This window comes from Schistosoma mansoni (assembly GCF_000237925.1).
Source record: "Schistosoma mansoni, WGS project CABG00000000 data, chromosome 1 unplaced supercontig 0010, strain Puerto Rico, whole genome shotgun sequence".
NCBI lineage: Eukaryota > Metazoa > Platyhelminthes > Trematoda > Strigeidida > Schistosomatidae > Schistosoma > Schistosoma mansoni.
The window spans coordinates 2,897,170-3,041,348 of record NW_017385987.1 but is presented as its reverse complement, the minus strand read 5'-3'; the positions used below and the strand labels follow the sequence as shown (position 1 = coordinate 3,041,348).

The 144,179-nt window shown below is 36.3% G+C and overlaps 5 protein-coding genes across 5 annotated transcripts; all 5 read left to right on the top strand.

Moving 5' to 3' along the window:
* Window positions 1-21,561: 21,561 nt before the first annotated feature.
* Window positions 21,562-29,890, top strand: Smp_010260 (unnamed protein product; the record flags this gene model as incomplete). The annotated part of the gene is made up of 5 exons (XM_018792022.1): window positions 21,562-21,656; window positions 23,211-23,549; window positions 26,145-26,310; window positions 27,811-27,928; window positions 29,739-29,890. The coding sequence occupies 5 exons, from the start codon at window positions 21,562-21,564 to the stop codon at window positions 29,888-29,890; spliced, it is 870 nt and encodes a 289-aa protein (XP_018644924.1).
* Window positions 29,891-40,384: 10,494 nt separating this feature from the next.
* On the top strand, window positions 40,385-62,260 carry Smp_010250 (unnamed protein product; the record flags this gene model as incomplete). The annotated part of the gene is made up of 5 exons (XM_018792021.1): window positions 40,385-41,272; window positions 48,757-49,260; window positions 53,491-53,773; window positions 58,491-58,918; window positions 61,931-62,260. The coding sequence occupies 5 exons, from the start codon at window positions 40,385-40,387 to the stop codon at window positions 62,258-62,260; spliced, it is 2,433 nt and encodes an 810-aa protein (XP_018644923.1).
* Window positions 62,261-88,685: 26,425 nt separating this feature from the next.
* Smp_127600 (unnamed protein product) lies at window positions 88,686-94,920 on the top strand (the record flags this gene model as incomplete). The annotated part of the gene is made up of 4 exons (XM_018792019.1): window positions 88,686-88,817; window positions 90,911-91,048; window positions 92,023-92,189; window positions 94,017-94,920. 4 exons carry the CDS (start codon window positions 88,686-88,688, stop codon window positions 94,918-94,920), a joined length of 1,341 nt encoding a protein of 446 aa, XP_018644922.1.
* A 10,073-nt stretch (window positions 94,921-104,993) lies between these two features.
* On the top strand, window positions 104,994-119,422 carry Smp_010230 (unnamed protein product; the record flags this gene model as incomplete). Its single annotated transcript, XM_018792018.1, has 5 exons — window positions 104,994-105,050; window positions 110,160-110,369; window positions 110,827-111,056; window positions 115,241-115,370; window positions 119,102-119,422. The coding sequence occupies 5 exons, from the start codon at window positions 104,994-104,996 to the stop codon at window positions 119,420-119,422; spliced, it is 948 nt and encodes a 315-aa protein (XP_018644921.1).
* A 3,530-nt stretch (window positions 119,423-122,952) lies between these two features.
* Smp_201170 (unnamed protein product) lies at window positions 122,953-123,180 on the top strand (the record flags this gene model as incomplete). Its single annotated transcript, XM_018792017.1, has 1 exon — window positions 122,953-123,180. One exon carries the CDS (start codon window positions 122,953-122,955, stop codon window positions 123,178-123,180), a length of 228 nt encoding a protein of 75 aa, XP_018644920.1.
* Between the last annotated feature and the right edge of the window lie 20,999 nt (window positions 123,181-144,179).

Sequence of the window (144,179 nt, the reverse complement as noted above, 5' to 3'; positions counted from 1 at the left end):
ATCTGGTGTGTAACGTGGACGCGATGCCTCTTTGGAAAATACCTTGAAGAATACACAATATATCTGAAAGAATGAACCCCTATTATTTTTTATAGATTATATTTACTGAACAACGCTGCTTGGGATGCATACTGTGAACCAGTATTTGTTGTAACTTGTAGATCATGCCTGTAAAATGGCGTGTGCCTGCTCCTGAAGAAATGTATTATTATTATTCAACACGTCCGGCACATGACAGGACTGAATTCTCAATCAAGCAGGTCAACATATACACAACCTCAACGATAACTTGAAAATAGCGGTATTGCTTTTATCACTGGACCTACTGAGTAAGTAGACGGAAAAGACCGATAAGACTATTATTGCTAGTAAAAAACCAAACAACAAAGAGATGGTTTCCTTCATAGGAGAAAAAGTAAAAGTTGTTCAAACTTGAAAAAGGGGGTTATGAAGGTCAATTCGATGGAAAGGAGCAGCTTAAACTGGTTGTAGCCACCGAAATTCCAGTATTTTGTCTTGCTGCGGAGCTAAAATAACAAGTTTTCTTTTACTAGGCCAAACTGCGTTCTTCTGTGTGGTGTACCAAACGATTATGAGTGACTAGTATTAAATTATGTCGAAACACAAACTTTGTGAATAAACTAAAGGGATCTAATTTACGAAACACATTAAAGTAAACAAATACGTCAAACGGTACAGCCTATTCTATATAGTCAAAGTTGCCTGTGACACAAGAAAACGGGCCAATCAGCAAAAGGAATGGTTAGTCATTAGGTGTTTGGTACCTGAGAATTAGTAACGGTTTGCCCAACAAGGTGGGATCGAATATCCATCTGTACGGATTCGACTGACCGTTTCCAGCAGACAGTCAAAGGTCAATAACCATCGGCTGGACCACGCCGTAACCTCGAGTCAAACGCGGCCTTATTTTCAATGACCCGAAAACAAGTAACGGTAAAACTGAGTGATAAAATTTTTTTAACCAAAGTCAAGTGATAAAAGTGAAGACAAAGAAGATTAAAGGACATAAAATGTGGTGACTAGAGACTTGGGTGAAATTTAAAATACAAGACAGGTAAAAGGAATAAAGAAATACCAACACTGTCCAATGAAACACTTTGGAGGGATTTTCCGCGTATTCTTTCCGTTACATTAGTTATTCACGAGTTAAGTGACTCAACAAAATTCCTAAGCCGTGCGCCATGTGGTACTGGTTACAGGATAACAGATAGTGCCAAGTTATTGAAATTCAATGTTACGGAAATGTAACTGAAGGTATGGATACGCAGCTTCCTTCTAAATGTTTATGAAACGGTCACGTGGCATTAGCATTAAGCTGATGTTGAAATGTGAAGTTCAGGTCTGTAAGGTTGAAAACCATCCTATATACCATACCAATGGTGTCAGGAACCATACAGTTGATTTAACCCGAGATTGGAACTCATATGAAGCCCATTTGAGTCTTATACTGGTCATTATATCCTACAGGAAGTCTGAAAACGTATTCCCTTCTAGATAGCGGTCCATACACTCCCCCGGTAAGCAAAGAAATTACTTATCACCTGGGATTTGGAGGCAAAGAATGGTCGGTAAACATGACGACCGTGAAAACAATACAACCTATATATGTTTGAAAACGAACCGGAGATTAGTAAATTCTATACTATCACAGGGTTACAAAAAGGTGATCCAGAGCCTCAAAATGAACAATAATTGAGACAGTAAAACATCTTAAAAAATATGAATTTTCTGAGGTTGGAGTCCGATTGGCTATGAGGTTTGGTTGGTAGGGATGCCTCAAATGCACACTGGATTTTGAGTCAACGGCTGGGAGACAGTAGACAGCCGTTTGTTGTGTTTGCTCATCTCGATTGGACGATTATTGGTCCAGGAGAAACAAGTAGATCAGTGCACGAAGTTGAGTAGTGCGCTGCTCTACAACCCGCAATGTTTTACTGGACCTAGAAAGGAGAACTTGAAATTCTTTAGTGCCTAGGGAAATATTACACTCTAGTTTACTGGTATTACTCATCTCCCTGCTTGATATACCTCCTCCCTCGAGAGGTCGTTGAACCACTGCCAATAGACCCGGAAACCCTTAAAGTGAGAGCTTTTATCCCGTTCACAACTATTTGAACAATCTGAACTTGTTTCGTCCTTCTGTTTCTAGGAGAACTATAACAAGAATTATATCTATCGATAATCAATAGCACTCTCTTACTATCAAAAAGCAGAGTAAACAGTCCGTTAACTCATCCTAGAAATTTTGAAATCCTACCAACAACAGACGCTGGAATTTCAAACGGTTGAATGTCTTAGCTTTACATGACTATTTACGACAGGTGGATTGGGATGTTCACCCTCAACTTGAAGTGGATGCTCATTGGGATTTATTTTTGCACACGCTCTTATGTGCTACTAAGCATTCAGTTCCCCATATGGTCCCAAAAACCACACACAACCTGCAATAATCAAGAACCACACTGTTCGTTTGCTAAGCCGCAAAAGGCACTTTTGAGCTGAATACAAGCGATCTGATAACAACGGCACATACAGGCAGTACAAACATATAAGGGGCATATGCACAAAGACAATAACAGAAGACGGGCTGCAGTACCAGACAAAGCTTATCGACAAATTTGTCTCCAACCCGTAAAGCTTATTCCGTTAAGCAGCTTCTCTTTGACAAGGCAAAGCTTAAGTTTCCCAACTGCTAGGTCCTAATGGTCCGACCAATAACGACGGTGATGCCGCTAATCTTTTGGCTGGATAATATTCCCAGACATTTCAGCCGACCCGCGTCAACTATATTGATGAAAGCTTCACCTGCATCTGCACAGGACTTTCCGAAGTGGACCTGAGCGCTGACCTGGTGCTCCATAAATTGCAGCACATAAGAAAAGACACTTCTCCCGGCCCGGATATGGTTCATTCTGCTATACTGAGGGAAGCAGCTTCAACCCGGTCAACACCACTTAGCGTGATGTTTTCACACTCGCTAGGCCGAGGCAAACTGCTGGAAATTTGGAAGCTGGCTCATTTCACACCAATTTTCAAGGGAGGTCGACGCAGTGAACCCTCAAAATACCGACCAATGGCCCTTCTCTCCATACCTTCTAAAATTATGGAGTCTCTAATATACGACGGTATACATGAATACTTATTATCCTTATAGTTCTCACCCCAACAGCATGGTTTCAGGAAAGGTCATTCTTGTATGACCAACCTGCTGAATGCTGTGGATAGATGAATAACCATCCTTGATCGCAAGGGGAAGGTTGACATCATTTACCTTGATTTCTCAAAAGCTTTTGATAGGGTCAACCACACATAACTTATCAATAAGCTTAGACGATTGGGTATCAAACCCCCTCTGATTAACTGATTCGTTTCATATCTAGAAAACCGACATCTTAAGGTGAGGGTTAACTTCACTCTCTCTCAGGCTATGGAATGTCCTGGTGGGGTTCCCCAGGGCTCAATACCAGGACCTCTTCTCTTCCTAATTTACACTAATGATCTTACTCAACAAGTTTCATCAGACTTATTGCTTTTTGCTGATGATGTGAAACTTTGGAGAGAGATACGTAATCATAATGATATACTAGTTCTCCAGGAGGATCTGACCCGACTTCAAAGTTGGGCAGACAACAGGCGTCTTAGAGGCGATCTTCTTATGACTTACAGTATCTGTAATACTCCTGGTCATCCCCTTAGACATCTTCTTAAGCTTAGTCATAACACTAACCTAAGAGGTAACACCCAGAAATTGGAGACCCAACATAGCAGAACAGACTGCAGACACAACTTCTACTCCGTTAGAGTTGTCAAGTGCTGGAATTCGCTGCCGACTGAGCTAGTCCAAGCGACCTCCCAGGAGTCCTTTAATAGGAAACATGACTTATTCTTAAGGACTAAGGATAACATATTATTATGATTTACCAAATTCTTTTTTTCCTCTATTATCGTTCATATGCCTAGGTTTTTGCCTGGAGGTATTGGTGATCCACTGCTACCAAACACGGAAGCCCGTTAAGCGAAAGCTTCTTCTATTCCGTCCTCAACCATTTGAACCATTTGAAGGTTTAGAGTTCGAAACGACCTTCATTGGCTCGTTGCTTGAGATTTTACTCTACTCAGTTTGATACTGTTAGAGGGCATTCAGTGTTAGAATCATCAAAAGTTATATTTGGTAAGCTTTTCATTAAGGATAGAAGGTTTCTAGGTCAAAGTATACGATACTGACGCCCTTGAGTGAACCAATTAAAATGAAAATATCTCATTGTGGATTTTTACACGAAATTAAAGGCGCACTTCAGCAACCGAAAAACAGGAAATAAAGGCAAGAAAGGGGGAAATAGAAGGGAAACCCCGTAAGAAAATATGAGGAAATATGCTAAAAAGACCTGTCATGAGGAAATAGTGCGAAATTCTCCCTTTTTGTCGCATTGTGTTTGAAATATCGCCTAAACTTACGCTAAATCGTGTGATTGTCATCTAACCCCAAATGTCTCATATTTTTGCCTTAGTTTTCATTACAAAATAAACCCTTAGACTCAGTCAACTGTATTAAAATACGGCATACGGTTGAAGACATTGACAAGAATTAACATATTTTACAAGGAGATTAATTACAGACAGATGCAAGCCATATATTTTCGTCGTAAGTTCAAAGTTCCACTGTCATTTATGAAGATCTGCTAAAAAAGCTATAGGTAATGCGTTGTTCAGTAAGAATGTGTCCTAATTGTTAAGTGCATACGAAATCCGTTTACGTGTGAAATAAAACACGCTCTCACTACATATACTTGGTCTTGATGTAGAACATTTAATGAAGAAGTAAGTGCATTGTAAGGGTTATCATCCACTAGTCACGTCTCTATGGCAATTTTGAATGTTGAGTAATAATCCAATGGACCTAGTAGACTTGGAAAATTTTCCCTTGCCTTCTTGCAGAAGGCATGCTGTTCTTCAGATGACAAAGAGGACTGCAGACTTAATAGTCCAGTATCAAGTTTTCGTCGGTGATTACGCTCGTCAGACCTGGACACTAGCTGCATAATCATCACACTCAAGTCTGATATTCCTGATATGTTCTGCGGAGCACCATGTGATTTTTCGGATCTCAAGCATTAACTTTAATCTAATCACAAATGGGACTTGCTTAGCCGCTAACGCACTTCCAATATGCTTTGACGTGGATGTCGGAGGCAACGCTTCTAATTTTGTAGAACTTGTTTATTAACATTTATAAATGAATCACGCCTACTTTGCAATTGGTGATATTGTAGGGTCTAGTAACCTGAACTTCGGGTATTAAATGTGTCTTTCCAGCCTGCATTTCAGCCACATTTACAACAACGGAATTATAAATGCAAGCGCTCCCGGTGTGTTTCAATTAGCTAAGTGGAGACTGGTAATATTTGGTCCTTAAAGTGCTTGAAATTGATAAAATTATCTACCGTGCAACAAAGCAGCGAATATAATGCAGTGCTTGGGCTAGATTACAAGAGAGACCTGCTCCTGATTCAAGTTTTGTGTCAAAGTACGTGATGTGACTCAACGGATAGACAAGGATATTTTTGTTGCTAGGCCGTGTTTTCTCAATCTAATTCCCGACTCTAAATCTCAACTTCAGGTTTTCTGAGTTTGTACACAAAAATGTTGCAGAGCGACATTGAATTATAGCTGAACAAACAGAATATCCGTCTTACGCTTGTTTTCAAACCGAGTCATTCACTCGTGGGACTTGTCACCCGAAGAAGTGGTGTCCTCACTTGACGCATTCACAAGAAGACTAGACACTCACAGAAGCTTAGTGGAAAAGGACTAACACAGGCGATCGGCCTCCTGTTTTAAATGCACATCTTGAACCTAGTTCGTAATCCCAGTACACAACTCTAGTTTAACTCCTTTTAATTAACTCTAACCTTTTTGCATCATAGCTGATTTCACTTGGTGACGAAAACGCTGTATAGTTGCAACCGTAACTCAGCACCATTCCAATTGGCCTTGCCGAACTCACTCGATTATTTTCTACATCCCTTTCAGCCTATTGTCATTGTTTTTCGGAATACATTGGTGTTCAGTCTCATGAAAATTGTCTTTTAGGGTTATATTAGAAATGTAACTAAAAGTCGTTAGGTACTACTTTCAATATACACTTGTCTTCCATGTTGTTTTACGAGAGAATAATTCTTAGTTCTATTATCTATTTAGGATTCTTCAAGTTCTTATTTTCATACTTCAATATTCTATCTAACCTCCCAATGCTTCTGAGTTCACTCTTTGCGGAGTCGCATATATTTAAATGTAAAGGGTGTGATCCAGATCAACATGGAACTCATAAGGTACTCATAGAATCTTCTAAATGTTCATAAACGTCGTCAGGCAATATCTTCAAGTCAGTTGGGATACTATTCCAAACTTGTTGAATATGAATTAATTAGAGAGGTTATCCTTGATATGGCATATGAATATGAACTTAACCTGTTGACCTGCCATGAAAGTGATATTTATTGTACATTGGCTAGGATATGGACTGAATGTCATGTTTCCAAGGAAATGGAGGAAACATGTTTTTACAGTAAAGAAGACTGTGGAAATAAAATTATCAGTGATATCCTTTCGATATTGCATACACGGATGGAAAAGAAGCTAAATGAAAGACTGGTATTATTTGGTAACGACAATCAAGGTTACCTACCATTTTTTCGTAATATGTTTCTTTTAGATCAATCTCAAAGCAATCATTCAGTTGGAGTTGAAAAGCTTCAAAAGAGGAAAAATGAACTTTCTACGGAACTTAGAAGGTTACAGGCATCATTCACAGAAGTATGTAATTAAAATCATCAGTTTTCTTGTAATTTCGAGACTTTTATCAGATACTTTTTGCGCTGAGTGCAGCATACCCATTAAACCAACCAAAAATTGAGTAATGTGAAACCAAGAATCTTGCAAACTAATCCTCATATCAAGATTCAGTACCTTATCCAAAACTAAACTAAGTACCACTCTTTCTTCCTAATTTGCTCCCTTAATTTCCATTTTGTTGTCACACCACCATTCTCTAGAAAATAAGTCATTTCCGAATCCTTCATATTCTGTTATCTCAATACTACCATTATTATTGTTACGATTGCAATTGTAACCATTGTTATTATCATTAAACTATGATTCAGATCATATAGATGCCAAAATATGTGACACAAGAGGGAATGGATTGATATTACAATGATATTATAGCGATATGTCAGTCAGTCAGTCAGTCAGTTACAACGTAGAACTTCGTACATACGTACATCAGTTCGAGTTGCCATACCACATTAGCACATAGATGCAGTTGTCGATTCAAAACCCATAGTGGTAGAACTAGTAAGAGTATAAGCATTATGTGAAAGATTAGGGTTTGAAGATGTTATTTAAGAAGTATAATCCAGTGAAATAAATTTGGAAAGAGAGAAAAGATAAAGACATGAAGAATTCAGAAGATTAGAATTTGGGAGAACACAAAGAGTGGATGCACCTTCGCCATTGCAAACGATTTTGAGCCATGACATTCATGACCTCTAACCGTCAGTTGTTATCATCTCGCGCATCCCAACTAGGTAGTCTACATCCACCAACATGGCTCAGTCCAATTGTCGTGATTTCATCGATTTGTGCCACGTTTTGGTCTGGCCACCCCTAGCTTTCTTCCAACCTACTCCTACACCATAAAACATCGCACGTCGGGGCAGTCGGTGGTTGGGCATACGTAACACATGTCCCAGCCATCTCAACTGATGAAGTTTCAGTACTTCATCAATCGATTTGCCATCCTTACCTAGTACCCGTTTCCTAACATCTGCATTACTTACCCGGTGGTCCCAGGATATACGAGCAATCCTTCGAAGACATCTATGATCGAACACTAGTAGCCTACGAATATCCTCTACTCTTATTGGCCATGTTTCACTGTCATAAAGTAGGACGGAACGGACTGCTGCACAGTAAACCCGTCCTTTTGTTGCTAGACGGATATCTCGCCTACGCCATAAATGACGCAAGTTGGCGAAAGCTAGACGAGCCTTCTGTATCCGTGCTGAGATTTCGTCATACACCAGACCACAAGGGCTGATGAGACTCCCAAGATAAGTGAAGCTGTCAACACGCTCAACTACTTCACTCCCTATCATTAGTTCAGGTGTCGATGCAACCCAATCCTGAAGTAATATTTTGCACTTCGAGGGAGAGAATCGCATCCCGAACATGCCTGCATTGTTGCTTATGGTGGTCAGAAGACTCTGCATTTTGTCAGCGTCTTCACCAAATAAAACTATGTCGTCGGCGTATTTTAAGTCAACAAGTGAGTCTCCTGGTAAAAGTTCAACTCCTGGAAATTTAGATGATGAAAGTGTTATCTCTAAATGCATGTCAACGACAAAGTTAAACAAGAATGGGGAGAGTGGACAACCCTGATGAACACCACTTGAGGTAACCAATTCTGATGACCGTTCGCCATAGACTAACTCGACCAGTTGTGTTCGAGTAGAGAGCCTTTAAAAGTTAATGTACTTCCTTGGTACTCCTTTCAGTGACAAACACTGCCATAGAACCTCACGGTCAACAGAGTCAAATGCCGCCTTAAGGTCAAGAAATACTACTATTGTGGGACGTCTGAATGTATGTTTATGTTCTAGGACTTGACGTAGAGTGAATATCTGGTCTATACAACCACGTCCAGGTCGAAAACCAGCCTGGTTTTCTCCAGTCTGCTCTTCACGAGCTTTGGTTAGGCGCCTAAGTATTATTGAAGCTAATATTTTAGACACTATATTAGTCAAACTGATTCCTCTCTGATTGTCACGAGAGGACTTTTGTCCTTTCTTATAGACTGGCACAATCAGTGATTGGGACCAGTCAGATGGAATTACGTCCAGTTCCCAGATTCTACCTAAGACCTCAGTCAATCTCGTTGCTAGTACTGGACCACCATCCTTAAAAATCTCAGGGGTAAACCTATCAGGACCTGCGACTCTCCCTCGCTTCAGATTTCCTATGGCTTTTTCAACCTCGTATAGAGTTGGAGGACTTACCTCAATTTGCCATTCAGGACGATTGGGGATCGTGGGTAAAATAAGTGTGGCTGAAGGCCAGTTGAACTGATCTCTAAAGTGTTCTGCCCATCGATCCAATCTCCTGGATTGAGAATGAATGATATGCCCGTCTTTGTCTGAGATAGTTTCGCTAATAGTTGGGTTCCTAATGCCGGTTTCTTTAATAAGTCTGAACAGCTGTCTGCTGTTACCTATTGCCGCTGCCTTTTCCATCTCTCTTGCTTTCGCTACCCACCACTGTTCACGATCATTGCGTAGGCTTCTTATTAGCCTTCGCTTAAGCTGACTCCGCTCTTCGTTATGTTCAGAGCCAGGTGGGATGAGTTTTCGAGCATCTATCAATGCGGTAGATGCTGCCGAGATCCATTGTTTCTCCCTAACCTTATGGTTTACCTTACTAGCGGATATCACTGCTGTTTCCACAGCTTTTCGGATGTCATTCCACGCTGCCTCGTGGTGAGCACAACTTACATGTCTGTCTAACTGTTTTTCCAGTTGTTCCTGAAATATATTCTTAGCTTGCTTATCATTAAGTAGAACCCTTAGACGCTTCCCTGCAGTGTCTTTCCTACGTCCAGTAAGACGCAGACAGATACGTGCTCGCACTAGAGCATGATCTGAGTCTAAACATGTGCCCCAGAATGATCGACAGTCTTCTATCGAGCCCCTCCATCGGTGGCTGATAGCGATGTGATCTAATTGGGTCCAACGTTGGGACGAATTCGGGGGTCGCCATGTCAAAAGATATTTTTCCTTATGCTTAAAGTTAGTATTTGCAAGAAATAGGCGGTTATCTGAGCACAGCTGCAACAGACGGTCGCCACTATCTGTTCTTTTAGCCACGACACCATAAGATCCACCCAGGTGTCTTTCCCTTTCACTTAGTTTACCTACTTGAGCATTAAAGTCACCAGCCACTATTACTACATCAGAACGCCTAGCTTTGCGGAGAAGGTCAGAAAGTTTCCTGTAAAACTCATCTTTTATATCGTCTGAGCTGCAGTCAGTGGGAGAGTAGGCAGAGACGACGAAGAGGCAACGACGAGTTTCTCTATCTTTCCGAGTCCTTACTGATCCGTTTAATCGGACAGCGCATAGACGACTGTCTACTGGGATCCAGTCTAAAAGAGCTAGTTCTGCCCTAGGACTTAATGCTATACCTACTCCAGCGAGGCCACAGGAAGCAGCATCAGGGCTTCCAGATACACGAAGCATGTATTGAGATGGTTCTTTATTGTGATTAGGTGAGATCAAATGAATGACGCTACTCGGATTTTGTATGCGCGTTTCGGAGACGCAGCACACGTCGATGGTGTAAGATTCTAGAGTCCTAGCTAAGGAGGCCTGTTGTCCTATTTGGCACAATGTTCGGACATTAAAAGTTCCTATATGTAGTTTAGAGCGTGGTTTCAGGAGACCAGGAATAACGTTCCGTGTACTTGAATCGTTTGCCCTAGCGGTGCGAGGTGATAAAAGGACGTGGGAAGGATTAGTCCTGGAGATAAGAGAGTTATTAGATGTAGGAAGGATTTGAAAGTGACCAACTTGGTCTCGTGTGCTGTTACGGGTATGAGGGCTAATATCACTTCCCGGCTGCCCACACCGTGGAAGGGTATTTCTTGAGGGACCTGAAAAAGAAGTCGGATTAGTGTTGGTCTTAACGACCTGGGAGCGTGACCGCAGTGCCCAAGGGACAACTGCTTGAGGCCGGTCACGCACGGCCTTTTTGTGGGGGATTTTTGACGTGTTAGCTCCGTTCTTCAAAGGACCTTACCTCCGGAGACGGAAATCCGTGGGATAAGACGAGGTGTGCATTTTTAGGGTCGACCTTTTCTAACCCCACCTCTCCTTGTGGGAAGGCAGCATCGCTGTCATGCTGGTTGTCTGAAGGAAACACCTTACTGCCGTCACATCTCTGTACAGTCGGCAGTACGACTTCGCCTTCAGACCTTGGGATTGCTGCTTTTAGTCTTACCGCTCTTCAACCGACCTGTCTGGCATGGTAGGACCTCGAGGAACGATTGTTCCAGCCAGCATAGCTCGATTGCTTCATCACGATAGGCAAGCCCGACCACCACGTCAAGGTAGCAGCAACGGTCGGGATAGCGATATGTAAAGAATGTTAAAATGGAAAAAATGTGAAAACGGGTACACAAAAATCTTCTGACTTTTATAGGTTCAAATAAAACAGTAGTATCTTTAACACCATTCATACTGGGTTTGATTTCGAATCCTATGTTCTTCGTAACCTCGTGTCAAGAGTTGAAGTACGCCAGCAGGCTCATTTTCAACTCTCCAGTCATTTACTTTAGTATTAGGTCATAAATCTGCAACCTCTTCTAACTTTTTCTAATAGTACTGAATTACTATCGATACAGAATCCATTACAATAATCGCTTCCATTTGCTAGGCCGATAAAACCACCAACACTAATACTGTTTCCTTTTCGGTTTATTCTTGTTGACCCGGAAAGTGTCATTCACCTATACGTACCTCTCACGGTAATCACATTCTACTGACAGGAATAATTTCTGTCTCTGAGTTATCAATATGAATTATTTTGATATCTCTATATGTCACTTTACTGTCGATCTACTTTCACCTACATATTACATAACTGCAGTTGCTGTAGGTGTAATGTAATTATTTTGTAGACTACTGTGAAATTATTTGTGGGTTATCAATCGTTTCTGAATATCAGAAAACATGGCTTTTGTTTACATCCAACTAAGTGTTGTATTTTTAGCTGAGATAAATTTCTGTTTAAAATTGGATATTTTTAGATCGTATCGAGGATATACAGTACATCTTCCCGTTTATTTCGCGAATATCGACACTTGGTTTGGCCACGAATGAGTCGTCAGGCATTAGCAGTTTTAACTGAACAAGCCAAAGCCTTACTTTTGCGCGTCAAAAGTTTGCAGAAATCCATTGAATATTCTGCTTCACAACCTTCGGAAACCTTAAGTATCCTAAAGGAGATTCAGTATGTCTTCTTTTTTCCAAGCACTATCATCCTTATTAATTTTATTGGTATTGTAGTGAATGAGAACACTAGTAGGGACGACCAAATGTATTCAAGCACAAAATTACAGAATCTGAAAACCATAAAATAAACACTTCATTTGCAAAATGTCAATCAACTGTCTCAGACTTGATTGTCCCTTCGTTTCCACACCAATCATTCTCTGTTCTCGTTCTCTTTCCTTCGATCTTCTTAACCTTCTGCTGCCAGGCATTTCACTTTTGATTGGTGATAAATACTACTTACATCTGTCGACATCAGTGGCACACACCACAGTATTACTTATGTATCACGCCAGTATTTGTCACTCTGCAACCCTACCAGGTGTTAATATAAATCGATAAACAAATTAGTCTTCAGATTACTCAAACCTCTGTAAAAAGCCTCACGACAAATTGTATTATACAAACCAACAGAGACGAAAATCTAGTACTTGATGAATGGATAGATAGATAAATATTTACTGCAGTGTGATAACATCATTCTTATTTTAAAGAAATACTAATCAGTCCATATCTGATAAACCAGGCTTTCTAGGTGTAATAACTATTAAGAGATTGAAATCACGCATTCACTATGTATATATAATTTTGACTTCTGTTCAAGTTGTATTTTAAGGGGTTTATTCGTGCGGGCCTATATATTTACTGGTTTGACCTGAAAACAGGACTATTAGGTCTATATGTATTACCAATCTGTTTCATCTATTAGGGATTGTATGCAACATTAATATATGGAAAGTGTAATTTGCAAGAAGTACTGTCTGTATGTAATGGAGCCATGGTAACTAACAGGATTATTCGGGAGAAATATACATGAACTTGGCTGACCACGGCCTTCGAAGGACCAACGCACTCGGTCAACAGTGTTACTAGAAGTTCATTTTAGGACCTATATCTCATCTTTTGTATATCTGATCTCTTTCTTGCAAGGAGCTCATGTAGTTCAGTGCATCCCAATATAACATTAGCACAATTTCGAAATTACCATGATCATTATTAACGTTTATGTTAATAATTTACGAACCTACATAACGTTTCTTTTTTTTAATGTGTTCAAGAGATATACCATCTACTGATCAGATAATTCACCTTTACAATAACTGCTATTACTCTATGATAAACATGTGACTATCGTTTTGGTTACTTAGCTTTATATTGCTAGTCACTACCCAATGGCTTTCGCTTATAAACCACTACACTTTCATCAACTCGCGATCCCTTTCGTTTCAACTACAACTCTTATGTACAAAGTATTCAAAAATTTCTAACTATTAGGTCGAGTCGGGTAGTTGTTGGCTTAGTTATTTGCTTAAGCACATTTTTCGTTTCAACATTCTATTTGTTCTACTAAGAATGATTGTTTCTCGATCAATTCTTATTTGTTTCTTCACTTAACCTTTTTATCTTTCTTATATTGTTTCCTTTTATATTTTCACGTCACGCTATTCTTCCTCATCCCATGTCTAGCTTTTATTTTGTTTTCTATAAAGTTATTGTACCGTATATTAGTAAATTATTTTTCTTTTGTCGTTCTGCTGAGCAAATTATTCGTCTTACCCTAATTTTAACTTACTAGATGACTACGATTTTGAATAAGTCAATGTATAAAGTGGTAGTTTAAATTTGACTTCCAACCAATCGGTTTCAGCTTGTAACTTCGCTTCATTCACTTCAGTTTCGGGCAACAACTTAGTATCATTAACTGCTTCAGTTTGGGCACCCGGGAAGTATCACAGCCCACACACAAATGACATGAAATGACGCACTACACTAACTACACTGCTCCCGTTCCTAATAGAAGAAAGACAATTCACATTATCATTATTATTATTATTATTACCATTATTATTATTATTACTATTATTTACTACGTCGCTTTTTCACTCCCTTTATTCCCAAATTGTGTATCCTTCCTTTCCAACTTATGCAGTAGCTCGCCCATGGTGGAAACTCTGTCCTATCTAAACGATCTCCAGTCACTGTCTGGTTGAAAGTGAATGCTTCCACCGATTACGAATACTGAAGCAGTCTTTCTGAAACCACGTACGCCGTCCAATCTGGCTTCCTTCAACGTTCGCACACTAATGCAGATCAGACAATAGATAGGGCCGGCTATGTCTTTGGAAGGTCTTAATGTTGACGTTTGTTGTCTATCCGAGACCCGTATTCAAGACTCTAGTGAAGTACTACAAATCCGCTCTCCATCTGTCGCCTCGAAAAGCTTGTTTCACGTGCGCTTATCCGGGGACCCTGTGGCATCTTCGTCTGGTCTTGCTGGCGTTGATGTCGCACTAAGCGCTAGAGCTGAGGCAGCACTAATCGATTGGATCCCCATTAACAGTCGGTTATGTGCTGTTAGATTAGAAAGTTCCATCAAAGTGAGAAGAAATCAGTGTGAGAATCGGTGTCTTTTCGTCATCTCCGCCTATGCCCCGACAGATTGCAGCCCGGATGCAATCAAGGATGAGTTTTACCATCAGTTAACAGTTCTCCAGAAAGCGCGTTCGACAGATATTGTAGTACTAGCCGGAGACTTGAATGCACAGGTTGGGCGTCTAGGCACAGAAGAGAGTCGTTTAGGTGGCCGATGGGGACTTGTTGGTCGCAGGACAGATAACGGGGACCGTTTGCTGCAAATGTGCACAGACCACAATCTGTTTCTGGCCAGCACTAACTTCCGGCACAGTCATCGCCGGTGTGCCAGCTGGCATCCTCCCTCTGCATCCCAAGCCTGGACTCAGATTGATCACATCGCGATCAGCTACCGCTGGCGTGGTTGTGTACAGGACTGCCGCTCCTTTTGGAGTACCTATCTGGAGTCTGATCATGCCATGGTCTGCGCCAATCTCACCTTACTTTTCAGTGGCCGAAGGATTGACCACCACCAACGGATCGATGTTAGTAAACTGGCTGCAACTTCTGTTGCAAGTAAGTATCGAGCGGAGCTAGCCTCTAGGCTAGCTACCATCCCACCGAAAAGTATAAATGAGCATTGGTTGCATCTTCACGACGCCATGAAAATGGCGAGTAAAGCCGCTTGCGGCTTCGCGAAACGTCCCGTTTACAAGCACTGGGTTTCTTCTGGCTCCTTACAACTGATGGAAGCCCGTCGGTCTACTCCGGGTGACCGTGAGTATGACCACAAACGAAGGCTGTTACGTAGTGAAATCGGGCAAAGCTTGCGTAAGGACCGAGAAGCCTGGTGGTCGGAGCGTGCTAATGAGATGGAAGCAGCAGCTGCATCTGGTAACTGCCGGAAGCTCTTCCAACTCATCCGAGCCACTGGCAGCAAGAAGTCTGGTGTGAGTGAAACAATCTGTGAGGATGACGGGATGCCAATCACTAACATCTGTCGACGTCTTGGACGATGGGCGGAATTTTTCGAAGGGCAGTTCAACTGGCCTGCTGCTCCGGCAACATCAACCAGTTTGTCCTGCCCCCCATGGCCGGTGACGACTGATCCACCAAACGAGGCGTAAGTCCGCAAGGAACTCCAACTCTTGAAACGTTACAAATCACCGGGCCCAGATGACTTACCTCCGGCTCTTTTTAAAGATGGTGGTGACTTTCTGGCTAAGGAACTGACTGTGTTGTTTGCAAAGGTCTGGGAGGAAGAAAGTGTTCCAACATCATGGAATGAGTTAATAGTCGTCCCTATCTTTAAAAAGGGTTCACGTTGTTCCTGTAACAACTACCGGGGGATAAGTCTACTTCCGATTGCGTCCAAACTATTGGCTTCTGTCATTCTTCGTAGGTTGTTTAAAACCCGAGAACGATTGACTTGCGAGGAGCAGGCTGGTTTTCGTTCTGGTCGAGGATGCGTTGACCACATCTTCACCCTCCGCCAAATGTTAGAACACCGTCATACTTATCGCAGGCCAACAATCGTAGTGTTTCTTGATATCAGGACTGCCTTCGATTCGTTGGACAGGACTGTTCTCTGGGATTGTCTATTGAAGAAGGGTGTGCCTGAGAAGTTCATTAACATCTTAAAGGCCCTGTATACGAACACCTCAGACAGAGTGAGGGCATACAACCACCTTTCTCTCTTGTTACATTCAAGCAGTGGGGTTAGGCAGGGTTGCTTGATCTCACCACTCCTCTTCAACTTTGCCATTGACGACATCCTGGAAACAGCTCTGATGGATGTAAGTAATGGCGGTGTGGATCTGCTGCCTGGAGAACGACTTCTCGACCTTGAGTATGTGGATGATATTGTCTTACTGTGCGATAATGCCCAAGGCATGCAATCCGCACTTAATCAGTAGGAAATCAGTGTCCGCAGGTACGGCATGTGCTTTGCACCCTCCAAGTGCAAAGTCCTCCTACAAGACTGGCAGGATTCTCATCCTGTACTCACCCTGGGTGGTGAGCAGATTGAAGTAGTTGAGAAGTTCGTGTATCTAGGTAGCTATATAAGTGCTGGTGGTTGTGTGAGTGATGAGATTGATGCACGTATAATGAAAGCCAGAGCGGCTTATGCCAATCTGGGCCATCTTTGGCGCCTTCGTGATGTTAGTCTGGCTGTAAAAGGTCGGATCTACAACGCGTCGGTGAGAGCAGTTTTGCTCTATGCTTGTGAAACCTGGCCTCTCCGAGTTGAGGATATTAGACGACTCTCTGTGTTCGATCATCGTTGTCTCCGAAAGATTGCTGACATCCAGTGGCAACACCATGTTAGTAATGCAGAGGTTCGGCATCGTGTGTTCGCGCGCAGAGACGATAATTCAATTGGTGTCACCATCTTGAAACACCGACTTCGGTGGCTTGGACATGTTTTACGAACGTCGTCCCAGAGACTTCCACGCCGTGCATTATTTGCCGACTCTGGGACTGGTTGGAAAAAGCGGAGAGGAGGTCAGTGTATGACATGGTGTCGTGGCATGAAAGAAGGCTGCAAAGGGCTAGCTTCTGTTGGTCCTTCACGACTCCCTGGCTGGGGTCCGAGAGATGGTGCAACACAGTGGCTAGATACGTTATCAGATATGGCTCAGAATAGAAGCCAATGGCGATCCTGCTGTAACCTTCTTTTAATTTCTTCATAAAGAGTGTTTCTAACTTTCCTAACTGAAAGAGTCTTCTGGTTGTACATTTCAGTCCGCCTTATCTTTTCATCCCTTCTCTTCCTACTTTCATTATTTTGTGTGGCGCATATGTATCTGATGCCATTTTGTACCAATATGCATGTGTTTAAATAAATAAAATCATTAACCTTCAATAAGAGTGTACGGTAAATTTATGCACGGATTGCTAAACTTGGTTTCCAAGACGCATTCAATAATAATGGTAATAATGTAACTCCCGATAAATTGCCGTAAATAATGTAAATATTAGACGTAGACTATGTAGGATGTAGCATAAACATATATCGTTCCAGATCGTTACATCTCACAGCAGCTCAATAAAAGTGGAAATTAGTAACTTAAAGTGTAGTGGAGGCGACAAAATTTGCCTCAATAGAGAGCTAAATATAATAAATGCAGTTGAAAAAAAATTTTATCCAATGACGAAAAGTGTAAGCTGATACGAAGCTCAAAGTATAGAAGAAAATGGTGAATAAGTGGGACTGCTCTGTTGTGATTAGTTTAGTGTCATGCAACCTAACATGTTTAAAAATAAATTACGATTATTTCTCAGATCTAAGCATGGAAATTTACAACTACCGAAAGTATGTCTTCATGTCTACCAATTCGAATATATTGTTGATGGTTTATGAATTAAATTTATTGAATGCTGACAATTCCTGGCTTTGGAAATACATTTTATCATATTTTTATTATTTAGCATCGAACTTGCTAATTCACGTTGTGTTTTACAAACAGAGGTGAAGGAATTAGAAGCATTGCTTGCTACATATGAAAATAAAGATGGCGAGTATCACAAATTAGTAAAAAGATATGTTGATTGTCAACAACAATTATCTTTACGTTCTACACTATTACACGACACTGATAATGTACAGCTTAATCGAAGATCACATAAGAACTTTTCATGTCGTCGATCATTGAGTGCTGATGTTATGAATCGTAAATAATTAGTTTTAAAAGTTTTGTATAGTTTTTTTCGAAATTTCAGTGAAATATAATGTTTTGTAATATTGATGTTTTCTTACTATTTTTCTAATGTTTAACATTTTTTGTTTGTTGCTGTTCATCTAAGTTATTTATGGGTACTGGATTCATAACAACTATAGTCTCACTTTTAAATGTGATCCACTTTTGGGATAAATTGTTGATTAGTATTGAAAATCATCTCACATTGATTTTAGCCTCAAATTATATAGTAAAATCAATTTATTTGAGTTAAAATCGCTATACTAAGTCAATATTATTACCTGATGGAAAATACTTACCTCAACTGTAACTAATTATTTATACCTTATTCATACATACCCTGTATTCCAAAAGCATGATGTCATTCCTATCCTTTCCTATGTAGTAATATTTATATTTATGGTCAATAGGATAGGAAAGACGGAGTATCTGTTACCGTTTCTGTTGTTACATCAATAATAATAAAATTTATCGTCAAATAATAATGTAAGGATGATATTCTATTTTGTATTGCTACGATGATTTTTTTATTTAAATTATCTGTCTCCATCTTATACACAACACATATCAATCGTCTTTATTTTCCTAAAAATGGATGTTTTATTTGGTAGTTAACAATGATATATTCTGGGGATTTATATAAAGTAAACACCATTTTTCAGGCATGAACAAACTGATGCAAATTGCTAGGTAATAGTGAATTTAAATTTACACTTTTTGAAAGAACATGATTTTCAGGCTACTCCAAAGTGAGCATTTTGAACAAAATTGACAAAATGTGAGACAATAAATGTTATGCAGAGTGTGGAATTCTGAATGAAATGATATTACAATACGACGTTATTGATCGTTTACACACCATAACAAAAATAAATTCAGCCGGCAAAAAGTTGTCATAAGTATAAAAACTGATTTGGTATACGAGAATGCTAAGCAGATTGTATGACTGTAATGCCGAATGTGTTTTTGGTTTGGAAAATGCTACAGAGTTCCCATTGCAGGTACATGAAATAGTCCAAGCACTATAAATATCTCAAAATAATTAAAGTACTGTAATGTTAGGAAGTTCAAACTCTATCATTTTCAACAAGCAAACACTAGTCTTAAAAATACCAGTTCGCTATTACTTCTCAGTATAGCACAGATCAAACTCACCAACAAATTACTGGTTCATATATTTTCATCTTTCAAACCATACTTATTATATGGCGGCTTGTGGTGTAGAGTGTTAATCAAACATAACCTAATGATTGAAAGCTGTGCTTTCAACACCAAGCTGTTGTATCGTATCACATATCAGATTTAGCTTGTTCTAATAGATTGTGTAGCGAAGACGGATAACTTTTCTTAAGATCATTGAATCTGAAATTTTATAAAGGACCGTATACTGTTAAAGCAATACGCAATTAAATGCTGCTAAAATAAACAGTTTTATTACTTGGTATTTTTCTTCGGTTGAGGGCTCCAATTTTTGTTGTTGCTAGAATGAGACTACGTTCTTATTGATCATGAGCTTTCTAATTCTTCTTTGTCGACGAGGTAAATTGTCTCCGACTGTTGGGAAACCATTCATTTGGTGGAGTTTACACGGAGCGTGATGTGAATAATTTTCAGTATAGATACTACTTAGCTTATTAAAGTATTAATTTAGGTGATCTGAGTGAGCCAATTAACGCTAAAATTGAAATAAGCGAGCTGATTATTTTCAAATAATATCATGTTCTAAATTGTTAAGTAGTGTCTCATTAGGTGAAACGCTCAAATATTTCGGGCTCAAATTTAATCCCATTTGCTTCAGTCTAGATGACTAGATTGTATCTCTAGTTGATGCATACCATGTATTGCAAAAGATGACTACGTGGGTATTCATGTAGTTACTGATTTGGTTCTATTTATTAAGGATGAAGGATATTCCGCTATTTTAATAAGCTAAGTTAGATATAGTTTTAACTGTTTAGATATCTAAATCGAGGTTAAACATATAAACCGCTTTATTTTAAGAGCCATTAAATATTGAATTTTGTGTTTTATAACTAGGGGATTCATTGATTTGTTATAAAATTTTATATCAGATTCAATTTAAGTAAATTTTACTCATTGAATGTTGTTTTATCTTTAACTTGTTACGAAAGAATTCGCTTGTTATGTGTTCGAATTCATCGATTATAATGGATAATTATATGCCAGTGATTAATTTATCGAACTTTATTCACTTTACATTGTTTCTGATTTCCGATATGAACTTTTGTCTTTCTGTAGACCCGTTCATATATATATATATATATATATATATATATATATATAACTTTTTGTTAAAGTACTAGTTCCGTGAGGAAATATGAATAAGGAATAACCACGATGATGTAATAGAAAGATTATAATCCTAGATTACATGTGCATCTACCAGTTCACCTGCTCTTGTGAGCGAAGGCACATTGGCCGTAGCCAACGCTCACTTTCAACTCGGATACGGGAACATGTCCCAGTGTGGTTCTATAAGAGTGAGAGGAAAGCAGTTGGAAGTTCCACACTTGAACATCTAATCGACTGTAATCATTCTACTGATCCGCAGTTTGATTTTAAGGTTGTATATACGATTCGTCCAAATGTACCTAGATTTCTTCGTACCAAACTCCTAAAAGTAGCCGAAGCTCTTACCGTCCGTGAGCTCAAACCAGAACTATGCGTACAAAAGAAGTACATCTTATCGTTATCATTACCTTGGCCTTTATTATTATCACTGCATATATATATATATATATATATATATATATATATATATATATATATATATATATATGAAACTTTGTTAAAGCTCTATATACGATTGTGCAGCTTGATAATAAATTGGTTGAATAAAGATCGCTTCACTGAACTTCGCGTTTTTTAATGTTTAAATTGGAATTATCTATCATTCTAAATTAATGGACATGTGAAAGCAGCAGTTTTTTGTTTCAAGACTCTTCATAATTACGCATCCACCAAGTCCTTTATATGCTGGTTTTGTTATAGAGATTTGTTGGCTTTTGATAATAATTTGATGATGAGCTGGTGAATAGTCTTAATTTCAGGTCCTTCGTCGGTTACTTACAATACTCTATTACTGACTACATATTAATCTAATCTTTTTAATTGAACTATGTATGGAATAAATTAGTCGATAGTTTATTGTACCATTGTATGAATATACACATATTTAGTAGGTGGTTAATACCCTTTGGATGAGGAAAATATGAATTCTTAGCTAGATGTATGCATGTTAGATCCTAACTAACTGTATTTGATTGATTGGCTATTTCTTTGTTATTTAATTGCTTGTGTCGTCATAATATATTTTCTATTGTCATGTTTAGAATACGTTCCCCATGTGAGTTGACTATTGAATGGATGAACTTACAGAAGCTGAACATTTACGAATTGAACAAAATCGGAAACGTGCCTTAGAACTTAGACTTTCACAAGTTGTTGCAAATGATCGGTATGCATGAAACAAACTGAATCGTATGCTTATTTTTATAAAGATATATAATACAACATGTAATTCATTTCTTAAAAGTGGCTTTATGATTGTTTTATGGATGGGAAAAAAAGCTTAACTATTTCGGTAATTGATTAATATCTTGTTTTGTACATATCATGATTATTCTGTTACACTTTACTATTACTAAACTCATATATAAAAAACTGAATAACGCAATGTCTTGTCGACATTTCACGATTGATACACATACTTTTAGATAGAGTATTATTCGTTATTGTAGATAAAAACATATCTGCATTGTTTTTCGTCATAATTTGTCCTATAACTAAGGTACTGTCAAAGTACTTAGTAGTTTAAGGTATTATAATGGTTTATTATATATGGTTACGTTATACAATGTAATTCAATAGGTATATTCACTATTACTATCCGTGTTTGTATACATTTTAAACGTACGGACGGTCTCACTTTTGTGAATCTCTACTTTTTTAAACATATATTATATGAAAACCGTTTTGTAAACGTGGAGTACACAGATAAAATGGTCTCTTTTAAGTATGGTTGACATGATATGTAGTCTTATAAAATCGTGTAAACAATTTGGGAATGTTTGATATGTATTCCATATTTATCTACAAAATGTCCTACTGATCTTTCATTATTGTTGTGCTTTAGATATATTAATAGACCAAAATATATAGAACTTCTTTTTTAACCTATGAGCTCTTATCACTGGTAAACTGTTTTCATTGACTACTATTTTCTCATTATTGGTTATTATTGCAAATACATAAAGTATAAAATGATGCAGGAAGATTGAAAAAATCTCAAGAAGTTTAATTTCAAGAATCCTATATTTATTAAATTACTAGTTACTGTTTATTACAGTTTTAAAGAATATTTGTTTTAAATTATGAGGTTGATGTTCTCCAAGCTCTGTTTTTAATCTTAAATGTTTTGTCAAGTAACAATTTTGTTTTATATAATATTATTAGTGTTATGCATGAAATCAAATGAAATACACTTATCAAGATATTATTATTATTTAAACACATAAATATTGGCACAAAGAAGCACCAGATACATATGCGCCGCACAAATCTCATTCGATTTGTGTTAGGGCTGTGATACTGCCCAGGTGCCCGAACTGAAGCAGGTGGTTTTCTTAAGGGGCCACACGCGGAGCCTTTGACCTGAAGATCTGATCCACAAGGCAGTGGAGCATCGTGAGGAGATGCAGTCCCATGGTAGCCGGTGATCAACGGTTGATTCATACACCATTTGTTCCCTCAGGATACTGGAGCCCATGTGCACCATTGGTTTGGAATCAGGGTTTTCCAACTCCCCTAGGTGGACTTTCCGTGTCCACCAACCCGGTTAAAGCGCCGGACATTCGCTTTTCGTCCTCTCAATTTCGTAAACAAGATAGATAAATTTATTGGTTGTTAGTGTTGTCTAACTAGTCTACTGTACATTAACTTCTTTACTGTAACGAACTAAACATATATAATCTTTACTAGTGTTAGTAACTGCATTATTATTTTTTTCAAGTCATGATGTTTATGCATCAGTCCCACAATCAAAACTGAATACAAAATACTTAAGTGATGGAGGTTTTATTTTTGAAGAGGAAACTTCTAATCATAATTATCCTTATACAGAAAAAGATGAAGAATTTTCAGATCCAGAATTAAATGCAACTGTTAAACCTAAAAAACGCAAACAAAAGTGTATAAAGCAATCAAACACTGAATCGAATCTCCTTATAACTAACTCCAATGTACCTATTCCCCCTGATCAAGAAAAACCAACTTGTGATTTATGCCATAAACTGTTTGAAGAATCATTTTTACGCAAAACATTTGAAGTAGATGTTTGTGATAAATGTCGGTAAGTTGATATATTTGGGTTAAAAAATCTCAACAAGTTAAATTTAATGAAAGAACGGTTTTGTGCTTATATATATATATATATATATATATATATATATATATATATATATATATATAATTAATGATAAATTGCATTAACCAATAAATAGAAGAATAGCTTTTAATCCTTCTATGAAATACAAACTATGAATTCGTCCAATGGAATAAGTTATTAATAAACGAATATTACACTTAGGATAACCTTGTACAAACGTCATAGTAACATTAAAGTTGTTCTGAGAAAAGTCATACAAATGATGTAAAATATATTTATTCTGATAAAGTGTAAGTTGTTTATTGGTGCATGTTTAGTAAAAGAATAACTAATGGTTTGGAAAGTTCATTGACTTCCAAAGATGTACTAAATGTTATGTATTTATGGCCTGTTGATTTATCTCGTTATAAGATCGCCATTTAGAAACACTGACTTTTATGACCAGACAACGACGCATAAACCAGTATGAGCAGCCTAGAGTTAAATCTGAGTCTTTATTGGTCCTCTGAGATAGTAGCTCTAGGCCTAACTCAGTCGGTTCAGTCCAGAACACTAATATCAACCTCCGCCATATGAATCCTACATTTCAGACACACGCAGTTTTTATACAAGTAAATCAGACCACGTCATACCATAAAATGAAAAATAACAATCATAAAAGATCAGTTCAAAAGTGGTCGTCAGTGTGAGATACTGTAACTAATAAATTGGTGAATAACTTAAGAATAGTAAATCGTATAATAGTAGCCAACAGGTCAAATGGAGGCTTATAGCGAAAAGAATATGAATATACATATAGTACAGTTACTTAATAGTTATACAATAAGAATATATGATAAAAGTCCATAAATAGATTCTAACAGTTACCATTTACTTCTACTTCGTCCGGGTATAACACGAATAATGTAATCTTAGATATCTGATCAATTTTCCTATCAACATACACTCAATTGCTACACTTTCTGAATTTAGAGTTATTACGATCTTTTTTACGAAGCCTGTTCAAGGCAGTAATGGTTACATTAAACAGGACCCCATCCTGGAAGTTCTATTCCGATAACTAACTACTTACTTATGTCTGTTACCCCTCGTGGAGGAGCATCGGCGGCCCACAGGGATTCCGATAACTAATATTGACCTAATATAGCAATATTTTATTTCATATCATAAAGTGGTTGTCTATGTCTTCTACTAGCTCTCATTAGGTAACAAGTAGGGCTAATACTATATGCGTACGATACATCTAAACCACTGAAACCCAGATTTACATGTAGAAACATTTATTAAATAATAATTTTAGCTATAGTGAAAGACAATCTTGACGTTGGGGGCAGACAATGCTTCCGAGACGACAAAGGTCGGACATATAAAGTTGTCAAACATTCTCACATTTAAAAATGACCAGAATTCTGTAAATGTTCACCAGGTTATAGACAATTTTATGGATATTTTAAACAATAAGCGTGGAAAACTGAAGAACTCATTAGGGTATATGTCTACTTAACTAATATGGAATGAGTGGTTGGGTTACTATTTTTAAATTCTGATGGCAAATTCATACTTGTTGTACTGTTGAACTTGAACGACCCTCAGGCGATTTTAAACATTCTGATCCCCTTATTGGTCAATGAGTATACGGAGAACCGTCAAAACCAAAATTTTGTCTCTGGGAAAGATAAATAATTAGTTAAATGTGTAATAGTTTTACACGGCTTATAAGCTTTCCAAGGTATGTGGTCAGTTTTTGTTATATTAAAGTAATCTACTTTTTCTATTTGAACTATTAGTGCACAGTTTCCCTAAAATGTAGAAGAAACGTCACTGAACACCTACCTAAAAACATTTTGAAACTTGTGACTTTTTGAGCAACTTGTGCAAACAGACCCTCTGGTTACTCATCGAATTAACAGTGATGTGATTTAGTTGAGAGTTTACTCTGAACAAATAAACGAAACTGATTCTTGCCATATTATTGTGTTTAGGATAAAATATACAGCATAAGGAGTTAAAGTTTCATGTACCTTTGCCCTCATACTGTTCTTTTCATTGTTTTACGAAATAATGTATGTCTTATTGTCAAACCTTACTTATTGAAACGCTGAATAAATGTCTTTACCACTAAGTTATTTATGGGACGTACCTTGTGTATTATTAATTTCCAAATTCTCGAGAAAATGACTAAGACGTACCATCTTGATTCTAATTGGTCTGGCTGTACTATATAGTTGCATCTAATCTGCGTTTGAATACCAAATAATGTATGCTATAATTTGCAATATATATTGGCAATCTACTTATTACTCCTCATGAATCTCTACTGAATAGATTTCAGAAGGTCAAAACTACTGGCCAGTTATTTTATCCAGCAATTCTGTGACAAATATCGATCATAGCTATTTTAAATATAACCAGTAGTAAAATAAAGACGTTTAAATATTACTGATGGTTTTGTCTTTTAGGTTGTAATATCAGAGTAACTTCTAAACATTATTTGTTACAGTTATTTTGTTCATTCAACTTATTATTTAATTTCATATTTTCTTCTATTCTTATGTCTAGAGATCCTAAAAATATTCATGCTTTAATTACTAAAAGTTCAGCAAAGGAACGTTATTTGCTAAATGATGTTGATTTAGATATACGTGAACCGAAATTGAACTATTTGTTGAAACGTAATCCACACAATTCAAGTTGGGGAGATATGAGGCTGTATTTGGAAGCACAAGTAACAATAACTGCGTTAGAAACTTGTTATTATATCTATCATGGGGTTTTTTCTTATTCGTATGTTAAAATCTTACTCATCCTCAACCATTATTAGTAACATTGTGCATCATATTCTGTCTTTTAATGGAAGTATACTATCGAGGATGTTTGTAGAAAAAAAGGCTATCTGATATGATTCTTCTCAATTTTCTACTAATAGTGTTTTTGTAAAGACAAGCAGTGATAACTGGCTTCTTGGATAAGACTTTCTTTTGATTGAGGGTGTAGCTTATTTCAGTACTCAGTAGATTACAGCATTTATTGATCTCTTATTTCGTCGTTAAATTTTAACATGAACCTCTATGAGTTTGCTTCTAGATTATAACTGTCGAGTAGCTTTTAAACAAGCAACAGACGGATATTCAATAATGCTTGACTGTCAGTGATTCACTAGTAGAATACAGTTTGCGATGATAGAAATCTCTAAATTAATTAATTCTTAACGTAAGCATCTGATTGAAAAAGCTTTCAATATCCGAACAACAGCTTCATTTATTTTTTATATAAATTTTGCCAGTAAAAGGACCTAGGCCTTGAAATACCCATTCATAATATGAAAATTATCAGGGTATAGCAACTCAGATACAATTGAGTTTGTTTACATCTAATATGGCTTAAGCCCTTTTTTTTAACTTATTTAATGGACAGTCATTCATACAATAACAACCTATCTATACCGTTGTACTTTTATTATATACGCTTGAACATTGCTTACTGCCTACGCATGTATTTATTCCGCTAGCATTATTATTAATCGCTTAATTGATCCGATGACTCATGCTTTTCCACTTATATATATATGTACATCTTAATCCTGTTTACTGCTTGCCTGCTTGCTCGCTGCTCCGCTCTACGCTACACCGTATTGTACACGCTTACTCACTCATTCGGCTCGCATGCTCACTCGCCTGTTTTACGGCACTGCTCTTTCATGCTTGCTTAACGTGCCTGTAATATTGGATATCTGTGTGTAGTTCAATAGTAAACGCAATCGACCCTTCGTATTCGTCTTCTGATTTATACATCGTTAGGACGTTGTCGAGTAACGGTTATCAAGACGAACAATATACGAAGTTAGGGATAATATTGAATATCGACCACCACAAGGGCTTTTAAGTCTTTGGTTTTATGAGATCACTATCAAAGTTTTGTTTAACAACAACTCGCTTCTCAAATACAAATCAAACAAAACTATTAACGACTATTGTTAAACGCTTAATTTATATATCTGTTTACCACATAAAACGGATCTATTTCGTGTTCTGCCTTTTAACTTCCACCATTTTGTGTAGTTATGTGATTTTCTAACAATATTTGGCTGGCTAATGAGCAAATTAATCCCAATCCACCTCCATCATTTGATACATCAGATTGTTGTAAAATAATGAATTTTATCATTAGAAAATCTATTATGAGTATTGTAAAAATTATCCTACTTTCTGTTTTCCGTAAAATTCAGATTGCTGAACGTGCTCTAGAAATATGGGGTAGCGAAGAAGCTTTAGAAGAAGAACGTGAAAAGCGTTTGAAACGCAATGAACAATCGAAACTTAAAAGTTATAGTAAAAAGGTTAAAGGTAGGTATTAATTATTCCCAAATCATATAAAGTATACTGATTAATTCGTTGGGAATACATTAAGATAATTAATCACGGATTAGTCACTACTTTGAGATGGTGGAGAAGATTTGTAGCACAGGTGGATAATTTTGGTCGAGTTTTGTTCTCTGAGCTGGACGGTTTGGTTGTGGAGCTTCCATTGTTCTTCTGAACGACATCACCAGCACAAACTTCAAGTAGAAGTAAGGTGTTCGAGTTTCTCCATATATGACTCCCAGCTTGTCCTGTGAACCTCGGTCTTTATTGGTTGTTGTTGACATTTAATCTACAATTGTTTACTTCTTTATTTTGATCGTATCTCCCATTGATACGATTCTAGTCCATGATTTTTCTGACTGGTTGATAAATTGGATCAATTTCAGTGTGTTTGTTGATTGCTGATTGACCTGAGTGCCAAGTTTCTAAACATTCTCTGGTGTTTTTAGAATTCCATCCACATGCATTGATGTAAGTGAGGATGCGTCATGGCGTTTGACCGCTAATTGGTTTTCGTGCATGCGAAGATAAAAGCGGCGTCTAATTTGTCCGATGAAGTGTTTTTCGCAGTTGGAATAATTTATTCTGTAGATGATGTTCGGTTTTTCTTCTTTTGTCATTTCGTCCTTTGGTTTGCATAGGATTGGTTAAAGGGTTGTTGTTGGTTTGTGTGCTACATCGATTCCAAAAGGCTTCAATAATCTCGTTGTAATTTCTGATATGTCTTTTATATATGATAGAATGATCCGGTTGTCGGTTTCTGTATTTGTTTTTTTCTGCTGATACATTAGCAACAACCCAAGAACTAACAAAATCAACCGCGTACAAACCTTATCCAAGGGGGCGAGGACACACCACAACACACTTGCAGCGCGGAAAATCGAACAGAAATATCTAAAGATTATCTTTCAGAAGAACAGCTATCCAAATCAACATTATCAAAAAATATCAACCAAAATCGGCAGCAGAAACGGAACCACATATCGAAACCAACAAACGGATCATTCTACCATATATAAAAGACATATCAGAAATTACAACGAGACTATTGAAGCCTTTTGGAATCGATGTAGCACACAAACCAACAACATCCCTTTAACCAATCCTATGCAAACCAAAGGACGAAATGACAAAAGAAGAAAAACCGAACATCATCTACAAAATAAATTGTCCCAACACAAATATGCCTCATATAAATCATCTTGACCGGAATAACATGACATTGACTTGGTCAGACCTGTTCTCGATTGATCGCACCGAATATTCTTTCTTTGTTTTATTTAAACTCGGTTTAATTTAATTTGTTTATTTATTCTCTGAAGAATCGGCTTACAATAAGTCACGAAACATCAGAAAGTTTAAAGACATTTTTAGTCATTGGGATATCACAATTATTTTTAATTATAACAATCTACCCAATACTCAATTTATTTGAAATTATCAAGTCAAATCTTGGTAATGACACTTACCTACTCATTACGGTTATTTTGTAGATGTAATTAGGCGCAGAGTTAAAAGGTAACTTCACAACCTAAAAAAATATAAGAAATAAAGAGTTTTATTGGTATTTGGTTAGCTCTATTCTCAATTATTCAACACGAATCGATCTTATCTTGTCTCGCATTGGAACATTATTTTCTAACAAACACCAACACTTTTTATGTAGTCCTATTTGAAAGTCTTTCTACGATCGATTGGTATCATAAGTCTTTAAATTTATTCAACAAATGTGAATAGTTCTTGTTAAGGGCTTTAGATGTTTACTACAAAACGTTTCCTCTTTTCATTTTAGAACTGAAACTTCAAACACGCAGTAGCTTATATATGAAAGTGCATAAATCTCATGAACACACTTTCGGACTGGAGAAATATGATCCGAAGTCAGATATTTACTACAAATGCTGTATTGAGTGTAATTACAAATCAACTTATGAAAAATTGTAATCATTGCACTCTTACTAACCCACTGCATATATTTTGTACACGTTGTCGTGATAACAAGTATTTTCTCTGCAAAGTTTTAATTGTTGTTGCTGTGATTAGAAAAATAATAGTTAAAAGCGTCAGACATTTTTCACTGAATATGGTTTGGTATGCCACTTTACAAGGCAGGCTAGTTTTAGTAAGAATATGAAAATGAAGAGTGGGATTCTGACATCTAAACTAGATCGATAAGTAAGAACGCCTACAGGTGACTTCAAAAACCCCTGTTTCCAGCCAGTAGTGCACCTAGGCTTCCTGCTTCGAAAGAGCAAAAGCATTCACGACTGTTTCAGTCACGAGATTGTGCTGCATAACACCTTTCCAAGTATACCTGTCAGAGCTGACTCCTTTCGAACATAATCCTATACATATGCCTCCGAAACTGTGAAGAGTCACTCAAAACTTACTTCGCGCTCACAAGACGAGTCCACATTCATGTCTAAAGTTGATGCTCGACAGAAAATGGTCGTGGTCTACATAAGTGCAGAAGGCGGTCACCATGACTGTTCACTTTCTACTTAGCGTGCCTCCCTCTTATACTGAGGTCTAAACTCAAATTGATCATAATTTGATATGGTATAAAAGCCCAGATGTGATCAGTCTGTACGATGGCACTGTGTCATGAAAACTGGTATTATGGTGTTGCCATCACGACTCTCAGGTTGGGATTCTGAAAATTGTGAGACCTATTGGCTTGAAACGTTATCATATATAACTGAAAATATGAGCTAGTAGCGATTTTGTTATAGCTTTCTATTACATTGTTCACAAACGTTAGATGACCTCTCTTAAATGAAAATCTTCTTGTGTTTACTTCCAACTGAACTGAAGCTCATTGAATACTCTATCTGTCCATTTATTGATTGATTGTATGAATCTTTCCTCTCCACATTACCGTTACTTTATTCGTGTGGTGCATTTTGTTGGTATCCAATTGCTCCAAAATCTATTTGCTTTAATTAATTGATTTAATCTACATTTGCTGGCTGATGTCAAGTGAATAACCACACTTGGTTTCTGTATATGACTTTCAGTAACTTTCAGGTAACTTAAGGTTCTTGGCTAGTGAAGTCTGTTCTGTGTTGTACATTCAAAACACTAAAAACGTATGTAATCGTCTCCGCACTCAGTTCGTTGTGCCTACTCCTATTTAATGTATTTCTGTAATAATGCCGTTTGCTTAGTGCGGTCATAAAAGTAACCATAGTATCTGGATACGATGATAGGTTAATCCTTCTTGGGTGGTAGTCGTTAAGTGCGACTTGAACGTTAGCTGGTTGGTCGCACCATACACGTCCAACTCCAGTGGGCTTCCTCTCATTCGCCGTAAACCAGAAGCGGTGATCTATACCACTCTGTACGAATTATCAGCTTCCTCACCAGGGAACATATATGATGCTGTACGTGAGAAATCAAATGCAACTGTTAGATTTAGAGACAGTGGAATTAATGGGTTGTAAACTCTTACAAATATACTAGCAAATATGTAGGTAGAAAACCGAGAGCGAGAAGTTGTAACTCATCTGAGTATGCCATTCATTCACAAAGTATTACGCTGGATGATTATATTAGCATTAGTTGAACTCTGAAATGCAGTATAAAGAAAAGCGATTCGTTGATCTAGTCTTTGAGAGGTTCTGAGATAAATTCAGTGTTTTCCATGAACCTCTCACATTCTTGAACTGTTTTACTGAAAATGAAGTGAAATGCCATTAACACACTTTCTTCCAGACAGTGTGGAGAAATCAGTTTTACTTGCTTCCTTATACTTACAAGAACATAAGTACACAGTGAGTATGGAAAATGTTTGAGTCTATCATATTTATATCCTTGCAACTACCGTTAACGATGCTGTCCTGTAATTGGTCGCTCTCAGTTTTGACAGTTGAAAGACAGATTGTACAATCTGTCTTCCGAATTTCGTCCCTCAGCGTAACGAATGTCAAACAAAAGATCTGGCGGTTAAAAGCGTCCTTCATATTACTTGAATTTCAGTTCCTGAAATGATTCATTGACTCATGTTTGGATGATCTTCAACTAGTTCTTGTTCTTTCAACGTGAAAGTGGTAACATTATTTTCCTAGACTTTATGTAGTGACCTGCTTTTTTCGACGAGAATGCGATTGGTATAATTGAAACAATTATTATTATAACCAATTGTACCAGTGATTGTTTTACTGTACTCGTTGTTGTTTAACTCTATCAAAGTCACTTCTCGTTCCACTATCCATCTTGTTGGTTCGAACATTCTTACACTGTGCTCTTATTGCCTGTAATCTTTGGCGCGTCTCAGTATTCATTCGATACCACGAGATTGCCAATAAATGTACTCTATCTGGACCAGTTACAGTCATCTGGTTCGCGAGTTATCAAAGGGACCAAGTCGTTTTTGGGCGCGTAATCTTATTGTAGTGGTGATCATAGTCAATCAAGACTCGACGCCATCTACATTTATAAGGGGTCAAATGCAATTGTTTATAACTAATTGGAAGTCTTTGCCCTCAAGCTGGAGCAAAGATCACTTCAAACTTACTGACTCAAGACTAATTATATGGGCGTTTTTACCACAGATTGTATATTGTACTTATTCATGGGGAACCGAAACATTCACATTTTATTTAACTGAAGAAACCTTTTGGAAGAATTACTTACTTTGTTTGTGTAGTTTCCAACATGCTCGAAACGGAATTCTTTGCTCTTTGAAAAGCTAAGAGTAATTTCAAAATTGTCCATACAACTCTGGCGACGAATCCTATAGTTGTGGAGTGTTAACCTGTCATTCCGGCTGAAAACCTCACTTTAAGCGTCTGGATCTCTTCTAACTAAATATTAATAATTTTAAGGAAATGGAATTATATTTGGTAGAAAAATAACATTCTATTGTGTTCGGGGTCAACGTAGTCTGTGGTTTTCTGACTTGCTGATTATCAAAGGAAATGTCTCAAATAAATACCTAAAGCGTGGTTTGTTGAGAGTGCTTAAACGATCACCTTCAACTAGTGACATACACTAGTGAGTACTTCTGTATCTTTTTAATCATATTTTTAAGACATCTACTGTCACAATCCTGAACTAGTAATGGTGCACTTTTCGTACGGGAAGTTTAGTCCTGACGTGATTTGCGTTTCTCGCACTTTTGCTGTGTCCTTAGGCAAAGGAAGTACCATTTTTGATCCAAAGAATCCACTCTGAGCTTTACGTTCGGTAGATTACTTTTCTTTTTGAATTTCAGTCAGGTTAAGAGTTAACTGTGGTTTGCCTAAGCTTACTATCCTGTTTTCCACTTTTTCAAATCAAGGCTAGTTTTAGTTTAACCTTTTGTACTACCCGTCTTTTACCCATTTTTTTCCTTTGCTTAAGTGTAATGTTTTCTTTGTTTTACGGTTGTAGACTTTTGCTAGGATCCATAGAACAATTTACATCACTATAGTCATAAAGAATTCATGCAAGCGACCCGGATGCCGTTTCGCCGTTACCTCTGGCATGCAGTGTGACAAATACAAAGGTTGATTCCATGAAGCATGAACAGATCTTACAGTGACTGCTAACAACAGACTCAGTAAGTCAGATCGTACGTGGGTATGAGGCACGTGCAACATGAACGCTGAGGTTTTGCTGAGCAACATCATTCTCTAGACATATCCGCGGAAAAAGTTGTCAGCAAACCTGATAAAAGTCCTAGAACGGCTAAACAAACAATGACGCGCAGTGAAGACAAAAAGAGAGACATCGATAACGCTAGCATCGACAGAGCATGTAATGACACTAGTAAGGACATGCTGAAGCTTAGCATCATCATAACATCAACGGTACTAGACTCCCTCAGGAAACTTGGTCTTCCAGCAGGGGACCCCTGAATGCGACGGTGGTTCCCCAAAACTATTTAGGCGATGGAAACCCTGTCAACAAAGTTAAAAATAACTGGTTGTCACCGTCTATGAGGCTGAACATCCCAGGTATTGTAGTGAGAACAACTATTGATTTAGCTGTACGGTCTACCCTCAATAATGTCCAGCTGGTTAGCAAACAGCACAGCAATCTTCAACGATCTTCAACCACCAAATAACAAGGTCGCCAATCTTAACGTACCCGAAAACCCAAAAAAAAACAATCACGGTTCGCGACGGTTCGCTCATAATCATGGACCTTAAATACAACCCTGACGTTATTATTATTATTATTATTCACAAACACCTTACGGGTACATAAGTGCTGCAGGTCAGAAATGACAGGGTGCTCTGGGAAGAGTTAAACAAGAAGCTCGAACTTCCCAAAATAGAGCCTTTGACGGTTATACGGCTCACTCGGGGGAAGGACTCTTAGCATCAAAATCACCCAAGACCACTCTGTGTAACGCCCACAAACGGAACTGGCGTAAGGGATATGTTACTGGCTAGTCATTTATTGAAATCAAGTGGGGATTTAAGACTACTGTCTGATACATCGTGTTCTGAGAGCAAGCTCATCAGAAATATCGTCAAGGAATCTCGCGAGGAATTTTTCCGCGGAAGAAATATCATTATGCAAGTTTTGACAGAAAACACGGACCATGACCACACAAACTGATATCCGGAAATAGAAGTTAATCAAGCAGTCCTTGAAGCTCAAAAATATATTAGCTCAATAAATGGTGAGACTAACCAAGAAGGACGGTGATTCTAGACCCTGGCTGATGAAGATAACCTTCCCACCCTCTCATATGGCCACTGCAACTCTGGGAGCATTTCGTGCCAACAGACACCAGTTGCCAACTGGAATCCATGTGCATTCGAATAGACCACATTATTCCAGGATCAAGCACAGAGGCAAGTTGGAGCAGACTGTTCCACTTGTGGACTGTCTACATCATAAAAAAGTGGAAAAACAAGGGCTGAGAACTCGGAAAGCTCTGTGTAGGTAGCTTACCCGCCCATTCACGCAAGCCTCATACAGGCAAAAAAGACAAGGAAGCTCACGTGTTTTAATGGACAGCTAAACTGCAAGAGTTTATCGAATAAAGTGGATGAGCTGCGTGAACTCAGTAATGCTAATAATGCTCGTCTGATAGGAATATCTGAAGCATGTATATTTTATCAGTTTACGAACCAGGAGCTAGTAATACCCGGGATGTTTTTGTTTCGCAATGACATATAAACAGGAGTGGGGGTGGAGTAGCCTTATACTTGCGATCCTGTCTTGAGGTACGCCAAGTGCACAACCAAGAGTTTATCAGTCTTGAGGAATCCGTATGGTACTAAGTAGGATTTTCTGTCACCTCGAGGTGTATAATTGGAGTCACCTACAGGAAGCTCACTGATGACATTGAGTACGACAATCGCATGCCGGAAGGATTATCTCGCTCTACTCGTTTGCGATTCATCCATATCCGGATTCTAGGGAACTTCAATCTTCCTGAAGTCAATTTCGCGGAACATACATACATTGGGGTGAAAACTCCACTGAAGCTCGGTTCTTCAACCCTATTGAGGATCTAGGACTGTTCGAAAATGTGAAGTCGGCAACTCGTTGGAGAAACAGTTGTCGAGCTTAGACTGGGTATTAACAAACGAAGAATTCCTAGTTGACCTCTCAATTCTGGCTCTCCTTGAAAAAAGCCATCACGACATCATAGCCTTTAGTTTTATCAGCATCCCACCAACAAAAGGCGCTGGAATTTCGAACGGTTGGATGTTTCAGCTTTACGTGAACATATAGAGCATGTGGATTGCGGAGTCCACCCTCAACTTTGTGTGGATGCTCTTTGGGATTTCTTACTGCACACGAACCTATGTGCCACAAAGTAGTATATTACGCAAATAGTCCCCAAAATCTACAGGCAACCTACAGTCATCAAGAACCTCACTCTTCGTTTGCTAAGCCGCAAATGACACTGCTGGGAGGACTGCCTTAGTATCAGATAAAGTTTGTCGACAAATGTGTTTCGGATCAGGAAAGCTTATTTCGTTGTGCTGTTGTCCTTAGTCCTTAAGAATAGGTCTAGTTTCCTCTTTAAGGACTCCCGGGAAGCCTCCTGGACTAGCTCAATCGAGAGCGAATTCCAGCATTCGACAACTCTTATTGGGTAGAATTTGTGTCTACAGTCCATTAGACCATTAGGGCCTAGAAATTGAGGGACTCCAACTTTGGCTTGTTGAAAAGAGACTGCATAACGGAATATGCTATTTGGATTAAACACAAATTTATCGATAAACCAGGTTAGTTTCAGTTTCAGTTTGGAAAGGACAGGAGGCTTGATGGCCTGTGTTAGTCCTGGCAACGATGGTCTCTCAGCTGATCCAACTTTCTTTTGAAGGAGTCGACGGATGGAGCCTCAACCACGTGCTGAGGTAATGAATTCCATTCGTTGATTATTCGATGGGAAAGTCGGTAGTCAGCTGACAAGTAATTCGTTCTGGGCTTGTGAACTTTTTTGGAGTGTCCTCGTAGATTTTCTGTTTTGGAAGACAAGAAAAATGAGGGCATATCAGGTGCAAATTTGTCATTAAGCAACTTGAAAACTGTAATCAAGTCGCCTCTGATTCTTCTATATGACAGCGGGAATAGGTTTAGCTTGGTCAGTCTAGTACCATACGGGAGCTTCACTATTCCGGGAATCAGCCTAGTTGCTGTTCTCTGAACCCTTTCCAAGAGTTCACTGTCTTTTTTTAGGCAGGGGCTACCTGCTTGTATGTAGTACTCAAGTTTAGGACGTACGAACACTGTATACAAAGTCAGAAACGTTTTAGCGTCGAGATGCCTAAAAGCCCTGCGTATGGACCATAAAGTCCTAAAACCTTTGGCGGCTATTGCACGGCAGTGTGCAGTAGTCTTTAAGTCTTGACTAACGATGGCGCCTAAGTCATTGTGTGCCTGGACAATAGGTAACTCAGTGTTATTCATCGTGTATGTATCTGTACCCTGGTGGCCAATATGCATCGCAATACACTTGGAAGTATTCATCGGCAATTGCCAGGTTTGGGACCATTCAGATAATCTCTCCAGGTCGTTTTGAGGTTCTAAGCTACCGCCCTTGCTTTGTATCGCTCTCCATATCTTGACATCGTCAGCATAGAGTAAGACCGATGACGATAGTAGACGAGGGAGGTCATTTACGTACAGGAGGAATAACACTGGCCTTAAAACTGTACCCTGGGGGACTCCACTAAGCACAGTTTCCCAGCTAGACAACTTGGAGTTCGCCCGTAATCTTTGTCGGCGCCCAACTAGGAAGTCTTTTATCCACATCAATAGATTGCCTCGAATCCCGACATTCCTTAGCTTATATAACAGCCGGTTATGCGGAACTTTGTCGGAAGCTTTGCTGAAATCGATGTTAGCTACGTCTATATGTAACTTTTGGTCCTTAAGAGCGCACCAGCTTTCACGAGTGACTAATAAGTTTGTGAGACAAGAGTAACCTGTTCTAAAGCCATGCTGCTTTTCGTAGAGGATCCGGTTTTCATCGAGATACTTTAACAGCTCCTTCCGAATAATCTTTTCTAAGATTTTAACAGCCACACTAGTTAGGCTAATTGGTCGGTAATTCTCAGGCTTATGTTTTGTACCTGTTTTGAAGACTGGACTTACTATGGCGTTCTTCCAGTCTTTTGGTAGACGACCCTGGGTTACGGATAGATTAAAACATACACTTAAAGGGTTCGCAACAAAGTTAGCTAATTCCTTTAGTAACCTAGGATGCAGTTCATCGGGTCCAGTGGACTGACCTATGTCAAGCTTAACTAGCAGACCAAAGACATCGAGTTCTTTAATGGTCACGCTGTCCAGTGCTTGTGTGGGGGGATTTTCATGGACTGGTGAGAAGGGTGTTTCTATGGTGTATACATCGCTAAAGTATTTAGAGAATACTTGAGCTTTGCCAAAGTTGTCCTCCACTAGTGATGAGGCAGTACTGTCTCCCCATAGTGAAGGAACATTTCTTCTTCTTTTTGTCCTTTGGTTTATATACGAATACAAGCGTTTAGGGCATTCTATGGATTCCCTAACGATTTTCTCTTCGTACAGCTTTCTGGCCTTACGGAGGGTCGAGGCACAGGTATTTCGAGCCTTTTGATACTGAGATTTTGCCTCGTCAGTCCCCAGTAACCTAAGTCTGTCCCACATTTTCCTTCTTTTACGGAGAAGGATGCGAACCTCCCTACTGAACCACGGTGGGGAGTTTCTCGGCCCCTTAGGTGTAGTCCAAGGGATGTGGGGGGCGGTAACTTTTAAGTATAAATTCCGGAATACGTCCCAAGCCGTTTCGATCGATGACTCTGGGTCTATTTTCCAATCTACTGATGATGCTGATTTCATAATGTCTGGTATGTTTGCTTTCCAGACGTTAGGTCTGGACTGAGCTGAGGCGTGCTCGTGATCGACAGTTACATGGAAGTCAAAGGTTAAAACTGCATGATCACTTTTGCCTAGGGGTGGCATGTAATCCAGGTTTGAAACGTCATCCTCATAATGAGTCAATATAAGATCTAGTAGGGATGATGCAGAGCCCGGGTCGAACCTAGTTGCTTCCTTCACGTGTTGCACTAGGGCACATGTGATTACCGCATCAACTAGTTCCTGTTCGAAGGAATTTGCTGACGATTCAGTCCGCAGGTTTCCCCAGTCCACCATGGGTGCATTAAAGGCCCCTAGGATTAGACATCGATCACTTCGTGATAAAGTGTTGAGACTGCTTAGCAGGACCTCGTTTACCTCACAGCTTGGACTGCGATAGATCAAACTAAGCAGCAACTCTTGTCCTCTGCATTTCAGGCGGCAGCTAACTAATTCATACGTCCCACTCTCATGGGATACACTGTCGATAATGGTGAATGGAATAGCATTCCTAATGAATAGAGCTACTCCCCCTCCTTTACGCGTTTGTATTCTATCGGCCCTTACCAATGTAAAACCCTCGAAATCAAGTTCCCTACTATCTATAGACGGCATCAGCCATGTTTCTGTGACTGCGATTATGTCTAGCCTAGTTGAGTCAATCTGTACACCTAGTTCCGGTAGCTTATTGAGTAAGCTCCGGGCATTGGTATAACAGATCTGAAGCCTATTTAAGTGGCCTCATGCTTCACCCAGAGTGGCTTCGGCATCATCCTCTGTCGAAGCCTCACAACCCGAAAATTTACAATTTTCAGGTCTTTTTCGCCAGCGTCTAATATGAGCTGTAGTTCTTTTTCGGCTTCCCGTCTTTTTACACGGTTCGCCAACGGTAAGTCCTTACGGAAAAAGACTCCTGAACCCTTTGATTTGTGTCCATTTTCTAAGATTAAGTCGCGTTCGTTTGGGGATTTGAAAACGACTTTGAGCAGTCTAGACTGATTAGGCTTCAGATGCGCCAGGTTTCCTAGTCTATACACCTTTAGCAAGGTGACTCCGGAGATGTTTTGGGGCATAACTTTTGAGTAATTGTTTTATCAACACAATGTCATGCTCAAAACGAGCTTTCGGTTCTGAGCTATCACTCTCCTTGACTCTATGGAAAATGATTGATCTGTCGCTGTGATCGGACTTCGGCTTTTCGACCCTTTTGGTGGGGGTAGGATTCCCTTTTACGTCATTTTGCCGTTTTTTCCTTACGACCCGTACCCAATTGTCGACGTTCTTTGCAGTAGTAACCACAGTCGCATCGGGAGTACTGTGGGATTCCGGAAGGTTCAGGACGACTTGGGAGGTTGGGTCATCTTTCGCGCTGGAAACCGATCGAGCCTTGCGATTTTGGGTTCCGGAAGTTCCCTTCTAGGTACCATTTTTGATACGAGGGACAGAAGAGACTTTTTGCGCGAGTTTCTGGTTGTGACAGACCTCTTTGGAGGATGTTCCTTCTCCTTTGGACAGTGTGGGTCAGCATTTTTTGGACTCACTTGGGCCTGCCTTATGTCAATCTGCGTGTCGACAGATCGAGTTCTGACCGATGTGTCCCGACCGCGTTTGCCGAGACACTTTTTCGCGGCATTTACTTTTGAGATGGCCTCGGTTAACAGGCTATTTGCATCCAAACAGCACTGTTGACATAGCCATATGCATTCATTCTTACTGAACCGCTTAAAAGCTGCAGGCGTTAGATTCGTGCAAACTTCGTGGTACCAACCTTTACACTCCAGGTTTTTCACAAACTTTGAGAGTTTTTGAGGAATATTCGTAGTTCAAGTGCTTATAAAATCATACTGTTTATCACCGTGAATGTGACAACTTGATGAGATGAACAAACACATTATTTCAACATCGTCTTGAAATTTGACGTTATTTTGTTTGTATCTCCAAGGCGGAGCGCACTTTACAACCGACTTGTCGATGGCTTCTTTCTGATGCATGGTAAAAATTACGTCAAGTTACGGTGATTGTTATTACATATAAGTAACTAAGTTCAGTATACTAGCATAGATGGTTAATCAGAACCTGGAGTAGCTAAGTGATGTACTGTTCTTATCGTTCGTCGTCGTGTGTGACTGCCTATTTCCTGGAATCATGTCGACTAATGAACTAGGGCCTGGACTAAAAGACATCTCTTTAGATATGATGGTTATGCAGGCCAATACAATGAAATTAAGTAATCAGGACGCTAGCCGTTCAAATGATTCTAAAGACGAACCTTGTTCTATTCATGAATCCTCTAGTATTGACCGCCATTCTTCAGATGAAAGTTCGCCTGGAGTCAAAATCATAGAAGACCAGTGTCCCGAAAAGATGACTATATCTGAATTGGCTGAGGATGATGTTTCACGAGCGTTAATACAGCGAAAACAACCACTTATGGAACTAGTTAGTTCCGAAGAAGGTTACGTCCGGCGTTTGAAGCTGGTAAAGGATTTCTACATACCTGCTGTTAATGCTCCAACTACAGCTCAATCAAATGCCGAAAACAATATGGGAGTATCTAGTTCACTACCTCACAGTGATTCGCATGCCTCCCCACCTGTTGCTCCAGAGGATTTAGCAGCTCGGTGGAGAATCATATGGGGAAACTGGATTCAGCTCTACGAATGGCATTCGGCGTTCCTTGAAAAGCTAGTCAGCGTTGTGGATAGTGATCCTGATCGCATACCAAAGCTTTTTATTGACTCCCGAGCTCGTTTAAGGTCTATATACTCAAAATATTGTGAAAACCATCGAAAGGCAGCTTTAATTGCAGAGCAGTATCGTGATTTTTTCGAGGAGTTGCGGATTTTCATTGGCGACAAAGAGGATGTCGTCTCACACTTAATGCAGCCAGTACAGCGTATCATGCGCTACCAACTTCCTATTGCAGAGATTCTTAAGTACACTCAACGTGCCTGTTCACCTGATCTTTTACTGTGGAAAAAGACTCTGGAGATTATGAAAGAAATTCCAAAGGATACGCAACTAATTTTGGAGGTAAGTTTTAAAATTCGCATTGTTTTGTACAGCACAGGGGTCATATGTTTCTTAGTATCTTTTCAATGTCATAGAAATATTCCAAGTATTCAATTGATTCCCACCTTCATCCCGTAAAATCATTATTCAAGGTATTTGTAATATCGACTACTGTCACATCTGTTTACTCAGGCACCTGTTTTCATTTGTATATTTTATCCATATCATTCCTAAGTGTTTGAAGTCAAACCTTCACTTGTACAAGCTTTCGGATTGCTGTGTTTATCCATAATCAGCATTATTATATTGTTAGGTCACAGTGATAAAATGTCTGACATCGTCTGTGTTGAAATGCTTGGGAAAATAGGTTGGAATTTAATATCCGAAAATTCCTTTGGATGGTTCTCAGTAGACCAAGTACGAAAATCCATCTGTTTGGCATGATTATACTTTTTCGTGTCAGTTTTTTGTGTGGAAAACTTCAACCTCGAAAATAAAAACATTTTTTAGTTGTTTAGGACTATGGGAGTCGAGGTATGAAATGGTTTGTTTCGGTGTTAGTTAACCAAATTAGTATAGTGACGGCAACCTTCCGTAACATAGAGAAATTGTGTTTTAATAAAGCGAAAAACCAGATCTCTTATTTCAAGGTACCACTACCTTCAGTTTATTATAATTAGTTTGGAAAAATAGGTGTGTTCTCCGAAGAAGTAACTAGCAATAGTTTTACTTATAATAGCAACATTACTTAGGATTCTTGAAATCATTTAGTAGTATCAATTTTTTATGCGAACTGTAGAGTATGCTTAGCATTGGCTAAATCCTCGCTCATACCCAACTAAATTATTTACCGAATAATGATTGCGACTATGTAATCAGAGGATTAAAATACATGACGTCTGTACTCAAAAATAGGTTGATTTGCTTTGCTCTTCATATAACTAACTGGAACTAATTGTATGACGAGATCGTACTTACGCCTGTTACCCCTCATTCAGGAGCGTAGACCACCTATTAGCATTCTCCAAACAACTCTTTCGTGGGAAATCTTTTCCAGTTGCTTTTCATCCTCTTCATGTCTACTTCCAATCCCCAACGTAGTGTGTTCTTTGGTCTTCCTCTTTTACGTTCCCCTTCAGGATCCCGAGTTAGGGCTTGCCTCTGGGTGCAGTTAGATGATTTCCTTAATGTATGTACCACCCACCACCTCCAACCTCTCCCTTAATTTCCTCTTCATTTGGAAGCTGGTTTGTTCGCTTTGACAGTAGACTGTTGCTGATGGTATCCAGTCGATAGACATTGGGTATCTTGGGTAGACAATTGTTTATAGATACTTGTAATTTTTTATGATAGTTGTGGTAGCTCTCTAAGTTTCCGCTCCGTAAAGTGAAACTATTTTGACGTTCCCATTGAAGATTCTGACTTTGATATTTGTTGACGGTTGTTTTTTGAGTTCCATATGTTGTCCAACTATATGAATGCTGCCCTTGCTTTGCCGATCCTTACATTTACATCTCGATCGGATCCTCCTTGTTCATCGATGATGCTGCCTGGTTATGTACGTGAAAGTTTCCACCTCTCCCAGAGTTTCTTCAAGTGTGATTGGGTTGGTGTTCTCCGTGTTGTGTTTGAGGATCTTGCTTTGTTATTTATGTATATCGAGGCATACTGATGCAGAGGCTGTTGCTACACTAGTTGTCTTCATCTGCATTTATTCGTGTATATGGGATAGAAGGTTCAGGTCATCTGTGAAGTTCGAATCGTCTAGTTGCATGCAAGCTGTCCATTGTATTCTGTGCTTCCCCTCAGATACAGAGGTTTTCATAATCCATTCAACTACCAGAAAAAAGGGCAAGGGTGAGAGTAATCAACCCTGTCTGACCCCGGTCCTCACTTGAAATGCATATGTCAACTGTCCTCTATGCATGACTCTGCAGTGTAGTTCATCGTATGAATTCACGAGAATGTTAACGATTTTCTCAGCTACTCCATAGTATCGAAGAGGTTTCCATAATGTTCTACTATCCACACTGTCATTTAGTTATTTCCTGTTTTGTTCTCTTACATCCTTTTTCGCTGTCGTTACTGGGTCTTCACGTATTTCTGCTTGTTAGCTCTAATGCTCCTCTTCACTCTCTTGTCCTCTTCTGTGCATTCGTCGTGTGCCTTGACTTTCTCTGTTCTTGTTCGGCTGTTGTTAATTTCTGTCTTCGTGTTTTCGCTTGCTTGAATCTTGACCCAGGTTTCCACAGAGATCCATTCATTATGATGATGTTTCTTGCGGCGCAACACATGAAATGTTGAAGTTAACGCTTCTTTGTCCTCCATAGTAGATTCCTCTTGTTTCAGTAGATCCTGTATAGTTTGGAATCTGTTGTTGAGAGCTATATTGAATTCGTTGAGTTTGTCAGTATGTGGAAAGAAAGCTGTATTAAACTTTTTAATTCTGTTTCTCCAGTTGTTTAGTGTTTCTTTAGCTCCAATTTCATCTTGGTCAAAACTAGGTGGTGATCTGAAGCTATGTCAGCTCCTCTCATGGTTCTCACATCTTCCATTGTCCTTCTAAATTTCTTACTGATGCAAATATGATCTATCTGGTTCTCCGTGGTGTGATACAGTGAGATCCATGTAGCTTTGTGTATGCACTTGTGTGGGAATATTGCGTCGCCTATAACCAGTTTGTTGAATGCACACAGATTTGCAAATCTGTCACCATTTTCGTTCGTTTCTCCCAGTCAGTCCATGTCGTTCCATGATATCTTCATATCCGGTGTTATCTATTCCCGATTTAGCCTCTCATCAGTGAGTGCATAGCACTGAATAGCATTCATTGTGATTCCCTACTTTGTTTTGAATCTTTTGATTCTGGACCCATGAGATTGCTACTTGAAAAGTGCATTTCGTGCTTCTTAGGACAGCATCAGAGCAACTTCCTAAATGTTTGGAGTATTTTCCTCTTCGTGACCAGAGTAAAGCAGTATCTCTCCCGTACTAAACCCTTGCTGTCCAGCTGTCTAACTCGACCGTTGCTGCTACCTTGACGTGGTGGTCGGGTTTCCCTATATATTGGCTGGAACATATATTCCTGTAGGTTTTACCATAATTTCCACAATCTTCAGTCGACCTGAATAGCAAGTTAATGTAAGTCCACCAACTCTTTACGAGGTTGAAAAAGCTATAGGAAATCTGAAGTGAGAGAGAGAACAGGCCCTGACAGGTTTACCCCTGAGATTTTTAAAGGTAGTGGTACAGTATTAGCAGTGAGATTGACTGAGGTCTTAGGTAGAATATGTGAACTGGACGTAAATCCATCTAATTCGTTCCAATCACTGATTGTGATAGTCTATAAGAAAGGACAAAAGTCCTCTCGTGACAATCACAGAGGGATCAGTTTAACTAGTATAGTGTCTAAAATATTAGCTTTAATAATACTTCGACGCCTAACTAAAGCTAGTGAAGGGCAGACTAGAGAAAACCAGGCTGGTTTTCGACCTGGACGTGGTTGTATAGACCAGATATTCACTCTACGTCAGGTCCTAGAACATAGACACACATTCAGACGTCCCACAATAGTAGTATTTCTCGACCTTAAGGCGGCATTTGACTCAGTTGATCGTGAGGTTCTATGGCAGTGTTTATCACTGAAAGGAGTACCAAAGAACACTCGAACACAACTGGTCAAGTAAGAGCTTATGGCGAACTGTCATCAGATTTGATTACCCCAAGTGGTGTTCACCAGGGCTGTTCACTCTCTCCATTCTTGTTTAAATTTATCGTAGACGTGCTTTTAGAAATAACACTTATCTTGGGAGTCTCGTCGGACTTTGTGGTCTAGTGTGTGACAAAATCTCAGCACGCATACAGGAGGCTCATCTAGCTTTCTCCAACTTGCGTCATTTATGGCATAGGCGAGATATCCGTCTACCAACCAAAGGATGGGTTTACTGCGCAGCAGTTCGTTCCGTCCTACTTTATGACAGTGAAACATGGCCCATAAGAGTAGAGGATATTCGTAGGCTGCTAGTATTCGATCATAGGTGTCTTCGAAGCATTGCTCGTTTATCGTGGGACCACTGGGTAAGTAATGCAGTTGTTAGGAAACGGGTACTAGGTAAGGGTGGCAAATCGATTGATGAAGTAGTGAAACTTCATCAGTTGAGATGGCTAGGATATGTGTTACGTATGCCCAACCACCGACTGCCCCGACGTGCGATGTTTTATGGTGTAGGAGTAGGTTGGAAGAAAGCTAGGGGTGGCCAGACGAAAACGTGGCACAAATCCGTGAAGTCATTGGCAAGTAAACTGAGCCATGTTGGTAGGTGTAGGCTACCCGGTTGGGATCCGCGAGATGATAGCAATCGATAGTTGGAGACCTTGAATGACATGGCTCAAAATCGTTTGCAATGGCGAAGGTGCATCCACTGTTTGTGTTCTGCCAAATTCTAATCTTCTGTATTCTTCATGTCTCTATGTTTTGTCTCTGTCCAAATTTATTTCCTTGGATTATACTTTTTGAATAACATCTTCAAACCCTAATCTTTTCGACTACTGCTTATACTCTTACTACTTCAACGACTATGGGATTGGAATCGACAACTGTTTATTTATTTATTTATTTAAACACATAAATATTGGTACAAGGAAGCACCAGATAAATATGCGCCTCACAAATCTCATTCGATTTGTGTGAGGGCTGTGATACTGCCCAGGTGCCCAGACTGAATCGACAACTGTATCTCTGTGCTAATGTGGTATGGCAATTTCGAACTGATATACGTACGTACGTACGAAGTTATACGTTGTGACTGACTGATTGCTGTCCAACTTAGGTCTAATAGGTTTCACTGATTCCGAATACCGCCAATTTTTATCTCCTCTTTCGCGCAGCTATTTGGTTGGTCCTCCTGGTCTCCCACATTACCTGGACATTCTATGTAACTGCAAAAATTGTTGCTCTGGTTGTTAGAAGGGGCATTAGCTTTGTGACTTCCGAAGTCTCGGCTTTCATCATCAGGCGTTATAAATCACTAAGGGAAGGTCCTTTAACTCCGAGGACATAGTTTAAATAGTTGAATTCGTTTATTCTGGTTGACATTTTTGTTTACCAAGGTTGTGTTCTACGGGATTGGATTGCTGACTTCATGTCGAACTCGCTTCGTTTACCCGGGCTTGGGACCGGCAGTAACCCTATAAGAACTACAGGGAGAATTATGAGACCGTACTACTGAAAATAAACGTAGGCACTTTATTCCAATAAAAGTAGGTAAAATATTTCAATTAGTCGGTTGTCGAAATAGTCTGTTGATTGACACATTTAAATGAGGATCAACTTTTTCATCCAACTTGATGGCTATAAAAAGTAACATTCTTGTTCTGACGTAAAATGTTAGAAAATTACAGTAAAAAATAGCTAAAATCATATGTATTCCAGGATCATTCAGTCATATTCTGTGATTTAAATAATTGAATGAAATTTAAATCATAAGTCAAATCGATGGTCATAACTAGTAGATATTTTAACGATCATGTGGACCAGCTAATCTTCTCTTGAAAAGTCCCATTAATTTTTAAGGAATGCTTTAGAATTCGTTCGTCTCCAAATGTAGGACAGTTCACAAATTAAGTACTGTTAAGGACGTATGAGTTTCCATATAATTATAACCATTCACAAGTTTATATGATATTCAAAACAGTGAAACCAATCTGAAGGGAAGTTTCACCTTTCATTTCTCCCAGACTACCCTCACGTCGACATACCACATAAACTCATTTCATCGTATCTTCATTATTTACAGGTATGGATATTGGCAAATGCATCATTATAAATTGCCACGATCACAAATTTATTTTTTACATAAAAGCAAACTAAAATGTCTGCTCCAAAAGTGTTTAGTTGTAACTAGATTATGAGCTATGCAGATAGTGGCCATTAAAGTGTCACTAGAACCTGCTTTGCTGGTACCTTGCATGACTAACTTCGAACATGCTAAGTTAAGGACTTCGAATACGTACCACTGCAAGTATTTTGTTGTCAGACTTGTTACTTGTTTTATGAATCCAACTTACGAGTATTTTTGTTAATTTGGTGATGTACATTCAGTCATCAAGTGTACATTAATAGAGGAGATTTATCACTCAAGTGATTATGCTTGGTTGTGTTGTTGTTATGACTTTAAGCTCGGCTAATTACCACGTGATTTATTCGCCAATCGGAATACGAATTATACAATCTTAGCACTAAGCCAAACCAATGACGTCCGACCGGCATGAGCAAGTTAGCGTCCTTATTGGTCGTTTGTCCTCCCAGCTCTTCCAGTTGAGTCCAGAACACCAATACCAGCTTCCACTATGCGATTCATTTATTTAAAACATATCTGGTTTATATACAAGCCAAAGGGACCACATCACACCATAAAGTAGGAAAGAACATTCGTACAAGATCAAGCCAAAAAGTGGCTGTGTTTGTGGGAGACGGAAATTAATAAACTGAACATAACTTTAGAACAGTAAGTCGTATGATGATAGGCTATAAGTTAAAATCAAGCTTCTAACAAGAGGAATATAGATATACATAATCTAACTACTGAAGAGTTACACAATAAGAATATACATATAATATTAGTCCATTAACAGTTCTCAAAAGTTACCTATAACTCAGTCTTCACCAGGGTATGTCAATTGTGTCCTCTTATCTGGTTTTTATAGTACCGGCCTGTCGTGTAGTCGATACAAAACAGGTCGATTAGATCGTATTCGCCAATTATCCTGTCTTGTGATTTGCTTCTTCTAGACGAGTTCGCTCAGTTAAGCCAGCCATCCAGCTCTGAAGACAAAATTAAATTTACAGTAAAATTCGTCTACTTAAAACTCAGACTAGAATAGTATTGACGGGACATTTGCGAAAATTGAGTTGACTAAAACCATTTTTCGCAAACGAAGCTAAGTCAAAATGGTTTTCAGAAAAATATTGTACTGAATATATCAAGTTTAAAAGTGTTTACAAAAACTGCCGCTTTACGAAATTCACTAGGATGTATTAAAAATAGCTAACTGTGAAGTCTACTAATCCTCACCTTTTCGTTCAAGTCGGACAAAAATTAAAGAATAGTTAACTAGAAGGTTGACTGTAAAGTTGAGTAACTAACAACCGTACCGATTTCTGTATCTATAAACAGATGTTTCAATCTATGTAAAGTATATATATAGTAGTTGTGGACCATTTTTTATTGAAGACAGTATCGTTTCTTGTCATACATAGTTTGTATCTTGTCACCTTTCACTCATATATGTATTTATTTGTTGAATGCAACCTTTCTTGTGGTGTGCAGACCAACTTTTGTTTCATGAAATAAATGATCGCCTTTTAGTTTCGGCATAAACTACAGAAACGCAAGTGTATTCACTCATACTGAACTTTTGGATTACGCTCTTGCACTTTATATTTACTCACATTCACTGTAGTTTTTCTGTTTCATTGTTTATGACAAATACTCATTACTTTTCAGGCTGCTCGTATAGATGGCTTCCCTGGAGTGATAACCGCTTTGGGAAACATATTATTACGCAGTGATCTGCTAGTAGCAACTACTACTCGTGAGCAATTGTTAGAAACTGTCACTGCCTATAAAATGGCTCTTCAAAATGTAAACAGTGGCGTTTTTTCTGAAACCAATACATCACTTAACAAAATTCCTCATATTGGGCGATCTGGGGTAAATACAGGTGCACCACTTTCTACAGACACTTCAGCCACTCCGTATTCGTCCTCTGTTACACCAAATAATTTGGGATTGCCTCCTGTTGAAGGCTGTAACTCTGTTATTTCAGAAGGAAATGAACTTTTTACAGGAAATCTAAAGTTTGTAGAATCACGTTTGTTTTTATTCGAGCAAATGCTACTCGTAACGGAAGAAGTTAAACCAAAACGTCGTGTAACTACCAGTGATACATTTTCCCAGTCTACTTATCAATTTAAAGCTGCTATAAATGTCAACAAAATGCGTTATGAAGTGAGTACACATAACTTGAAACAGCTTTCCTAATCTTATGTTTGAATGTTAATTGATTACCGTGGTCAAAAATTATTTAATGTAATTCGGTCATTTGTCATTCCATAAAATGATGTATTGTTCATTAGTTAACCCATTGAGAACAACTTTGTTCTGATTAATGTTATTATATGCTAATAGTACAAGTCACTCATTATTCTACATTTAAATTAGTAAATTGAATCATGTCAACTGTACATGGCATAATAAAAGCATTTATACTTCCATTAGGTTCTGTGGATGCCTTTTCGGCTGGTTGAAAAGCTCTTATAGTGTGATTTGATAACATTAACAAAACATCTACGAAATCTTATACGGTGATCAGAAGAGTACAGAAGTTTATACTGGTTTATCTGTTAGTGATAGTGGTGCTGTATCCCTGTTATAATTTCTCTTTTTATAACCCAGTTATTCCTATTGCTTAGTATTCTTGGACACCAATTCGCTCGACAAGTCCCCAAATCAGAACACGGTTAAACGGGAAAGAAATTATATTTCAAATAACAAGGGTGGATAGAATTAAGAAGCACAATAAGAGATATGTTAGTACATTTATGGTTTTTACATGAGAAGATTAAAGTCTCCCAGTATCGGCTAGCGCTGATTGGACAAAAATTAGCCAATCAGCGCGCACCAACACAATCGTGCATGGAACATGCTTTAATCCAATCTATTTCCCGCTAGTACCTGCCCTTTGAGCAGATTCGTAGGATCTGGTGCTAGGTTCCAACTACAACCGAGCGACTGGCCTGTGCTTTCGATTTGTCCATCGTCTAGGCAATAAATAAGTTGTATTACTTTTTGTTTGCACAGAAACTGACCCGCCTGTTCCGGGCGTTTTGATTTCAAAGGTGTCTAGCAGAACGTCAATAGGTAATCGATGTCGAGTTTCGTTGCTGGCTATCGAAGTTGCTTTCAATTGCTTAGCATGACGTACCGAAACTTCTGAGCCAACTGACACCTCATAAACCACATTCCCTTTATTTTGCACGATCCGACCAGCTGTTCATGTAGGATGTTTTCCACGATAGTCCATAGCAAGTACTTTTTGACCCACTGTGAACAATCGTCTTTGTGCCCTATGATGTCGATTGAACTGCTTCTCCATCGATACATTTCGTTGAGGCTCAAGAGCTGGCGTCGAACGGATGACATCGAAATGTGTTCGTATTTTTCTGCCAAGTAGTGCTCCTGCTGGAGAGACCCCGTTAATCGTCCGAGGGTTCGGTGTATAGCGATAAATAAGTAGGAACTTCCTTAAGATTTCTTCGGTGATCCCCTCCCCCTTTAGATTTTTTGAGAGCATTTTCAGATGCACTAGCAAAGCGTCCCACTTGACCATTGGATTGAGGATAGAATGGAGGTGTTCGGACATGATGAATTCCCTTCTGTCAACAAAATTGTGAGAAGATAGCGGACGTAAACTGTGTTGCATTGTCACTAACTGTCAATTCTGGGACGTAGCTTTTTAATTGTGCAAATTGCAGTTGGATGTTACACGAGAAAAATTTCTGGCCACTTGCTGTATGCATCAACTACCAGAAGGTAAGTTTGTCCATGTAGTGGGCCAGCAAAATCCAAGTGTATACTCTGCTACGGTGACTGTGTTATTGGCCATGATTGCAGCTCTGCTTTTCGCGGTGCTTCTGTTGCTAATGCCAATTTAGTACGCGAACGAGATAGCTGCTCCAGTTGAGTGTCTAAATACGACCAGTATACATAAATTCGTGCTAGTGCTTTCATGCGATTTATTCCAGGATGTCCTGTATGCAACTGTTCGAGCACTGAAGGTTGCAGCTTCTTAGGGATTGTGACACGTTCGGCAAACAGCAGGCAGTCGTCGATAATTAACAGAGAGAGTCTATGCTGGTAAAACTGTTGAAGCTCTGTGTAGTTAATTTTCGAGAGCCACTCTTCTAGGAACTTTCTAACTTCTTGCAGGACTGGATCTCGAAGAGTTTCTTTCCTGACTTTATCTGACGACACTGGAGTGTTCCGAACAACATCTGTTACGATACTTCGTATTTCTGGATCTACTGCTATGGAGGCAATGATTATGTTCTCTGGTCCAAGGTGTTGAACTCCAATTAATCGAGAGAGTGCTTCAGCTTGACCAATGTTATTTGTCGACTGATACTTGATATTGAAATCATAGCTCAGGAGCATTGTTGTTCAGTGCTGTAATCTATTAACCATATAGACAGGGATTCCTTTCTTAGAACCAAAGATCGCAATCAAAGGTTTGTGATCTGTCAGCAAAGTAAACGTACGATCATAGAGCATTTTATGAAATCTTTTGACGGCGAAAACGATTGCAAGAGCTTCCCTTTCAATTTGACTATAGTTTCGCTCGGTTGGGGTGAGTGATCTAGCAGCATGGGCAATTGTCTTTTCTGATTTGTTCGGAAACACGTGAGATATCACTGCTCCAGCTCCACGACTTTATTTATTTATTTATACACATAAATAATGGTACAGGGAAGCACCAGATACATTTGCGCCGCACAAATCTCATTCGATTTGTGTGAGGGCTGTGATACTGCCCAGGTGCCCAAACTGAAGCTCCACGACTAGAGGCACCAGATGCAACAACAATTCCCAAGCTGGGATCGAAGTGTGTCGAAACAAGCTTTGATCTGAACATTGGTTTTACTTTGACATTCAACTGACCACTGTTAAGGTCTATCTTTTGATGGTAATTCATTCAGAGGACCTCTCACTCGATGGATTTCAGGTAGAAATATGCTGTAATGACTGATTAACCCTAAGAATGATCTTAATGAGGGGACATCAGTTGGTACAGACATCTTCTGGATGGCTTCGATGTTGGCATGGTCCGGTCGGCAACTGTTCTTATCTAAGATGAAACCAAGGTATTCGATCGAATGCATGAAGAAGATATACTTTTCTTCACGTGGTTTGAAACCATACTCAAATATTCTTTCGAGAACTTGATGTAGTCTATCAGAATGTTCACTGTCAATTGAACCCATAACTAAGATACCATCTAGATAAGCTGCTGTACCGGGTATACCTGTTAGCATCGTATCCATTATCTTCTGAAAGATTGCAGGTGCGGTCTTGATGCCAAATGGTAGACGGATGTATTGAAGTAACCCTGTATCAGTGTTAATGTTCAGAAGCTCTCTACTATCTTCATCTACTTCCACTTGCTGATAGGCATCGGAGAAGTCTATATTCACGAAACATGTTCCACCATTAAGCTTGGCTAACAGGTCTTCAGGAACTGGTAACGGATACTGATATACGTTCAGTGCAGCACTTAAACAGGTTGAGAAATCGGCACATATGCGTATAGTTCCATTAGCCTTGATCACTACGATCGGTGTAGCCCATGCAGACTAGTTAACTGGTTGGATTACACCAGCTTGTTGCAAGCGATTAAGTTCCTGGTCGACTAGTTCAAGAGCAACATATGGTACAAGACGTCTCAGACGAGAAAATCGGTTTAGCATCTGGTTTCACTGGTAAGTGAGCTTTCATCTTGGTACAGTGACCATGGCTATTCTGAATAACAGGCAAACTTTCTCTTCAGTTTCTTCCAGCAATTTTTTATTAGTAAGGTTTGTTTTTTGGGGTAACTGGTGGTAGAAAAGATATCTGTTGTATCCATTATTCAAGTTGTTTTTAAAGTTATCTCAACATATCTCACTCGTAAGATTAACGCAATTTAAGTCGGACATATAAATGCCTTTGAATTGTAGACAGAATGAAATAAGTACGAACTAGTCACATTTTTGCTCACGTATTAAAACTTCAATTATATGTATTTTATGAGGGTTAATTTTACTGTGTAGTTGCATAATTGAGTTATATATATATATATATATATATATATATAGCTTAAAACGTTTAGTTTTCCGGAATTAGTCTCCTATTGTGTAAGTATGTACAAAGGTAGTAAATGAATATCCTCCATAGATTTTTTTTATTTATTAAGCTTGAATAGATCCATATGGTAATGCTTGATACTTTGCATTTACGGACATTTTTACGTGAACGTTTTGTAGAAGTTCAGGTCCAGTATGTTTCATTTTGTTTTTATACTCTGATAAATAAAGAACCTTTTAAATACATCCCTTTTCTAATCAGTCTACTACACCTTAATCGTAATTTGCAGCATTGCAAAGTATTTTTATTGATTGTTCTTGTTTTATTGTTGCTTTTCAGTCTCATTGGTACAACTGTACCCTTTCGAGTGGTCACATAAATTCAGAAGCTGCAACTATTGATCATCTTTTATGCAGTGGTTACTCACCTGACGATTTGCGGTTTGCAATTTTAGACCAAACTCCTGGGAAAGACTTCGTCTATGTTATTGATCCTATTACTTGTTCGAATAGAGAAGCATGGGTTGTACAGTTACGTGATATTCAGCATATGCAGCACGAATTTTTGCTTGCTCTCCAAGATCCAAGGAAATTCAACACTAGCGCTCGGGATGAAGGATGGGGTAAGCTGTTCGTATGACACTTAGCACACAAGTAATTTCTTAGAATCCTAAACTTGACCGTTTATTCTCGTATAAAGTACGTTTCAAGTAATCAGACTAAGCAATCGACACTAAATCAATTGTCAATCAATATCCGTACCTATGTCATGTACTTTTCACCCTCTAAATGAAAAGTACTTTTTCAAAACGGACAGAAACCCATAAATGCACTGACTCTTGTTAGTGAGCAGATAGAAGTAGTCGAAAAGTTTGTTTATCTGGGTAGCTGTATGAATGCTGATGGTTGCTGAACTGCTGAAATCAATCTACGTATAGTGAAAGCCAGAGCGTGTCCGAAGAATTGCTCATGTTCATAGGCAACACCATATTTATAATATGGAGCTTTGGCATAGCGATGATCACTAAATTGATGTTATCATCTCGAAACGCCGGCCCCGACGTCTTCGACGTGTACAACTAACATCGTCCCAGTAGGTCTTACTTTACACCTGGGACTGATTGTAAAAAGCAGAGAGGTAATCACTTTATGCCATGCTGGAGGATGATAGAAAGTTGATATTTGTCAGTCCATCACGACTCCTTAACTGTAGTCCAAGAAATAATCCAACTCAGTGGTTTGAAACTTTATCAGACATGTCTCAAAATAAAAGCCAGTGACTGTCGTACTTTAGTTTCTTTTTCATAAATATGAGGGGAACTTTAACGGAAAGGAATTTTTTCTTGTTCTCTCTCAAATGAACTATTCTTCACATTTAATTTTATTCTTGTTCACTTGTTCTTTCTTCATTATATTCACCCTCCGTCTGTTTCCTCATAATGTCAAGCATGTTTCTGATCAAGAAAACGATTATATTACTATTATAAGGCCAGTTGTATTTCGTAATACAGTATTTAACAATTACGATGTTAAAAACTGTCGTATTAGCTGCGGAGGGCTAGTCATATACAACTAAAATCAGTGAGGTGTAAAATGGCTTTTAAGCCGAGCAGAAGTGAACAACTGTTGTTTGTCTTGTGACCTTTATTTTCGACCTTGGCTAGTTACTAAACTGACAAGAAAACTCATGATCGCACTATTTTTGGCTGGATATTTTATGTGAAAATAATGACTTTCACTTCCTGACCTATACATATGTACACACATGCTCACCCAGGTGGATAATGGTTTTGTTCTCTGAAATATATTCGATTTAAATTTGAAGCTCAGTCTAGTGAGCAAACCTGTCAGCTTGACGAGGGAAACTATTATACATTACCTCACTTTAGGGTAATATAATTAACAAAATATTTATTAATTACGGAGAAACAGTATTAAAGCGAGCGTTGGTATTATCACTTTAATCTAGCTAATAAACACGATCTTAAATAAGAAGTTTTATATTCATATTCGCAACTGAATACTTTCAGTTTATTAGATGTCAGGCATTTAATTTACATATTTCAGGACTATCTCATTACGCTTATAAGAGAGCTATAAATATCAAAAACAAAACAATATTTGTCGCCTAGCAATAAACTTATGTTAAAGCTGAATTATATTTCAGAAACCAGCTTGTCGTTATGATGTTTATGCAACTTTTAATTTGCATACATATTTTCTTATAATCTACGAGTTTAATTTAAAATGTGGGAATAAGTAACATCCCAGACACTAGCCAATAAAAGTCCACAACCTAACTAACCTACTGACGTAACCAGTTCAGATGATAGTTCTCCCTTATCTTTGAAACGATCAGTATTATTTGAGTAAAAAGCCTTTTTGGGGTTTGTCTGCATCTAATGATAATCCGTATCACAGGACCTCAAATACAGGAGTAGAATTCTGGCTTCAACTCAAGGAATAAAACTACAATGGATCTACAAGTTTGTCTATGTTCGAAAATATATTGAAGGATAAATATTTGATCAAAACATGTAGTTATATTCTAAATTTTTCTGGTTTTCTCAAGTTTGCTATTCTTGACCTCCAGTTGAGCGCCAGCTTTATTTGGAGGTCATTATCTAAGAAACCCTGTTATCCAAGTTGTTTTATCTAAAATAAAAACAAAAGGATATATATTTCCTCCAACTGTCAGTTTTATTGATTAAAATAATCGTCGTGTAGCTCCAAAATATACCCCATTTTCCAGCAGTAGTGCACCTAGGCTTCCTGCTTCGAAAGAGCAAAAGCATTCACGACTGTTTCAGTCACGAGATTGTGCTGCATAACACCTTTCCAAGTATACCTGTCAGAGCTGACTCCTTTCGAACATAATCCTATACATATGCCTCCGAAACTGTGAAGAGTCACTCAAAACTTACTTCGCGCTCACAAGACGAGTCCACATTCATGTCTAAAGTTGATGCTCGACAGAAAATGGTCGTGGTCTACATAAGTGCAGAAGGCGGTCACCATGACTGTTCACTTTCTACTTAGCGTGCCTCCCTCTTATACTGAGGTCTAAACTCAAATTGATCATAATTTGATATGGTATAAAAGCCCAGATGTGATCAGTCTGTACGATGGCACTGTGTCATGAAAACTGGTATTATGGTGTTGCCATCACGACTCTCAGGTTGGGATTCTGAAAATTGTGAGACCTATTGGCTTGAAACGTTATCATATATAACTGAAAATATGAGCTAGTAGCGATTTTGTTATAGCTTTCTATTACATTGTTCACAAACGTTAGATGACCTCTCTTAAATGAAAATCTTCTTGTGTTTACTTCCAACTGAACTGAAGCTCATTGAATACTCTATCTGTCCATTTATTGATTGATTGTATGAATCTTTCCTCTCCACATTACCGTTACTTTATTCGTGTGGTGCATTTTGTTGGTATCCAATTGCTCCAAAATCTATTTGCTTTAATTAATTGATTTAATCTACATTTGCTGGCTGATGTCAAGTGAATAACCACACTTGGTTTCTGTATATGACTTTCAGTAACTTTCAGGTAACTTAAGGTTCTTGGCTAGTGAAGTCTGTTCTGTGTTATACATTCAGAACACTCAAAACTGTATCTTGTATTTTGAAATTTATGTTCGGGATCCTAGGAATAATTTTCTGGTAGCTCGGTTCCGTAGTCAAACTATTTTGAAGCCTGAGAAAAGTTTTTGTGTCGGGAATGGAGGAACTATCAGAAAGAGTTTCGTAGACGATTTATTTCTGGTGTACGAATGCCTTCAGTTTTCCAAAGCTTAAACTTTTTCACCACTCTGTCTTTATGTATTTCCATTCACTGATTTTTCTGCTTCGGACAATGTTTTTGTGTATTTGCTGTAAATGTGATGACTGATATTGATCCGCACTTTTGTACGTTTCTATTTAAATAACAACATCGAGAACCAACCGTTAACGGCAAAGCTAATCTTTTTTTGGAAGTGGAAATGAGTAAATCTTTCGAACTGAATTTTATATTGTGCCAATAATCTGATTGCATACATGGAATAAAAACGTGTCGACCATTTATCAAAGCGTCTATTAACCAATAAGTCCCATGATATTATTCAACTTCGTATAAGTGTCGTGATAATTGTAACAGAATAGATCCACCTTTCTAATGATATAAGATTCAGTATTGTAGAATATGTAAGAGTCAAACCCAACTTTAGTTTTTCCTAGTTGATAAGGTTTCCTAGTTGATGAGGTTATGAATCTTCATCGACTGAGATGGTTGGGCCACGTGTTACGTATGCCTGAACACCGATTACCACGACGCTCTATGTTGACTAGTATTGGGGATGGTTGGAAGAGAGTTAGGGGCGGCCAAACCAAAACATGGCATCAGTGCTTGAAGTCACTAACTTCTAGCCTGAGCCATGTTGGCAGATGCAGACTACCTGGTTGGGGTCCGCGTGACTATTGTAACCAATGGTTGGAGACTCTAGGTGACATGGCTCAGAATCGATCACAATGGCGTAGGTGTATACACTCTTTATCTTCCCTTAAACCTTGAGATTAAAATTGCTTCATAACTTTCTTCCTTCCTATACTATATCCTTATATACAACCTATAATTTATATACTACCACCACCACTAAATTAACTACTATGAATCCGGTGTTGATCTTGTTGTGCTAACGAGGTATGGCAACTTGGACCGATGCATATATGTGCCTGGTCCTACGTTGTAGCTGACTGACTGACTGAGTTGATAGATAGTTTTATTACCTTCTATTTGTTAGTTATGGTATAGCGGCTTTTTGACAGATCTCAATATATTCGTGAATAAAGTGCTATTTACAGTTCTAAAACATCTGCTGCAAGTGGAAAAATACGCTGGATAAATAAAGCATTTGATTACTAATGCCTTTGAAATAGTACTCGTAATTGATTCAACCACTAAATTGAGATGCAACCGTTAAATCTTTTTATTGTCTGTAAATTATCCATTTACATCTTGGTTAAATATTTGTTACGTGTAAGGTATTTTTGAATTCCTTAAATTTAGTATTGTGTACAGTGTTTGTAAATCACTAGTTTCTCATTTGTAAAACAATAGTTCAATGATCAAAGCACCCGGCTTTTAACCATTATGTCCCAGTTTCCAACACACCGCTATCTACTTTAGTCTCGAGACCTGGGTAGTAAGCATAACACAAAAACGTACGGGTCAAGTGTAAAAACATTAACTCGTATTTGTTGGATAAATCACGTCAACTCCTAATTTCAGTATTCCATATTTTATTATGGTTCCTTTCTCATTTTTCTTTGCTTTGTTTCTGATTTTTAGCTAAGGATTCATTAACACATGAACCTACGTCAACTTTTAGTACAGATCAATCTGTACGAACCGATGCTCAGTTATCTATCTCAATATCTCCATGTAATCAAGCAAGTCAACAACCACATAAAAAGTGGCCAAGCTTTACAATGAAACGCCCAGTTAGACTAGGTTCCAACTCATCTTCCATAGGCACAAAAGAGATTGGAACAGGAAAACAGTCTTCCGGTTCACGCCCAATTATCCCTCTTAAATCAGGATCTCAAGATCGACCAGTTTGTCTTGCTCGCTCTTTGTCTGCTGAGCGTCAATTTTCGAATCGAGAAAATCTTGTAGATTCCAATTTCCGAACTGGTGATGATGTGTGTGACCCATCAGTTTACCGCAAATCTTCTCAAAGTGCAAATAGTTCCTTAAAGCTGACCAATCAATCTGTTGTAAGTCTAATTTAAGTTAAGTTTATCTTAGTGTTTACTACTACTAGCTTACTTTTAAACTGGAAATTTAAGGCAAATTGAATTAACTATAATTTTCTGAATGAAAGCAGTGCGTTTTATTTCTTAATACAAATTATTGTTAATTTATACTATCTAGAACATTCTGTGATTTTGAATGAGTTGAATATATGCATTGTCTGTAAGAATTTGCGTTTATTAATTATCTTCTGGGAAACTCCTCACCGTTGTTTATGTAATTGTCGTTCTAGTTCTTGTCAGTGTTGTGGGAAATGTAATTTAGATGATAAACCGATAAACTATCTAACAAGATTTTCAATGAATGGTGCATCAATAGAAGGCCGATTTCTTCACGAACAAACACAAATATATGATAGTACTCACACAACTGGTTGTAAATTTGGTCTTTGTTTTCAATATCCATGTAATCACCATAGTCTTTTTGAAATAATGCTATATGCTGTGTTTACATTAACTATTAAAGCTCAGTCCTAGCATTGACTAACAGTACTGATGCAATTAAACGTTCCTAGGGAAAAAAGCGTTTTACACTCCTGCAAGTAACTTTATATTATTGGTGATCATGTTCGCAATTTTTTTTATTTTGAACTGTAACTACGCTTTAAAAAACCTCGAATGCGATAAAAAATATGCAGTTACCAAAGTATATACATATATTTTTATTTATGGAAAGATATCTCAAGTAACTATTCTGCTTCAGTTTTAATTTGGTTGTGTTTTGAAATGACATTTTTGCCGTAGTTTGACTTTTTGGTAGCATCAACCATCAATTAAAATCAACAAAACGGGTTGAATATAGACTGGGAGAATAATCATTATAGTAAATACACTCTTTACTATTAAACTGACGAGACAAATATTTCAGATTTAAAAGAAACCAAATCAATATATCCAAGTGCATCTTTGAATGTAGAGTGGAATATTACAAAACTAAGAAAAGTAGTTTATTCTACCTCTGCTTTCTTCGTCGAATGCACTTCATTAAATCTCCCAATAGCCTTTAACTGATCAGTATGATCTTTACTGAGGATGAAAGCATCATTCATGTGTTAGCTGTAAAATTTGAACTTTTTGGTAAACTGTAACTATCTTGTCTTCTAATTTTTCAAGGGAAATATTGGCTGATATTGAGATCCAATAGTGAACCCATTTCTGTTCTATTCACTTTATCGTATACTACTCCACCAAACATAAAATTCATATCCATGGTATGTTTTATTGGTCAATTTCTAGTTACGTCTACTGGGATCATGGTGTCTGTTCCCATTTCTCAAATTTGGTGGCACATATAGTTCACTGCCTCCATAAGAGGGACGTTTGCAAATAATTCTACCATGTCTAAGGATATTCGTGTCTTCTGGTGTTTAAATCCTCGATGCAGTCTATGAATAAGAATACATCCGTGATTAGATTGTACGACTAACTTGCGTAGACTGTTTTTTGGCTGGTTACACAATTTCTATAATGCTTCCCTTGTATCTTATTATAAATATCTACACTAAAACACTGCTTCGTGGTATAGTGGATCGTTGTGCTATTACATTCTAAGAGCTTAACTTGTTTCACCTACATATAGCTTTTTCAGTATATATATATATATATATATATATATATATATATATATATATAAGGTAGTTTAAGGTCATGTTACTACAAGTTCATATATTTGTCAATTTTTTATTAATATATGGGTTTTTTCGAGTTGGGAAGTATCCTACTTTCTAAGTGGTCAGTTTCTTAAAATTATATATCCAGTTTACTTTATTGACTTTTAAATGATAAATGACTGTCGAATGTCTGGCGATGGAAGTAGTGTAATCATTTAAGATGATAAAGCGTAATAAGTTATAAGTATATTGCATAAAATTCTTCGAGCACAACATTGTTACATTTATCCCTGACATTACCACAAATGTATATCGATGATAGATTCTAAAGCATTCAAGTTTGTATAAATAGCTTCTGAGATTAATGCCCGTTGAATAAGTGCTTGGAATGTTATACTTCATCCTTCACTTAAGTTTATTGCTAGGCGACAAATATTGTTTTGTTTTTGATATTTATAGCTCTCTTATAAGCGTAATGAGATAGTCCTGAAATATGTAAATTAAATGCCTGACATCTAATAAACTGAAAGTATTCAGTTGCGAATATGAATATAAAACTTCTTATTTAAGATCGTGTTTATTAGCTAGATTAAAGTGATAATACCAACGCTCGCTTTAATACTGTTTCTCCGTAATTAATAAATATTTTGTTAATTATATTACCCTAAAGTGAGGTAATGTATAATAGTTTCCCTCGTCAAGCTGACAGGTTTGCTCACTAGACTGAGCTTCAAATTTAAATCGAATATATTTCAGAGAACAAAACCATTATCCACCTGGGTGAGCATGTGTGTACATATGTATAGGTCAGGAAGTGAAAGTCATTATTTTCACATAAAATATCCAGCCAAAAATAGTGCGATCATGAGTTTTCTTGTCAGTTTAGTAACTAGCCAAGGTCGAAAATAAAGGTCACAAGACAAACAACAGTTGTTCACTTCTGCTCGGCTTAAAAGCCATTTTACACCTCACTGATTTTAGTTGTATATGACTAGCCCTCCGCAGCTAATACGACAGTTTTTAACATCGTAATTGTTAAATACTGTATTACGAAATACAACTGGCCTTATAATAGTAATATAATCGTTTTCTCAATTAGAAACATCCCTAATTATTTATGACTTCTAAAGTAGTTTTGGGTGATGTTTGAATAGCAATGTATAGAAATCATACTGCCACGAATAATTAATAGAATCCTGGATACTCTTTTAATCCTATCAGTTTGCTCAATTTCCTGTTGCGTTCTGATCTCTCATTTGCAGTATTGTAGTTGGTTTAGTAAACTCAATTTCATTTAAATTAGTTAACATCATAGTTATATATAATTGTAATCATTTCTTAAACAACTATTTTGTTTCATTTTCAGAGCTCAAAACCTTCAGATAATATTTTACAAAATGAAACTACTCCACATTTGAAAGGTGGATTGTTGAAGAAAAGAAATGCTTTTGTGAACTTCTTTAGTCGTGGCAAACCTAAGCTTAGGGGTAAACACCACCAAGGTCAGCATCATTTAGTTGTGCCATCAGGATTACAGGCGAAATTAGAAGAAAATGAAGCTGTCTCCGACTGTTCATTTCCTAATTCCAATGATCACGTTTGTAATTCTGAGGTAAATTTAGGGGACAATCCAATCATATCAACTGATAATATACCTAGTATAAAACCTGATGCTTTGCAATATACAACTGAATGATGCGGTCTAAATATTATAACATTGGATTTGTATTTAGTTTATTAAAGGTATGAATCTCTTTCATCTTTGAATATATTTTACCCAAGTTATTTTACAAATAAACCTGTCGAGAATTAAACTAGATTTAGCATTTGATATTTGCCAAAGTTCTTCATATCCGGTCAATATTGTTTACTTTCTGTAATGTTTCGGTAGTGTGAATTCATCCGTGTGCAATACATGCAATTCAAACTCTGATCTTTCATTATTTGACAACCAAACGCAGTAGATTTTAATGAATACACGGTTGTAATCAGCTCAATATTCATAATTAGTTCTTCAGATCTATTTGCCTGTTTAGTTTTTAATATATTATGTGGTGTTTATTGTAATTATTATTGCATTCAACAAATTCTTTACGGTTATTTTTCTTGTTTTTCTTTACGCTCACATAATGGACTCTACATTATTTCATGACCTCCACTAAAGGTTCACTATTTTCCATGTACCCATGACATTTGTCATTTTTCTTTTAATGATGGGATTCTTTTTTGTGGTAATTTTTTTCTTCACATCTCGCCACTTCTCTTAATAATAATGATGATTATTATTATTGTGTTGCTACCTTCTGATGTAATCACCAATAAAACCCATTTATGTGGTCATTATTATCATGAATTGTATTTCAGAAACTTGTTTTTTATTTGTATATTTAGATTTTCCCGCGCAGTTATTACTGTATGAATAGAAAACCAAATGAAACTATCGAAACATTTGTAATTTACAGCTTGAATTCTTTGATTCATTTCATATTATATATTACTAAAATCCAAATAATTGATTCAACGACACATTACTTACATACTTATTATTTTATTTATTTTCAGAAATATGTTTCCCTATTTGTCATTATTCTCTCTTTCTGTTTTACACGCTTTCTTATCTGTGAATGATATACACGTTATGTTTTCGTGCATTTATGTTCATGAACAATACAATAACACAGACTATAGTATATATCATCATGATTACTACCAATGAAAGGCTGTGTGACATCTCAATAAGGCATTTAATCAGTTTTCATTTGTGTCTTATTAAATTGTCTTCAATCACTAGAAAAAATTTTTTAATTGCAGTTATTTTGGATCCCCTCGTTTAATCGATACATACACATATATTCTTTATTATTACGTTTCGTGTTAATTGTTACTTATTGGATATAATTAGATGCTTCTGCTATAACTATCCCTTCCCACCCATGTTGATTCTTCCACTTGTTTGCATATACGGCGGTGTTTGCCTCTAGTCTTTTTTATAGCATAATATATTCTGATATAAAAGATACTTGGTTGTTTTGTTCCTTGCTGTAATAACATTGACCTTTAGTGGCTTGAATTAAGCCTATATTCAAAAAGTATATTAACGATTAATTCACTTCTATGAGATGCCTTTATTCGAGCGAGTTTTTTCCTTTTGCCAGAACCTAGTTCCTAACTCTTTTAATCGTGGTTTAGAAAATTCAAGTCAGTTAAATACAGTAAATTTCTTCCTTATAGTTAATAAATTTAGTACTGCTTGATCATTCGTTATAATTATTCCTAAGCTTTGAACATAGTTAATGTCAGTTTGACGTTGGAACAGATGAATACCTAGGATACATAATGAAAGACCTCTCACATATTCTTAGTGAAATCGTCAACGTTATTTCCTAACTACGTGTATAAAAAACTACAGAAGTTTTGTTTCTCCGTAGCAAAGATGGATTTAACCAATAAATGTTACGGAACATATTCGAATATGCAAAAGGAAAGCATTATACCATATATGTTTCATTCGAGTAACAAAGTTTTCAGCCATCTAGGTGTGATGAAATGGCTAGTGGATATAGTAGACCTGATGTCTTTAAGATCTTGTTACCTTAAATAATTTAATTTACTGTGCTTCGATCAAACTCTTGCATTAATCACAAAATTCCGTTTATTTTATTACTGTAATGTAACGTGAGATTTCATATTCACAGGAGCTGTATTAAATTATTCAAGATTTATTAAGCTAGTGAAGCAAGATTTTTAGATATTTTTTCTGTCTACAATTATCTCTTCCTTTAATATATCGTGAATCCCAGATATTGTACATCATGTTTACTGGTTCATTAAGCAATACTAAATGAACATAATAGTTTCCTTGAACTTTCCGTTCATATTGTTATTCAACACCAGAAAATTTTTCGGCCAGTGACTGAATCGGTCAACAATTACACTCAGCACTGTCAGAACACTGACAAAATACTTTTTAGGTGTTCATTTACTCAAATTATTGTGTATATCTTGTATTCCAGTCATCTATAAAATGTTACGGTAGAGACTATTGGGTTTTAAACTTATTCTTTCGAATATAAACCATGTAAGACTAGCTGAGTCTAGTCAGAGTCATCAAATAGACGTTTCCACATAAATATTATTTACTTTGTGAAACTATCTTCACTTTGATTTTTTCAAAATGTTCCAGTCAAACAACTACCTTGATATATTGTTTACCTATTCTAAAGTTCATATTCGCCGAATCACAGAGAGAACTGTTTTGTCTATGTAAAGTTTAGTGTCTTTCTGAGGACGGCGTATGGAAAATCCATTCATTTCGAACTTACCGAATTGTAAGTATTTTCTAAAGAAACAGCTGATCCTAATCAAGTTTGGACTATCCGGCATTTAAATTGTGATAATTTTTAATGGCAGATAGCTACTGTGGTTGTAGCTTTCACATCTGTACGACCCAGCTAAACTCATTAGTCAGTAAATAAGAAAGTTTGTCAGGTTTCTTAGTACTTATATCGTGACATTTCACTAATAGTCAATGAATTTAGTATTTAGAGGCCACGATCGCTTTACATATTAGCGGTAAGGAATTAAATTAAGTACACTAGAAACAGATACATATAACCTATTTAACGGACTATGAGAAATGTGTTCAAAAAGTATACACTTAACGTTGACAGTATTCCATGATCTAAAAAGTACACCTACTAGGGCTGACGGTCATGAATATAAGATTTCAAACTTTTAATCTACAAAGATTATGGAAACCAGGGGGTATCCTTAACATTTTCATTCGTTCCGTGCTACTTTATGGCAGTGAGACATGGCCGGCAAGAGTAGAGGATATTCGTAGGCTGCTAGTATTCGATCATAGGTGTCTTCGAAACATTGCGCGTATATCCTGGAACCACCGGGTTAGTAATTCAGTTGTTAGGAAACGGGTACTAGGTAAGGGTGGCAAATCGATTGATGAAGTAGTGAAACTTCATCAGTTGAGATGGCTAGGATATGTGTTACGTATGCCCAACCACCGACTGCCCCGACGTGCGATGTTTTATGGTGTAGGAGTAGGTTGGAAGAAAGCCAGTGGTGGCCAGACGAAAACGTGGCACAAATCCGTGAAGTCATTGGCAAGTAAACTGAGCCATGTTGGTAGGTGTAGGCTACCCGGTTGGGATCCGCGAGATGATAACAATCGATAGTTGGAGACCTTGAATGACATGGCTCAAAATCGTTTGCAATGGCGAAGGTGCATCCACTGTTTGTGTTCTGCCAAATTCTAATCTTCTGTATTCTTCATGTCTCTATGTTTTGTCTCTGTCCAAATTTATTTCCTTGGATTATACTTTTTGAATAACATCTTCAAACCCTAATCTTTTCGACTACTGCTTATACTCTTACTACTTCAACGACTATGGGATTGGAATCGACAACTGTTTATTTATTTATTTATTTAAACACATAAATATTGGTACAAGGAAGCACCAGATAAATATGCGCCTCACAAATCTCATTCGATTTGTGTGAGGGCTGTGATACTGCCCAGGTGCCCAGACTGAATCGACAACTGTATCTCTGTGCTAATGTGGTATGGCAATTTCGAACTGATATACGTACGTACGTACGAAGTTCTACTTTGTTGCTGACTGACTGACTTTCATGAAAGGTGTGGATTACAGCCTTTTCCAAAAATACGAACACAATTACAGAGTTACACTACATTGCAAACAATATTTGAGATGTTAGCCAGTCAAGAAATATCTGTTATTTGAAATACTAGCTATCAGTATGTATCGTTTTTTGAGATGATTAGACGTTTTCATTCCTTAATTCAGCATTATTTACTTCTATCCATGTGTAATAAAGAGTTCATCTGCATTTATTCCTCGTTTCTCAGTTATTAATTGTGTTCAATCAGTACTGTTGCAGAAACATTAAACAATCAACTGTAATTGCTATTTGATTTAATTGTTGCAGCATGTTTCCACTGTTAAAGTTGATAGAATATTGGAACTTTGTGCCGACACGGTTAAGAGAAGTTGTTTTAATTAATTTTGAACGAAACACTGTTGATTCCTGTAAGCTTCCAGAATGTCACCACTACTGAATAAGAATAAAGACAAAACAATTCAGACAGAATAGTATATTTCGTGTTTACCCATCAGCTGCTTACAATCATATATGTATTGAAAGGCAATATTTAGGTATAATACAATGTGAAACAATCGACATTGAGGAAAAGTGTTTGAACGATGGCTGCTTCCCTCGTTAAATCATTAGAGCTGTACATGCATGCAAAATACCTAATTCCAAAAGTTCACGACGTCTCAAATCGAATGCATTGACGAACTTATCTTTAAACTCCAAACAGAATCCATTGCTTTTGATAAAATTGTTACAGATTAAATATTGCACGTCTAATCAAACTCATGAATTTCATTCATAATGTTCAGTCATAAATTTATGAAGACATTAACAAAAACACCTACAAACGAACAAAGCCATGATGTCTTTCCTATTAATCCAGAAAAATACGTACAAAGTTTGTCGAGTGGAATACTAAGTCGGATTGTGAAACGGGCCTCCCTCTCGGATCCAAATTTCATACTCTAAAAAATGTTACAGAATCGACACTGAAATGCAATTCGAGTATTTATCGCAACAGTTGTCAAACCAAAAACGGTAGGATTAAACTATATTGCCGACCTTTGAACGAATCTTAAATGACCTTGAGAAATATTAGCCAATCGGAAGACAGTTAGTATACAGTAAAAATTTATACAAAACCAAAGAATTAAAGTGGATACACTTCTTTTACATGAATCAAAAACTTCTGAAGGTCAGATATAGGTTCAGAAGTTCTAAAATCATAGTGCATACGGTACAGGAGCACATCCATATGGCTTCATAGTAGTCGACCTCTTAAACCATGATAAGGTCTCAAAAATTCTATTAGTCTCGACCACACAGCTTCAATGTTGTTGGTATATTGGTATGGTTTAGGGTTTAAGGTTAGAGTTAAGGTTTAGGGTTAAGGATGGGACTATATATTATGGACGACCTTTGAGTGACGCTAGAGTGACTCTGAGAGTGTCAACATAATAACTAAGACTAAATGAGGGTTATAAACCTGTGTGAGGAATTCAAATTATGATTTACAGTTCATGGTTAAGGTTAGGAATTATACTTAGGGTTTTCATCACGAACTGACATCAGCTATAATGCCAAAACTCTATTTATCCAAATGGATAATTGAATTTTGCGCCAAAATCTTATGATCACTTCTCTTGTAGACGCTGAATTATCACGTCTTCCCTAAAATCCGCTGTAAACCGATCGTACGTAAGCATCAGGTACCGAACTTAGCGCCGTGACCTTGAAAACCCGCGAAAGCTTCTGCTTGGTTCAGCAGTATAGTTTAATCCTACCCCAAAAACCTATGAGTAATAAAGAACAAAGGTGACTGAAATCGAAATTAGTGGATATTATTAATTATTACGTTGCAACACCAGTTCCGTAATCCAAAGCGTTGATTAAAGATCTTCAGCAAGCACTGAGAAAACTTATGAAAAATGAGACAATAATGCTGCTTCGATCAGACAAGGGTTTTGGTGCAGTCATCTTAAACAGAGACGAATACATTGGCAAAGTAATGTTCATTGTAAATTATTCCACGAGATTTATCATCAACAATACCCAGAAAGATCTGATAGATGCGACTGAGAAGCGTGTTTTTAAAAAAGTTGAGAGAAACCTCGAAGAAAAATTTTCTTCATAATCATACGTACAATGAACTCAAACCAACAGGATCACAATTACCTTACTTGTAGAGCTCACTTAAAATACACAAACACCAACATCCCGATAAGGTTAATATTATCTACGACCAAACCACCTTTCCATAAACTCGTCTACCGATTGACCATGTGTTTAAAACCAGTCCGTAAAAATCTAGTCCCCTAAAGTCTGAAGGATAGTTTCGAATTTGTATTATTTATATTATTCTGCCTCAGTTGTCTTTCCGGCTCTGTTCAAATTCATAAAGCAATCCAATTACATGAAATTAATGAATAACTTCATCTAACTCTTAGTGTATAAGTTGGTACATTAGACTACAGCGTTAAATTATTTCATGCAATGAAATAACATTACCATTCTTTTAGGTCTGATGATAGTAGTTTTAATTAAACTTATTAATATTATTATAGAAAGACATTTAAATAATTCATACTAATAGACTACAATTTTATCTGTTGGCCTGCGCTCAGTAACTTAAAGTTATTTTTCAAACAGAATATCCATACAACAACTAATTTTTAGTGATATTCGAGACCCTTAAAATATATTAAGAAATTAATTACAGAATTATAGCAGTTTTGTTAGTTTCCACACTTATTTGATGATCGTGAATGCGCGAAACCCAAACCAGAAAAACCCCCTTGATTACTTAGTTAAAATCTATAAAATATGTTTGGGATCGAAGGACTTATTAATACTCTTAAAGGTTCTGCTCCTTCATTTTCAATGTTATCCTTGAGTAAATCTCTGGCGTATACCACCTACCAAAAGTGTTTCTGTCAGTAAGTCGGAAATTAAAATCACTTATGTTTTAGGAAATAAACATACTAACAAGAGATTAAAAGTCATCGTATATCTTTCTTTTAAGCACAAAAATTCAATCTATTGTGATGAACGGCGAATTTTTTGGTCGTATGAAATAAATCTACGCATAAATCATACCTTATATTAGGTGGAATTAGATAAATTACATAATAGCTATATTCTTATCTTATGAACAAAAAAGATAATCATTCTTAATTGTCTTTTCTCTTGTTCATAAGTATTTTCTGCTGCAAGATTTTTCTTCAAGATTAAAAGTTCACGTTAGTTTAAGCAAGGGTTTCTCTTAAGTAAATTGATTTCAATCAAAGTGATGAGAAGTATCACTGATAAGGATCCAATAAGAAGAAGTTTTTTGGATTGAATAGCAGTTAATTACTCTGAACTATAGACAATCACCGCATATTTTAGGAATCAAAATGTTCATTGAAATTCACCACTGATTAATTAAGGACTTTTCGTGAATTCACCAACTCATAATGCTGATATATGACAAGATTTCACGTTAACACCAAATATATATATTTGCCGAATTAATCCAATTGATGAGACATCAATTGAACAACCTTTCACAATGAAGTCGAAGTGACTAAGAGAAACAGATAGAGTAGTAAAGATGGATGGTAGTTAGCAGTGGAATGTAAGACATGCGTTTCGCCCTATTTGGGGCTCGTCATCTGGATATACCCTCATCGTCCTGGACTTCACTGTTAACCATAATCCATCTTTGCTTATAATGCTTGTAATTGAAAACAATATCGAGGCAGTCCTCATAGGATGCACATATACCAATAAGAAACTGATCAGTTGCAGACTTAAACACCAATGAGAAGATTCAAACAAACAATACAAAATGAAGATAGAACAGTGTCCAAGAAACATCGTTTATATACAAACAAGCTCTTCTTTTTTGTGGTCTATTAAAGCCTCATTGAATACTAACGAGAATTTTATCACATGCAGTCGCTAATTGACCTAAAAAATAACGTTTTGATCTGTAAGACAAGATTTCAATCAAATTAAGAGTTACAGTTGTTGCTCTATCAGAGAAATAGGACAGTTGTCACGTTATAACATAAATACACAAAAGTTTAAATGAGAAGTTACTTGACTACAAACTAGTAGCAAGGTATTAACATGGCCATCTTGAAAAATAAAAAGTCAACCTTAATAACACAAAATTTGTCAGCTAAGACATAATACTTCCCTGTAAACTTATATAATAAGTACTCTTCTTAGAAGTATGTTTTGTAGACTATCAACATATCAAGGATATTTACTAGTTTAGATAAAATGTAAGCATTTTCTACCCAAAGTTTGTGCTGATGATGTCTTTCAGAAGGACGATGAAAGCTCCACGACCAAACCATCCAGCTCAGAGAACAAAACTCCATCAAAATCATTTTTTATTTATTAATGTTTTTTATCTATATTTTTGTTTTAAAAACAAATATATATTATCTAGTTTATATGTAGAAATTACATCACATTGACTAGATTATTGCATCTAATTCTGAAATTATGTAATCTGAAATTTTTTTAAGAGTTCCAGTTTGTAAAGTCACTTAAATTATTCTCATTAGTATCAAAGAATTTTATAAATTTTGGTTCAATTCATAAATATAGTAAGAGATATATTTATAATGTTAAAAATAACAAGATAATAAAAGATTAAATGAATTCATGGCGAGACTAAACTATATGGACGAGCCAATCAGAAGCTTTCGCGGGTTTTCAAGGTCACGGCGCTAAGTTCGGTACCTGATGCTTACGTACGATCGGTTTACAGCGGATTTTAGGGAAGACGTGATAATTCAGCGTCTACAAGAGAAGTGATCATAAGATTTTGGCGCAAAATTCAATTATCCATTTGGATAAATAGAGTTTTGGCATTATAGCTGATGTCAGTTCGTGATGAAAACCCTAAGTATAATTCCTAACCTTAACCATGAACTGTAAATCATAATTTGAATTCCTCACACAGGTTTATAACCCTCATTTAGTCTTAGTTATTATGTTGACACTCTCAGAGTCACTCTAGCGTCACTCAAAGGTCGTCCATAATATATAGTCCCATCCTTAACCCTAAACCTTAACTCTAACCTTAAACCCTAAACCATACCAATATACCAACAACATTGAAGCTGTGTGGTCGAGACTAATAGAATTTTTGAGACCTTATCATGGTTTAAGAGGTCGACTACTATGAAGCCATATGGATGTGCTCCTGTACCGTATGCACTATGATTTTAGAACTTCTGAACCTATATCTGACCTTCAGAAGTTTTTGATTCATGTAAAAGAAGTGTATCCACTTTAATTCTTTGGTTTTGTATAAATTTTTACTGTATACTAACTGTCTTCCGATTGGCTAATATTTCTCAAGGTCATTTAAGATTCGTTCAAATGTCATCCATGTAGTTTAGTCTCGCCGAATTCATTCTAATTCATTTCTCTATATCATTTGCATAATACCCAAACATTATAATTATTAATGTTACGTCCCCATAAGAATAATGAATAGTAACTTTGGGATCTATTTATGGACCAATATTATTCATATATTTTTTTATCGTATAATCGTTAAATAACTAAACTATTCATATTTATGTTCCCTTATCATGAGCTTTATTTTAAACTATAGACTTTTGTTATGAGATTTACCATACATGAATTGCACTCAGTCCATTGATTACTGTTCCCCCTATTCACAGCCACATTTGGCTAAATCTTGTACAAATATTATTTTCTATTTTATTGGTACGATGTGCTCAGTCTGTTTGGTATGTAAACTCAGTATGTTTGAAATATAATGATTCATACCATAGAGGCTGTTTTGGACTTAACTAGCCGGGCTAGGCAGATAGCAGGACCGAGTAGTGCTCAAGACTGCTCATACGGTTTTCGTGGGCCACTGTTCCAATCGATAATTCGCTGTTCTCTGACTGACGGTCTTATTACGTCATACGTTAACAGGGCATCCACTCGGCCACAAGTTATAACGATTAATAATGTGAAAAAATTTTAGCTTAATCAAAAATTTCAGTAAAATTATTACAAAAAGATTTCATAAATCAAAAAATAACAATGTTCAAATATTATTACGTAATAATGGCATGATTTAATAAGAATATAGAAAATTAAATTTTAATCACTAAGTAGTAATCATGATTTCTTTAAAAAAAATTCCTAATTATCATAGTTTTACTATCTAAACAATGTTAGTGACATTTGATAACGATTGATTACTTACAAATTTCAATTAGGCTAACATTTTAATCTAAATAGTTATTTTAACTTTAATTTAGCTAATGAGAAAACAATAAAATATACTGAATTCATTATATTCTACAAACAATTCCATGTTTATCAGAAGGGGCTTTTTGTAGAGATTTTAGTAACTTTATAGTTGAAAACGTGAGTCAGTTGAAGTTAGACCAGCATGGAAAACCTAAAAGCACTGGATGACCGTTTTGTCCTATTGTGGGACTCCTCAGCAGTGCGTATCCACGATCCCGTCTGGCGAGATTGGAACCTAGAGCTGGTGTTAGTGTCTAGCATTAACAAATTCGCTTCTGATAATAATCATATGCGCACTAGTGACTGGCTGTAAGAGGTATTTCCTGGAGTTCTAATGAGAATCAGTGACCAGTGGAGTTCAACAAGGTCTGTTGTGAGATAGTAATTCACTGAAGACGATGGTGGATGTGTCGCTCAATTTCGTGGATTGCTTGAAGTTGGATATTAACACCGTTGGATGCCGGCCCAGTGGTCTAGAGTTTAAACGCACACGCGTGAGACTGATAAGTCCTATGTTCGAATCTCGCGAGGCGGGATCGTTGGTGCGCACTGCTGAGGAGTCCCACAATAGAACGAAACGACCATCCAATGCTTCCAGATTTTCCATGGTGATCTAGCTTCAATTTCAACAAGTGATCTGATTTAGCGAAGTAAAATATTTTTTTAGTTTGTACATTTTTACATTGTTATTCTATACATGTAGTTGTAAATAATAATGTATTACAAAATAATGTATAATAATGAATTACTTCATTTATTTTAAAATATCACTTGTTTAATTAAAAGAAACAACTTTATCAATTTATAGAAATAGTGGAACATTTTGTAGTTAATTAATTCACTGTAAGTTTAACAGTATTTATTGAATATCAATTTAGTTACAGAAAAATAAACCCAATATAACTGGTAAAGTAATTAATTTAACTATCCTATCCTATTTGTATATATATATATACAGATAGATAGATAGATATAGTAGATAGATAGAGATATACTAACATGTATGCTGAATTCTTCTTTCCTGAACTGGCATAATTATCATATGTTATTTAAATGAATGATAATTGGGATTATCATTTTTAAGTATTAAACAGTTTAAATGAACATATTGTTTTATTTGATTCAATTACCATAGAGCTTAAATTCTAGAAGTTTGATTATCATCAACTTTCAAAATATAAAGTGCCATCATCAATAAAAATTGTGAATATAGTGATTTAATAAAACTTTACCTATTTAATAATGTTCACTTTTTAATGAAGAGAATTTAATTGATTCCTCTTTTAACTAGTTTTCTTAACCATAAGGAGTTGTATATATAAAGTTAAGAATTTATTATTAATTATGAGTTCATGAAAGATGATCTTTACCACTAGTGATATTATCAGTTAAGAGACCGGTGTAATGACAGATACAATGTTTCAATTTGAAACTCATCATTAGTACTGATAAGTTTTGTTGATTGAACGCTATATTTGGATCCTAAGCTAGTCTCGTAACCCCCAAGCTAGAACTACACAGTGACTTGAACACGAGAGAAAAGGCGCAAACTATATGAGAAGCACTTTACTTCAAAGGTTCATTTATGTACAGAAAATATAGGATTTTTATAGTATTTTAGAAGTCCTTGGGTTTTCCTGAAAATTCTAGAATACTACTAAACATAGTAGCAGTGTAATAATCATCCAATCAGAACCTCTACATGTGACTTTTCACTTTCGTGATGTTTCTAGCAAAACTTCTAATCAAACGCTGATTTGATAAATTGCTTCTTAATGTTTCCTGAGCTTGTCATGTCTATTGCGAGAAATTTTCAGGATCTCCCCAACAGTACACACCCATAGTCCCTTACAGACTAAACAAATAGGTCTCAATGAGTTCACCGTATTGTTGGATTTGAATTCTGAATCCAGTGATAGTTGTTTTAGACCGCAGTCGATTTACGATATAACACTACCTTGATTTATTGTCATCAATATGAGAAAACTAATTAAGTAGTTCCTTTTTTGTGACTGATTATATTTCACATAAATTCTTTATATTATAAATACCACTCAACTTGAGTATTTGAATCGAACTCAATCATACAGTGAGTTAAAGTTACTTCTTCTGTTTATAATTATTCCGGTTAGCGTTTCTTTAGCAACGTTGTTTTCTACAAGATGGAATTGCTGACCCCATGCTCAATCCTTCTCCTTTACCCGGTTCCGGGACTGGCAGTAGCCCTAGAAGAGCTACAGCTGGAGTTCAGTGCAAAATAATATTAGTTAAACAATTCTCAACTAAATACGTAGATCTGTAATATAGTAATCCTCTGACTTAGTCCACTGCCGAAATCTATCTATAACTTATTGATATAGATAAAAAAATATTGTCAGATGATGAAATGTCGAGGGAGAGAAGAGTTAATTAATAGAACGTTTGATCAATTAATTTCTTACAGTAATCATTCTAAGTAACGAAACGAAAGCACAAGAAATACATTGTTTAAGTTTAGTGATTCACAGAAAAATTTCACCCATAATCCCTAATTTATTTTCATAAACTGTTAATGTAATACCAGAACACTATAAATTAGAATAGTTAAGTTATTAGTCCCTAATACCTTAATAAAAGAATAGTCAGTTAAATATAAACAAAATACTAATCGTACGTCAACAAAGATAAACCTTCAACCTACATTACAATGGTTTAAGGAATTTGAAATATTTCGGATTAAAAGCGAAAAAGGCATAGAATTACTTCGTATGATTTATGTAAGGGATTTTTGTATGTCTTCGAGATTGTATAATATTGACTATCAACTTTTGTTATTATTTTTACTTTTCATATACCTTGGTACCTTAGTTGTTCGAAATTCACATTTATATTATCATTTATTTATTTGTTTAAACACATTAATATTAGCACAAAGGGGAACCAGATACATATGCACCACACAAATCTCATTTGATTTGTGTAAGCGCTGTAGTACTGCCCAAGTGTCCAAAGTGAAGCAGGATCACAATCCCTATAGTTCTTAGTAAATATAATAGGAGATTTTTGTTTTGTTATAAGTTATTTGAACCTAATAGTAAATTAAAAATTTGTTTATTAAATCTATTTTCATTATATTCAAACTGTAGTGAACCAGTACACCAGTTGTGGACAATCGAATGCATTTTATCACAACATTACAGAATATCTCATTAAAATATCAGAACCATATAGTGAACAGTTAATTTTCAAAATAACAATCAATTGTCTCAATTCGACTGTTCCTTCTGCAAATATCCATCCATAGTCTCCGATTATAATTGTTCATGCATTTTCGTACCAATGGCGTGCCGTTCTCGTTCTCTCCTTATCGATCTTCTACTGAAATACATTCAATGCCCGGCCATCACCATATACTACTTATATGAATATCAGAAACCCACACTACAAAACTAGTCTAATTACTAGTTGATAAAATTGAAATTTTAAAATTATTCGTAACTTATAATTTTGAAATAATGAATACTTTCGTGACAAATAAAGAAAACGATATCCATGGGATTATAGTTGAGAAAGTCAGCAATTGCAGTTTGTTTGTTTGTTTTCTAATCGACTTACTGCATTATTGTAATTTCCCTAAATATTTTTTCCATCTAACCACAATTTAGATTGATAATTGACACATATGGAAAGATGTATTATTATTATTATTATTATTATTATTATTATTATTATTATTAATCATATCGTAATGATTGATAGAAATGAATTCTATAAAGATTTCATTCTATTTTATATACCAATCAATCAGTTGTACATATTTTAGTATTACTATTACTTTTAGGATCCAAATTTGATATTTACTTCCTCAATTGCTATAAACATTATCCAATAAACTAATTGGGTCATAATAATCGATAATTACGCTTACATATTAAAGTTTCTAAAGTATATTTCTGGTTGGGTATTTACAAGAATCAAATAATTGACCTTTTTTATGATATGAATTCATTGTGTAAATATATATAATAAAGTCTACCATATTTTGATAATAATGTGTTAATGACCAATTGTGTTGTATCTATTTGCTTTCATTTTTGATAAATTTAAGACTTTAATGAAAATAGTTAGGGTAATGTGTACAAACATTTCGGTATCACATAATCATATGTATTATTACTGTATTCATGTCTTGTTTAAGTGAAGTCAATTAATCATGTAATGTCAGTGATGCGTTTTAATTCCTTAAAACGGTCCTTTCAATTTTCATAGGAATCAATTTACATAGAGATATTAGAATAAATCATCAATTAGTAAGTTGTATGCTGATTGTTGATTAAATGACCATTTGTTGAAATTACTTTAATAGTTCTTTAGTCTTTGGTTCAAATTCATTTTTTGTATAACCATTAATACTTTCAATTGAAAATCCACTCTGAATCGCATGTCCAAAGTAGTGTAGGAGAAGTTATTTTAAATATCGTTATGGGACGCAAACGTTGTATTTTTACGGTCAATATAATCGCAGCAGAAACCGATTGTCTCTGTAAACGGAAAATTCTTTAATAAGGTGGGGATTTCTAGTAATATCATCTTCTTCCCCAATATACTGACGTTGGTTTTTGAATTCACGAAATTACAGCACGAAGTGATATGTCCGCAGATCTGGTTGCTGGAAAAACTGTAGGATATTCACCAACCATTTGACAGTTGCATGGTATGGGGAATTATTCCATGTCCATTATCAAACGAAGTGGAACATATTTCTGTTTGTAGTGCCATCAACTTGTAATTTCAATTTTCTGCATTCATTATTTGATACTTGGAATAGTGTATGTGATCTCAGTGCGATTTCATATTTAGTTTCCGGCAACCTACGCTCTGCCTCTTCAATGAAGTCTAAAGGAATTCGTTTGAAAGAAAGATTATTTGTCTGTAAGCTATGTCAACGGAGAGTTTTCAGGATGGTTTCGAATATCAGTGTTTGCTTTTACAGCCTTTCAGAAAAAAATATCCTCGTATTCACTATCGTAAGCTTGACAGAGTATCGCAGAAACCCATTCAATTCTTAACTGTTTGATGATTCTTGCCAATTTTAAAATAAATGAGACCAAAATAACGAAGAAGACTCAGATAAGATTTTATTTTCAACGATGTCATTTTCTTAAGTTTTACAAAAGTATATAAATCTACCTATAAATTGTACAATATTACAATAAATATCCATTTAACATGCATTCAACCTGTAATTATTGGAAAGTATATGTCATAAATTTTTCTGAAAGTATCTGTTGCTTGGGATCTGTAACAAATGTTACCTACCAGTTTAGTCTCTATCATAACTTTTACCACTCATCATATATAAAAATCATTCATTTTAGTACGTTCGTCCCTAGCTTTTCCAGACGATATAGAAGGAGGAAAATAGCTTAATAACATGAGTTTTTCCGTTTGAGCTTTCCCGTGTTAATCATTGTAATAATCAGTAAACCTTCTTTTTAATGGCATGTGAGTACATACAATTGACATTCATAATTGTTGAGTTCAATAAAAACAGGAGGTTTAATTATAATATTTTCACAGTAGGGAAATAGGTGGCCCAAAAATTTAATCAGACCCTTCCCTTACAATTATCTGGATTCACAAACGATGGAGATCAAATAAAAAACAGGACAGAAATTGTAATCTTGTGTGTTTTTGTAAAAAAACGTTTGTGCTTATAAACTGAACCTCGACAATATGATTATCATATACAATATAGTCAGTGAAGTCTATATCTGTCAAACATTTTCCGTGAACTGAATAATAATACTTTTCTTATCAAAAGTTTCTTAAATAACATATCTCTTATTTACATTTCAAACTTTTCATGATTTACTTACTTTAAATAATTAATATATAAGAACTTTCGTCTTAATTAGGGCGAATAGTTTCACAGTATTTGGGCTCCGAGTTGATGTAAGACATTAAATAGGAATAATATATTTGTAAAATCTCAGCAAATGAATTTGAAGTAATGATTTTGAGATGGTGGAGAAGATTTGTAGCTCAGGTGGGTGATTTTGATGTAGGTTTGTTCTCTGAGCTGGATGGTTTGGTCGTGGAGCTTTCATCGTCCTTCTGAACGACATCATCATCACAAACTTCGGGTAGAAGTGAAGTGTTTGAATTTCTCCACATGTGATTCACAGCCTGTCCTGTGCACCTCTATGTTGATTGGTTCTTATTGACCTTAAATCTGTCATTATTTATTTCTTTGTTTTGGTTGTATCTCCTATTGGTTTGATTTTTGTTCCTATGTTTTGTGATGTCGTTCGGAAGGACGATGAAAGTTCCACGATCAAACCATCCGGCTCAGAGAACAAACCTACATCACAAGAATTTGAAGTAAATCCAACGTTTCGCCTGGCAATCTGGTCCAAGCTTTCCTTGAAAAAGGTTGAACCAGATTCCCAGGCGAAACGTTGGATTTACTTCAAAGTCATTCGCTGAGATTTTACAAATATATTATTCCTATTTAATGTTTTAAATAATTAAATTAACTTGATTCTCAGATATTCCTTATATGTTTATTAACTCATTAGGCATTATTATTAACTTTTATTTTATCACAGTTGGTTTCCTTCCTCATTACCCCTGAATTTATTCATCTAATCATGATTATGATTACGCTTTAGATTTGAATACACTTTTCGATTCTACTATATGTATTTTATTCAATTTTCGATTTTAGTTTTCATATATTCTACTTCAAAGATTCAAGTTTATTTATTCAATGATCAAATATACCCAGACCTCGTAAAATTAGTCAGTTTACAGCACATTATTAATAATTGGAAATAATAAAAAAGATTCGTTCTACTCTTGAAATTTTATTATTCTTGTTTCATTTAGTTCATTTTATGGAGACTTTGTATTATTTAGTAAGTTTTTGTATTACCACAAACCGACGGTTGGAGAACCATTAAAAACTGTAAGCCGTCACTAGAAATAAAATGCACGAATCTACTTTTGTAGATTCTGAGGAACTTACAAGCAAGGTAAGTATCCCTAAGTAATACTTTTTCAATCATTACTGTTATTACTTATTATCATTATCATCATGTTATATACACTATGAATTTCATTCATTGTATGTATTGACTTCACTTTCAGGAAACACTTTTCTATTTCAAAACGAAAAGATCTTGAAAACACGGTGCTTAAACAGAAGATTATCAAAATGATAGAATGCTCCAGATATGTTGATGACACGATTATTGTATATAACAATAAACAGCATACAATCCGCCCGCTAAAACGCTTCAATAATGCTCATCCTAACATACAATTTACTATGGAACACGAACAGAATGACATGTTCCACTTTCTTGATGTTACAATAAAACGTAGAAAAGACGGTTCTGTTCAACGTTCGGTTCGTCAAAAAGTACTTGGAATAGCCTCCACCTGAATCTCAATAGTTTTTGTCTAGTCAGTTACGAGAAGGCATTGACTAAAACACTATTTCATAGGGTAGAAAAGATATGTACCACCGACAAACTGAAAGAAGAATTGATGAACGATGAAAAATGCCCAAGAGACAACTGCTACTCACAGAAATTTATTGACAAATATAAAAAACCTAAAGAAAACGAGACAGAAGTAATTACGGTCAATAAGAAACCAATATCTATAAATCTTAACTTCAAAGGTGATGATGTTGCAAACACAACCAGCCGAAGACTCAACACTGCACTAGCCAGAACTTATCCGCCAGCCAAACTTTTAATTCTGTATAAAACAATATGTTCAATAACTCAATCAAGGGTTGGCAAGCAACCCTTTCATGTTACCGCCAACTGTGTTTATTGATTTACATGTACCTGCCAAAGCACCTACATTGGCTGAACAGAAAGGAGAGCATATCTTAGATTTTTTGAACTTGTAAGCAGCTAGAACCAACGAAACTAAATGAATTCATGCAATTCTGCTAGAATCTTTGTTCTTGCTCTTTTCAAAGTTATAAAAAGAAAACTTTATTGATTGTTTAAACCAAAGAAAATACTGAAATTATCTATTACAGTTTGACGTTCATTATTTGTTTTTTTGTAAAGAGTATAATTTACATATACAAATAACTAATGTATTAATCTCGTACTGGTGTATTGCACATTATTCTTAATTATTCATGTTTTGTGGTTATTTTCAATTTAACGTGTAATGAAATTGAATTAAATGGAGCTGAAAATTTTGAATTTACTAGAAATGATTAATAATAACTACTTAAGACTATATAGTTTACCATTAAACACTATTCTATTAAAACCGAACATAAAAGCAATTAAATTTATTTAGTTTTGTTTGTTTGTATCTTCTCATTGATGTTTAGGACTGCAACTGGTCAGTCTCTTATTGGCCATATGTGCATACTTTGTGTATTGCCTCGATATAGTCTTAATTCACAAGCATTATAAGCAAAGATGGATGAGTTCTGAGATGCAGGTACATCCAGCTGGTGAGTCCCAAATAGGACGAAACGCGCATCCTGGATTCCACTGCTAGCCCCTATCCATCTTGGCTTATAATAAAAGCAATTATTTTAAAATTAAACCGACAAAAAGTAAATTATGATTTTGTGTGATTAAATGAACCTATTTGTTTGTTAGTTGTAAATATTGTTTACCAGATACTCAATTGATTAATTGAAGAGAGTATTATAGAATATTCAGTTTATAATTGATATGCGTATGCATATACTGATATGATGATTTATCAATCATATATTCAGCATTACGTTATCTTTTAAAATTTTAATTAATTGACACCAGTTACCTTAACAACTTAGGCAGAGATACAAGTCATTCAATTCAGCATTCACTGACTGATGAATTTATATTATACTAAAATATTTTATCAAGATGAAAGAAAACAGTGAGGAAAAAGAATAGTTAGAGACGAATTTTGTAAGTTGAAAAATAAATTTAGAAATTATGGTATATCTCAGTAATCTCAAATAGTTGAAGGAGCACTACAAACGTGATAACATCATTCATAGTTATATATATATATATATATATATATATATATATATATATATTCTTAGGCTGATTGCTTTAGGAAAATCAGATATAATTTTAGTAGGTGAGTTAAAAGAAATAACTCCAATAGTAATAAGAAGTAAGAATAAACAAACTAGATTATTTGCCATGAGATATCCCGTGAAATCATAATGCTAATTTATGTTAAAATAATTGTATAATTATGAAGAAGTATATCAGTATAAGTACTAATGTTATAGCCGTTTGTAATTTCTTGAGATAAAAAGCTAAGTAGGCACTCAACTTTAATGCTAGTCTTGTTAGTTTCAACTGAGTTAACTGGCTACTAGAGGACGGTTTTAAATCCTAGCTATTTGTCGACAAATATTCATCAAAGCTGAGGATTTGTGGTGTCTGAATGAACCGATGACTCCTTTGTACTGATGACTGTTTGATTTTGAATTCCAAGTACAGTACATTCGTTCGTGCTCATGTAATACTTCTTGATTGAATCGCGTTGTTTCTGGGATTACTAGTTTATACTATAATTTATATACTTCAAATAATCACATTGGCGTCGTGATGGAGCCTGTGATGGGACGGTTGGATATACATTCAGATTTTAATGCTTTTGAGGATTACATGGAGAGGTTCGAAATCTGGGCTATGACCAAGGAAGATGTTGAGGATTTCAATATTGTGGCTCATTTCCTTACATTCATAGGAAAGGAAGCATACAGCATAATAAAGACTTTGGCATTTTCAGACAAGCCGATTTCACTCCATTATGCAACTCTCAAAGAACTACTGTTGGACCATGTGAAGCATACAAATTTCGAACGCGGTAAAGGGGAAAAGATTCAAAAAATGATTCGTCAGGACATCAGGAATTCCACAACTTTACTATGTTGTCGCAGTCCAATATGTGGTTATTCAGATAACAATTCATTAAATTGTGAAACAGTTCACAAAGATGAGCACAAGTTTGGTAAATACTTGTTCTGTGGCAAGTTTCACCCACGTAATTCATGTGTATTTCATAATTCTGAATGCTTTAAGTGTGGTAAATCTGGACACATTCAGTCAGTTTGTAATACCATGGTTTATTTTGATGAAACTAATGCTAAAATTTGGGATTGTGATCCTACTAAGTTCGATTTTTCTAATGATCACTTATGTTTATCCAAAACTTCTAGAAGCAGTATAACGTCACATAGTAGTCCAGATTTGAATGAAACCCAGAATCATTGTGGGACAAACGTTTCCAGTCAACCAACTTCTTATCAGATTTCTCATGTTATTGTACCAGATGTGGTTTGTCATAGTGATTCACATATTTTTGATGAAATGTCTTACAACTCTGAGAATAAAATGTTGAATGAACCAAATCATGATCAAAAACTATATTCAGTTTTGGCAGTTGCCGATTTTTCTAATGATCCATTATTCGTTAATGAAATTTTTAGTAAATTTGAGGGAAATATTTCAGAAAAACCAAATTCTGATGTCATATCAAGTGTCAGTGGTCCTCACTATGAATTTACCTCTAGTGATGTTCCCAATGAATGTGACACATATGTTCCGAATGGTTCAAATTCTAGTCACATTTCTGATGTTATTGTATCAGATATTGCATATTCTCATGAACAATGTTTGTTGAGTAGAATCCTTAGTCAGTGGTATAATGAATCAGAGGGGATAGCAAGATTTTCGCAAGCAATCAGGCAACCAGTTTTCCCAGAAGTGAAGTTTGCACAGACAGAGAATCCAAATCAAGTCCAAGATTATCCTAATGAGTATGACGCAGATAAATGTTTTCCATTCGATTGTTTCACAGGTAAATCAAGCCTAGATGAATTACATGTGTTAATTACACATATCAATGCATATTTATCTGTGTATTCTAATATGAATAACAAAAAGAATATGTATCATGATTTTTATGCAAGTCAAAGTCACATGATGGAATGTCTCAATCTACGTGTCAGTGTTTACCTCCAGATACTCACATATAATAATCGAAGCATGAGATTTGAGAAGATAATGCAAATTGGGAACGTCATATTGGTTATAACATTGCGACGTAAGGACCCAACATTATTTCGTGGGGAAGGATAGTGTTGGAAAGTCCATGATGCTAATTCTAAATATCAGTGGTTTCACTACACAACCGACATGATGATTATATACAATTCCAAGAATCAGGTGAGTCTGTTCAAATTTCGGTCGTTAATTCTAATACTAGTGAGTGTATTCTAGATCATACAGAGTCTACGTCTATTACACAATCGGGCAGACACGTGATGAACCTCAGGAGAAGAGGTACGACAGACCTCAGAAATCTGAATGCTCATTTAAGCTGTGGCGGATGTGGTGTTTATTTGAATCAATTATTCCTTTGTATTGATGACTGTTTTGGTTTTGAATTCCAAATACAATACATTCGTTCGTGCTCATCTAATATTTCTTGACTAAATTGCGTTGTTTCTGGGATTACTAGTTTATACTATAATTCAAATACTGCAAAACATCAAAGGCTTTCAGCTTCAAACTTTTATAATTATGAAACTATTTATTTTAAATGGACGTTCATTCTTTACAAACTGGTTACGTGATAGCTGAGACGAACGATCTATGCTTTGTCTTGAACTTTATTAAAGTGAACTACATTTCTGTAGATTACACTTTCTGAATATCAAAGACGAATGATAGTTTTCTAGCTTCTTTCAAACAGATATGTGTCAAAGGAGATGAGGAGTTGAACCATTTATCTTGTTTGCTCGTGCTAACATTTCGTTTTCTGGTACTACTATCACCACACTATAACTGTTCGTCGTTGTATCGTATCCAATCTGTAGATCGTGGTTGAAATCCAGATTCGGCGAGAATATTCAACGAAAGTATCAAAACATTTATTCTTGTTGTTTTATTTAGACAGTTGTAATTTACATATTGCCAGTACTGTTGTATCAGTGAACGAACTTGTTGTTATTGCTGAATAAACGGATTCCAGTGTCATCGTTCGTTCACTATTTCTGTTTTGGGAGTCGAAGATAGTTAACTGCACTGTATTTCATTCTCTATAAGAACGGCGATATTCCTACGGTGACAGTTATGAGAGTTCTTTTAATGAAATGCAAAATGGAAGTAATATAACCATTATTCTCCTTATTTTCCCAGCAAAGTGTCGAAAAATTGGGATTTTAACTAGCGAAATACCACTTGTGTCCCGAACCTCAATACTAGTTCATATGTTTAATCCGATCATTCATAATGAGGATATGATAACAAGCTCAGTCGGCTGGTCGTCTCGAAATTGCTTCCAGGTATTGAATTCCTTTGTATTACCTATTCCTATTGTTGTTTAGTACGCTAATTTGTATTAGAGAAACCCTAGACTATGTAGCACAGGCTGTACCGTTTGAGGTACTTTGTATTTTTGATATAATTTGTTCTCTTAAATTAGAACCGCTTAAATTGAGCAGGTAGTTTGTGTTTCGATATAATTTAATGCAAGTAACTCAAAAACGCCTTTCATGCCATAGAGAAGAATGTGGTCTGATGCAATCCAATAAATTTTGATTTGTTAGTTCTGCGTTTAAACCGAATATTGGAATCCGGGTCGTTACACATTAGTTTTATTGAATACACCCAAACTGAAGACACTTGGTCACACACACGTACCAGATTCTCATTGGGTAAGCCGAGCTACGCATCCCTCACAACAGCTAATGAGCTTAGATCAAATGGTTTTCAGCATTTCGACAATATTTTAAATATATCTTCGAAATTCTTCGTTACTAAGTTGTTGTTCCGCCGGATTTGGGATCCTCAATTAGAAAAGTACTTCGAAAAATAGTGTTGCCACGCAATTAATTTCTGTGACATCTCTATGTTTACCCCTTTCGCCCGCCACAAGTCAAGTCCTTAATTTCTAGGACTAGTGGAATGTCACTGATTCACGGCCAAGTCATTCGCCGAGCCTTAACGTTTTCATATTAGATGACATCTAGACAACATTGAAGTTTACCGAACCTCGTAAGCAACATTATCAACTAACTCATAGTATTCAGTTGCATTTTCCAGTAGCACATCACGGACTGACCTGTAGCGATAAATAAATCCTCAAAATAAATGGTTCTGTAAGTCTTTGACATTGATGCTGACCTAATTAATTTTACTGGACACACTCTAGCTGAAGGCGATCGGTCACATATCTGCACCAGATCACGAGTGGGCACATCGTGCTAATTATCCTTTACAACTATTAATCAGCTTAGACCAAAAGCTCAACATAATGATAGCTTTCCAAATTTAATTCTAAACCCTTCATTTCTGAGTCCTGATTTGAATGAGTTGGTATACTTTGATTATAAAGTTGTTACGTGTGAAGGAATTTTCAAACTCTGATCACCTGTGGTATTTTTGTACTAATACGGTTGTAAATAAATTATGCAGCTCTCTTTGTCTTTTTTCACAAAAAACACTTATTTAGTAAGATTGTCTTGACTCCGTGGTGACACCAAAGTAGCCACAGTATCTAGATGCCATGACAGGATTTTCCGAATTTAGCATTGACCGCGGGGTTCGACCTTGATTTTAACTGGGAGGTCATAACCAAATCTAATAGCTCTCCGAGTTTGTTTTTTCGAATGATCATTCTTGTTTGATGAAATTAATGGAGACCCAAGATCTTTTATATAGCTTTAGAAAGGAAGAGCTAGACGCTAAGCTTAGTTCTGACAATATTAAAAGGGGATTAATTTAAGTGTTTATCCTCGTTAACTGCCACGAATATTGAAATCTACATAATTAAGAACGCTCTCCTACCTGTTACGGGAGAACTGAAGACATTTGGCTGATTAAAACCTTTTTACTGTACATCAATTTTAGTGTGTTTTTGGATGTGTTTGTTTTACTTAACCTTTGGACTTGTTTGTTTATATCATTCTTTTCGGACATTTTGGTTTCTTTTGTCATTGGTTTGGTATTTGGGAGTTTTGCTCCGGGAACCTACAAAATTGAAGGTTTGTTTTGTAATTGTTATAATTATTGTTGTTAGAACGACTTTGGTCGATTATTTGTGAATTGTGAATAAACTTGGTATCTAATTTGGAGTTTTGGTTCTCTTGCCTACTTGGGTTCGTGATTTGTGAATATCGACAGCCAGTACTTCAATAGTTGGAACGGGCAAAAACTCATAATTGGACGTAACACTACTGTCCAGACACAGATCTTAAGAAAAACCCTTCGCTTATGCTTTCGTAATCCAGGTAACTTGATGGCATCAAACCTCCAACGTAGGCACTGAAAAAGGACTAGAGATAATAAGATTAGGATCTGACATACCATTCATACTCCATTCCACCTCAGCTGAATAATAGTGCTTCGTGGCCAAACTACACTTACGAGGGCATTGTAGTACAACTGCTTTTCAACTGTATGATCTTCGGAACCGAACATACTATAACTGATATGACTCACACTCAACATCTAACACCACAGAGAAAATCGGGTATGGTGAATGCGGGAACACAGAATCAAAATGGCATAGCTCAGCCATGCAGGCTTAGTCACTCTGAGACTCATTCCTTGTCGTATTAGATGTACTATTCCATCTCCAGCCTAAACGTGTCTTTCTGAAGTGTTAAACATCACATCGTTGATTGTCACGATAGGACGAGCCACTATATACAATGATATGACTTCCACGTAAGGTCACATAGATAAGGTAGTCACACTATGATAAATCTACAACTTTGATATTGAGTCTATTATTATAACAGTCTGGATAAATGTACCTATACCGAACTAGACTATAATCCCATTGCATCACTTAATGTTAGGAAACTAAGTGAAACAAGATATACACGTAAGAATTTTCCAGATGGTAGAATCTACAGACTGTAGGATTTACCACAGTAGAGGTCACTGACAATGTATTTTGTTGATTTTCACGTAATTACGCTAGATATATATCATGGATCTGATAAGGCTGATGAATGGCACTGTCGATACCACTTCTAAACCACGTCTACTATTAAGCATAGATGGATAGTGTCTAGCAGTGGGATTTAGGATGAGCGTTTCGTCTTATTCGGGACTCGTCACCTGAATGTACCTGAATCTCAGGGTTGATGTTCTTTCTGAGACTCGAACCCAGTACCGTTAGCTTCAAACGCCACTGAGTTATCCACTTAGCTACTGAGTCCTGGTAGCCACCTGCTTATGCGATGGAGCGAAGTTATATTCACTTTGTGTTGTTTGCTTGTATCTTCCCATTGCTAGGTAGGACAATATCGAGGAAGTCTGCACAGGATGCACCTATGCCAACAAGATACTGACTAATTGCAGTCTTAAATAACATTCAGAAAATACGAGTATACAACATCTAGTGAATACACTTCTATTATTTCTCGACGTTTTTACCATTATTTTTAGATGGTATGTAGAAGGAATGATAAGTCATCGTAACCAAGTATATGCTATTGAAATGGATAAATAGTTGATTATTGCTTCCCAAAGGGTTGGAATTTTGATATGTAGTGAGCGGGTTTAGGATAAGTACGCTACGCCTAGGACTATGTTACAGGCCTTCTATTCATGGGCAACCGGTTAGCTTGTTGTCGCCAAACATGGATAGAATTTCGTGATGAAGGTGAAGAAGATTGCAAGGATCACTCATTACCTCGAGTTTTTGGTCACCAGAATAATGGTGCTGATTTTTCCGAAGAGGATAATGGATTAAAAATTGGAAATCGTGAACCCTGGGTCAGTTGTACACTTATTAGTGTACCTGAGAAACCTTCCGTTGCATATAATTTAACACAACACATAAGTGAGCGGGAACCAGAAGGTTTGTGGCCTATGGGTCACATTTATTATATTAATGCACCATAGATGTTGAGTTTGACCCATCACTTAATGCCTCACAACATACACTGTTTCTTTCCGGCATTACACCTAAATCTCAGAGTAAGTGAAATGTTTTTTACACTAAGACCTAGTAGTAGAATTTTCCAGGGACCTGACGGTATGTTGTAAATTTATTTATGGTTTACGCGACATCAGCCCATGTCTAGGAAAGAGGCTCCTACAGTCTTTTCTATTAAACGGTGGAGTTCTTGCAGTACTATATATGTTGGAGATGGCTATCTGGCTCGTCCTGATGTGAATGATATTGTATGGAGTGTGTCAGTGGCTATTCAACTTCTTATGTGCAGTGATCTCAACAAACACTTTTCAAAGCTGTTACATAAACCGGGTGTAAATTCATATCCTGACTTCCCGCAGGATATGTATGAAGAGGTATATAAAAATTTCGATGAACGAGTCTACCCCATTGAGGTATGTCTAAGAGGTCTGTCTGTGCATTATTTCAAAGTACCTTACCCTCTTTTCTCTCTCCCCATTCTCATTGTTTTGTGTGGCGCATATATATCTGGTGCCCCTCTGTACCAATGTTTATGTGTTAAAATAAATAAATAGTTTGAGAGCTAGTGGTACTACTCAGCTGTCCCAATTGAAATTGGTGGAACTAAACTTGAACCTGTGTGCCAGTAGTTTAAAGTCGGACAGCTTAACCACCAATCGGCTACTCCACCCTCCACGAAAATATGAATAGTGTAATGGAGATGCGTTTATTTGACGAGTTCTAATTAAAACCAAATTTGCATTCTGAATTTCGCCATTCATAGTTGTATAATATACTCTTGTGGGCCAAGGTAATTTTAGATTGGTTTTTAGGAGAACCAAACACCATCCAGACTTTCACATGACAACCCAAATAGTACAGCTTAATCCCGTTTAACAGGAGAGCCAGACACCATTACCTACCACAAAAATGTATAGCTAAAATAACCAAAAGAAAGGAAATTAAATAAATTATATTTAATCCAACAATCATTGGAACCTAAAAGCAGTACACGTTAATACATCCAATCACTATTTCGCATGTATGAAAACTCAGTGTGTGGCAGTGAGGATAAACAAGCGGGCAATTTGTCTATTAAATATGTGATTCCCTCCCCTGTTGTTGATTTCCATTCTGCTGAGAGTGACTGCTTTTAATTGTATGGAATAAAGTATTGTCTAGTATCATATTTAATTCTCTATTCTTGGTCGTGAATCGTGTAGCTGATATAACGTGATCTAGTTTCTTTATCGTGAACCGTTTGAGTATCCAGTCTTACGTCTGTCAACCACCGTGGAGGAGCATAGACCACTCACCAGCATTCTCCATCGAACTCTGACTCGAGCGATCCTTTCCGGTTGCTATTTCTCCTTTTCATGTCTACTTCCAATCCCCAACGTAGTGTGTTCTTTGGTCTTCCTCTTCTCCGTTCCCCTTCAGGATCCCAAGTCAGGGCTTGCCTCTGGGTGCAGTTTGATGATTTCCTTAATGTATGTACCACCCACCACCTCCAACGTCTCCCTTAATTTCCTCTTCATTTGGAAGTTGGTTTGTTCTCTCCAACAGTAGACTGTTGCTGATGGTATCCAGTCGATAGACATTGGGTATCTTGAGTAGACAATTGTTTATAGATACTTGTGATTTTTTATGATAGTTGTGGAAGCTCTCTAAGTTTCCGCTCCGTAAAGTGAAACTATTTTGACGTTCCCATTGAAGATTCTGACTTTGATATTTGTTGACGGTTGTTTTTTGAGTTCCATATGTTGTCCAACTATATGAATGCTGCCCTTGCTTTGCCGATCCTTACATTTACATCTCGATCGGATCCTCCTTGTTCATCGATGATGCTGCCTGGTTATGTACGTGAAAGTTTCCACCTCTCCCAGAGTTTCTTCAAGTGTGATTGGGTTGGTGTTCTCCGTGTTGTGTTTGAGGATCTTGCTTTGTTATTTATGTATATCGAGGCATACTGATGCAGAGGCTGTTGCTACACTAGTTGTCTTCATCTGCATTTATTCGTGTATATGGGATAGAAGGTTCAGGTCATCTGTGAAGTCCGAATCGTCTATTTGCATGCAAGCTGTCCATTAAATTCTGTGCTTCCCTCAGATACGGAGGTCTTCATAATCCGGAAGAAAGGGAAAGGGTGAGAGTAAGCAGTCTTTTTTGACCCCGGTCCTCACTTGAAATGCATCTGTCAACTATCCTCTATACATGATTTTGCAATGTAGTCCGTCGTATGAATTCCGTATGATGTCGATTTTCTCAGGTACACCTTAGTGTTAAAGAAGGTTGAGTATCCAACCGAGCGGTATTATAAACTCGGTCAACCAGTTTCATTACCTTATTAACGTACGATCGCTGTATACCGTAGGGAGAGAAGAATATTTAAAACCATTAGTTACGTTAAAAAGTCTACTCATCTCTGTAAATAGTTCAATTATCTTAACATAATGTAAAATTCATGCATATTATCACTCTTGCACCTATCTTATTATACATTAATAACTGTTTTCTTTTTGTTTAGCACCTCGTGCATGACGGAGATGCAAATACCAGCACTATAAATGATTGGAAATCTTCAACAGCCTGTCATATCCGACAGTTTCTGCGTCGTCTTTTCAGTACAGCCCTATTGGGACCCGAATGTGCTATTGTAGCCCTTGTAAGTGACTGCTTTCACTTCGGAAACACTTTCTACATAGTAAACGTACATTTATTCTTTCATGAAGATTTCGGCTTTCATCAGACCTAATATTTCGGATGGTATCGAAGTCCCATAGATCGATTTTACGATCTCAAATCTTTCACTGGGTTTTAAATAGGATCAGTATCAACTTACAGAAGTTAACTTTTTAGCACTTTTATTCGTAGTTGAATACCCACTCGTCGTTCGTTTGTCTATATATAAATAATTAGTTTTCTGTACAGCTTTTCTTACTTTTTATAATGTACTGAAAGTTCCAGTAAACTCTAAATAATTTCAAAGTCTATCCAAGTGTGACATCATATTTGATTTAGGAGCATGTACCACCTATCGTTTCTTAAGTACTAATTACTTCAGACTCAAGCACTTGATGAAAGGATGTTAAATAGTAAGTTTAAATTGTTACTATGAGTAAAGTGTGTAATTACAAATTCATTGCTTTCGTCTAGTTTTATTATAGCTTAGTATGATCCGGAATTTCATAAATTAGTACCTAGTTTCTTCACTAAGATCTTGAGTATTTCTGGTTTTTTATAAAGGTTGACATTATGATCGTTATCTTTTTCACTTCATTTGCTTCAGATGTAAGGCACCAGTCATTAACAACTATCCAGGTAAAAATGGGATTAAGGTTCTTACTTGGCTTCAAGATATAACATTCTTTTTATTTCTTTTAACTGTTTTTGGTTCAAGTTTCTTTATATATTCGTAAACATGCACTCTGTTCTAGAATATTTTGTCGCAAATCGTTTATTGTCTTTTAGTTTATACTTTCGGAATGATTTACTGAATTTCATCAGTTCATTTATTTCTATCATTTACACCATGACTGTTTGGATAGTTAAAATATAACAATTGACATTATTTAAATTTGAAAATTAAAACCTCAGCTTTGTGACTGTTATAACCCTTTTTACTTTTTGTTTAATTAGATATTTCTTGAACGACTTATACTTGGAGCCGAAGTGGCTATGACATCATGGACATGGCGTCGTCAACTTTTAGCTTGTGTTCTTCTTGCTAGCAAAGTTTTAGATGATCAAGCTGTATGGAATATTGATTATTGCCAAATTCTCCGGGATATTCATGTTGAGGATTTGTAAGTTCATTAATAAGGAAGGTGATCATATTAAATTAATAGTTCTAAATCCCACTGTTCTTGAAAAAATGTCCTATGGATTTCAACTATCTCCTAAAATCCCACAGTTTTGAAATTTTAAAATCTTTCCCTTCAGTATCAAATGTATTATAATTTTTGTCAAGGATTTTATTAATATTCCAAATGCCTTTATAATGAACCTTTACTTGTCATCGTCGTCTTTGTCTATATATGCCTTCGTGTTAAATTATATTTATGTGACAGTATATTAACTTTAGCTAGAATTAATTATTACGTTTAAGGTAACTTGCCGAATACAGATTTATGTTCACAGCATTGATTCACGCTATATAAGTATCATTACCAAGGTTTGACTTGATAATTTTGAATAAATTGAGCATTGGGTGGATTGTTATAAATAAACTAATATATTTGTAATATCCCAATGAGTAGGAAAATTAGGTTTTCTACTTATTGGGATATTACAAATATATTTTATTTATTGATTCACACTTATTATGTGAAGGTTAGTGATATTACTCGGCTACTTAAAATGAAGTAGGTGTAGCTTTGTTAGTACCTGCTACCTAGCGATGGAAAATAGAGCGCTTCAATCACTAAGTGACCACTTAGTCTCTCCTGATAGTCATAACATTGTAATTGTTTAGCGTTAAGACTAAAAACTGAATATGTAGATACACTTGAGAATTAAAAAACATGTTTTTGGAATACAGATTCTCACATATTCTCTTAGTGTAGTTTAATCTGGATGTACCAAACTCATCATGCTAATCTGGTTTATTTTTATTCATTTCCCTTTGTCTATTTTGGTTTATTCCAGTCAGGATTAAAAAGTCATCTTCAATGGCAAAGCAGATTTTTTTGTTTGAAAGTCTATTGTCTTATACATCACTGTATGAACATATATATGTTCGTGTAAACATCGCAGCAAATAATAGTTTCAGTGCATTAGTATGATAAGAGATTGAAGAAAATCCATAGGAAGCCCTTAATATAGATTTCAAGCTAGTTCTTATTTGTCAGCAAGAGGTGTTGGAATACTAGAAAAGACTGATACTTTGAACACTATATCTTGCAGTATTTCTTTAAGAGGCGTTGTAATTAAACATTCAACCACTAGATAACAACATTTAATCCTTGGGGTGTCGAGCTACTTAAAGTAGTGGTTATATGGTAACGGTATTTATATAATCTTATCAACACAGACTAGACAAATATGGAATTGACTACTTATCAACAACCAATTAGTTTAAATATTTCAACCCTAAAGGAAGTCAATCACAACCTGAATAGCTCAGAGGCAACGTATGTTAATAACAACATGATATTGTATCAAATTTCACTAAACCTTTCTATTTTTTTCCACTGTATATATTAATTGATATTTATATATATATATACACCTAATGGAACTTAAAGAGTAGTACATGGCCGTAAAGTTTGAGGGTAGATTTCACAGACACTGATGCAGATGAGACGTTGATACTAAAACAATCCTCTAACTGACACATTCATATCCGAGCACAAAAATGTGAAAACCTGTCTTTTCTGGAGAACTTATACTGTCTTGAAAGATGCTGAACCTTGTTATAAAATTATTCTACACGAAGTGAACTACAAGGACTAAAAAATATGCATTAATAAACACGCATATTCTTAAGAATAAACTATCCAGAGTCCTATGAGGTCACTTTTTCCGAAGGTCGTAGTTTTCATTACTTTAAATGTCCGAGATTGTATATTTTTATGTACTGATTTCGAAATTCCATGCGACTAAAATCATTTCATTTAAATATTTAAAAACAGGAATGCTTTGGAGCGACATACATTAAGACTGTTACAGTTTAATATCAATGTACCATTTGGAGTATATGCCAGATATTATTTCGACTTGTTAACCGTTGGGGAGAGTGCTGGAGTTGCAAATCAAGCTGTTAAACGCAAACGCTTAACTCCTGAAAGAGCACGCAACTTCCGAATTTTACCTACTAATTTGGAAATATGTACATCGGACAAAACATTATTAAATAGAGGATTTCTTTTTGACTTACCCTCTTTCACAAAATCAGAAGTATTGTGCAATAAAAAAGAAAGACAAAAGCATATTATTCAGGAATCAACGGAAGTTAAGTGTTACAAAGACGGTAATCATCAAAAAATGTTCATTAAAACTCCTTTTTTAAGTCGAAATCAGGCAACTAACCATCAAATTAACTTGTCTAACCCAAAGTTTGATCTTATGCCTGATCATGTAACAGTTCCTGTTGATATGAATTATCAGTCTTCCAATAATGTAATTTCCGATGAATCGTTGGTCCCAATCCACCTGGATGAAGAAACTGATTTTGTAAATTCTACTCCCCCGACTTTTCCAAAATTAAAAGAATTTACTTATCAGTCGAAACAGTCAAAGACAAAGTACTCTTTCAAAAATCAAGAGCCTTCTAACCAATTTCATCCCTTATTATTATCATCATTGAATTACCAAAAAGAGACAGTTCCTTGCACGAAGTTTTTGATCAACTCCTCCTGTAAGCCTATTCAAACGTCAGCTTGTGTTCGGAATTTTAACCCACCTTGTTCCTTAAATGAAGCACCAGGTGTAGATCCCAATAACGTAACTGATTCTCGTATGAGAACAGAGTTTATACGATCTCTTATGGGTGGTGATGTAGCTTATTCCTTATTACGTGATTCTGGATTATACTGATTAGCTAAGGTCTAATATATTTGCTTTTAATATTATTTGTGCTATTGTTATTAACGCTTATAGTGAGGAATTTTCTATTAAAAATCTGGTTATTTTGTATTTGTGTGCATTTATTTATTTTCCTTTATCACTAAAACTATTTCGATTTTTAATCAGTTTTATTTTGATTTTATACTGTTTTCTTAACATGCTAATATTGATATTTTCATTCTTCCCATGTGGATGTTAAACTTTTAAAGTCTCTTAATCAAATTCTCCGTATATATATATATATATATATATATATATATATAGTCATTCTAGTCCTTTCTGTATATTCAACATTCTGCAATATTCAAATACAACGATTGTGTTTCCATTACGATTATTAGCAATAGTATTAGTTACAGCAATTCTATAACTCCTCTATAAATTTGTATTTTTTTATGTTGCATTGTGTGAGTTTTTCGTACGCTTATATATCCATGCTTTCTTTATTAAGAACTCCGTATGGTTAGTATTTTAGATTCCCCTCATTCGTTTACTACATATTTACATATGTATAATCGTTGTATTTTCCTCAGATAAGTATGCTTTTTTGTGTTTATCATTTGACAGGTATATGAATAAATATAGTTCATTATAGGTATCATATTTATACTGGAAATGATTACTAATGTACATTTTTTGATTAAATAAAAATTAAACATGCGTATGATTTTTAGCTATCAACAAGGGTTTTTATGAGTATTACTACTTGGATTATATCTACCAACTGCATCACTCTTTAGTAGTCAATGATGTTTGCACGTATCTCTCATTATTGAGTAAAGTTAATACCAGAAGCACTGGATTTTCCGACACTCCATATGTCTGATGTCCATTAGTTAATCGAAGCAAGATTTTAATATACAACGGTGCACTTTGCATTACCTTACAGCTGTGAGATATTGTCTGAAAATTCACGATACTGCTCAATACATTGGTAGTCGAGAGACGTTCAGAGACCTCTTGGTTGTTAGCGTAGGGCGGTAGTCATTTTCTGTTCTAGACGTTAGGTGACATGACTGGAAGTCTACCAGGGTTACGTTAACTATTTATCCGCCTATAAGCCTTTAGCCTAGTCTAATTCTCGGTTCTCATTACCGTTCGTCCCTCAAACCTGTACTCGATATATTTGGGTTTCGATAAACCCTTATCTGCTCTTATTATCTTTCACTGTCTCAATCCCTATAAAGGTACTATTACCAGACCTGTTTTTTGAGTCTCCACAAGCCAACAACTTATTCTGTAGAGGATAATCCATTGTCTGGACAGAATCGAAATTTCAAATCCTATATTAAGACAAAGCGAGTAGCGTATCCAGCAAGAGCTTCATCAGACCTCATTGTAATGCAAGCATTGTTATTTTTATCCATAAATGAAGAAATTATTCATGATTTGTGAGTTAGCGATAATGTGTATTTATGGTCTTTTATTGTTTCCAGTTCCTGGTGTATTTACAGATGCGTTTTGTGTAGGTCTTGGAACTTACATTACGTATTATATATTCGATACCATTACTTACTTTATTTGGGATCACGATGTAGCTTCGTATTAGACGGTCATATGTTTATTCTAGTTTTGTTGTGAATAATAGTGGAAAAATTTATTAGTTTCCATGGTCCTTAACAAGCAATATTTTTTGTTCTCGTTATGCTATATGTGAAATTATATATATATATATCCAAAATCATCTAAGCACTCTTCAAAACAAACGATCATAATGAATGTTATTCAGCGACTGACTGGGAGAAATGAACGAGAATGGTGACAAATTTACAAATCTATGTGCATTCAACAAACTGGTTATAGGCGACGCAATATTTCCACGCAAACGCATACACAAAGTTACATGGATCTCAATGTATCACACCACGGAGAACCAGATAGATCATATTTGCATCAGTAGGAAATTTAGAAGGACAATAGAAGATGTGAGACTCAGAAGAGGAGCTGACTGTTATATCCCGTGGAGATTTATGAATGTTAACTTTGGGAACTATTTATGAACTAGTGTGATATGTATATTTCCTATTGTGTAATTGCTAAGTAACTAAACTATTCATATTCGTGTCCCTCTTATTATAAGTTTTATTTTGACCCATAGGCTATTATTATACGATTTACCATTCTTGAGTTATCCCCAGTCTATTGATTACTGTTCCCTATATTCACAGCCACATTTGGCCAAATCTTGTACGAATGTTATTTTCTATTTTATGGTGGTCAGTTTGTTTGGTATATAAACCCAGTATGTTTGGGAATGATGATTCATATTGCAGAGACTATTATTGATTTTCTGGACTTAACTGGTTGGGCTAGGCAGAAAGCAGGACTGATAAGTACTCAAGACTGCTCATACGGATATTGTGTATCATTGGATCCGATCGATAATTCACTCATCTCTGATTGACGGCAAACGTCACCTCATAAATTGAACACGGCATGTACATGCATTCTCACACAATATAACACTGACATAGCTTCCGATCACCACCTAGTTGTGGCCAAGAGGAAACTGGTGCTAAAGGAACACTGGACAACTGGAGAAACAGCATTTAGAAGGTTCAATACAGCTTTCTACATTCTGACAAACTCAACGAACTCAATATAACTCTCAACAACAGATTCCAAGCCTTACGAAAACCACTCGAAGAAGAGGAAACTACCATGGAGAACAATTGGAAAGGTATCGAAAAAGTAATGATTTCAGTGTGTCAGCAGGTTCTGGGCTGAAAGAAGCATCAACATGAGGAATAGATATCAAGCCTTATGAAGAGCGCCTCCAATCACTTAAGCTTTACCCACTAGAGTACAGGCGTCTTAGATGTGACCTGCTTATGACTTACAGTATCCTAAACACTTCTGTTCATCCACTTAAACATTTAATTAAGCTTCGTCACAACAATTAACTAAATGGTAACACCCAGAAACTGGAGACTCAACATAGCAGAACGGAATTTAGACACAACTTCTACTCCTTAAGAATTGTTAAATGCTGGAATACGCAGCCAACTGAGCTAGTCCAAGCGATTTTCCTCGAGTCCTTTAAGAGGAAACTTGACCTATTCTTAAGGACTAAGGATAACATATTATTATGATTTACTAATTTCTTTTCTCCTGTTATCGTTAATATTACATAAGTTCCTGCCTGGAGGTATTGGTGATCCACTGCTACTAGACACGGAAGCTTGTTAGGCGAAATCTTCTATTCCGTCCACAGCCATTTGAACAAGAGCAGAGAAAGTTCAGGCACAATCTGAATTCAAAGGAGCAAATGAAGAAGAGCATTAGAGTTGACAAGTAGAAATATGTGGAAGAACTAGTAGCGACAGCGGAAAATGATGTAAGAGAATGTAATATGTAACAACTACATGACACAACAAAGAAACTGACAGGGAAATGTAGCAAACCGAAGAGATCGGTCAAGGACAAAGTGGGCCAGTCAATCACTGAGATCCAAGAACAGAGGAACAGACGGGTACACCATCTCGAGGATCTCTTGAACCGGCCAGCTACACTGAACCCATCGAATATCGAAGGAGCACACACAAACCTCCCAACGGATGTCACTCCATCAACGATCGAAGAAATCAGGATGGTCGGTTATCAGACAAATGAAGAGTGGGAAAGCAGCAGGATCTGACAATATACCAGCTGAAGCACTGAAGTCAGACATAGAGATAACTGCAAACATGCTCCATGTTCTAATTGGGAAGAAGAACAAGTACCGACAGACTGGAAAGAAGAATACCTTGTAGCTGTAAATAATTCCCCAAAATCAATAGCTCATTAAGTGTTCGACATCGGATGCTGACCACGTTGTTAAAGTGGACTTGTTTAACTGAAGGCTTTCGGTCATGCATCTGTACCAGATCACGTTTCGACCCAGCGTGGGACACTGCTCCTACATTCACTAGCCAGCTTAGAGTAAACGCTTCGCGATATATTGACAACGGATCATATATATCTTTCCTACCTCTTCGCATCTGACTTCTGATTTCGATTAGTTTGGGAACGCTTCGTACATAGAAGGTGTTACTGGTAGGTAGTTGTAAAATTAGAATGCTAGTCGTATCTTCATGATATCATCAAGGTATCAAAGAAAGGAGATACGAGAAGATGTGAGAACTTTATTGGAAAAATACTACCATCGGTACCAGAAAAGGTTTTCAACAGAGTGTTGCTGAACCAGATGGAAAATTCAGCAGACTTTCAGATTCGAGATCAATGTGCTGGATTTCGTAAGGATCGGTCGTGCACAGCCGCACTGAAGACACTACGGAACATCGTTGAACAAACAATTGAATAGGACTCGTCCGTATACATCAATTTCATTGACTATGAGGCGTTCGACAAGGGAGATAGGAGAACATTATGAAAACCTCTTCGATAGCTGAAAAAATCGTAAATACTTTAAAAAATTAATACGACGGACTACACTGCAGAGTCATGCTTGGAGGACAGTTAACATATGCATTTCAAGTGAGGACCGGGGTCAAAAAAGACTGCTTACTCTCACCCTTTCCCTTTCTTCCGGATTATGAAGACCTCCGTATCTGAGGGAAGCACAGAATTTAATGGACAGCTTGCATGCAAATAGACGATTCGGACTTCACAGATGACCTGAACCTTCTATCCCATATACACGAATAAATGCAGATGAAGACAACTAGTGTAGCAACAGCCTCTGCATCAGTATGCCTCGATATACATAAATAACAAAGCAAGATCCTCAAACACAACACGGAGAACACCAACCCAATCACACTTGAAGAAACTCTGGGAGAGGTGGAAACTTTCACGTACATAACCAGGCAGCATCATCGATGAACAAGGAGGATCCGATCGAGATGTAAATGTAAGGATCGGCAAAGCAAGGGCAGCATTCCTATAGTTGAACAATATATGGAACTCAAAAAACAACCGTCAACAAATATCAAAGTCAGAATCTTCAATGAGAACGTCAAAATAGTTTTACTTTACGGAGCAGAAACTTAGAGAGCTTCCACAACTATCATAAAAAATCACAAGTATCTATAAACAATTGTCTACTCAAGATACCCAATGTCTATCGACTGGATACCATCAGCAACAGTCTACTGTTGGAGAGAACAAACCAACTTCCAAATGAAGAGGAAATTAAGGGAGACGTTGGAGGTGGTGGGTGGTACATACATTAAGGAAATCATCAAACTGCACCCAGAGGCAAGCCCTGACTTGGGATCCTGAAGGGGAACGGAGAAGAGGAAGACCAAAGAACACACTACGTTGGGGATTGGAAGTAGACATGAAAAGGAGAAATAGCAACCGGAAAGGATCGCTCGAGTCAGAGTTCGATGGAGAATGCTGGTGAGTGGTCTATACTCCTCCACGAGGGTTAGGAGGCGTAAGTGAGCATGTTAGTATCGAAACGTGTCTTCAAATATGACAATCTCGAGTACTAAAAGTATTTCACATCTGGTCTTCATGCGATCTGTCGATGAAACGTGACTTTGAGTCTTCGGATGAAAGAGTCAAATGTAACTGAAATGGTGTGAATCTGTGTCGAATTGTTATGAAACGACTTTCTTCCCATTACAAAAGAGTATGAATTTCAAGATGGTAGAATTTCACTCAGTGCTATAGAACAAAGTAAGACGCGTGAAGAATGCTTAGACGAATATTTTGGCTGATGAACAAAACACGAATAAAAGTTTTATGTTTGTTGTAATATATCGATAAGACCTAACCTAATATGTCAGTCAGGGCGCTTAGTTTGTGAGTTGCGTTGGTTGTCCCCGCGATTACCAGTGAGTTTTCAAGGAATCATTCTCTTTGTGTTTCGTATGCGTTATCCTGACTCTTTGCATTATATGTAGTATTAACAAGCACACTGGCTGTTTTTTCATAGACTCAAATGACAAACACCTGTGCGATCTCGATGGCACTAGTTCTTATTCGGACTTACATTTTCATAATAAATATCAGTAGGTTCGTTTAAGGTTCTGTAATACTAATTTTCATGGTAAATAGTACATCACAACAGTTACACTCGCACTTTTTCTCCCGTTAAAACTTATGTTTGTGTACTTACTCTTCACATATTACTGCCTTATAACAAACTTACAAATATTAAAGGAGAAATGTGGTTCAAATATCATAAATTCCACATTACCTTCCATCTCTCACTGAAAAATACTGAAGTATTTTTGTGAATAGTCTGTATCAAGTAATCCTCGAAAAAATGTATTTCCTTAGCCATTTTTTGTGACAAGTTTTATCAACTCTTATAGACAAATAATCCACTTATATGAAGTATGCACATGTTCATCAAATGATTACAATAGAAATGTTCTGTAGTGTTGAGACGCTGTACCAGTTGGGTGAACATGTATAGTTGAAAAATTAATGCATGAAAAGGACTGGACAAACGTCGAGTAAAAGTTCCGTACCGGGTAACATAAGTTGTAGAAGGATGAAATTTGACGGTTTGTTTTTATATATGACGCTACTGAGTTGCACTTGTAAGTGGTGTAGATTCACCGCGAATATATATATATATATACGCCTAACTTTAACTACTGATTCTAATCCCACAAGCTACTAGTCTGAGCCATATTGATAGATGCAGACTACTTGGTTGGGGTCCACGTGACTATCGTACCCAATGGTTGGAGACTGTGTGACATGGCTCATAATCGATCACAATGACGCAAGTGTATACACTCTTTGTCTTCTTTTAAACCTTGAGATTAAAATCGCTTCATATCTGTCTTTCTTCCTGTGTTTGACGAAATCTTAGCACGGATACAGAAGGCTCGTCTAGCTTTCGCCAACTTGCGTAGTTTATGGCGTGGGCGAGATATCCGTCTACCAAGCAAAGGACGGGTTTACTGCGCAGCAGTTTGTTCCGTCCTACTTTATGGCGGTAAAACATGGCCGATAAAAGTAGAGGATATTCGTAGGCTGCTAATATTCGATGATAGGTGTCTTCGAAACATTGCGCGTATATCCTGGAACCACCGGGTAAGTAATGCAGTTGTTAGGAAACAGGTACTAGGTAAGGGTGGCAAATCGATTGATGAAGTAGTGAAACTTCATCAGTTGAGATGGCTAGGATATGTGTTACGTATGCCCAACCACCGACTGCCCCGACGTGCGATGTTTTATGGTGTAGGAGTAGGTTGGAAGAAAGCCAGTGGTGGCCAGACGAAAACGTGGCACAAATCCGTGAAGTCATTGGCAAGTAAACTGAGCCATGTTGGTAGGTGTAGGCTACCCGGTTGGGATCCGCGAGATGATAACAATCGATAGTTGGAGACCTTGAATGACATGGCTCAAAATCGTTTGCAATGGCGAAGGTGCATCCACTGTTTGTGTTCTGCCAAATTCTAATCTTCTGTATTCTTCATGTCTCTATGTTTTGTCTCTGTCCAAATTTATTTCCCTGGATTATACTCCTTGAATAACATCTTCAAACCCTAATCTTTCCGATCACTGCTTATACTTTTACTACTTCTACCACTATGTGATTGGAATCGACAACTGTATCTCTGTGCTAATGTGGTATGGCAATTTCGAACTGATGTACGTACGTACGTACGAAGTTCTACGTTGTGACTGACTGACTGACTGACGTGTACTATATCCTTATATAAATCTTTCTTTTGTATATTACCACCACTAAATTAACTACTATGAGTTCGGTGTTCATCGTGTTGTGCTAGTGAAGTATGGCAACTTGGATCAGTGCATAGATGTGCCTGGTCCTACATTGTAGCTGACTGACTGAATCCCACAAGCGGGTGGTTAAAGTTCCTTAATTCCATCTCATTGTCACCCAAAGTTTGTCTATAAATCATAGTCTCTGTGAGAAACAATTCAATCAATGTTAAAATATACTTTTAAAAACCTTTGTAAAGCTAGGTCGAAATATGAAACACGATTTTGCTGCCTTAACGTTTGAAAGAAAAATATTCTTTTTGTTACCTTTGGAAGTCCACGCATAAGAGCTTTTTACTATGGCTTACTAAACTTCGTAAAACGTAATTAAAAGCGATTAGGTTTGGTGGATGAATGACTCGTAATTTTGATAAGGTTTTGAATAAAAAGGTCAAGTTGTCATCCCACAAATTTTTGGGCTTTGCGCGAACTACCTCTACCTGACGTAATTGTTCTGAAGTCGCCTATCGCGGGTATACCTACGAAGTTTGTACCAATACTTCAACAGGTACGCTACATATTTGCTTAATGATTATCCTTATAGGACAACTGAATACTTCGTTCTTCAAAATTTATCCAAATAAGATCTTTCAACAGTTGTTTAGTTATCAACTTAGGGTCACATACGAATACATGTCTGCCAAAGTTACTACATGATATTCGGGATTATTATACAAAATCCCAACTTATTTTCCTGACGTTTAAAATAAAATGTGTGCCTTATTTTTGGTAGAATCTTGATATCATGCATAAATAAATACTAGCTTCAGTTACCAGGCTTTTAGTTGTATTCTGTGTAATGATTTTATTCTTCACAACTGTGAAATTCATTTGACAGAATACTCTTCACAACAAGTTTCTGGGAGACATAACGTAAAAGCAAGTAGAAAACACGTGTACTAAGTTGCGTCTAACATAAATCTGTCAATCCAGGGGCCACTTTTTACGTCACCACATTCAAAGGAAGTAACACTAATGATATCAAGAGGACTGAAAAGCTGGAAATGCAAGGAAAAAGTAAAGATATAAAATCGGGGTATTGGTAGTATGAAAATACGTTATTTTCAAGATTTATAGTAATAAAAAGTATTCTCTGCATTATTCCAACTAAGTTTTAGATATATCACTTGGAGTGCAAAAGGTTTCCAAGCTCTAGAGGTACTAGGGGAACGTAAGTAGCCTTTGTTAGAGTTTCTAACTTTATTAGATAAGCGCAGCTATACTTTGCTGTAAGTCCTCTGTTAAGAAGGATTTGAAGTGTACTATTCTAACGAGGTCCTGCCATCTGCGTAATGCTTGTGGTCTCGAATATGTAGGGTTACTTGGTAGCCATATAAAGTTTATTTGCTATATAGAGTGATAAGTCCCTATTGATATTTTATGTTCTTTATCAAATTGCAAACTAGTTTAACAAGATGTAATGGCTTTTTTATAATCAGTGACATTAAAGTTGTCAATAATTTCCTACTCTTGCCTAACTCCACTTTTACAATGAATCGCCGGACGACTTAGGGTAACATAATAATTGACTTTCCACGCAAGGCACATTTGGTACTAACATGACTAGCAATCTTGTTCTGTGTCTGTAAGAGCATCATTCAAGTAATGAACTCGCATATGGTTGCTGTATGGGCATCTTCTGATGCTTAGTAGTTAAATCAACCTCTTTTCTGGAAGTGGCGTCATTTTACTTTTTATCAGCTCTACCCAGTCACGAAACAATTCATAGTATCCGGCTCAAGGAGCTTTATTTCATATAGAGAATCTAAGAAGTCTGTTTGAAGTCATGGAATTATGAATAGCTCTTCCTTGTGCATGTTTGTAAGTATATGTAATGTTTTGGGTTTTGTATAACGAATCTCTAGCATATTCGTAATTCAATATACGGAGGCTAACATATTTTTAGAGAAATATCTTGTACAGTTTTTCTAAACTTTATTAAAATATAAATCACTAGTCTCATACAGTTTCATTTACTAGATCGTGAGCTACGCCTTTTTCGTGTAACAATGTTATCCGGTTCCCTAAAACCTTGACAAAGTGAATCTGCATCCGAACCGTAACACCATGATTGAAGTTTGAATTCTGTAGTCTTATGTCGATTAGGTACTGTACACCGTATATCATTTTAATGACCATGAGCCTCTCTGTTCTTGGGTCGTTTCGGGATCAATGAGATAAAAAGGTGAAGCTACGTTAACGTGGGGATTCATTTGTTATGATTTTATCATATTCACAGGTGTACAGTAATTTGGATTTCGAGTTTGTTTTATTGCATTGTCGACATTTGTATGTTTATTGATTTATTTCTAATCAAACCTTCTTTTCCTCTCAGTTTTTCATCCAAAATGAGTGAACTGGATCAGCTACGGCAAGAAAGTGAACAACTCAAAAATATGATCAGGGTAAGTCTAAGAGTAAAAAATATCTGAAGTCTGTAATTTCCTTATATCACTTTTAGCCAGATAGTTAATGTCAAGGTATTTTATAGTCGCATTTTAAAAAAAATTAAACTCTTGAGAATATATAAGTGCCTCAATGTAGTTATTTTTCGATTCAAATTCTGAGTGTTTAATCTTCCTTATCACTATTGCTACCATATTATTTCAATCTCTTCTGAAATCTCTATTATTTTCATTTCCTCGTGCTAATGTGATGTGAGAACTTAAGCCAGCCCAAATCTGTGCCATGCTCTATATTAACGTTTGTCTGTCTGTTAGTGTGATTTTTACGGAGAGCCGAAGATCGGCTTCAAGCCGTATTACTCATGATTGTTTGTTTTCATCTAGATATAAAACGACTGTTGTCCTTTTCTATGTTAAAACAGTTTAAAAACTAGGAATCTATAAAAATATCATAGGTGCTTTCTGGACTTAAATAATTATGATGAATACCAAAACGTTACTTTTAACGAAATCGATCCCATCTACGTTGCCAGGATTTATTGTGTAATATCTTTTACGCTAACATATTTTTTAGGTTTCACAACACTTCCTTATGCAGTTGCAGGTTATATTCTTGTTAATCACTTTTGGATGATTCGGTCGCTCAAAACTAGTTCAGTTATCTACAATCTTGTCACATCTTAATTTATTCGGATCTCCAGTCCCATCTCGTTTACTCTGTTAGATGTGTAATGAATGAACACTCAGGTGGGGACGACCGCATGTATGTTTGTATATTACGGAATATTTTGTCAAAGTATGAGAACCATGCATTGAATACTTCATTTGCAAAATTCCATCATTTGTCCTTCACATTCTGTATAATTCTCCAAAGTCACAAAATTTTTCTATTCCCGTTTCTGTTTTTTCTTCAACTTGCTCTTCTTAACCATCTGTCGCCAGGTTTTCCACATCCAATTTGTGTTACATACTACTTATATCTATCGACATGAGTGCCATACACCCCAGATGTCCTTCATATTTGCCACGCTCGAAGTGATCATTTGATCTGATTTTTTTTGCTACACATTTCCATTCACAGTAGCTATTAATTTAAGTCTATCTTTCTTGGTTTCTTATAAGCCTTAACAAGACTTATCTTTTGTGTTAACTGGAGCTTAAAAGAAAATAAAATGTGCTCACCATCAAACGAATCAAGACTAGAAGTATTTCACCATACAGTGAAGGTAGACCAATCACTAAAGTGTTTATTTAATCTTTTTTCTTGAATGTGTAATGTTTCCATATTTCTTTCTTCAATGTTGATTTATTTCCTTGATTATTCCAAACATTGCTACTAGTTTCCCGTCAGCGTTGTTGACAAACATGACTAGTTGAATCGGTGCATCGCTGTTCGAAATGCCATATCACTGAATCAATGTCTCAGCCAACTTACCTTCATTTTATTTTGTAAATAATTTTAGTGACTAGTTCGAAATGTACAGTTGTAATTCTTTAGAAAATGTGACTTTAATAGAACACTTATTTATTTGGACCAATGTTTAGTATGTGAAGTTATTTGATTATAGAAGGACACTACCATCATGCTAGCAATTGAGAAGCTACATTTTCTAACCAGAATTTGGCAGATTTGTTCCTTCGGTAATTATTTGTTTATGAAACTCACTTTACATACTTATCGACATGATAATGTGTGTAAAAATTGAGGTAGAAGTTCAGTTGTTTTTAACAGTTTAAAACTGTATCCACTTTTTGAGGCCATAAGGTCATATAAAATTAGTTAGTTCGATATGTCACTGATGTCCATAGCTTATTTGTATTCTGAAATATTTTTCTAATTCAGTTTCTGGTCGGTGTGTAATTCACCGTGATCAAAACGTATAATTCGTAGTGAATATAACTCGATTTTTTAAGTTGTGGAAAATAATGATATGAATATCAGCTTTCATTGTTTATGCTTGTGTTTATCCCTAATATTCGGCCGTTTCTGTTCATTTTCTTCCAGTCCAATGTATTAATCATTTTTTCTATTCAATAAATATATTAGGTATTAAAGCTTTTTCTACTAATTGAAGGGCTTAAACCCTAATCCACACACTTAATCTTGAATGTTCATAGAATATCCTTATACTTCCATCAGTAGGTTTTGCTTATAGTCTTATAAATTAGACTCTTTGTGGCTGTTATGTTGCTATCGTGTACTATGTTTTCTAGAGCAGACCTACTATATAGTCTGTACAACAGTGATGCAACAATTTAATCTTCGTTTTTCATCATATTACTTCCCCTCATTCCTTAAGCTAATATATAACTGAAAACGTTAATATGTTGTCTCTCTTCCTCAGTCACATGCCTCATTTTATTCCTTTATAATTGAACCTGTCGTTCATAAGATATAACAATAAACGCGACATTTACTACGAGGGATTAAGTATTATTGATGTGTCGGTTTCAATTTTGATTTCTATGGTAACTTATTAAAATTTACTCCTTGACAAAAATAAGCTACTTTTATTCTTATAGATGTGTAATTCAAGCAGAAATTTCTCTAGTCGTCCTGGAAACTTCAGATTTCCTCTTCTGTACATCCTGAACATCTGGAATCTCGTTAAAATTGTTTGTATGAACATTTTTAAACGATACTTCTTACTTGAAAAATTTGACGCGTACTAAATAACATTTACATGATTTTACACTCAGTCTTACTGAAACTGCTTTTCTGTACTAAGCTACTCACGGCCATGTTAAGTAAAAGACTACATAGTTTAGTTAATCGTGCGTAATTTAGGAAATAAAGTATGGTTTTGTAGTTCTTTGAATCAAGTACCGAAAATAACTCCAAATTCCCTCACCGAACTACAATGGATACAACGATCAACTTATTATGGTTTGTTGAAATCCTTGAGTTATGTATTCACTAGTATAGTTACATGAATGGGGAAATCATAAGTTTAAACACTTGGATAAACATAATTGATATTTTTCTGAACCCGTTGTTAAGGAAGCGAAACCTTCCTTATCTCCATTCAGTGCTATCTAATTTCCTGGCACTTTCAAGCTTATTTATTTATTTATTTAAACACATAAATATTGGCACAAGGGGGCATTAGATATATTTGCGCCACACAAATCTCATTTGATTTGTATTAGGGCTGTGATACTGCTCAGGTGCCCAAACTGAAGCAGATGGTTTTTTAGGGGGCCACACCCGGAGCCTTCGACCTAAGGGTCTGATCCATTAGGCAGTGGAACTTCGTGAGGAGATGCAGTTCCATGGTAGCCGGTGACCAACGATTGATTCATACGCCATTTGTTCCTTCAGAATACTGGAGCCTATATGCACTTTTGTCTTAACTCTGACAATTTCATATACCTAGCTATAGTGATACTCACTGAAGCTGATATTTTGCGTCTAAAAGGGGATATTATATTTGGTAGCTGGTCTATGTATGATCTGCTGGTTATTGATTTTAGACAGTGAAAACTCAAACTTGCTTAGATTTGTTGTTTACTCTTATAACTGTGATAAATTGTAAATTAACATGGCTCTTCTAAGTCAATGCTAATATTATCAGAATGGGGTTTGTGGAGACTGTAGTAATTTTAGTAGTTGAATTCATGAGCCGAAGCCGTGACCAGTAGAGTCTAATCCGTATCGGGTAGGGAAAAGTATCTACCTGAGACAATAGATGAATGATCGTGTAAGACCAGAGATTGATTTAGTCCAGACATCAACACTGTTAGATGCCGGCTTAGTTATCTAGAGGTTAAGCGTTCCCGCGCGAGATCGAAGGTCCTGGATTCAAGTCCTGCATATGGAACCGTGGGTGCACAATTCTGAGGAGTCCCGTACTGGAACGAAACAGTCGTCCAGTGCTTCTAGGTTTTCAATGGTAGTCTAACCTAGATCGACTTATGAATTCAACTATTTAAATACTACTAATATTGCTATATTCACTGTCCACATTATTCTATGACTTAAATACTCTATCATTTTAACTTAAGTCACTTTTGCTGTTGCAGATTTTGTTTATATTCTTTTTCTGTTATGTTGTGAATAATGTTCATGTCGTTTCAGTCACTCAGGGGTAAAATGACACTGAAATTATCAACGAAATTTGGAATAGCGCTGTTAATTATGCAAGAATATATATGATGATCATGTCCTTTAAACTATAAAGAATTTCCAGCCACACCTATGGCTATGGTACAGTTTTAGTTATACCACTTGATTCTGTTCTGTGTACCAATTCAGTCACTACTAATGTCCAAGAATACAATTACAAAGTATTGAAAATGGGACTCGAATACATCAATTGCTCATCGTTGGTTCACAACAAGACAGAGAATGGAGGTTGATTTTCATAGGAAGAAAAAAATCCTCACGTTATCATCGTACAGATAATTAGCAAGCGACTTTGATAAACAAGGTGTAGATCATAAATATTACTAGCGTGAATGTATGTCTTTGTATTTTTATTTCTTGTTCGACTAAACGGGAACTGAACATCCTTTATTTCAACCGCTCAAGTTTCATTTGTGAATACTTCTCTAATATTCTTATTATTCTTTTACCGTATACATAAGTTAGTTTACTGTAAATAAAGTTAGTCGAAAATCTTTTTATGTAATCGATATTTTATAAGCCTCTTTGCTCCAATCTAATCTCTATTTGTTTTTTTCTTACCAAGTAAAGGTTCATATAGTCGGCTTTGTGCTACACTATTATGGTAAAGGCACTGAAATCGAAGTAGGTAGTGCATAGTCTAAACGTGCAACTGGTTTAAAGCCAAATATTTTAATCAATAAACTACCACTACTTAGTTTACGTATTGATTCTTTGGGTGAGGTGTAGAAATATTTACAGCTTTTTAAAGGAAATATTTAAGTTTTTGAAACTGGTAGGGTTTAAAATGTTCAAACTTTTAAAAAGTATAAGCTGTATAATTTTTTTCTGATGACTGAAAAATATATTTCACAATATTTTATCTAAATATAGTAATTTATTGGCTTACAGTAAATAGAAGTCTTTACTTCTCTTTTGAATTATAGTCTACTAGTCAGTTTATTTTTATTATTGTTATCGACTACTTTTTATTTATTTATTAGGAGGCCCGCAAAGCTGCAGCTGATACTACGCTACTTCAAGCATCTAGTAACGTGGAGCCGGTAGGACGAATTCAGTTGCGTACTCGTCGTACTTTACGGGGTCATTTGGCTAAAATTTATGCTATGCATTGGAGCACTGATTCGCGCAATCTTGTATCTGCTTCACAAGATGGCAAACTTATAGTCTGGGATGGGTATACTACTAATAAGGCAAGAATAATTTTGTTTAGAAAATATAAATAGTTATACAAAATCGTGGATTATGTAAATATCTTTATCTAATTTTTTATACTTCATGTAATTCACTTTTTTCGTAGTTTTTTTCCACCGTATCCCTACTTAATTATGTTGAGGTTGACATTGGGAATCCAAAAACTTTTTAACTGAATATATTTATTTTAATGTTTTTTGGATCCACATTGTTTTCTGTATGCTTGTGTTGACTACATTCGCTTTTTTTAAAATTATTTAATCAGGTCAACATCTCAGAAACTTGTAAGTTCATCAAGTAGATTGATAATGTAAGGAAGTAGTATTCATATCTAAATTTAGTTTTCATTTTACAATATTTGATTTTTAATTAGTTGTTTGTTATACATTCCAGTGTTGTATCGTGATCTGTGCGAATAACAACTTGTTTCGATTTCATGTCAAAATTCTGTTGTAGGTTCATGCCATTCCTCTAAGAAGTAGCTGGGTCATGACATGTGCCTATGCGCCTTCCGGTAATTATGTCGCATGCGGTGGTTTGGACAACATTTGTTCCATTTACAATCTTAAAACACGCGAAGGCAATGTGCGTGTTAGCCGTGAGCTTCCAGGACATACAGGATATCTGTCATGTTGTCGTTTTCTTGATGACAGTCAAATTGTAACAAGTTCTGGTGATGTGACTTGGTATGTGTCATGTGATTCACTCGATTTTTTTTCTGTTTTGTGCGAAGTTCGTTACATCGAACTCGGATTTATTTGCCATAATTTCAGTTTATAATTAGTTTACAAGGTGCATCACAATCTCTATTCATCAGGAATGACTACTAATTGCCAAGAGAACTTTAACAAGGGTCTCCTGATTTTTAAACCACACAGGTAACTATATGATCCGTGGAATTACATTGATCTTCAAAAATGAATTATCACTCTTATGTGACAGAATTCGGAAGAAAGAAACTATTTTGACAGTTGTTTGTCACATTAAGCCAATAGTAGAATATTAACAATGCTTAAATCTTTAGTCATTTTCTTCCAAATAAGAGTTGTATTAACCTGATAATACGTGTAGCTTAGTATAAGAAATTAGGCCTTCAGCTTTTAGTGAAAATTAGCATTCATTTCTAATTTTTGGTATGGAGTACAGCGAAGAACATCATTTTCTATAAAATTATTCATTCTGTAGATGTTTTTGGAGCAATGAACTTTAAAGCATATTAGTTCCTTTTATAGAATCTAATATACACAGACAGCTATCTATTATATTTCACTTTCAAGTATTACTGTTAACAACCTATAAATATATGTAAATCAAAATATTTTTTATTCGGAAGCTAATTTATGTAGCTGTAAAATATTTTACTCATCATGTTTTCTATGAAACAATCTATAAAGTATAGTCTCGTAAACATTTTAATCAATATTTATTTATTAAATTCTTGTTTTTGTTAAAATAGTAAGGATATTTAATAAAAAAAGATTTGGTTCACCGTACATTATTAATAACCCATAAAAAGCGAATATTTATAAAATAAAACGAACCTGATTTCGGTTCTCGCATGTGGAGTCATAGATGTGCACTGCTAAGGGGTCCCGTACTAGGAGGACAACGACCGTCCAGTGCTTACAGGTTTTCAATGGTGGTCTAACATTGATCGGTTCATGATCTCAATTAAAACTCAACAATCTCCACAAACCTATACTAATGATATCTTTCAATTAAGTAATTTGTTTAATGAGTCATGGATACTTTAAGGATGTACAGGATATGAAAAAAGCCATCATCAAATCTACAATAATTAAATTTATAACCGTATTATAGCATAAAGTACCGCTGCTAAATGGTTGACACATAAGTATAATCTACACTCCCTACATAGCATAGAAAGTCAGATAAAAGACTATCTTTCAGGTTTGTTCTAAAATACTAGTGAACTGTATTTAAAATAGTTCGCATACTTTCAGCAGTTGATATGTTTCTCCGGATTACTTATGATATAATCTGAATCTTATACATATATATTTATATGCTGATAGTGTTTAGTTGACTGAACAATTTATATTAACTTATCCGAAAATTTGTATAATCTAAATAAAACAGTTACATTCATAAAGAAAAATTAAACTCTTCCTCTCTACTGTCAATTATATCAGGATATTTTAATGAACTCTTATCCAGTAAACTAAAAGATTCTATTGCTATATCTTATTACAATAAAAGAGTAGATATTTTACTTATTATTTGCATGTGTTGTATAAATTGGTTGAATTAAAATGTCTGTATTTGTACAAATGGCTACCTGGTTGAAAAATATTAGACATCCAATGATACTTTGGAGATCAATTACTATCTACAGTTGTGAAAGCCGAATCCTCCTAGCTGAGAATGTGTAACAACTCTATGTTTGGCCACTGTTGTTTCCGGAGCATTTCCGATATCTAGTAGCAACACAACGTTAATAATGCAGATCTTTGGACTGCATTATGATATTTCAGTTATAATCACCATCTTAAAGTACCAACTTTGGCGTCTTGAACAAACTTTACAAACGTCATCCCGCTGAATTTCACATCATACTCTTTCTAACTCTGAACCTGTATGGGAAGGAAATTAGTTTATGGCATGTACCCGTGATATAAAAAATGACGGTATATGATTGGGGTCTCACGGTCCACCACGACTTCTCGATTGGGAACCTTGCTTGTAGAAAACAGTGGCTTACGAAGTTTCAGAAGTTAGTAATGATCCTGTTGTAGTTTCATGTCGAATTTCTCCTGAAAGTAGGATTGCTATCCTCAACTAGAAGAAATCTGTTGCAGTTTCACCTTCAATGAAACTATATTTTTATCAAGGATCCTTGTTGTTTATTGACATAGTGATTTTACGACTATTGCCTCCTTCTTAGCTCAGATGATTGTCACTTCTTTTGCGAATGTTTCTTTCGTGCCTTACTGAATCAGAAATACTGTGTGCTATAAGTAAATAAATAAATAATGACAATGGTGAATGTGTATTTGGTTCCACTAGTCTGGTTACGGCATTATTGATCTTACACATATTTATTCTCTATTCTCTGTGTCAGTCTATTATCCAATGAATAATACTATGTTGCACTTCGGCTAACCCTAACCACTCTACTACTCGGGCAGAAACAATACCTCGGAAAGGACAGTAGCTAGGAATGAGCTACACATATCGAAACTATTTCAGTCGATGAATGTCCACAGTCTTATTAAGTGATTCACCGTCTGTACCTAGTACTCCATATTTAACCTTGCTATTTCCTACGGAGTTATTCCATTTTACGCGAGTAATGTTTTGAAGACAGTTCTGATAAGATAACAACCTCTACATGTTTTCTGTTTTCATCGGGCTTGTTTTACGTCCGAAAAGCAATACAAAGTGAGATGTTGTACAATATGCTCGTCATTTGTTAAATAGACGTACACGTAGTAAAAGTCGATTGATTGATCTTCTTGTATCCAGTTTTAAAATTCATCCTCCTCCAACCTAACAGATTTGACAGGATTCTGGACAAGCACTAGATTGCTGGAGAAACAGCACTACAAAGGTTTAATACACTTTTCCTTCGACATACTGACAAACTCTACGAACTCACGACAACTCTTAACAACAGATCCCAAGCCTCACAAGAACTACTCGAAGAAGAGGAAACTACCATGGAGAACAATTGGAAAGGTATCAAAGAAGTAATGACTTAAACGTGTCAAAAGGTTCTGGGATTCAAGAAGCATCAACATATAAGGAATAGATATCTATCGAAACTCTTGACAAGATTCAGGCAATCAAAAACACGAAGACAGCAATTAACAACAACCGAAGAAGAGCAGAGAATATCAAGGTACAGGACGAATACACAGAAGCAAACAAGCAACTGAAGAAGGGCATTATAGTTGACAAGCAGAAATATGTGGAAGATCTAGTAGCGACAGCGGAAAAGGATGTAAGAGAAGAAAATATGTAACAACTTTATGACACAACAAAGAAACTGACAGTAAAGTGTAGAAAATCGGAGAGACCGTTCAAAGACAAAGAAGGCCAGTCAATCACTGAGATCCAAGAACAGAGGAACAGACGGGTAGACCATCTCGAGGATCTCTTGAATCGGCCAGCTTTACTGAACCCACCGAACATCGAAGGAGCACACACAAACCTCCCAACGGATGTCACTCCATCAACGATCGAAGAAATCAGGATGGTCGGTTATCAGACAAATGAAGAGTGGGAAAGCAGCAGGATCTGACAATATACCAGCTGAAGCACTGAAGTCAGAGATAGAAGTAACTGCAAAGGTGCTCGACGTTCTAATCAGGAAGATTTGGGAGGAAGAACAAGTGCCATTAGACTGGAAATAAGAACACCTCATCAAGATATCAAAGAAAGGAGGTACGAGAAAATGTGAAAACTATAGAGGCATCATAAAACTATCGGTACCAGGAAAAGCCCTCACATACCTCATTCTAGATAAGCTCACGGTAGTTTTATAAAGGTAAACACTTTATTTTTGACGTCGTCTAATCGAAGCTGCTTGATTACTAAGTTGCATTATACATGAGATTTTTGTAGAAACGAAAACTTCGTAAATTAAAACCAAATTTAGAGAATAATAAAGTTGTTAACATAATCATAAGTCCAAATATTTATTATTATATCAGAGTTTTTAATATGTTATTTAATGTTTTCTATAAATAAGAAAGTACATGTCTGTAATACACTTTTTTCTATCATTTCTGGTAGTTTTTTGTTACTGGTATCAGTACGCTTTGTTTGTGAATGAATGTGTTGTCTTTTATCTTCAAGAGTTTCAATCATTATGATGTTGACTGTGCTATATTTCTTTTTCTTATAGTGGACTCTGGGATATTGAAACTGGCCAACAAGTCGCTACTTTCACAGGTCATACAGGCGATGTAATGAGTCTTAGTTTGGCACCTGATCTACGGACATTTGTTTCAGGAGCTTGTGACGCATCGGCAAAAGTTAGTTTCTATTACTTAAAATTTATTCTCAATAACTTAATATAATTTTGGCGTAATCTTAGTAATAATTATGTTCTTTTCTAAAAATAGTCTTTTTTCAAAGTTTCGCTTTTGTTTGATGGGAATAGGAAGAATTTTTTTTATCGTTTATAAAGGTTCATTGTAAACGCCCTGAAAAATTTATCCTTGTCTATGGCTGTCATGAAATAAAGCTGAAATTCACACGCATTCTCTTATTTTCATTTAATTAATCAACCTCTGTTGCTATAGTAAGTAGTATTTAGTTCTTTTTTTTATTCATGTGTACTGGTTTTTGGGCGTACACGGTCACCAGTTCGAACTTCGAAAAATATCAAAGAAATAAATATAAACACGTGCTAATATATATATATATATATATATATATATCAACTAATTGCTCACGCGTTTCTGATATTTAATCGATATAAAGTAAGCTGATATAATAGCTTTAGAATATAAAACCCTGTGCAGGCCAGTAACATAGCTTTTCGATTTCTTTATTTATTGATTGCTATTGTCTATTTACCGACCATTCTTATGCGCCTGCCTTGTCTTTCTATCTCTCTCATTCTTTCCTACCCCTGGCTTGAAATTTTATTCCATCTCTAGTTTCTAATGTAATGAATGCCTGTCTGTTTAACGTTAGTGCGTTGCATGTCCGTTCAAATGCTTTTTTAAATTTTTGGCTCGGCAAACATTGGCCATACATCACAAATAAAAATATCTAACGCTACGAATATATTCCAAGCTCAGATTCCTTATTCCAGGGAAAAAACGGTAAAATAACTTAATACTAATTTTTCTACTGCTTACTAAGCTGGTCTAGGTCACTGTTGTTAGAAAGAAATGATACTCCTCTTTTTTAAGTATTATGCTGATTGATCTTTTGGTTTGTTAACAGAAAAAAATCCTCAAGTGTGACTCATAGGGATTTGAATGTGATGTATTTTCCTATCACATCAGCCTCTTCGCTTAAGTTAATATATCTTAATGGATCTGTGATTTAATAAATAGTACAACTACTTGGTTCCAGGTTCAAACCCGTTCCACTCACTTCCATTACGCAAATACAATCAATTCCACGAATTTGTACTTAATGAATAAATGATATTAAGTTACGAAAAAATCTGTACGACGTAAAAAATGTCATTCTGTTCTATCAACTTATCTAAAGAAAAATCAGTCTGTAAAGGAAATAAACTGATAAACATGGTTGATGCTCAAATGTAGATACATTTTATCTATAGGAGAAGAACACAACTAATTGCTTTATGTTTTCATAGTTTTCCAATTATTAAGTTTTTCTATCCATCGATTATCACGAAACAATCTAAATGAATATGCCAATACAAAAATCTTGTTTACTATTGACACCACTGATTGTTAATATGTTCACTGAATCGGTTGATCTTGCATCTATATATTGTGTTATTTCTACTCAATACTTTACATCTGATCATAACAAAAGCTTCCAGTGTAAAGGTAATAAACACTGTCCATTCTTGTTAAGAGATTTAGTTATAGTGGAAAATTTTTGAGATATTTCGTACACTTCGTATATCGATTGTTCAGATGACCGTTATTACAATAATTCCTCAGCAATGTATAAACTTTACAAGACAGTATGAAGCTCTGAATATAGTTTATCTGTGCACAACATGGATAAAAATACCACCAAGCACGATTTGAGTAACCAACATTTAGCGTAGTAGAGGAGTATATGTTTAGGATGTAACACGTGATCAATCATGCATGATCATTAAAACCTGGGAATACTAATGCAAAGATATGGGCAAACTGTTGCCGACAAAAATGACACTGTCTATCAGATTTAATTCAAGGGCTTAATAAACTTAAAAATGTACAAACTGAGGTGTAGGTGAGGGCCTTATAGGATCAATTTTATTGAAAAGACTGCAGTTAGATTTCCTTTGCTTATGTTCTGTAATGCCATTCAGAAACAGCTTTCAGCGTCATGCATTTTTGGTTTTGTAGGGATTGTTATTATTTATGTTTGATTCTTTTATGATTTGCATTTTTCCTTAGGCTGTTTAAATTGAGTTATGTTCTCAAAATGAATGTGATTTTAATATATTTCAATTTCACCAAATGTACTTTTTTCTGTACTTTGCAACAATGGTGCATAATATTAAATCATTTATAGATGACATCTGTCTCTGGTCGACATCAGTTATATGTCATTAAAATCCAGAGAAGACTAAGCTGTTCCATCTTGGTGTAGGCTTGCTCACCAGTGAACACACACGACACCATTGGGAATCGGACGCAGGATCTTAAGGTTTAGTACCTAACCTTTTACTCTCGGACCACTGACTCGGAATCCAATTCTCTTCGTTGGTATATTTAATCAGTCCACGATATAGCGCTGTTATCATTTAATGTCATCGATAATCATTATCATTTATTTATTATCGTGCAGAAAAATCATCTCTAAGAATAACATTCTGTATTTTTTTTGATATTTTCAACTAACCAAATTAATACCTAAATTAGCAATGTACATTGAGAAATTATTGACTTTATTGGTAATAATAATATTTTGTTGGCACCAGTTTTGGTTTTTAGTAGTTAAACCATTGAACTTTCAACTATTAGCTTTTAAGTTTTAATCCGTCTACTTTGGTTGTAGTATCACAACTAACTATCATTAAAATATGTGTATCGAATATGAAAACATAAATTTTCACTTATTTAATCGATTTCATATTAATGGTAATAAGTAATAATTTTTTCAAAGGCTTTTTTTATGTTGTTGGATAGATACTGTTTATTTTGTCCTATTGTTTGTAATTTATTAACTACTTTGTTCTATTTTATCTCTTGAAATAAATGTCAAATGTTTTTATGACGAATGTTATCCAGTTATGTATTATGCAACACTGATAAGCTTTCTATCAAAGTTATTCACACTAACAAATTATGATTTTTAAATTGGAATAGTTCGGTTTCTTGTTTTGTTCTCAGAAATTTCTGTAATTTTATGGATCAAGGTAAGGTGTGTTATGATGACAATTAACGTAAGGTACGTATATGAATGATATTTGTAGGTTACTAATATTTGATCACAGATGCCTCCAAAGCATTTCTCGCGTATGTTGGAACCACTGAGTAAACACTGCTGAGATTAGATTCAGAATATCACTTAAAAATATCAAATCAGTTGTTGGGGTAATGAGTTTCCATTGACTAAGGTGGTTGGGATCTGTCTCGCTAGGATGGAAGATAACTGTTAAACCAAGATATAACATAATCCCATGAAATCATTGACTATTGGACTAAGCTGTGTTTACAAGTGTAGGCTACCTATTTAAAGTCCTCGTAATAATCATGACCAGTGTTTAAAAGACGTTAGGCAACATGGTTCATTATCGACCACACTGGTTCAGATTCATTCACTGTTTTCCTCTCCTTAGATCTTGATTTCCAAAATTATTTTGTACTTTCTGTTCGATTAGTTCATTATCTTCTTTCAAACCGTACTGTTTATGCCTAATTTTTCTACAACTTCTGGTCTGGGTTTTTTATAATTCTATCTCCTCTTGCTGATATGATGTAATAACTTAAATGCATACACATATGTCCCAGATTCTATGTTGCATATGACTGGCTAATTCATTTGAAAAATTTATCTTTATTGATAAAATCTTTGTGAAACGTATATGTTTTTTTCAAATTTCTTGACCTAAAAGCTATGGGATATACGTGATGGTCAATGTAAACAAACGTTCACTGGACATGAATCAGATATCAATGCAATTATATTCTTTCCAAGTGGTTTGGCTTTTGCAACTGGTAGCGATGATGCAACCTGTCGATTTTTTGATATTAGAGCTGACCAAGAAATTGGAATGTTTAGTCATGATAATATTATTTGTGGAATAACAAGTGTTGCTTTCAGTAAAAGTGGACGATTACTACTTGGTGGATATGATGATTTCAATTGTAATATATGGGATACACTTAAACAAGAACGTGCTGGTATGTTATGTTCTTTTCTATTTATTTTTTAAAACAATCTCTGTCATACATTTGTACTGCTACATAGTAATTTATTATCTACTTGGTAATACAGCACAACTAAATGTATTTACTTTGTCTCGTTACTTCTAATAAATATACAAACTTTAATAAAAATTCTCCGAAACACTAATTCATTTTGTCTAAATCTCCAATCCTGAAAATAGTTGCTTAAAACTGTAGAATTGACATATAATTCCCATTTAAACATTAAAAATTAAAAACATCAAGTTCAGCGAAGGGATCTCTTTTCAACGAATTTATTATCAAGCTGTACAATCGTATATATATATGAAAATGTTTTGTTAAAGTACTAATTCCGTGAGGAAATGTGAACACTAATAACCAAGATGACGTAATAGAAAGATTATAATACTAGATTATGTAATACGAGTAATAATAATAGATTTAGTGAATATAATAAGATGATTTAAATGTTTTTGTTACAATAATTAAAGGTCATAGAGGTGTAAAAATAAATAAGGCGATATGATGAGTATTCATGAGTAAATAATGAGAATATAAGGCATAGGTAAAGGAGAATGCAGTAATAATAGGACGAAACGGCCATCCAGTGCTTCCAGGTTTTCGATGGTGGTCTAGCTTCAATTGACTCATGATTTCAACAGTGAAAATTATTATTATTATTAAGGCTACGGTAACGGTAACGATAAGACGTACTTATTTTTGTACACATAGTTCTGGTTTGAGCTCACGGATGTGGTATGGCAACTCGAACTGATGTACGTACGTACGAAGTTCTACGTTGTAACTGACTGACTGAGCTCACGGACAGTAAGAGCTACGGCTACTGTAAGGAGTTTGGTACGAAAAAATCTAGGTAGATTTGGACGAATCGTATATACAACCTTAAAATCAAACTGTGAATCAGTAGAGTGATTACAGTCGATTAGATGTTCAAATATGGAACTTCCAACTGCTTTCCTTTCATATATATATATATATATATATATATATATATATATATATATATATATATAAAGTTCTATTTTAAATTGTACTAACTGCATTTAGTGTTGTTATTCAAAGAATTGTTGATATTATGTTATTAAACTCGACAGTCTAATTGAGTAAAGGAATTTTCACTTTGGTTTTTTAATCGAATAATATATATTTACATGTAAGCTAAATTAGGATTTTGTCGGTGATTGTAATCAGGTTCATTGTATTACGCACACTTTCTCTTTCCTCAACAATGAAAATAAGATGTAAGTTGGTGATTACCTATATGAGATATACATGACTTTTATGTGTCTATCATATTCCATAGCTATTAAGGTCCTTTAGATAATATTATTATGATAAACAATACAACATTAGAAAATTATTGCAATGAACAAATTTTGATAATACCGTTTACTTTCATTACATAACTTTCTTATTCAACATTCATTATGAATGGCAATTAAAATGTAAGAAGTAGTTTTTAAATTCAATTTCGTACAGTCATTATTATGTAATTCCAAAACTATTGTCTGTATTTCGTGTTATTGCTTCGTGAATGCATTGGCTGTATAAATTAAAATGTCCATTTTACTTATTAGGTTACACCAAATACTAATTGTTTGAATATGTTAACAATATCTACCTATGTAAAAGGAAGAAAAAACTAAAGTCCACTTCAGTTTATAACTAATTAATAATATCAGAAGGGGTTTTGTGGAGATTTAGTATTTATCATAGTTGAAAGCGTGAGTCAATTGAAGCTAGACCACCATGGAAAACCTGGAAACACTGGACGGCCGTTTCGTTCTATTATGGGACTCCTCAGCAGTGCGCATCCACGAACCTGCTCTCACGAGATTCGAACACAGGACCTACCAGTCTCGAGCCGAAGCCCTTAACCAATAGACCACTGAGCTGGTCGGCATCCAACGGTGTTAATGTCTAACTTCATGATTTCAACTATGAAAATACTAAATTCTCCATAAAACCCCCTCTGAACTTCCATTTTTCTCAAAGATAACTTTTCTTTCTGTAAAAATAACTAGTAGAAATACCTTATTCCATGTCCCTTTTTAAGCCTCTTCCCTTATCGCTTTGATTCATTCTTCTTGTTGTTTCTGGCTATATATATATATATATATATATATATATATATATATTCTTACCTATATAATCTATTATCAGTACATACTTAACTATGTATAAGTGAAATATCCCTTTTCTAATAACGGATTCTATTTTTCTCTATAAGTATTACATGATCCATTTGTTAGAAGTAGAAGCAAATCTGTACAAACAACTATTTTAAGAATCCAAAACAGTTCAGTGATATGGTTGATTAAAGTAGAATTTTTGTGCTTTAATATGAAATATCTGTCCGAATTTTTAATAAAATAAACTTGTGAAACTAAGATGGGTAGCTGTGTGGATAACGCGATGGCTTTTGAAGCGAATGGGTACTGGGTTCGAGTCCCAAATAGGACGAAACGCGCGTCCTAGATTCCACTGTTAGCCACTATCCATCTTTGCTTATAGTGCTTGTGAATTAAGGCTATATCGAGGCAATACGCACAGTATGTACATATGCCAATTAGAGACTGACCAGTTGCAGTCCTGAACATCAATGGGAAGATTCAAACAGACAATACTAAGCGAATTTAAGATGGTTTTTTTTTTATAAAAAAAGGAAGTCGAATGAAGGTTTATTATGTTTAAATGCCCGGTTAAATTAAAAATAAGAAATCTATTGTGTATTTACAGTATATAAAGTAGAGTGTATTTTATTTCAGAGAAAACTCCGGGTTATTGAATAGTGCTAAAAAAGCAGTGATGATTATATAATAAAAAGAAGTTTGTAATCCATTAAATTCTTCATTGAAAACAAAACGTTAGTTGTATTCTTTTTGTTATATTAATACTAATTTCTGTTTAACTTTGAGAATGTATTGTTTTACTTTTGTTTTCTATAGTTCTTGTGTGTTGTTCCCCATGATCTATGTAACAGAGGGCGTTCGTTGTGTACTTATAAACAGAACTCTTTTTTGACCTGATCTTCAACCTTCTTTCCAATACTTAGAGGTTTTTTTCAATTTGGGTATTTTTTTTCCTTCTGTTGCACACTACGTTAGTCACTTCATTCTTTTATAGTATGATAACAAACTGGACTGCTTTTCCGGACAAAATTCATTGATACCTTTAACAACAACAAACTTAATGCATTTCACAACACTTTTTATTTTAGGCTTCTTAAGACGGATCGACTATAGTGTTTTTCTTTACTTACCGAGTTGAGTTTTGTGTTTTCTGATCATTGATAATTGGTGGGCAAGTTATTATCTGCCAATTTATTTTTTTCTGTATGTGTAAGACAAAACACCAAAACAAAATCCTATCAACCTGAGGTTGTTTTGTTTTGCAATGCATCAGGTTTTCGCATAATTACTCACATGTGTAATATTTTACAGAATTACACGTAAAAAAATTGAGACTAATTCAATTGAAAAAAAACAATTTTAGAACTTGTGATTTTATCTTTTGTTCTTTGTCGTATTTCACTATGAAGTGTTTTATGCTTATGTTGGCAATAATAATGTTTGCAAACATCATTAGTAATACAAGTGATGTAGAACAAATTACTTTTGTTAATGCTTTTCACATAATACTGCTTCATGATACTGTAGAAAATATGGGAAGTAATTGGTCAGGTGAAGTATCATTACGAGTTAGATGTGAAAAAGTAGAAAACCATGTTAATACCATGATTGGTTTTCATCTAACGAAATAATGTCAAACGAGGATAGGGAGAAGGATTTTGAAACAATAAGGAAGAATCATAACTCAGTGGGGAGTTTATTGTTTGCAAATTGTTTTTCTCTAATATAGATCATCTCATCATTAATTTTCTATGCGACGTTACTAATAGTAAAAACCTATCGGAATTTCCTCATATGATGACAGTAGCTTGTCCTGTCGGTATAAAATGTAGCTAGCTGCTGCCACCGTCACCGTTTGGACAGTTTTTCTGTTAGCCGATTTTAGCTTATCTAGATTATTACTTTTGAAGAACTTTCAATAACTTACCAAGCATCACGAAAATGCGGACCTTAATGTGTGTTTGACTTGAGTAATGTAGTCAAGTTTCTAATATGATCTCTTTCATTCTATTAGGACTGCCAGATTCTAAATCCACAGGGAAATAATGTTTTCGACTAATAACTGTCTATTAGGTTATATTCTACACAACATATTTTTTTGAAACATAATACCTAAATAAATTTACCCGAGAAATCAATTTATTGATGCATATCAAATACATGACCGTTTTAACAGTGCAAAATTGATTTGGAATTAAACCTTTTTTTAAAACTTCCATGTTCACCTAGCGAGTAATTATTTGCTTATTAACAGGCAACTAATGGTCATACTGGTCTATGCATATATATATATATATATATCTGAACTCGGTAATATGCGTTTACTCTCGTGAGTAACACTTTACTTGAATAAATTACCTACGTAACCATTGGATAGAATTGATTCGAATATTTATTAACTGATAGTTCATCAGTAAGATTTAACAAATAATCCATAAATATTATAATTTAGTTTAAGGTGACTATTAGAGACCATTGTTAAAGTGATACTGCTATAAGGACCAATTCTCCACAAGTTCATGTATTTGAGGTACATTCAAATAAAGAATTATTGGTTCCTTATGACTGCGAAAGTAACTTTTGATCAGCAAATATTATTATTTACACATATTAAGAGACTTAATTTATCTAAAGTTGCTTGTAATTATTTCAACTTTATACCTTTTTTTTCGAAGAAATAGATGGTATTTTGTAAAATATTTATCATGAATAAGTATATCGTCTTACTTGCTTTTCTGGTTAACGTTTTTTAGCGAGTTAGTTTTTCCACAGGATGGGGTCGCTAACGCTATGCCAAACCCTCCTCCTTTACCCTGGCTTGGGACCGGCTGTAACTCTAGAAGAGCTACAGGTGGAGTGAAGTTCATCTTCTAGTTACACATTTTAAAAAAAGTCATAAAATAGTTTTTTCATTATAATGTTCAATTGTAGATTTTTCAGATTATTCGATATTTTCATAGTTGAAATCATGAGTCCAGTGCTTCCAGGTTTTTCATGGTGGTCTAGCTTCAATTGACCCATGATTTCAACTATGAAAATACTGAAATCTCCACAAAACCCCTTCTGATCTATAATCTTATGCTCACTAGTGACTGACTTCAAGGGATGTTTCCTTGAGTTCTAGTGGGAAGCAGTGACCAGTGGAGTTCAACCAAGTCTGTTGTAGAGATATCAACTCACTGAAGACAATTTGTGAACGGTTGCTCAAACATCGTGGATTGGTTGAAGTTAGACATTAACACTGTTGGATGCCGACTCAGTGGTCTATCGGTTAAGTGCTCTGGCGCGAGACTGGTAGGTCCTGTGTTCGAATCTCGCGAGTGTGGGATCGTGGATGCGCACTGCTGAGGAGTCCCACAATAGGACAAAACGGCCGTCCAGTGTTTCCAGGTTTTTCATGGTGGTCTAGCTTCAATGTACTCATGATTTCAACTATGAAAATACTGAAATCTCCACAAAACCCCTTCTGATCTATTCGATATTTATCTTTATTAAATAAACAAAAAATTACATTAAAGAATTATTATTCAGAAGTTATCGATGCTACTTACTTATCAGTTTCTCCAACCACTCCTATTTGATGATTTTTTTTTCAAAAAAAAGAATAAATAAAACAAAAAATCACTAAATGGGTGTAACATAAATCTATTACGTTTTAAAATGAATTCGTGTCTATCAATTGAATATAAAAGAATTAAGTTAAACAAATTCTATCTGCTTCAATAGTTAATAAAAATTTCTTTAAATATTTAATATTTCTTTCAAATATTATGTCAGTCGATTATTCTTAAAGAGTTTACATTAGAATAATTTCTAAGGTGTTACAATTTATTCAGTTTAAACAGTTGAGTTAACTAAGATTATTAATAAATAGATCAACTGATTTCATTCTTAATGTAAATGTTTTTTTAATATCTGGAGCATAATCAACTGTTCTTTAATGATATTAAAAAGGGAATCTGTGTTGTGAACAAGTGACTGAAATTTCCATAGTGGTAGCTGATTAGGTTTGATTCGAGTAGATCAATAATGATATTGTCTTAGGTAAACGAACTTTTCAAATCCGTCATATAATGTAGAATATTTGTTATTAGTCTTTTTTCTAAGAAACTTAATCTTGTAGTGTTAATTCCTTTCGGACTTAGAAATTGAAATCATTTTAGAGAATTTGTTCATCTATAAATGAGACAAAATCTTGTCAACAGTTCTGCATATAAACAGTTTTATCTTATTGTTTATAACTGTGAGATTAAATTATATCTTTTAAGATGTTTCAAATTGTCACCAGTAATCAACTTAGATTTATTCAAATATTTCAAGTGGACAAACTTAAAGCAGATAGAATAATAGTTGAAAGTTGTACGGTAAAGTAATATGCTTACATTTTAAAACTCCTTTGCCATGCATGAAGTTAGAATATCCACATAACACCCATTAGTCAAAATCAATTGGAAAAACACGTATAGACTGCATATATCAGTCAGCCAATCGGCTACAACGTAGGACCAGGAAGACATATGCATTGGTCCAAGTTGCCATACCTCGTTAGCACAACAAGATGAATACCGAATTCATAGAAGTAGTTAATTTAGTGGTGGTAATATATAAAAGAAAGATTGTATATAAGGATTTAGTACAGGAAGAAAGACAGTAAAGTTTTTGATGAATCAAATTACTATAGTTTTACTTGCTACACTCTTATTTGTGGAATGCTTGGCTGTATTTAACTCGTTTATAAATACGAATCAAATTTACATGATCAAGACTGATCACTTTGTTTATTGAAAAATAATCAATGAATCATTTCTAACCTTAACAAAATAACTTTTCGATAGTTTCTATATTGTTTTGCACATTATCTCATGGTGTTCGTGTATTAGTATTTGAATCTTCATAAAAGGGTTTAGACTGTTTAATTCTTTTGATAAATCTAAGTATAATAATGAACAGAACTAAGGTGATGTATTTGCACAATACATATCAAATAATCTGATTATAAATTGACTTGTTAATTTATTTACACGAAGATAAGGAAGACATCAAACTAAACAAACTGGAATATTAAAAAATTTTTTAAAGAAAGAAAACTTTTTTCGCATCACTCTACATATTAAGTGAAGATCATTATTAGCAGATTAAGTTAAATCCAATTACTAATAGTTTTTAAACACAAGTATTGTTTGAATTTTCTTGTGACTGAGACTACAACGAACCTTAATATTCGCCTCTGTACAACAATACAAGGCAGAGTTGAATTCAATCTTATAACTTTTCCCAACTAAATGTTTAGGGTTGGAAAAGGGTGAATATTTATAATCGGTTCTTCATGTATATTATTTGTTCTTGCTAACATGTAGGTATGTTTAGCTACTTTTACTTGCAACACACAATTATTCCTTCTCATACTTATCTGTCCAAGCGTAGACAGAAATTAGAAAACAATGGGATGTGAAGAAACCCTTTACACACCGCTCTGGTTTTTGAAGAAGCAAAGACCTCGAGTTCTTGTAATAATAGTACTGCACAATGATATTTGACTCGCTTCGCATGACTGGGTGACATATACCTTCAGTTTACGTGTCACAATCGTTGTAGTTTAGAATATGTTGATGGATACATATTCTGCATCAGTGCTTCATGTGAAAGTTTCATCTTCAACAATATCGTCTGTGTAAATATGATCAGTCATATAAACCTAATAAACAGGATCTCACTTTCTTATCTCGAACTAAGTAGATCATACTGAAAATCGGAGGATATGGTATGTTTAGATAATACAATGAGAAAACGAAGATTTTCAGAACAATGTAATATACTGACTCAATATATTTCAAGTTATCTAATCACAAATTTATTTGCTAATATATTATGAATGAAATCATATAAACCGTTGAACTTCATCTGAATATTTTCTGTATAAAATATCATTCACCATAAGTTTTATTCTTTCAACGCAATAGTTCTAAGTTTCTACCTTGAATAGAAATATTTAGTTTCCAAAGAACTTTCGGGTTTTTTTAAATGAGAGCATTTCAATATAATTTACTTCTCCATGTAGTTAACTACTTGCAAGTAAAATGTTCAATAAGTTAGAAAAATAGCTATTTTTACCGTTACATTTTCAATTGCTAAATCAAAATAGAAAAGATTGTGTCATGAATAACTTATAACAAGACAAATAGAGTCATTTTTTCACCAGCAACTCTAAAATAAAGAATGCAGATAGTTAACATTTAATAAGGTAACAAGATCAATGTTTTTTACAATTCATTTGCTCATTAGTGAAAAACGTCATGATTTCATTCCCAAATTTTGGTGAGAAATCGTGATTAATCATGATCGTATAATGTTAGCTGCAAAATATCTATTAACAACGGTCAAAGGAAGATAGTTGCGTAATATTACAGATTGATTAAAGTTAGGGACACACACTAATTGATTCCACCCTAGTGGTCTAAAGGTTAAACGTTCTCACGCGATACCCAAGATCCTGCGTTCAATCTTCGAAAGTAACGTGGATGCACGATGATGAAGAATCCTATGCTAGGAAGAACCTCATTCATGTATCCTCAGAGAAACAGTTATCAATTTATCATCACTTAGGTAAATCTACATTTTCCATTGAAGTAAATTATAGTTATTATTTTTATTTTATTGTATTTGTTTTATAATCCAACCCTCGCTAAGCCGATTGATATTTTATTGAGGATAAAGTTATCCTTTTATTCACTTGTGTTCTTCATTCTCCTAATCCTCAGAACTTGCGTAACTCTTCAAACTTTTCATAAATATTACGCGCACTATTATATTAGTTTCCGAACTTCACATAACTAGTGCCCCACTCCCATTGTGTTTCTGAACTCCACCTCCAAATGACATCTTACATGCCTATTCATACTTGTCTATGCCTACTACTACTAATGGTATTTATTTTATCCCTTTCCGTAATTATTGTCCATTACTTCATATGATAACTCCGCCTGTAGCTCCTCCAGGGGCTACTGCCGGTCCCAAGCCCGGGTAAAGGAGGAGGGTTGGGCATGGGGTTAGCGACCCCATCCCGTAGAAAATCAACTCGCTAAAAAAACGCTAACCGGAAAAAATCATTCAAACCATTCAAACTCTGCCCTGGGAGTAGAAGGAAAAATGACGTCTCATGATGAAAGCCGAGTTCCTTCGGAAGTCATGAGGCCGATGCACCTTCTTACAACCAGAGCGACAATTTTTATAGGTATATGGAATGTCCGGACAATGTGGGAGACCGGCAGAGTCTTCCAAATTTCTGCGGAAATGAGGAAATACAACCTGGAAGTGCTTGGAATCAGTGAAACACATTGGACGCAGGTTGGACAACAACGACTGTCTTCAGGAGAACTTCTGTTATACTCCGGTCATGAAGAAGAAAATGCCCCACATACACAAGGAGTGGCACTGATGCTGTCTAGAAAAGCACAAAATGCACTTATAGGATGGGAATCTCATGGACCGAGGATCATCAAAGCCTCCTTCAAAACAAAGAGAGAGGGCATTACAATGAACATCATCCAATGCTATGCGCCGACCAACGACTACTATGAAGACGCTAAAAACCAATTCTACGATAGGCTGCAGTCAATCTTCGAGAAGTGCCCAACCAAGGACCTGACCATTCTAATGGGAGATTTCAATGCCAAGGTTGGAAAGGACAACACTGGATACGAAGACGTCATGGGACAACATGGACTGGGAGGAAGGAACGAAAACGGTGGGAGATTTGCAAACCTATGTGCCTTCAATAAACTGGTCATAGGTGGCACCATATTCCCACACAAAAACATACACAAAGCCACTTGGATTTCACCGGATCACACTACACAAAATCAAATCGACCATGTCTGCATCAACAAAAAGTTCAGGAGGACGATGGAGGATGTGAGAACCAGAAGAGGAGCTGATATAGCATCCGATCACCATTTGCTGGTCGCCAAGATGAAACTAAAACTCAAGAAGCACTGGACAATGGCGCGGACAACATCACAAAAGTTTAACACGGCCTTTCTTCGAGATGCTGACAAACTCAACGAATTTAACATAGCCCTCAGCAACAGGTTCGAGGCCTTTCATGACCTACTCAATGGAGAGGGAACCACCATAGAGAGCAGCTGGAAAGGTATCAAGGAGGCAATCGTTTCAACATGTCAGGAGGTTCTGGGCCAAAAGAAGCACCATCACAAGGAATGGATCACTGTTGGTACACTGGATAAAATTGAAGAAAGGAGGAACAAGAAGGTAGCAATCAATATCAGCCGAACAAGAGCAGAAAAAGCCAAGGCACAAGCCGAATACACAGAGGCAAACAAGCAAGTGAAGAGGAGCATCAGGACCGACAAACGTAAATATGTGGAAGATTTAGCGATGACAGCGGAAAAGGCTGCAAGAGAGGGAAACATGAGACAACTGTATGATACAACAAAGAAACTTGCTGGAAATTACCGTCAACCAGAAAGACCAGTGAAAAACAAGGAAGGCAAAGTAATCAACGATATTGAAGAACAACGAAACAGGTGGGTAGAACACTTCAAGGAACTCTTGAATCGACCAGCTCCACTGAACCCACCCAACATCGAAGCAGCACCCACAGACCTCCCAATCGATATTGGCCCACCAACAATTGAAGAGATCAGCATGGCCATTAGACAAATCAAGAGTGGCAAAGCAGCGGGACCAGACAACATCCCGGCAGAGGCACTGAAAGCAAATGTAACAGCAACTGCCAAGATACTCCACATCCTCTTCAGTAAGATTTGGGACGAAGAACATGTACCAACAGACTGGAAAGAAGGACTTCTCATCAAGATTCCAAAGAAAGGCGATCTGAGCAAGTGCGACAACTACAGGGGCATCACTCTCCTCTCAATACCAGGAAAAGTCTTCAACAGAGTATTGTTAAACAGGATGAAGGATTCCGTGGACGCTCAACTTCGAGATCAACAAGCTGGATTTCGTAAGGATAGATCGTGCACAGATCAAATCGCAACTCTACGTATCATTGTGGAACAATCAATCGAATGGAATTCATCACTCTACATCAACTTCATCGACTACGAGAAGGCATTTGATAGCGTGGACAGGACGACACTATGGAAGCTTCTTCGACACTACGGCGTGCCTGAGAAGATAGTCAACATCATACGGAACTCCTATGATGGACTAAACTGCCAAATCGTCCACGGAGGACAACTCACTGACTCGTTCGAGGTAAAGACCGGTGTTAGGCAAGGTTGCCTACTCTCACCCTTTCTCTTTCTCCTGGTGATCGACTGGATTATGAAGACGTCAACATCTGGAGGAATGCACGGGATACAGTGGACAGGCAGGATGCAGCTTGACGATTTAGACTTCGCGGATGATCTGGCTCTTCTATCACAAACGCAACAACAAATGCAGGAGAAAACGACCAGTGTAGCAGCAGCCTCAGCAGCAGTAGGTCTCAATATAAACAAAGGGAAAGCAAGACTCTCCGATACAATACAATATGCACCAATCCAATTACACTTGACGGAGAAGCTTTGGAGGATGTGGAAACCTTCACATATCTGGGCAGCATCATTGATGAACACGGTGGATCAGATGCAGATGTGAGGGCGCGGATCGGCAAAGCAAGAGCAGCATACCTACAGCTGAAAAACATCTGGAGCTCAAAACAATTGTCAACCAACACCAAGGTTAGAATTTTCAATACAAATGTCAAGACAGTTCTTCTGTATGGGGCAGAGACGTGGAGAACTACGAAAGCCATTATCCAGAAGATACAAGTGTTTATAAACAGTTGTCTACGCAAGATACTTCGGATCCGATGGCCAGACACTATCAGCAACAAGTTACTGTGGGAGACAACAAACCAGATTCCAGCGGAGGAAGAAATCAGGAAGAAGCGCTGGAAGTGGATTGGGCACACTTTGAGGAAATCACCCAATTGTGTCACAAGACAAGCCCTCACATGGAATCCTGAAGGTCGAAGGAGAAGAGGAAGACCAAAGAACACATTACGCCGAGAAATAGAGACAGACATGAGAAGAATGAACAAGAACTGGAAAGAACTAGAAAGGAAGGCCCAGGACAGAGTGGGTTGGAGAAAGCTGGTCGGCGGCCTATGCTCCATTGGGAGTAACAGGCGTAAGTAAGTAAGTAAGTAACTTCATATGATATTACACATCAGTGTTACACTTTAATACAAATACAGTTATAAGCACCTGAAGAGAAACCATGGAATATAATAAATGAATATTGGAACTGTAAATAAATCCCCTAAATCAGTAGCTCTGTAAGTGTTCGACATTGGATGCTGACCACATTAGTTTTAAAGGACTCAACTAGCTGAAGGCGCTCGATCATGTATCTGTAGTGACCTACTTTTCTCGATGAGAACGCGATTGGTATAATGGGATCAATTATTACTATAACCAATTTTACCAGTGATTGTTTTACTGTACTCGTTTTGTATAACTGTATCAAAATCACTTTTCGTCCGTTGTCCATCTTGTTCGTGCGAACTATCTTACGCTCTGCCATTTTGCCTGTACTCTTTGGCACGTCTCGGTATTCTTTCGATACCAAGAGATCGCCAATGAAGATACCTTATCTGGACCAATAACAGCCTTCTGGTTTTCGGCCTATCGAGGGATCCAAGTCGTTATCGTATTGTAGTGGTGATCATAGTCACTTGCGACTCGACGCCATTTACACATTCATAAAAGATTTACCGAGATGGGAAGAGACTGTGAAAAACAGCCCTAACGGGATTACTTAACAAGTAGCTTCAATATACTAAATGACGAACTTCAATTCGTATCAGAATAATAAACGAGTCTCTTTAGATATTCCTGTTTAGATTCAATAAAGTAAAAACAAGAAGATAGGAACCAACAACGCCAGAACAAAGCACAAGAAAGCTAGGCGCACGAAAAACATACAGAAACAAACAAAAATGTGAAGGAAAGTATTTGAGCGGACAAAAAATAATGTGGAGGACCTGATAATGTCAATAGAAAAAACTACAAGAAAGAAACATATGAAAGAGTTATACATTACAACCAGGAGGTTGGTAAACAATACAGTATTCCATAGCGACTAGTCAGGACCATATAGGTCTTATCAATCGGGAAGCATTAAAAGTATCGTAACAGGAGGGCAGAAAGCTATGAAAAGTTAATATATCGATCAGACATATTGAATCCACTGGATGTTATGCAGTGTATAAATCTCTTGATAGAAGATACCACCTCTACGACAGAATAGATCACCATTTAACGCAAAAGTAATAAATAAATTGGACCAGATGGTATTATTAGGGGAGCCCTGGTGTCATATATAGAGGTGACCACAAAGATCGCTTGTATCATAGGAGGAAGAACAAGCACCGGCCAGCTGAAAACTGGAACACTTCGACAAGATACTAAACATCGTAGTACATATGACAACTGCAATGTATACAGCAAAAACACAGATGGAGGCAGTCAATGTGGTAAGGACTTCCACAAAAACTCGCTCCAATATATTAAAGTCAAGAAATCAAATTCTGAAACACATCACAGTAACCACTAACCAACTCACTCTAAACAGAGAAGCTCTGGTGGATAGGAAAGCCTCAATGTACGTGGTCAGTGTTGTTGATAAGTATGAATGATCAGATGCACGTATGGGGGCACGGATTAGCAAAACAAGGGTAGCGTTCAACTTTTGAATAATATCAGGGGCTCAAGAGAACTATCAATGAAGCTTAGAGTCCAAACTCTCAACTTCATTGTTTAAGCAAATTTATTGTGTAGTGCTGAAACTTTGAGGACTATCACGACTATTGTGAGAAATGTACAAACGCTTATAAGCAGCTGTAGATAATATTCTCTAGAGTAACTAGCTAGATATAGTCAGTGACAGACAGCGAGTCAGATTCTGGTTAAATGGGAAGTCGGAAGATGATGATGAAGATAGATAGGGCACACGTTGCGGAAATCACTAAATTCCATCGTGAAACAAGCTGTAACTAGGTACCCTCAAGACGAACAGGAAAGAGGTAGGCTGAAAAACATATGGTGCCTGGAAGTGAAGGCGGATATCGAATGGATTAACAGTACTTGTTAGTCAACGGAAAGGAGATCCCACAACACAGATGACCGAAGATTAATATTCGTTGTCCCATGCCTCAAAAGTGGCGATAGGATTAACTAAGTGATTGCAGTGTAACTTTACAGGTCAATATTTAGTTGGATTTATACGTTTTCAATAACATGGTTGCTTCATTTGCCATTGCTATTGTTGTAATCGTTATTAATAACTGGGTAACTTCAGTATTCCTGGGACTTCATCGCTCATCAGTCAACCACAAGGATGCGTGGCAGTTGTTTTTGGACGTATACTTATCCGTGGTTTTTACTCGCATTATATAAGTCTAGACAATTTATCTGTTCAGGATGTCTGTGTAACTGAAGGCACTCAGGTGGTTAAAAAGCTGGTATAATGAGTCCTACTCGGTAGGTAGGTAGTAACAAAAAGATTCGCTGACTACACTTTCCCTGACTAATGCAACTTTCAAGAGTATTGAAGATGGTTTTTGATCGGAACATAATACAAAGTGTACAACAGTGTTTACTGAAATGATCTGTGGTTGTTCATAGATTTCAGCATTTTTAAAGGTTCAATCCTAGATTATACTCAAGAGCCTTCCAGCTATGAAGTTACAGTTACAGTAAGACCTCGGATGTGGAAGTTCGTATTCAAAATAAGATGGTTAACTGGAAGCTAACCGAGTGAAGACCACCAAAAACCGACATACTGCACGATATCCCTTGCTACTCTTAATCTCTGTTAACCAAATACGGGAACTCTCATTTACGGACTACGCAAAATGTTCAGGAAATAATATGTGAGGGCGTTGATAGCGTGAGACTCCAGTAAAATCTGAATGAATTTATCCGACGACTTAAATGTTTATTTTGAGGAGCAAATTTTGTTGATTATGCAATAACGCAGGTTAGACAGAATACTGTACTGGTTAGTAAATATACAAAATAAATGTCTTCCTTGGCTGGCAGACGTCAATCCAATATTTTCTAGAGCACTCCATGAATGATGCAGCTGTAGAATTATGGTCTACTTCGTTATTAGTACTGCTAAAACGATAAACCTAATCCTTAAATCTTAGATTTGTCATGATGTGACTACCTAATCTATAAGATATTATGGGAATGTTACATCATTGTCAACACTGACCTATCGTATTGTGAAAACTAGCCATATGATTGACATTTCTAAAGAACACACTAAGGCTAATATGAATAAAGGAGATAAATTACATAAGAATGACTACGCTTGCAAGGCTGAGCCATGCCATCCGATGGGTTGACCCAGTTCTTCACGCTTTCTCCACTGTTGGGTATTTTCTTCATTAAATGATGAAAGTTCATTTTCCTAGTTGTCTCATGTTCATCTTTGAGGATCAAATCACTCAACAGGAACTTCAAATATTTGAGAATATATTTCCTTTGACTTCGGAATTTCACCTACATAAGACCGAGTAAAGCAAACTATACCCAAGTTACCATTTAATGCTTAATCCAACACTTGAAGGCTTTTCAGCGTGCTCGGAGAGTAGGTAAGAAAGATGTCATAGATATTTAGAGTTTGTTGATATTTTGTCTGTAATACCTTTATAATCGAAGCACACAAAGTTATTTCAGGAGTCAGGGTTGCATGAGTTTGAAGGTGCATTTGAAAGGTTGTCGACTTGTTGAGAACCGTTTGGCCTAAGGTATCTAACCTTTTGGAGGAATGTGTTATGCGGTGCGCCACAGAGCGCCTTCAGTTAGGGTATGCCCGGTAAAACTAATGAGGTCAGCATCAATGTCAGAGGCCTGCAAAACTATTTGTTAAGTGTATTTATCTACCTCTATAGTTTCAAGTTAGCACCAAAACGTTTTATCCTTCATCCTGTGAAGCGATTGACACAATTAGATCTCATATTAGAATCCCGAATTTTGGGTTTTGACACGTCTTATATTCTAGCCCCTTTTTGCTTAATCATCTGCGAGTTAATCTCAAAAAGGGTTCACAAACCACAGTTCAATTATATCGGCGTGGGATTTAGCTTTCATTATCGATCGGTTAGTGACTGGAATGTCATAAAAAAACATGTGGTGTCATCCTTTTCTGTAAAAGCTTGAAAGGAGAATTTCTGTCTCCACTGCAAAGCATGCTGTATTGACAAAGAGATTCATTATTCATATTGCTGAAGATAAGGGACTGAGTGATGTTGTTTGATGTTTTTCAACGCAGCCAAGAGTGTTTACATGCACGTTGAGGATACAAAGGCAGGGGAAATGCCTATACCTGTGGTCCGATCTTACAAGAGTCTTGGAATGATGGCGGTTTATGATCTTAAGACCACGGCTCACTGCATCGAGGTTGCAGCTAAAGGGTTTAAAACTCTCTGGGCTTTCAGGCGAACATCTACCAAGTTAGATACTCCCATGTTCGCTACACTATACACAACCCTGATGAGAACTAAACTTGAAAACTGCTTTCAGGTTTCAAGCCCCTGTTTAAAATGTGACTGGCGGCTACCCGTGCAACCCCAGAACTCCGGGGTTCACTACAAAAGGAGCAGCTTGGGAAACTAGACTTCTTTACCCTGTCCTACCGCAGATTAGGAGGTGGTTTGATTTTGATGTATAAAATACTAGGGACTGATTTCGGACATAATGTATTCTCTCTTTATGTTCCTATCACACCAAGGTAACTCGGGGGACATAGCAGGGCATCGGTGTCGTGATTTCCGAAAAATCTCGGCTTTCATCATGGGGCGTCATAATTCTCCCTTCAACTCCTAGGGCAGATTTTAAATGGTTTGAATTATTTTTTCTGGTTAGCGTTGTTTTAGCGGGTTAGTTTTTCTATGGGATGGGGTCGCTAACCTCATGCCTGATCCTCCTCCTTTACCCGGGCTTGGGACCGGCAGTAACTCTAGAAGGGCTACAAGCGGAGTTAGGGGGATATAACAAGCCAGTAGAAAAACCAAAAACGAATAAAGCACCTGTGGCATACAGGTTTTCACACCGAGTTATCAATACTTGTAACCTGCTGTCCGAAGCAGTGGTGTTCGCATTCGCGCATCACTCATCCAAGAGAAAACTAGACATTCACAAAAGCATACTAGAAGAGCAATAACATAGGTCGTAGACTTTCTGTCCTTACTAAATAAATCTGAATCCGAACCTCGATAAAAACAGGATCCTTTCGGAGAAGCAGAATGGTTTTAGAACAGACTATTCCTGTCTCACTAACTTGTTAGTCGCTCGTGAAAGCTGTTGCGCTCTTAAGGACCAAAAGTTACCCGCAAACGTAGCCTATATCGATTTCAGCAAAGCTTTCGACAAAGTTCCGTAAAACCGGCTGTTATATAAGCTAGGAAATGTCGAGATTGGAGGCAATCTATTGATGTGGATAAAAGACTTCCTAGTTGGGCGCCAACAAAGATTACGGGCGAACTCCAAGTTGTCTATCTGGGAAACTGTGCTTAGTGGAGTCCCCCAGAGTACAGTTTTGGGGCCAGTGTTATTCCTCTTGTACGTAAATCACCTCCCTCGTCTACTATCATCATCAGTCTTGTTATATGCTGACGATGTCAAGATATAGAAAGCAATACAAAGTAAGGTTGATAGCTTAGAACTCTAAAATGACCTGAAGAAATTATCTGAATGGTCCCAAACCTGGCAATTGCCGATGAATACTTCCAAGTGTGTTGTGATGCATATCGGTCATCAAGGTACAGACACATACACGATGAATAACATTGGGCTACCTATTGTCGAGACACAATGACTTAAGAGTCATCGTTAGCCAAAACATAAAGTCTATTGCACACTGCCGTGCAATAGCCGCCAAAGGTTTTAGGACTTTATGGCTCATACATAGGGCTTTATGGTCATATCGACGCTAAAACGTTTTTGACTTTGTATACAGTGTTCGTGCGTCCTAAACTTGAGTACTACATGCAAGCAGTTAGCCCTTGCTTACAAAAAGACTGTGAGCTCTTGGAAAGGGTTCAGAGGACAGCAACTAAGCTAATTCCTGGAATAGCGGAGCTCCCGTATGACGATAGACTGACCAAGCTAAACCTATTCCCACTGTCATATCGAAGGACCAGAGGCGACTTGATTACAGTTTTCAAATTGACTAGTGATAAATTTGCCCCTGATATGCCCTAATTTTTTTTGTCCTCCAAAATAGAAGTTTTACGAGGACACTCCAAAATGTTCACAAGCCCAGAACAAATTACTTGTCAGCTGACTATCGACTTTCCCATTGAATCATCAACGAGTGGAATTCATTCTCTCAGTACATGGTTGAGGCTCCATCCGTTGACTCTTCCAAAAGAAAGTTGGATCAATTGAGAGACCATCACCGCCAGGACTAACGCAAGCCACCAAACCTCCTGTCCTTTCCGAAGTGAAACTGAAACTGATTCTGAGACTCAGCATACCACAACTCCTTTAGTGAATGTATTGAACTGAAATGTGTACCGATTAGTCATTCTCAAGAACCAGATCATACTAAGACTTTCAATGTTCATTTCGACAACGCCTGGGTTGAAGTAGATTGTTTAATCTAGTCAAGAATATTAGTTATTAGGGGCTAACGTTGCAAATATTTGACCTTAACGATGTTTCATTTATTTCCGCTAAATTTGTAAGAATGGCAAGCTGTGGACAAGGCTGTAGTAGCAGTGATGTGGTTGACTGTGTGGTCATTAACAAAACAGTGCAGCATATAATCCCAGAAATTATCGCTGCAATCAAGGATGAGATCAAGACATTTAATCATTACCTGGTTAGTTCGGCTTTCTTAAATGCTACTAAATAACTTTATTTAACATTTCCATATTTCCCCACAAATAACGAGGTTCTATTCTGTCGTATGGTGTTCGTTGGTAGCTTGTTAGCTCGTTTTGGCTTTTCGCCTAGACGATGTTGTAATGAATACTTGAGTTTTCATCACTAGTTCCTTCATCGTCCATTGCTGGTCATGATTTTCAACTCTTATCAATAAAGTAAACAGAACAAACATCTAAAGTTTTATGTTGTCTTTGCATAATTTGAGACTCATTTTCATCATGTCCTAATTAATGTAAGTAGATAGAGCGAAACTAGATTTTGTTAACGATCTGTTGATAGTCATTTTACCCTACTTAAATCAAATTTAGTGTTAGTACTCAGCCATTGTATTATTTCTAGAATTTAACTATAAGTTTCCGTTACAGTTTAGTGGTCAAAGCTTCAAACTAATAGGTCGCAGATTTGATCTCGGTTGAACCAGTTCTGGTTTCAGCAGCTGAGTAACTATGCCAGCTTTTCGCAAAGTTTTGTCTAGAACCTGAGTATTTACATTAACATAATGGATGTGTTACGCTTATTAATTCAAGGTCTGTTCAGGATTTTTCTGAATCTACAACTCCGTTTTGAAAATGATACGTTATTGCGCCCTTTTATATCCATATAGAAGTGAAGATTTCCATTGTTAAATATCCGTAAAAGTTGTTAGTTAGATGCCATGTACTTCGTTTGGCCATACCCATCCATTCGGTTTTCCAACTCTGGCCATAAAAAGACTAGAGTTCAAACATTTGTAATCTACATTGAATGGAGTTAATGAATTGGTTTCTTTGATATTAAGCATACTAACCCTTTAGGTTCTTACCTTAGGAAAACTCCTCAGTGGATCATATTCTTTATATCGAAGGGTAAGCTTACTCAGCTGTATGCGAAGTGATTACGAAAACCACCAGTCGATGCTAATTGTAACTATATTTTTCAGAAGGACTTATCTGGTGATGGCGTAGTTTACAGTTATCCTGATCGGATATTGCACAAACCGTTTCTGAGGCTGTCTAATGGAGAGGTAACTGATTTGGAAGTCTATATTTACTTTTAAGATACCTCCTCCGAACTCTGATGCGATTCTTAGAACACAGAGAAAAGAACACAATTTGAGTGATGTTCGTGCTACTTCTGGTAAAAAGTGTAAGCGCTTTTCATGTTACATCTCTCTGTACTGTTATTGTAATTCGTCTTATCACGAAAATAGTTCACTGTACTTTCAAACACTGACTGTTCCTGATATTTTTGTCATTTTACCAAAATCTTCATTTTTGAAACTCGGCATTCACTATCTACTAGTCCTAGCCGGGTTATTTTCTTGTAAGTCATGAGTAAAACCATGATTAGTTTTCCATTCACGTCATTGTATCAGTTTCATTCACCGATATAGCTAATTGCGAACTGTTTTTACCATTAATACTTACCAATAAAATAACACAGGGACGTTAAAATGTAACTTGGCTTGGAATTACGTTCCACTTCAGTGTGTTCTTATTTTCTCAGTTCTTACGTTCTCAGTACACTTAACGAATATCAATAACTTTTTGTAACTGGATGAAGTATTTCTTTCCCTTTTATTCCAAACTGCGTTAATGAACTGAATTGTCGGTAAACCTAACAGTCATCTTTGTTCTAACCGCGTTTCTGTTTTCTTTTAATTTACACTCCTATATTATTGTGGGATATAACAAGTATTACTTAGTACCTAACTGTTTATTTCTTGCTCCTCTACTATCAATGTAACCACTAGTTTCTTAAGTATACTTCACGGAATTCAAGCTTCATAATACCTTTTTGTTACCGGCAAAACAATTTGACACTAGTGAGTGTTGACTGAATATTTCTCAAAGTTCGCCATATATAGTTGTACGTATTTAATGGATAGATAGTCTTGACCGATGTATCTTTACCTATAACGGTTGTTTTGTTTCTATAATAACTTCGGTCGCTTATCATTCATTTTACTCATCAGTGTTCAGTACTTTCAGTTTTACGGTAAACAGAACTCGTTGGGTCGGTATTCATCGATATTGATGTATGTTTGACAATAAAAATCTTCAATACTGACGTTAATTCACTGTGCTTATACTGAACAGTTTCCATAATGATTCGCATGATTGAGTTCTGACATATATTTTTTGTATAGGGTTGAAGAAGGAGTTAATTTCCTTGATCAAATCTGTCTCTAAATGTGTTCGTAATCGCCAGATTCAGATTTTAGAAGACAGACGAGAACTTTTGTTAAAAAAGGTCTCCAAGACATGTAAGGAGCAACCAAGTTCCGAAGCATGTCTAAGCGATTCTTTATCCTGTGTGGAATCTCGCCAATCTCTTCTGGCTGAACTTCAAGACTGTGAATCAAAACTATACCAGACTCATCTTATGTCTTCGACACCTCCGAAACGGTTGATTTCAACCTTAGCAAGTATGGCATCAAATGATTCTGGTGAATATGTCTCTGAAGATGTCTTTTGGAAGAATTATGGTCATAAATTGAACAGTAAAAGTTCTTACAGCCAGTCTGTCCGAAATTGGTATGAATTACTTTCATCAGCTGATAGCATTATTTCTTTAACTGATTGGACTGAAATATCAAATTTAGAGGTAAGTTTTCCATGTCATTGTAACCTCGTTAATGAATTTCGAAACGTTGAAAATTTCTCTGTTATCAAACACCAGTATTCTGTTTTATACATTTTAAGTACACCACATTCTACCTATATGTAACTTCAAAACTCTACAGGGTATCCAAGAAATGGTACTTTAGTCATACGAGTTATTAAATAATTACATTGGTAAAATTGTGGAGATCAGTCGAATCATTGTAAAATAACTGGTTATATTCAAATAAGCTAACTAGAAACTTCGAATATTCCTGATTTTAATTATCCCACATGATTAAAACACCCATTTATCCCTATAAAATATTTTACTCCGAATCAGTAGCTACTTTATGTTGTTAATAGTAGACTATGTGGTAATGAATTCTCAGGTTTTAAATACGTCTGATGTACCAACACAATTCTTCTTTCGGACTATAGCATTAAACTATTATGGTTACCGGTTAGTAGGTTTGTAAAGTTAACGGTACGTATGTGTCTGATTGTAGTATTTATTATTGCGGTAAATTTAGTACAATCGGAAGAATATCCTAAGACTTTTTTGATAAAGCATTGAAGAGGTGCATAACTATGGGGAAAAGTTCTATAAATTGTATATATTGTTTTGTATTGTATGAAAATTAGGTCTCTGCCATCCGCTATATTAAATAGTTCAGACACAACTCGAATAACTGGTATGCTAGATAAGTTATTCTGTATTCTTCGATGATTTCTGCACAATGAATCATGAAGCAATTTCAAGTTAGTCCATAGACAATCGAGTAATGAGTTTTGGCGTAATGGAACTCGGAATAACTAAACTATTTGGGTTGATAAATTTTATCTTTCTCTATAACATAAATTAACATTCGTAGTTCACAAATCAGAAGTCAGTAGTCTTATAACGAGGGACGAGAACAACATAAGTGATATGTCAAACAGTAACTACTTGAGTCAGTCAGTCAGCTACAACGTAGGACCAGGCACATATATGCATCGGTCCAAGTTGTCATACCTCGTTAGCACAACAAGATGAACACCGGTTTCATAGTAGTTAATTGAGTGGTGGTAATATATAAAAGAAAGGTTATATATAAGGATATAGTATGGGAAGAAAGACAGATATGCAGCAATTTTAATCTCAAGGTTTAAGGGAAGACAAAGAGTGTATACACCTACACCACTATGGTCGATTCCCAGCCATGTCACCAAGAGTCTCCAACCATTGGTTACGATAGTCACGCGGACCCTAACCAAATAGTCTGCATCTACCAACATGGCTTAGATTAGAAGTTAGTGACTTCAAGCTCTGATGCCACGTTTTGGTTCGACCACCCCTAACTCTCTTCCAACCATCCCCTACACTAGTCAGCATAGCGCGTCGTGGTAATTGGTGTTCAGGCATACGTAACACGTGGCCCGACCATCCCAGTTGATGAAGATTCATGGCCTCATCAACTGATTTACCATCATTCCCTAATGCCCTGCGTCTAACCTCACTATTACTTACCCGGTGATCCCAGCAGATACGAGCAATATTTCTAAGGCATCTGTGGTCAAATACTAGTAACCTACGAGTATCTTCTACTCTTAATGGCCATGTTTTGCAGCCTTAAAGTAGAACAGAGCTAACTGCTGTACAGTATACTCGTCCTTTAATTGATAGACGGATATCTCGCCTTCGCCATAGGTGACGTAAGTTGGCAAAAGCCAAACGAGCTTTTTGAATCCGTGCCGAGATTTCGTCAGACACCAAACCATTAGGGCTGATCAGACTTTCAAAATAGGTGAAGTTGTCGACGCGTTCGACTACTTCGCTCCCTATCCTTAGTTCAGGTGTTGACGCAGGCCAGTCCTGGAGTAACAATTTACATTTAGATGGGGAGAAACGCATCCAAAACATCCTGGCATTATTACTCAGTTCTAACAGAAGACTCTGAATTTTGTTAGCGTCTTCACCAAACAGGACTATATCATCTGCGTATTCTCAGTCCATAAGTGGACTTCCTGATAGGAGATCAATTCCTGAAAATTCAGTCAAGGAGAGTGTTATTTCCAGCAATAGGTCTATAATGAAGTTAAACAAAAATGGGGATAGTGGACAGCCTTTTCGGACGCCACTTGAAGTTGTAAAATCAGATGATGGTTCGCCATAAGCTCTCACTGGACTGGTAGTGTTTGAGTAAAGAGCATTCACAAGGTTTATGTATTTTCGAGGTACACCTTTTCATGACAGACACTGCCACAAAACCTCTCGGTCTACAGAGTCATGCTACTTTTAAGTCAAGAAAAACTGTCATTGTCGGACGCCGATAAGCATGTCTGTGCTCTAAAACTTGACGAATAGTGAATATGTGGTCGATGCAGCCACGACCAGGTCTGAAGCCAGCCTGATTTTCTCGTGTTTGCATTTCACAACTCTTTGTTAAGCCTCCGATAATTATTGAGACCAGTATTTTAATAATAATAATAAAGTTTCATAGGCTGAAGCTTCGTCGAATGACAATCCTTTGTGAATCAACAACTTATTTGGGGTATGTGCTTCTAGGGATCCACAAACACTCTTTATCTTCACGAGCGGTCTGTTCAATAGTCTGCTTCGGCCATAAATGTTTGAAAGTTTTCGTAGGTTAGGATGGTTCCACTACATATCTGTCGTCTTCATTATATTTGTATTACTTTTGTCCTAACATGAACCTCTTGGGTTACCTGTATATAATAAAACAAGCCAACCTATAAGAGTTATTGACCTATTTCACTTTGATCCTTAATGGGGATCAGGGAGTATAATCCATGCTTTTTGTTAAAATTACTTCGTCTAAATAAGTCTTGTTAGGGTAACCAAAAAATATCTAACTTCAGTAAGAATTTATTTCTAATTTTTACTACTCAAGTTGTTGATTAGGTCGATGAGATAATTTTTTTAATCACAATAAATTTCTGTGTATTACTGAGTGATTTCTTAATTATCTCTTGGCTTTATTATTTCTAATGTAAACTGTAGAAATGTTATTAGTTGAATGCTAAAAATCTCTCGTGATGACGATCTAATTGAAAAAATATTTCTTGACAGAAGTCAGTCAAATTATACTAGGATCAACAACTGGATTTTAAAAAATT